The 144,179-nt window shown below is 37.2% G+C and overlaps 6 protein-coding genes across 14 annotated transcripts in view; 2 read left to right on the top strand and 4 right to left on the bottom strand.

The window, feature by feature from the left end:
* Window positions 1–2,457, bottom strand: part of LOC127517650 (protein bicaudal D homolog 2-like) — a 22,230-nt gene extending 19,773 nt beyond the window's left edge. The window contains exons 1-2 of the mRNA XM_051903601.1: window positions 2,302–2,457; window positions 1–103 (exon numbers count right to left, since the gene is read on the bottom strand). The exon at window positions 1–103 is cut by the window's left edge and continues 180 nt beyond it. Coding sequence (XP_051759561.1) covers window positions 1–45 — 45 coding nt within the window. The 5' untranslated portion in view covers window positions 46–103; window positions 2,302–2,457. The remainder of the gene's footprint in view (window positions 104–2,301) is intronic.
* A 2,869-nt stretch (window positions 2,458–5,326) lies between these two features.
* On the top strand, window positions 5,327–17,010 carry ren (renin). 2 transcript variants are annotated; one of them, XM_051903246.1, is made up of 9 exons: window positions 5,327–5,508; window positions 9,273–9,423; window positions 9,514–9,637; window positions 9,776–9,894; window positions 10,081–10,277; window positions 12,159–12,281; window positions 12,933–13,077; window positions 13,937–14,035; window positions 16,443–17,010. In XM_051903246.1, the coding sequence occupies exons 1-9, from the start codon at window positions 5,441–5,443 to the stop codon at window positions 16,599–16,601; spliced, it is 1,185 nt and encodes a 394-aa protein (XP_051759206.1). In that variant the 5' UTR covers window positions 5,327–5,440; the 3' UTR covers window positions 16,602–17,010. The 2 variants fall into 2 exon arrangements, with proteins under 2 accessions (XP_051759206.1, XP_051759205.1); XM_051903245.1 differs by having other exon boundaries at window positions 16,440–17,010.
* Window positions 17,011–26,077: 9,067 nt separating this feature from the next.
* On the top strand, window positions 26,078–43,402 carry csf1b (colony stimulating factor 1b (macrophage)). 2 transcript variants are annotated; one of them, XM_051904409.1, is made up of 9 exons: window positions 26,078–26,341; window positions 27,488–27,601; window positions 27,711–27,773; window positions 29,532–29,702; window positions 35,313–35,499; window positions 35,650–35,786; window positions 40,231–40,277; window positions 40,434–40,474; window positions 42,941–43,402. In XM_051904409.1, the coding sequence occupies exons 2-9, from the start codon at window positions 27,509–27,511 to the stop codon at window positions 42,994–42,996; spliced, it is 795 nt and encodes a 264-aa protein (XP_051760369.1). In that variant the 5' UTR covers window positions 26,078–26,341; window positions 27,488–27,508; the 3' UTR covers window positions 42,997–43,402. The 2 variants fall into 2 exon arrangements, with proteins under 2 accessions (XP_051760369.1, XP_051760367.1); XM_051904407.1 differs by having other exon boundaries at window positions 26,079–26,389.
* A 9,109-nt stretch (window positions 43,403–52,511) lies between these two features.
* Window positions 52,512–66,375, bottom strand: rbm39b (RNA binding motif protein 39b). 2 transcript variants are annotated; one of them, XM_051902754.1, is made up of 16 exons: window positions 66,189–66,375; window positions 65,830–65,889; window positions 60,669–60,721; window positions 60,390–60,581; window positions 58,397–58,462; window positions 58,229–58,282; window positions 56,998–57,115; window positions 56,735–56,887; window positions 56,509–56,646; window positions 56,352–56,417; window positions 55,438–55,642; window positions 55,223–55,303; window positions 54,148–54,262; window positions 53,937–54,042; window positions 53,374–53,452; window positions 52,512–53,269 (listed from the first exon to the last, which is right to left on the bottom strand). In XM_051902754.1, the coding sequence occupies exons 2-16, from the start codon at window positions 65,878–65,880 to the stop codon at window positions 53,169–53,171; spliced, it is 1,578 nt and encodes a 525-aa protein (XP_051758714.1). In that variant the 5' UTR covers window positions 65,881–65,889; window positions 66,189–66,375; the 3' UTR covers window positions 52,512–53,168. The 2 variants fall into 2 exon arrangements, with proteins under 2 accessions (XP_051758714.1, XP_051758715.1); XM_051902755.1 differs by lacking the exon at window positions 58,397–58,462.
* rh50 (Rh50-like protein) lies at window positions 60,529–73,494 on the bottom strand. 5 transcript variants are annotated; one of them, XM_051902759.1, is made up of 7 exons: window positions 72,828–73,494; window positions 66,189–70,322; window positions 65,830–65,889; window positions 64,342–64,403; window positions 63,434–63,504; window positions 60,669–60,721; window positions 60,529–60,581 (listed from the first exon to the last, which is right to left on the bottom strand). In XM_051902759.1, the coding sequence occupies exons 1-2, from the start codon at window positions 73,272–73,274 to the stop codon at window positions 69,327–69,329; spliced, it is 1,443 nt and encodes a 480-aa protein (XP_051758719.1). In that variant the 5' UTR covers window positions 73,275–73,494; the 3' UTR covers window positions 60,529–60,581; window positions 60,669–60,721; window positions 63,434–63,504; window positions 64,342–64,403; window positions 65,830–65,889; window positions 66,189–69,326. The 5 variants fall into 5 exon arrangements, with proteins under 5 accessions (XP_051758719.1, XP_051758717.1, XP_051758720.1 ...); XM_051902757.1 differs by lacking the exon at window positions 64,342–64,403 and adding an exon at window positions 61,020–61,169; XM_051902760.1 differs by lacking the exon at window positions 63,434–63,504.
* Window positions 73,495–75,995: 2,501 nt separating this feature from the next.
* slc12a5b (solute carrier family 12 member 5b) lies at window positions 75,996–141,053 on the bottom strand. 2 transcript variants are annotated; one of them, XM_051902752.1, is made up of 26 exons: window positions 140,777–141,053; window positions 104,518–104,618; window positions 104,297–104,428; window positions 103,018–103,164; window positions 98,964–99,018; window positions 98,509–98,639; window positions 97,625–97,872; window positions 97,321–97,532; window positions 96,040–96,207; window positions 95,600–95,698; window positions 95,342–95,399; window positions 94,530–94,704; window positions 94,325–94,443; window positions 90,345–90,443; window positions 89,932–90,051; window positions 88,541–88,645; window positions 88,218–88,386; window positions 87,925–88,120; window positions 86,408–86,577; window positions 85,789–85,920; window positions 85,600–85,707; window positions 83,543–83,668; window positions 82,959–83,146; window positions 82,668–82,682; window positions 82,337–82,470; window positions 75,996–82,198 (listed from the first exon to the last, which is right to left on the bottom strand). In XM_051902752.1, exons 1-26 carry the CDS (start codon window positions 140,829–140,831, stop codon window positions 82,107–82,109), a joined length of 3,354 nt encoding a protein of 1,117 aa, XP_051758712.1. In that variant the 5' UTR covers window positions 140,832–141,053; the 3' UTR covers window positions 75,996–82,106. The 2 variants fall into 2 exon arrangements, with proteins under 2 accessions (XP_051758712.1, XP_051758713.1); XM_051902753.1 differs by lacking the exon at window positions 140,777–141,053 and adding an exon at window positions 131,234–131,349.
* Window positions 141,054–144,179: the final 3,126 nt, after the last annotated feature.

Genomic DNA, 144,179 nt, shown 5'->3' with positions numbered 1-144,179 from the left:
TCCTCCTCCGATCCCCTCCACCTCTCCATCACTCTCCTCCAGCATCCTCTGCCCAACCTCACGCTCCGGCCGAGAACAGATATGTCACTCCTGTCTCGTCATCCTTGAAGTGAGCAAGAAGACATATGGACTGTAGTTAAGGCCAGTTCACACCTAGAATGATACTTGTAACTAATGATAAATATATTAGCATCCACACCAATGGACTTATAAGCAAGCTCTGCAGTTATGTTGTCTGCCGTTTCAAACGTGTGAGCTCTTTAAACTCGAGTGGATTCTGTTTGGCTGTTAATGTTTTTATTCATCAGCTGGAAAAAAAAATTCTGAAATTGACTCTATTGATATTATTACTCTGTGTCGTTGTTGTATTTCCTATTCTCATAAAATTAGAATGACTTAAAACTTTGTAATAATTAGGTTTGTTTTTGAAAGAAGTCTCTTATGGTCAATAAAACTGCATTTATTTTATCAAAAATACAGTAAAAAATAAATAAATAAATAAATAAAAATAATACTGCAAAATATTATTACAAAAAGTTTGGCGTCAGTAAGAATTGTATGTTTAAAAAAAAAAAAAAAAAAAAAAAAAAAAGTCTCACAAAGGTGATACCCCAAACTTGGTAGTAGTGTAAGAAAATTTCATTAATACTTTTATTCAGCAATGATGCATTAAATTGATCAAAAGTGACAGTAAGGACATTTATAATATTACAAAAAAAAAATACATTTAAAAAAAAAAAAAAAATGCTGTTCGATGAATGTTCTATTCATCAAAGAATCCTGAAAAAAATAAGCAGTAAAAACTGTTTTCAACATTTATAAGAAACATTATTAATAATTTAGCACCATATCAGCATATTAGAATCATTTCTGAAGGATCATGTGACACTAAAGACTGGAGTAATGATGCTGAAAATTCAGCTTTGCCATCACAGAAATAAATCATATTAGAAACAGTTATTTTAAATTAATTACTGTAAATGTTTTTACTCTATTTTGATCAAATAAATGTAGCCTTGGTGACCATAAGAGACTTTAAATTGAATTAAAAGTCTCTTTAAATTGTAATTATTCAGAACTTTTGATCTGTAGCATATTATATATATTAGTATATTACTACCGAGTGGTGATCCACTGCTATTCTTGGTCCCCATCCACTTTTATTGCATTGAAAAAAAGCAGCTTTGACATTCTGCTAAACATCTCCTTTTGTGTGCCACAGAAGAAAGAAAGTAGTGTTGATTTGGAACAACAGCTAAATCATTTTTGGGTGAGCTATCACTATCACATTTACGATTTCGAATGTGTATTACTATCAGTCCTAACGTAATGAACCAATAAGCTTCTTCAAAACCAACTGCACAGCTCAAAGACTTCAGATTTAACATTGTTATGAGATTATCAGAGCTGTTAATCTGACATTAAATGAGACGGTTTGCCATCAGACCAGCAGGACACAACCGAATGAGATTTGCTCTAGCAGCTTAAAAGACTTTTACACTTTCACTCAGCTATGTGTCTAATGACATGATGGGTTTACATGGATTATTGAACGGACAGCTCACCCAAAACAGAGCATACGTCATCGTTTACTAAACATCATGTTCTTTCAAACCTGCATGACTTTCTTTCTACTGTGGAAAACACAATGACAATGATAGTCCGAGTCATCATCCACCATTGGTGGCGGAATTGTCATTTTTGGGTGAACTGTCCCTTTAACACCATCCAATATGTCTGTGTAAACGGAGTGCTTCAAAACAAACACTGACAGTTCCTCCTTCCTCACATATTAACACAAACAGTGCCGATTTTTGGATTTAGGCTCAGGTTTTGTCAAAAAGCGCTATATTTGGTGGCTTACAGACATTTTTAGTTCAGGAAGTATTTTTAATGCATTTTATTATACTTCATTGCAATAGACGAATTGGGTTGGTCAGGGTACGAAAGCTCATTGTTAGTAATAATAGGTTGTTTTCTAAACCTTTAGGTTTTTTTACAAGGTGACTTTGAAATTATCAAAACATTAGCTAGTTTGTCAATAGTTTGTGGTAGCCACGGTGCTAACATATAAAAATATTACGGTTTTCTTGGATTTAGCTAAAGGTTACAAAACATTTTTTCCTGTCATTATAAAAGTAGCAAATGTTGCCTAAAAACGACCAACCGTCCATTTATTGAAGTATCTGTATGAGCTCAATACATCCGCCTTATGTCTTCATTTGCTACAAGGTTAGCTGAGGAGAAATTGTCAGCTGGCGCTGGCTAAAGATAAGAATGTCGCTTTTAATCGTCTCTTACCTTTAGATTTGGTTGACAGAATCATGCAGTAAACGGATGAAACATGAATTTGAGCTCGAAGGAGATCTGCCCTTTTCTTGCGCGCGCTCCAGAAGTCAGCCGTTTGAATGAATGCACGAGCACAACTCTGAAGAGCAGCTCAACAGCCAATGACGCGCGTCCACTTCCGCCTGTCTTAAAGCGCACGCTCGCGCAGCTTCAGTGAACATGTTACAGCGGATGTGGTTCTGCCGCTGAATAGAAATAAGATTAAGTTGTCACGTAGGATACAATCGTGAAAGCTTTAAACGAATATTTGTTTTTCTCAGTTTTCCTTATTGGGTGTCTTAAATTAAGTAACAACCAACAAAGTAAATCTAGGCCTCCCTACCACTGGCACTGATGAGCTGCACTGGCAAAGAAGGCCACAAAAATGTCTACTTTTTGTCATCATTTCTCAAATAACTGTCTAAAAATGAGATGTTATTTATACATTGTTCATGCGACCAAAATAGTCAACATTTATCTTGTCACCATGAAATCAAAATTGAAAATTCTTTTTGTTTTTGTTTTTTATGGAATATTGCAGTAGTCTATTTATTATAAATTATTTTCTGTGCATATCATTATTATTTTTTAATGCAACCTTGTAAACTTTAATAAAAAAATAAAAACTTTCCCTCTCTCTTGCAGTGACACCTTTTGACTAAAAAGAATTGATAATATCAGTGATGCCCTCTGTGTGTCTATTTTCCACTTTCCAGTACACTAAAACGACATCTGGTGGTTGAGGATGGTAAGTGCAAACAGATATTCACTACATAGCCTCCAAATGTGGGTATATCAGTAGGTTGGAGGAGTAATGAGCGTGACGAAAGTTCTTACATGAGCAGCTGTTCAGCTGAATAGCGACAGCAAGTGTCAAGTACCAATTGGGATGGCTTCATCATATTAGCTAAGAAGTGCATATCAGAGTGGCATCCAACAGCATTAAGTTCACTCAATTTTTTTTATATATATAAATATAGATGTAATTTCAGTAGTGTCAATTGCTATATGGCAGCTGCTATGCAAGTTTTAGCTCCAACTCTGAGGCCAAATATGTGGGTATCTAACATTGTGTTTTATGTCTAACTTATGTTTTAGCCACTTTGGGCAGCTCCACAGGCATCTGTTGGGCAGCTGCTAGCCTAAATAAGATGCCAGTTTTCATGGTTGGTGCTCCTCCCCAACTATACTGAATGTCATAATACTGCAAAGTATTATTGTGCAGGTTAGCTTATCGTCTTTAGTGAGGACTAAACGTGCTAGTCCTTCAAAAATGACTAACCAACAACTATACTATCTTACAAACTGCTCCACATTCACTGAAACACCTTAAAATATTGAGCCCAAAGAAGATAAACAGCAAAATAGAGGAAGATGTAAAAGATGACGTCTATGTGTGGAGCTTCCCATGAGGGAATTTCAGGGAAAGAAACTGGGCATTGCCCATTACTGTGGGAAACCAAGTTTTAGGCTTCCACACTGCCCCTAAGTTTAAAGGTCAAGGGTCATCAAGTAGCTGCCCTTACAAACAAACCAAGAACGTCAGTATCATTCATGGCAGAGATGTTGTTATTAATGTAAATGTAAGACCACACATATAAAATAAAAATAAAATAATACTTTTTTTGACATTTATAATATTACAAAATATTTCTATTTCAAATAAATCCTATTCTTTTGAACTTTCTATTCATCAGAGAATCTTGAAAAAAAAAATCCCCAAACATTTTAAGCAGCACAACTGTTTAAAAAAAATTGTTACTTGAGCAGCAAATCATCATAATGATTTCTGAAGATCATGTGACACTGAAGACTAGAGTAATGATGCTGAGAATTCAGCCTTTACATCGCATGAAAAAAATTAAATATTAAATATAATAAATTTTAAATAATAGTATTTCACAGTATTACTGTTTTACTGTATTGTTGATCAAATAAATGCAACCTTGGTGAGTAGCTATAAGAGACTTAACATTAAAAAAAAAATCTTACCAACCCCAAACATTTGAATGGTAGTGTGTATGTATAATGAGATATTACATTAATCAGTGATTATTTAATTATTACATTTATAAAACGGTTACCACACAATACAAATATTAAAGCCAAAAATATGTATCAATGCAACTTTCATGAAGTAAACTTTCACTAAAGCCTTCCTTCCGCTGGAAAAAATAGTCCCTGACCGTGAACAGCAACAGAAGTTACATTATTACGCCATTAGATGGCGGCAAAGACGGTCCTTATGAGTGTGTCAGTCAGTAGCGAAGACTTTTATACTGAAAAGACTGAATTGTTGTGAACACGGAACAAGACGCAACTGACAAATGCTTTCACTAGCCCTGTCAGTCACGGGAAAACCCCTTAACTGTTAAAAGGACAGGATAATACATCGGACTTTTAAACAGATTTTTTATTATGAACATAGGACTGACCTGAAGGAAAATGCTAAATCTGAATTCAGGTAATAAACTCGCTCACTCAATCTCTTTCTCACAATACTCCTCTACATAATACAGTAAGCTTCAATGAACAATATCAATGAGAACATACAGTTTACGTTGCTAAGAGTGGTTGCTAAAAGTGTTGTGTAGTGGGTGAAGTGGTCATAGCCGTGTTTTATCGTGAATAAAACACAGCTATTGACCAATCAGAATCAAGGACAGGAACTAACTGTTTTATATATATAAATATGTTAATTTATAATGATCTTATTTAATAATTAAAGTGCCATATTCTTTAAAGATATACACAGTTCACAGTTTGTGGTCAACATTTTTATCCATACATCCACAACCTTCAGGCCCACACAAAGATGATTTTATTAATTGAAGTGGTCTTAAATCACTGTGTGTGATGTGTTCCCCTGGACCGAGAGGTCACTCTGCTCAGGGACCATTTATCAGAAGGGGGGGGGGTGAGAGGAGAGAGGAAGCTAGAGGTTTGTGTCAAGGTCAGTACAGAGCATTGGAGAAAAAGTATAAAAACACTGGAAAGAGGAAAGTCTCTCAAATAAAGCACAGCAATAGCAGAGAAGTTTGTGGAGTCGGGGCATTGGACGTGTGGCACATAGTTACACCGGTTATTAAAGTGATTCGATCCATCTGTAAGAATGAACGTGCACTGCTTGACTCTTTTAGTTCTGTCACTCTCAGCAACCAGCGCACAGGCCTTATGGAGGTAAGTGAATACACTCAGTGGAGAGGGACTTCCTTCTTGACAATATTTGCAGTTCCTTTTCTGTATCGTACAAGCTTCTGTAAACCAAAATGTCTACTTTATCATGTTTTACTAAAATAATGCAGAAGAAAGAAGTTATAAAGCACACTATTACAAAAAAAGTGGGCCGTAAGAGCCCAGCTAACAAAAATATGTTATAAAAACGTTTTGCTAGCGTTATCATTAATTAATGAAAACATTATTTCTGAATGTTCTTTAAACTTTCAAAATGTCCAGTTTTTTAAATGTTTAAAAAAAATTCTTGGTTATAAGAACATTAAGGGAACATTCCATGTTATCATTTTGCAAACATTATGGCAATGTTAATTTGAATGTTCTCTCAACGTTCTGAAACAAGTAGTAACATTAAAAAAAAAAAAAAAAGTTAGATGAACAACCAAATAAAACATTTCAGAAAAAAAAAAATGTTCCATGAATGATGTATAATGTTTTTGTGCTAACATTCTGAGAACATTAGCTATTAAAGACCAGATAACATTAAACGAACATTCTATTAATGTTACTGGAATAATGTTTGGTAATAACCTTGCCAGAGCATTAGCCAAAGATCTGAATATTCCCTGTTTTCTGGGAAGCTGCTAGGGGATCTGTGGAAAATTTGTGGGGGAAAAAAAAACTCTGTCAACTTAATTCAAAGTAATTTTTCCCCAGGTAATATTTAAACAATTTGCTTTGACTTTAATACAACAACAACATAAAAGCCAATTATTTAATTTGAGAATCAATATGTTGTCTTTAATATCATAAAATGTCATACATCAATGGGTCTTTGTACATGAAAATATATAGCTATATATAGCTGCCTTTATATTTTAGGAAAGAAGTCCTTTGAAAAGGAATCATCATATTTGGGGGCCTTTGGCATAAAAAATACATTAAAACCCCCAAAATAATCAGGTATTACAAATTTATTTTATCTCAAATGTTTAAATCAATATAAAATATATGCTAAATATCTGTTGTAAATGGCGTGGCTAAAGAAAATATATTTTTGATATATATTCGACAATATCTAAATAATATAAATATACAGTGGGTACGGAAAGTATTCAGACCCCCTTAAATTTTTCACTCTTTGTTATATTGCAGCCATTTGCTAAAATCATTTAAGTTCATTTTTTTCCTCATTAATGTACACACAGCACCCCATATTGACAGAAAAACACAGAATTGTTGACATTTTTGCAGATTTATTAAAAAAGAAAAACTGAAATATCACATGGTCCTAAGTATTCAGACCCTTTGCTCAGTATTTAGTAGAAGCACTCTTTTGATCTAATACAGCCATGAGTCTTTTTGGGAAAGATGCAACAAGTTTTTCACACCTGGATTTGGGGATCCTCTGCCATTCCTCCTTGCAGATCCTCTCCAGTTCTGTCAGGTTGGATGGTAAACATTGGTGGACAGCCATTTCTAGGTCTCTCCAGAGATGCTCAATTGGGTTTAAGTCAGGGCTCTGGCTGGGCCATTCAAGAACAGTCACGGAGTTGTTGTGAAGCCACTTCTTCGTTATTTTAGCTGTGTGCTTAGGGTCATTGTCTTGTTGGAAGGTAAACCTTCGGCCCAGTCTGAGGTCCTGAGCACTCTGGAGAAGGTTTTCATGTGTCTAATACTGAGGAGAGGCTTCCGTCGGGCCACTCTGCCATAAAGCCCCGACTGGTGGAGGGCTGCAGTGATGGTTGACTTTCTACAACTTTCTCCCATCTCCCGACTGCATCTCTGGAGCTCAGCCACAGTGATCTTTGGGTTCTTCTTTACCTCTCTCACCAAGGCTCTTCTCCCCTGATAGCTCAATTTGGCCGGACGGCCAACTCTAGGAAGGGTTCTGGTCATCCCAAACGTCTTCCATTTAAGGATTATGGAGGCCACTGTGCTCTTAGGAACCTTAAGTGCAGCAGAAATTTTTTTGTAACCTTGGCCAGATCTGTGCCTTGCCACAATTCTGTCTCTGAGCTCTTCAGGCAGTTCCTTTGACCTCATGATTCTCATTTGCTCTGACATGCACTGTGAGCTGTAAGGTCTTATATAGACAGGTGTGTGGCTTTCCTAATCAAGTCCACTCAGTATAATCAAACACAGCTGGACTCAAATGAAGGTGTAGAACCATCTCAAGGATGATCAGAAGAAATGGACAGCACCTGAGTTAAATATATGAGTGTCACAGCAAAGGGTCTGAATACTTAGGACCATGTGATATTTCAGTTTTTCTTTTTTAATAAATCTGCAAAAATGTCAACAATTATGTGTTTTTCTGTCAATATGGGGTGCTGTGTGTACATTAATGAGGAAAAAAATGAACTTAAATGATTTTAGCAAATGGCTGCAATATAACAAAGAGTGAAAAATTTAAGGGGGTCTGAATACTTTCCGTACCCACTGTATTTAGATATAAATACACTCATCGGTCACTTTATTAGGTGCACCTTGCTAGTACCGTGTTGGACCTTCAGAACTGCCTTAATTCTTCATCGCATTGATTCAACGAGGTGCTGGAAACATTCCTCAGAGATTTCGGTCTATATTGACTTGATAGCATCATGTACTTGCTGCAGATTTGTCGGCTGCACACCCATGATGCGAATCTTCCATTCCACCACATCCCAAATGTGCTTGAGATCTGGTGACTGTGGAGGCCACTAAGTAGGGTGAATTCAGATTGAATGGGACACTTTTTCCCAGGCATCTCAATGGCAAAATGTGTCCCAATCAACCTGAATTCACCCCTACATGAGTTCACTGCAGTGAACTCATTGTCATGTACAGGAAACCAGTTTGAGATGATTTGAGCTTTGTGACAAGGAGCATTATTATCCTGCTGGAATTAGCCATCAGAAAATGGATACACAGTCAGCAACAATACTCAGGCAGGCTGTGGCGTTTAAGCGATGCTTAGTTGGTACTAAGAGGCCCAAAGTGTGCCAAGAAAATATCCTCCACACCATTACACCACTACCAGTCTGAACCGTTTTACAAGGCAGAATGGATTCATGCTTTCATGTTGTTTACGCCAAATTCTGATCCTGCCATCTGAATGTTGTTTTTCTATCAGCTTGAAGCAGTCTGGCCATTCTCCTCTGACATCTGGCATCAACAAGGCATTTTCACCCACAGAACTGCTGCTCACAGGATATTTTCTCTTTTTTCAGACCTCTGTAAACCCTAAAGATGGTTGTGCGTGAAAATCCCAGTAGATCAGCAGTTTCTGAATTACTCAAACCAACATCCATGCCCTATTCAAAGTCACTTAAATCGTCTTTCTTCCCCATTCCGATGCTCAGTTTGATTCAACAGATAGTCTTGATCATGTCTACAGACCTAAATGCACTGAGTTGCTGCCATGTGATTGGCTGATTAGATATTTGCATTAACGAGCAGTTGAGCAGGTGTACCATATAAAGTGGCCAGTGAGCGTATATACAAATAGGCAAAATATATGAGGAAAACTATAAAATGTATTGAAAATAGGCTATATTTATGTAAAATATATTTTAAATCTGTATTAATTTTGAAATGTTACAAAACATATACAAAAATATCTGTCTTTGCCATATAGGGAGTATCTTTTTAAAATTATTTAAAAGCTTATTTCATCTTAAAATCAGGTAAAATGATAAAATGCACTACTCTGTATCATGTAATTGCTGTTTTATCAGTTGTAAAAAATGACAAATGTAACACGAGACACTTCTCTCTTCACTTCTCAGGGTAAAACTGAAGAAAATGCCATCCATACGAGAAACCCTCAAGGAGATGGATGTCACACCAGCTCAAGTGTTTTCTGAGATTATGCCAAAATATGATGAACCATCACCCACTAACGGCACAGCTCCAACACCTCTGATCAACTACTTAGATGTAAATCAGAGTTAAAAATGGAAAATATCCTCAATTTTGAGCATGTTTTATAACTGTAATTCTACTGTCTATGTCTCTCTTGTTTTTCAGACTCAATACTTTGGTGAGATTAGTATTGGTTCACCAGCTCAGATGTTCAATGTTGTGTTTGACACGGGTTCTGCCAACCTCTGGGTTCCCTCACATAGCTGTTCTCCTTTATACACAGCCTGCTGTGAGTGATTTGTTTAAAGCATACAAATCTAAAATCTTAAAAAGTCATTGTATTATCTACCTGTACTTTTTACAATGAAAAACAAAACCTGCATTTTTGTCCAACAGCTCAGTCTTCCTTTCTCCATATGTCTCTCAGTCACACACAACAGGTACGACGCTTCCAAATCCCACACGCATATTTACAACGGCACAGGATTCTCCATCCAGTATGCTTCTGGAAACGTCCGGGGATTTCTGAGTGAGGACGTGGTTATAGTGAGTAACAAAAAAAGAAATGAGTTTAAAGGGAATACCTTGATGAAAATAGCTAAGGTTCGTGAGATATATATAGATGAAATATATAATTGACCGTAGTATTATAATACAATTGGAAAACCAAAACCGTAATTTGCACACAGTACTTGACTGAGTTGTTTGACCCTTGACCTCTAACATCTTTAGGTCGGTGGTATCCCGGTGGTGCAGGTTTTTGCAGAGGCCACAGCTCTTCCTGCGATCCCGTTCATCTTTGCCAAGTTTGACGGAGTGTTGGGGATGGGCTATCCAGATGCAGCCATTGATGGAATTACACCAGTGTTTGATCGCATCATGTCTCAACATGTTCTAAAAGAGAACGTTTTCTCTGTGTACTACAGCAGGTGAGCATCAGCATTTCTTAGGGTGAGCAAAAGGGGGACAAATAAATGTCATGATTGAATACCTTGTCATTTTTATTGCCACAAGAGCTGTGCACGGCTGTTATTCGGCCGTAGGTAATCACAGCGTGTTGATATACAGCCATATCGTACAGCTACAAGTGTGATATTGCATTTGACGGCACGAGTGTGTAAATAAATAAGAAACAATAACGGATTGTCTTGTTCTTTTTTGTGAGGAACTACTTCCTTCCGCCACGGATTCAAATCTCAAGTTTACAGTTTAACAGTTGAGCCCCAGCCTCCGTTACTAATTCTAAACGTTAGTCTAGAACTAGTAACGAAGGATCGTTGAGTCGCTTCATAAAACTCACTGTAATATGTAGAGTATTATGAGAGAGAGATCAACTAAGCGAGTGCATTACCTGCATCTAGCTGATATTCTTCAGGTCAATCATAATCACAAAATCAGTTTGAATGTCCGCTGAGGAAAGCGATATCTTTGTCCTTTTAACATTTAAGAGGATTTCTCATGACAGCACTAGTCAATGCATTTGTCAGTTGTCTCGTAAGATGGTGTTTAAAGTAAAAACAATGCCTTTGTTTCAGTCCATTTCAATATAAAAATCTTTGCAACTGACGGACTCATTCATAAAGACAGTCTTTACTGCCATCTTATGGTGTATTAATGTAACTTTCACTGAAGTCAAAATCAATAACAGACTCTCCCAATACCAAAAAAATATGGCATGTTAGTTATATAAAATATTATTCATTGAACAATAATATTTAAATTAACAACAATAACCATTATAACAGTATAAGAAGTAAAATAGGAAATAAACACAAGCAAACAGTTCAGTCAAATGTACAAAAGCAGCGCTCTTGTTAGTGCAGGATTTAATTTCAATTTAAATAAAGTTATAAAACTTAATATAGCCCATAAGCCAAATCTATTAGCTCTGGAACAAGTAATAGATTAATAAGACCAAAGATTGCCTGTTTGATATACGCAAAACAAATTATACCTCATGTTTAAACACTATCTACATAAGAGCCAGCAGCAAATTCCTGAAGGACTGGCCGAGATGAATCTGTTCTCTGCGGCTATATGAGCGCTGAACGGTCGCTGACAGCCTGGAGCTCACATCTCTGAAAGCACCTAAACAAATTTTCAAATAGGCGCTATGTTTACATATAAATCGCATATCTGAGGTCTAAACAACTACATTCTCGCCTAAAAAAACTCTTAAAACTATACATTCCGTTACAAAATAACAGTAGTATCAATAAAAATATGGCAGGTATGGTCATCCACCATAACACTCGCTGTGAGAATGCTGACAGAGGAGTGATTCAAATGGTGAAACGGTTCCCGTGGCGATGCTGGTAGAATATTGCCATGGCTGGAAAGACCTCTCAGCCAATCAGAAGCTGCATCTGAATTGGCATTTAGATATATTTACAGACCGTTTGTTGCAGCTCAGAGGTGGCATGAATGCATTTACACTGCAATTACAATTGCATTAATAATGCCATGAGATTAGTGGGCTTTAAATGGGTATTAAAGTGATAGTTCACTCATAAATGAAAATTCTGTCATCATTTACTCTCCCTCATGTGGTTTCAATCTTGTATGTCTTCCTTTCTTCTGTGTAACATTAAAGGTGATAATTTGAGAAATATCTCAGTATTTTTTTTTTTTCATACAATGGGAAGGCAATGGTAACCAAAACAGTTTGGTTACCAACATTCTTCAGAATATCTTATTATGCTGTCACTGTACATTGTAACACACTGTACACAGTCATTTTGTATCTAAATAATACAGTTGCAAGCCTGTCTGTTATAGTGCATATCTTTGTATGTATATGTATCTATAAGGGACCCAACACACATCCCTGGTGGAGAGCTGGTGCTGGGGGGCACAGACCCGAATTACTACACTGGATCTTTCCACTATATGAATACCAAAGAGGAAGGCAAGTGGGAGGTCATCATGAAGGGGTAAGGATATTATCATCATCAATTTTAAAGAACAATAATGATTTCTTGCTATTTAGCTTTTTCTGCCGTTCTACATCTGCTTTACATCACAGTTTTCACAAATACTCCTGGTTGTAATAGATATCCTATATCAGTTTATACAAGTTTTCCGGTAGCCATCCGTTTTTAATTTTGAACAGAACCTCAAACCATTTCCAGAGAGGTAATCAATCCTTGCCCTGTGTCCTTTAAAAGGAATAGCCGACCCAAAATTCAATCATACGCCCATCCTTATGTCGTACCAAATCCATATGACTTTTCTTTTTCATCCTTGGAACACAAGAGGCGAATTTTTGAAGATGACAGTGCTGGTTGCTCTTTTCCATGCTATTGTGATAATGGAGCTTTAAAGCTTAAAAAAGACACAAAAGCACAATAAAAGTATCACAGAAGTATCTGTATAACTTGTGCATTATATTTCAAGCCAATAATAACACATAATAATAGATTTAAGCCTCCCCAAAAGTGGGTAAACTACCCAATTACACAGGTATCTTTGAGGTTAAAGTGATTTTTTTTTTTTTTTTTTTGGCAAATAATGCATTGCAGTCTCTTTTTTTTTTTTTTTTTTTTTTTTTTTAATTACCACAGTAATACTTTGTTCCTCTGCAGGGTGTCTGTGGGGGCAGATATGCTGTTTTGCATGGACGGCTGTTCTGCTGTAATTGATACAGGCTCCTCCTACATCACAGGCCCCGCCTCCTCCATTTCCATTCTGATGAAAACAATCGGGGCCATTGAACTGGCAGAAGGAGGGGTACGTTCAGTTTAGCTAACCTTATGGAAATTCCTTAAAAATCTGGCCTTATTTAAAAAAGGCATACATATAATCTGTTAATAATAAGAAAATGGGTTTGAGAGATTAAACTATTGAAAGAGGGAATTATTTTTTTCCGAACCAAAAATATGAATCCATTGCTTAGCAATAGAAACTACGGAAACTGAAGAAGCCAAAATTGAAGCTTTGAAAACAATATTATGAAAACTCTAAATCTCAGCAGTAGTGGCAAACATTCAAACTTCTCTACAGCTATAAAATAAACAATGTGTTCCAGTTGTATACAAACAGAGAGCGCATTATGCATGATGGACCTCAGCAGTGGCAATTGATTATAAGTTAGTAGAGAAATGATGATAAAACTCAACACTTTCACACTGCAAACCAATTTAGGATGATTGATCATGCGCCGATGTATGAAACATAGCATCCCGTATACATCTCATATACAAAAGCTATTGTGAAACTACTTCTATAGCCAATGCAAGATGAGTTGAGCATTAAAACCTGTTTCTTATTGTTCTGTTTCCTTTTCCTGTTGCACAACTCCATGGGAACAGCTGCTTTGGTCTATCATTTTGGCTGTGCCTCATAAATAATGTCTGAAGAGCAAATGGAATGATTGAAAGCTGTTTTTTTTTTTTTTTTTTTTTTTTTTTTTTCTTCATCGCTGATGTGGTTAATAATATTTAATGTGTAAAATGTGTGTGTTTCTTTCCTTTCAAGTGTGAAGTTTTGTGTCATTTCAGTTTTGCAAAATGATGCAAGATTGCTGTCTTTGTGTGGTTTTAAAGCCATCATTCTCTCTCTCTCTCTCTCTCTCTTGCTCTGTTGACAGTATACTGTAAGCTGTAATCTGGTCAAGTTGTTGCCCACTGTGGTTTTTCATCTTGGTGGTCAGGAATATTCTCTCACAGATGAGGACTATATTCTCTGGGTGAGGACTTTATATGTATTTATTTTAAATAAAGGGTTGCATATTAACTAACATTTCACATTTGTTGGTGCTAAGTGATCAAAAGCTTTAATTTTCTCCTCATGTACACTGACTTGAGATGCAGACAGTTATATCAGTAGCCTGATAAAGCTTATTTATTTATGAAGAGGATCACCTCATGACCAGATGTTACTTTTTTTCTCAGTAACCTCATGCCATTCATTTTGCTTGTGGAATAAATTTATCATGGTTGACTTTCATGCCTTTTGTGGGAAGCCTAAAGCCGGGTTCGCACTGTACAATTTTGGGCACAATTTGGTCGTCTGAGACACATGTTGAGAATCCTAAAAGATTCCTCTGATCTTAGGCCAAAATCTGAAGTCTTTGATCGCTAGTTTGACATGTTCACTGACAGCCAATTAATGACTGTTGCAATCAAATTTTACCTCCAATGAAATTGAATGAATGACAACTGAGGTCCCACAGTGTGACATATGGCTTATAGCGAGGATCAATACAGTCTGACAATCAACTGTTGTAAAGGACTATTATAAATTGTACAGTGTGCACCCGGCTTTATCCACACCACTTGGTGTTAGTAGAAGCAAAATCCCTTTAAGGCAAGTAATTTCACTTGGTGGCCATCTTTGAAATGCCTTTCTGGCAGCTATTTCAGTTATGCAAATTTATCAAACATCAAATTCTCCAAAGCTGTTCACCAAGCTTACAATTACATTGATTACATTTTGAAATTACAAATGAAATCTGACAACAACTGTCTCATAAATGTTGTTTTTTAAATGTTTAAATTATGACAAAAATCTGCATTTTTCAGACTGGACCAGTCAATGCACATGTGCGGTCATAAGCGCGAGTCTACACTGATGGTTTTTATGGAGTGTGTTAGTGTCCGCCCCTTTTACCAACATACCATTGATTAAAGGGCTAGTTCACCCAAAAAATGAAAATTCTGTCATTAATTATTCACCCTCTTTTCGTTCCACACCCGTAAGACCTTCATTCATCTTTGGAACACAAATTAAGATATTTTTGATGAAATCCGAGAGGTATCTGACTCGTCCATAGACAGCAATATAATCAACACTTTCAAGGTCCAGAAAGGTAGTAAAGACATCGTTAAAATAGTCTATGTGACTGCAGTGGTTCAACCTTAATTTTATGAAGTGACGTTCTGTGTCATTCTCCTACGCTGTTTACGTTCAGTGCTTCCAGTTTGTACGTCAGAACTCCGGCTCAGTATTGTGACTAGGGCATTCTATATTCTTGTGATGCTGACACAGGAGCCAGCCAATAATGAGTCAGTGTTCTGACGTAGAACCTGGAAACGCTGCACTGTGTCTAACAGTGTAGGAGTGTAGGAGGTCTTACGGGTTTGGAACGACATGTTGCCGGAAAAAATGGTCCTTGACCGTCAACAGCAACAGAAGTTACATTATTACACCATTAGACGGCGGCAAAGACTGTTTTATGAGTGTGTCAGTCAGTAGCGAAGACTTTTATTACATTGAAAAGACTGAATTGTTATGAACACGGAACAAGACGCAAACGCTTTGACTAGCGCTGTCAGTCACGGGAAAACCCCTTAACTGTTAAAAGGACAAGATAATACATCAGACTTTTAATCAGATTTTTTATTATGAACATACAGTAGGACTGACCTGAAGGAAAATGCTAAATCTGAATGCAGGTAATAAACTCACTCGATCTCTTTCTCATAATACTCTTCTAGTTCTACATAATACAGTAAGCTTCAATGAACAATATCAATGAGAACAAACATATGTTTACATCGCTAAGAGTGGTTGCTAAGGGTGTTGTGTAGTGATACACAGAACCGTTGGGTGAAGCGGTCATAGCTGTGTTTTTATCGTGAATATTGACCAATCAGAATCAAGGACAGGAACTAATTGTTTTACAAGTTTTATTTCTTTGCAGCATTACTGTGTAAATGTGATATTGACCTGGTGCCATGAAAATTTTAAAAACTCCCTTGCCTCACATGATTGTGACCCAGGTAGAGGCCAAGCTGATGTTGTGGTATCTTCACAATTACTCTCAGATGATGTTTTACTGGGGCACAGCAGAAAAAGAGTCTAGAGGTGCCCTAAATTCACTTAAGCTTTGACTGAAGTGTTGTTTTCATTATTGCTGACTCTGTACTACACTGTCAATCTGGCATTTCATTTAGCATTAAAGTCTGGGATTGATTTCACTAAGTGGAATGACTTTTTTCATTAAATTCAAAATGCCTCATGTTGTATTTGCATGTGGTTTTCCAGATGGCTTCTAAAGTGCAGCATCTGTTTCGAGATTCATCAGTCTATGTTACAGCTATATGGACTTGCATTAGCTTTTCTAATGTCTCTCTTTCTTCTCCTTACAGCAGTCAGAGTTCGGGGAGGACATCTGCACTGTCACGTTCAAAGCGTTGGATGTGCCGCCCCCTACTGGTCCCATCTGGATACTGGGTGCAAACTTCATAGCTCGATACTATACAGAGTTTGATCGGGGAAACAATCGCATTGGCTTTGCTCGAGCAATCTGACAAACCTGGGTTTTCTATTATCCTAAAATCTTATTGCTATCACACATACACTACAACATATTGGCTACATGATCTGTCACATTAATAGCAGGTAACCTAAGTTACAGATTCTCTTGTGAAAAAGTAGTAGACTTTAGCATACTTTTAAAAAGAGAACTTGTTATGGAATAATATAATTTAAAAGAATATCCTTAAATACAAACTGAATGTAATGTTTTCGGACTCACACTTGCATGTATTTACAATTCAATTAAAATGTATTATAGTTTAAATTGATAGTAAATGCAATTAGTTGAATTTAAGAGCATTTTGTTGACGCACAAGTATAGGACTTAAAGGGAAAGTTCACCCAAAAATGAAAATTATCCCATGATTTACTCACCCTCAAGCCATATGAATATTTTCTTTAGGACGAACACAATCAGAGATATATTTAAAAATATCCTGGCTCTACCAAGCTTTAAAATGGTAGTGAATGGGGGGCCTGTTTTGAAGCCCAAAAAAATGCATCCATCCATCATAAATATAATCCATACAGCTCCAGGTGGTTAATAAAGACCTTCTGAAGCGTTTTTTTTTTTTTTTTTTGTAATAAAAATATCCATATTTAAAACTGAAGTATAATAACTAGCTTCTGTCAGACAGCCGTACACATCGATTTGCAGTGGAAGAGTAACCCCTGACCCGACGCATGACGCAATGACGAAAATGGAAGCGCAGAGGATAGAGCGAAACAAAACACCGATCATGAATTAAAGTCTAAAGCGAGAAATTTTAAAGAGAACTGTCGGAGGATTTTGATGTATGAGCTTCAATTTGTTGCCCAGTCCTATTTGTTTAAACCGCAAAAGGTGTCTGAGCTTACGCTACTCCTACATCCTGCATCATACATCGCTTCAGGGGTTACTCATTTGGTGCTTAAAGTCGACTTGTGCAGTATTGCTACCGTTGTCTGCTGGAAGCTAGTTATTTCAATTTATAAAGTTTTAAATATGGATATTTTCCTAACAAAAACCCATTGTTTCAGTTCAGAAGGCCTTTTTTAACCCTCTGGAGCCGTATGGATTATATTTATGATGGATGAATTAATTTTTTGGGGGGGGGGGCTTCAAAACAGGCCCCCCCTTTTACTACTGTTATAAAGCTTGGTAGAGCGAGGAGTTTTTAAATATATCTCCGATTGTGTTCTTTTGAAAGAAGATAGTCATATACACCCTAAGATGGTTTGAGGGTGAGTAAATCATGGGATAATTTTTATTTTTGGGTGAACTATCCCTTTAAGTACATATTTATATGTAATTTCATAATTGTCTTTGAAATATGGTTAAAGTTACTGCTGAATGTACTGACAAGCATTTATGGAAAACTAAAATATACTATAATGTCATTTCTATTGAAATTTGTGTCATGTATTATATTATTACACTTTTGTTATGATGAAGTTGCAATTTAGTATATTTAAACTATATTAACTTTAAATGTAGTCACACTATACACTATATATCAAAATTACTTTACATGTGCTTTAGTATGTTAGTCAACAAATCTTACTGAATTACTGATTAATAAAAAAAATAAAACTTGACATTATAAAGTGCACTTTTTAAAAGTGTATTTAAAGTGTTTTAAGAAGCATGGTCATGATAGTGTACTGTAAGTACACTTAAGTGGTCTTTAATTTCATTAATATTATATTATTATATTATTATAATATAATATTATATTAAATACACTTTTAAGATTTGAAATACTCTACAAGTGCACATTCAATACAATCAAGCACACTTCTTGTGCCATAAGGTCAGAGGCCAGGGCTGATATTGAACTCATTCTGAAGTCTGACTTCAGTAGGAATTTATTTGCACATTTATTTTCCCACGATCCGTAAGTGAATTAAGATAGGAGGCTGTTCTTCGATCAGCAAATGTATTGTCTTCTGTCAGTAGTGTTTTGCAACACCAGAACAAATGGGTTTATAATGTCTTTTACAAACTAGCTCAGACAGAGAAAAAAATAGACAATGCAGCATTCCCTTGAGCAACACATTGTGGGTTTTATTGACCATGACATTTGGTTTTAGTTTTAGCTGAATGTGTATTAATAGCTTTGAAAAGAGGAGTAATTCAAAAAGACACACCCTTTGGACTTCTGCACCAAAAAAGTTATAAAACCTTATAGTTATAAAATATATTTATATAAAAAAGTTATATAAAATATATTTATAGTTACATAAAACAATTAATCTGTGTAATGTGTAAACAAAAACCATATATCCAAGAAATCCATTTAGATTTTCCATTACTATAATCACCATGTATAAGACATTAGATATTGTTGTTGCTATAATCTTCAAAAGATGCATTATGAACTGGTTTCACATGTTATTATTAGTGTCCTACAATGTGTGAATAATGTGAACACCCAATAAACCAAAAACAACTGGAGTGTTTTTAGTTGGCAACACTTCTTTCACCTCTCAGAACATCAGAATCCAAACACACATATGAGACGCATATGAGGCAAACCAAAGGTCAGGATGGATGGGATAAATGTGTAATATCTCTTAAAATGTTTGCCCCTTTTGGCCATCCTCATTTTTTGTCCCGTTATGTACCCGTTATGGAAGCTGTTACAAAACCCCAGGACTGATGAACAGCCGTGGAACATCTTCATTACTATGGCGCATTCATCCAAATAAACATTGACTGAAGACGTTCCCTGGTTCTTATTTTTGATGTTTTTGTCTCTATGTCCCAGTCTGTGCATGTTTAGAAACTTGCTTGTCTTGCAGCGTTTCTATTGAGAAAGGTTGTGAAATGGAATGCGAGATGTGATCTCCTGCTGTTACAGTCACGCTGAAGACGCCTTCCTCAGCAGGAGCTACAGATTTTATCACTATCTTTCTCTCTTTTTCTCTTTCTCTCTCCCTCCATTCCTGCCACACATTCTTCAGTTGGTTTGAAGAGTTTATCATCACTGCTGTCAGTTTTGAAAGAGGTTATATCAGCTATAACAGATGTTCACATCATACAGTGTATTTTATTGGATAAAATATTAAATTAAAAATTTGGTTTCAAAATGTTCTAGGGAATATTGTTTTAATTGGTTATCAATTTCACTTTTCTCCTCAATGTCACTTTTCCTCCTGTTAGTCTTTTATAGTATGACTTTACCTAACAAAAAACATGACATTATCCTCCAGGAAGTAACATCATTTCTGATGGGAAAACAACAGCACAGTTTAATAAATTCTGGGATGTTTTGTGGTATTAGATTAGATTTTTACTTTAAATAGTATGATGAAATAACTTTCTCTTTCATTGAGCTATATTACAGTTTAAAAGTTAGGGGTAAAAAATAATGTTTTTTTTTAAAGAAATTAAAATTTTTAATCAGTGAAGATGCATTAAATTGATCTAAATTGACAGTAAAGACATTTATAATGTTATAAAAAGGTTTCTGTTTAAAATAAATACTTTTAAACTTTCTATTCATCAAAGAATCCTAAAAAAATGTATTGTGGTTTCCAAAAAAATATGTTTTCAACATTGATATTAATTAGAAATGTTTCTTGAGCACCAAATGAACATATTAGAATGATTTCTGAAGGATCATGTGACACTGAAGACTGGAGTAATGATGCTGAAAATCCAGCTTTGCCATCACAGGAATAAATTACATTTTAAAAGTAAGATAGAAAACAGCTTTTTAAAATTGTTAATAAAATTTCACAATATTACTGTTTTACTGTATTTGGTCAAATAAATGCAGCCTTGCATAACATTAAAAATGAGCTTTGACTCAAACAGTATGTTCTTTTACAGGTTGAACAAATCAACTTATTTTCTCAGGTCAAAAGTGGCTTGTATCATTTCCACCAGTGAGTAAGAGTGAAACTTAATTAGATGAAAACCTTGCTGTGTGGTGAAATACAGGACAAAACCAAAGCATAAATGATTTGCTTTGACAAGCATTTTTCAAGAAACACAAAAGCAGACACTAAAGGACAATAAAGATAAGAGTCATCTGAAGACAAATGTGATGGTATTTGCCCTAATGTCACCAAACAGGCAGACACTGAGCATTCATCCACAACATCCTTCCATTGTTCCTGTATTTGTCCTTCCAAAAAAACATAACTAAAGGTCTCATCTGAGCTATCATAACCCGCATTTATTGACTACACAGCTAAATTTAAAAGAAGCTCACTGATATCTTCCAAATTAGATGATAGATATGCTGTTTAGTCCATGCATGTGACATTCCCAAAGGCATATTCCATTTTCAAAGGCACATTCCGGGAAAATATCAAGCATAGGTTTATCCAAATCATATTGAAATGTAATAATACATAACATTTACATTCCCTTCCCCTTAAGGCAACTCCATTCATGAAAGGGTTAGATAGTAGATCTAACCTCACAGTCAGCCTTTACTGGCTTTTGTTCAAGGTCAGATATCTCATCATCAGTTTATTGTTTGATCATATCCTCAATCCAAGTATTTTTGAATAAAGACAGTAATTCTTCATTAGTTGTGGTAAAGAAGTAAGCCGTACACACCCCCTGTTATATACGTACATGTGCATTTCTTTATTTAAAAAGTTCTTGATAATGTAAAAATTTATACTTCCTCCAGGAATGTTGGGTTGTTCAGTCAAAATAGAGAACCAAATGCGCCTTTTGTTTGCAAACTGATAACTTCAGTGCCCTAGATCAGTTTGTCCTTAGATCAAGCACACATGCAAGACATATGATCTGCTCATCTCATGCTCAGAAGTGCTTAACACAGCATTCTGTGTCCTTCTCATTTGCAAAACTGGAATAAATAATATGAATGTTTAAAGTATTATATTATATTACATTACATGATGTCTGGTACAGTTTATCAGACATTTTTCAGTTTACCAGATTACAGTTGTCTGGTATTGTCTGTGCTATGCACACTTTCGGTGTGGTCTGGACGAAGATCTCCACTTTATCATGCCCCACGGTGATCCCTGCTGGACACTGGAGCCTTACATCAACTTTGCACTGTGGCTTAATGATCCGCATTCACATTGGGCGAAGCAGAGGATGACAGCAGCCTTGTCCAGCCACACCTCACAGACATCGCACAACCAGACCCAGAGCTCAGCCCACCATCACCCCTCACCACGGCGACAACTATGCCAGAGGCCCCCGCAGGTGGAGAGCTTCCGCCTACCGTGGATACAGAGCCTGTGATGACAGCGCAAACATACGCCCCAGAACTAAAGCCCCATTGTGAGTCTGACCGGGGTGTAAGCTGGCAACCGCTGTCCCAGAGGGATTATTGCTGCACCTCGGCCCGTCGACCTGTCGGCTTCGCCTTGGCTCCTTCCACCCTCAGCTCCACCAGAGATCCTCGGCCTTACGGCTCCACTGGGTTCCCTTGTCCCTCCGGCTCCACCTTGATCAGTTGTCATCCTACCCGTGCCACGGACTTGCGCCTTCTGTTGCGCTACATCTCTTCACCCCTAGAGCTTCAGCAAGTTCCTCGGTCACACTGGCTCCGCCTCAGTCCTCAGGCACTCAGGTTCCACCTTGGACGCTCACCATCATGGCTTCTCTCTCCGTCGACTCTGCCATGGGCTGTTGTCCTACGTCTTCTACATCCACCATCGGCTCCTCCCTGGTTTCTGCTTCCTGCTCTCACCATCCCTTCACCTGCTCCTTTTACCAGCCCTTCACCATCTCCTCATCCTCCTCCAAAGCCCCCACCTTCCTCCCTCACCTCTGTTTTTTTTTTTTTTTTTTTTTTTATTATGGCGCAAGGTCGCCCCTTCTGCGAGGGGCATTATGTCACAGACATTCAGTTATTTTTGTATTAGATTTATTTTCATTGACTTTTAGTTTGTTTTCATTAGTTTCCTGATTTCCTTTGTCTAGCTTTTCCACCACTTATCAGTTGTCATGGTGATTCATTTGATCTGCACAGGTGTTTGTCATTTTACTCTCATTTACCATGTGTTTAGTTGCAGTCTTTTCAGTTCTCAGTTGTCTGGTATATGTTGGCATTTTATTCTGAGTTATTTATTAAACTTTGTGTTATTTTTATAATCATCATCTTCATTTGCTATAACATGACAAATATACTTTACAGAGAACATGTTATGTTTGTGTTCCCCTTGCTAGTTTGTTTCTATGGTTACTTATTGATTATTTGATTATGTTCACCTGTTCCTCATCTAGTTTCCTTTGTTTGTGTCAGGTATATACACTCAGTTTCACTTAGTCTTTATCACCTCTCGTTTGCATTGTGTGTGGTTTGCGTTGGTCTTATTGTTCTTCCTGAGTGTGTAGTTTTATTTAATAAAGACTTTATTGTGAAAAGCAAGGCGAGGCAGAGAGCCATGGGAGCGGAGCGAGGCTGGTGGAGCAATTGTTGCAAGCGACACCTGTGAGTCACACTGGTCTCGAGTCCCATGGTGGAGCTCCGGAAGGATAAAAGGAGGAATGATGACAGCAAAGGATAAGAGAGGACCAGGCCTGGGACTTTATGTTGTTGTTTTGTTTTCATTTATGTGGCAGACATCCGTAAGGGGCTGCCGCTTACTTTTAATTTATTATTTGTTTGTTTGCCTCCTCCTCCTCACTCTACATGACCTTACCATTGAGGACATTCCTGGACCTAGCCTACCAAGCATATGTAACAAATGTCCACTGCAGGCAAGTAATTTTTAACCCATGTGCAGCTTTATTTCCCAAACATAATCAAACATAAAACAAAGACTTGGCTTTGCATGACTTTGCTAACATGGACTTACCAAACAATGGGTTAAACGAACAAAGCTAGACAAGAGAACAAAGAAACATGAGGGCTATTTATACAAAGAAACTAATGACAAACAAGGAACAATCAAGACAATGACCCAATCAGAAAACAAAACAAGGAAACCCAATGACTAAAACAACCAATGACAACTTGACATTCACAAGGGGGCACAAGGTAAGATCACATGAGGAGCAAGGGAATCACATGACATGGGAGCGCATGGCAAACATAACAAACATGGCAATGAAACATGAAGCATAAACATCAAAATAAAATATGAAACATGAACATGAAACTTAACACCAAAACAAGACATTACAGAATCCCCCCCTCTAAGGGTGACTCTCGACAGCCAACATAAACCATAACAAGACATATTCCTGGAGGGTGGTGGAGCGGAGGCGGTCTTGGGGGAGGGATGGAGGGCCAGGCCCATGCAGGGGGACAGGACCTGGACCACGGCATGGCAATGGTGGGCCTGGGTCATGGAGCAGATACGGACCAGGACCATGGAGCATGGGTGGACCTGGGTCGTGGAGCATGGGCGGACCTGGGCCATGGAGCATGGAGGGGGCTCTGGTGAGATGACCATGATAGCTGGAGACTCTGTCATGGCAGGCATAATGTAAGGAGGCTCTGGCGGGGCGACAATGATCGCTGGAGGCTCAGGCATGGCGCCAATGACGTGGAGAGGCTCAGGCGTGGCACCATTGACGTGGAGAGGCTCTGGCGTGGTGGCCATGACGTGGAGAGGCTGTGGCGTGGCGGCCATCTTGGCTGAGGGCTCAGGCGTGGTGGCCATCATGTGAAGAGACTCAGGTGTGGCAGGCATGAAGTGAACAGGCTCAGACTTGGCAGGCATGACGTGAACAGTCTCTGGCTGGGCAGGCATGACGTGAACAGTCTCTGGCTGGGCAGGCATGAGGTGAACAGTCTCTGGCCTGGCAGGCATGATGTGAAGAAACTCTGGCTTGGCATCCATCTTGGCTGAAGACTCTGTTATGGCGGCCATCTTGTCAGAAGACACAGGCTTTGCGGCCATCTTGTCAGTTGCTCCTCTTCCACCGTGGGTGAGATCTGGCAAGAGCTGGCACCAACGTACATCCCTGTGGGAGTGTTAATGGGCATCAATGGCATTGAGTGGAGCCTTGCCCACAACTGAGAAAGGGTTTCTGGATCTGGTCCCTATGGGAATATATGATGACATTGAATATGTCAGTTCTCAATGCCTCCAGTCTCCGCTGGTCCCGTCCAGCTCTCTTTCTCTTTTGTTGCTGCTGGTCCCATCCAGCCACCTGTGTCCTTTGACGCCACTGGTTCTGCCCAGTCTCCGGTATCCTTTGTCTCTGCTGGTCCCATCCAGGTCCCAAGCTTCCTTGTTGAGCTTCCCAGCCTCCCACTCCCTCTTCCTCTGTAGATTCCATAATGTTCCTCAGTCCTGCCTTCACTTGCTCCCTTCAGCTCCTTGGCTCCTCCTTTGATTGCTCTGCCCAGCTACTCAGATCCACCTTGGGTCTGTCTCAAACTTCGCCTTGGTGTGAGGATTCCCTTGCTCCACCCCAGGGCTTTGAGCCCTAGACTCCACCTCGGCCTGTTAATCAATCGTCTCCTCCTTAGCACCACACTTTCTTGGCTCTACCATGGTTCATCATCCCTTCGGCTACACCTTGGTTAGTCATCACCCTGGTTGTGCTGTGGACTTCTGCACCTGCAGCTATGACTCATCCCTTCACCCCTTCAGCTCCATCGGGCTCCTCCTTCCCTCTGGCTCCACCGTTGTCCTCGCTTCCATCAGCTCAATCTGCCAAGCCCCAGATCCATGTTGCTAGTTTGTTTCTATGGTTACTTATTGATTATTTGATTATGTTCACCTGTTCCTCATCTAGTTTCCTCTGTTTGAATCAGGTATATATACTCCCCGTGTTTCAGTTTCTCTTTGTTGGTTCTCATTTGCATTATGTGTGGTTTGTGTTGCTCTTATTGTTCTCCAAGCGATCTCCTGAATGTTTTGTTTTGTTTAATAAAGAATTTATATTTTGGAAAACTCCTTTCGTCTTCATCGTGTGTGTTGGCAACGACAGCATGACAGAACATAAATTCTTAAATCATACTTGCAGTCAACATTAAATATTACCAAGCCATCAGAAAACAGTTGTTCTTTCATGTTTCATGGAGCCCTGGAAATACCAGAGTTTATGATTGACACCTTGTTCTTTAATCTCGACCAAGCCTGTGGTGAACACAGTCTTTTCCCCTCTCTTGAGAGCAATGACTTTTGCTCTGACAGTTCATATGTTAAGATGTCTCTCAGCATGCTTCAGAAGGTACAAATCTATCACAGGAACATGGAGAACATCTAAGCATCAGCATGTCAAAAAAAGAAAAGAAAAAAATGGTGTGAGAACAGACCGGTAGATAGGTAGATAGATTTATAGTTGAGTAAGTCTAGGGACACTAGAGTCATAGGGGGTTTGTGTGAGGGATAGAGAAATATCCTGAGGCTGAAATCAAATAATTGCTTTTGTCATGTTTAATGCATAGGCATGCCATGTATTTAAATTTAAAAAGACATATAAGCAGGAAACCTTGCTTTCATAAAGCCATTATGAAACATGAGAACGTAAGAAATAGAGAGGATGAGAGAGGTGTGGGCATGAAAAGGCGGAGAAGAAGTTAATGAAAAAGACAAGGAGGGGGTGAAGGGAAGGGAAAGAGAGAGTTCCTGTGAGAAAATTCACTAGACACTAGTTGTTTGACCATTGTTCCATGCTTGACAAGAATGTGCATTAAAGTCAATGTCTGGGTCAGCGTGCTTTAATTTAGATGGTGGATGGATTCTGTTACGAGCTTTTGTGTCATTCTGCTTCAAGTCTTCACAGCAAAACATCACCTGGATCTGCTCAAATGCATCTAATTGAGGATTGTAATCTTCTCCTGCTGGATCGGTGAGCCAGATGAACAACCCTACACCCTTTCACTTCTACAAAACCAAGGTAGGCTTGAAGGTCTTCATATGGTCCTTCTAAAAGCTGGAAACACCTCTCTTATTGATTTAATTCTGAATATACAAAAGACATGTTATCGTTTTCTGGAGTACAATTTTTTTTTACTTTGTTAAGACGGTATTCAGGGGAGATGAAGTGGTGGTATTTATGCATTTCTTTGCTCCAGGATTCCTCGCATTTTATCAAAGATGCTTTTTTTTAGAGAAATTTTCACATTCATGGTGACGTCAACACATCCACTGATATGATACATCTGCTTGTGCTACATTGTCAATAGAGATTTAGTTTACCTTTCTGCACAGCTAAAACATCTTAAAATGACAAAACATATATCAAAAATTAAAAAAAAAAATTCTTTTTGTCATTTGCATTGTGAGTGCATTTTTGTGTGCACATTTTTACTAATAGCTTAAGATAAGTTTCTTTTTTATATTAATTGGCAGAAACGTGACTGGACTGTGGTTAAATAAATCTCTGCAGATGAATCTTGATCAGGATTGAACAAAAGTTATTGTTTAGTGTATGCTGGCTGTTAAAGTTATGACATTCCTTGCCTCAAATAAAAAAAAAAAAATATCAAAAGAAATTTCAAAAAGATGGAGCAGATGTAGAAATGTCAAAAGCAGCAGGATCCAGTGCTGATAGAGAGAAGGAAAGGAAGATAAAAAAAGAAAGAGAAAAGATATATTGGTAGTAAGGGAAGACAGCTGCCAGTGACATACCTGGCAAAAAAAGAGTATTTTTTCCAACAATGAGCTCAACTTGCAAGAAAAAGCTTTCATGACAGTAGTTGGAAGATAACAGTGAAAGGTTCTCACCTTTTATATTCATGTATTGATTATTTCATATATAATTTATTTTTATTTCATTTATATTTTATAAAATATATTAATTCAATATTTATATTTATCAGACAGTCCCCATAAGAAAGAAAATGCTTATTAAAATATTTTCAAAATAAATCAAAATCTAAGCATGCAAAATGGTTTTTGTGAGGGGTAAAAAGAAAAGTCCCATGATGATAGAAAAACAAACCTGTGTGTGTGTGTGTGTGTGTGTGTGTGTTTTCTTTGCTTGTCACTATAGGGGAAGAATGTGTGTGTTCTCATGCTGCTGTGTGTTCCCCTTTCCATGATGGACATCCCTGGTCCTTGCAAACATGCCATAACCATGGACCACCTGCTTCAACTAAAACAACTGGTGAAGAATCACATCTCAATAAAGCTTCAAGGGAGCTTTGATTTCAAATGTAGCACCTCAAATGTAGCATTTCTCCTAACTTTTCGGCTCATGTCTTTTTACTCTTCAGATTAGTAACCAGTTGCGGACTGGCTGTTCAATCACATATACATTCATTGAGAGAAAACACCTGGTAAGAGTGTCTTTAAACATTGTCTTGCTCTGCTTTTAAATTAATGTTTGAAAACAGGATTGTGTTTTTTCCACAATACAAGATTCTATTCCAAGGTCTTCTGTTTTGAATCTGCCCTTGGAAATGCATCAACGTTGGAGGTGTGTTTTAGATTAGACGGTCACTCCAAAGTGTCATCACTAATAGATGAGATTTCCGTTGTGGCATCCATGACATGGTTGAATTCAGTATGCATTTTGATATAGATCTTTGATGTCTCTGTTGGCCCCATTTAGTATGTAACAGTCTTTTTATTCTGTAGACAGTCCGAAGTTCTGAACTTTGATTTAGGTTCTTAAATCTGAAGCATTTAGTCAATAGTAACATATTACGGTAAGCAGTGTTGGGGGTAACGCGTTACAAGTAATGCGAGTTACGTAATCAGATTACTATTTTCAAGTAACCAGTAAAGTAACACATTACTTTTAAATTTACAACAAAATATCTGAGTTACTTTTTCAAATAAGTAACACAAGTTACTTTGTTTTCCCATTTATTGACTGAAAGCTCTCCTGTCCTGTGTTGAGAGAAATCAGGAGTAAGTGCAGAGTTGTTGTGTGAGGTGTGTGCTGTGTAAACATGATGGCTAGTTCTAGACTAAATGTCAGCATTTACTCATTTCACTTGCACAACAGATCCAGTATTCCTCAAAATAAATAAAAACTGTAAAATGCAAACTCAGAATATTACACAAACCTGCAATACTTACATATGTTAAATAACACAAATATACTTTATGTATTTAATCTCACTTTATTAACCAACGTCTTTGCTGACCTTTGACGATCCAATTGAACCATACTAATAAGTAAAGTGTTTAACTTTCTTCTTCTGCATCCTATTCTTCTGCAATCCAGAATAACAGCATAGCTGAAAGGTTTGTTTGAGATGCGCCCTCTACTGTACAGGTGTGAATAAACATTTTCTTTAGCCTGAGGCTTATTCATTTCACTTGTGAATGGGACTTTACATTTGCCAAAAAAAGCCCCGCCCAGCCTGGGTGGGAAAAAGTAATACAAAATTAACGTAAAGCAGTACTTTTCATAAAAAGTAACACAATTAGTTACTTTTTAGGGAGTAATGCAATATTGTAATACATTACCTAAAACGTTTCCCAACACTGATGGTAACACTTTACAATAAGGTCCCATTAGTTCACGTTAATGGTAACACTTAATTTTAGGCTTTTTTAACTAGTCGCTTATTAGCATGCATATTATTAGAATATTGGCTGTTTATTAGTAATTAATAAGCACATTAATGCCTTATTCTGCCTGACCTTATTCTACATTCTTAATCCTACCCAATACCTAAACTTAACAACTACCTTACCAACTATTAATAAGCAGTAAATTAGGAGTTTATTGAGGGAAAAGTCATAGTTAATAGTGAATACATGTTCCCTATACTAAAGTGTTACCACATTAACAAACAATAAGCAATACATTTGCTTTTTTTTTTTTAAAAATAAAAAATAAAATAACATTAGTTAGTTAATGTTAGCACAGATCCATTAAATAATATTAACAGGTACATTTTAATAATATTACTAGTAAATGTTGAGGACCTACTTTATATTAAGTGTCTATAACTACTATGTAATAACATTTAAATTAATCATTTGATAAAATGCCTTCATTGTGTTTATACTTGTGTCAGATTTTGTTCTCCAATTTTCTCTAAACCTTTTCTTATCCATTCATCTTTTTTGTCTTTTAGAGCATGGTGTGTTATGTGAAGGCTACTCTGCCAAGGGTGCTTGAACTGTTTAACGTCCACTTCAAATACATGCGGGGCTCAGGAAGTGCTCAAGCAGTGGTCTCCATACAGAACCTCATTCTCAACATCTACTCCCAACACTGCATACCTTCACTGAATGAGGAACTGGAGGTGTGTGCACTCACACTCACATATCTTGATCTTAGGTACAAAACATCTTAACAAATTTCTCTAGGCTACCTTAGAATTAGTTTTAGAATTGTCATTAAACAACAACAACAACTATTATTTGTTAACACTTTACAATAAGGTTCAATTTCACTCTTAAAAATAAAGGTTCTTAATTGGCATTGATGGTTCCAAGAAGAAACTTTAACATCCATGGAATCCTTCCACTGCACAAAAGGATTATTAAAGTGGTAAAATATTCTTAGGTTTATTAAAATGTTCTTTACAGTACATAAAGTTCATCATTAAGTAAGCAATAAGGTACGAGAGGCTGTGCTGTATCGTGAGTAAGTCATGGCTGAAGTGCGTTGTTAGGCATTGTTTTATAAAACGGTTCCCACACAATACAAATATTAAAGCCAAAAATATGTATCAATGCAACTTTCATGAAGTAAACTTTCACTAAAGCCTTCCTTTCGCCAGAAAAAAATGGTCCCTGACTGTGAACAGCAACAGAACTTTCATTATTACACCATTAGATGGTGGCAAAGACTGTCTTTATGAGTGTGTTAGTCAGTAGCGAAGACTTTTACATTGAAAAGACTGAATTGTTGTGAACACGGAACAAGACGCAACTGACAAATGCTTTGACTAGCGCTGTCAGTCACGGGAAAACTGTTAAAAGGACAGGATAATACATCGGACATTTAAAGAGATTTCTTATTATGAACATAGGACTGACCTGAAGGAAAATGCTAAATCTGAATGCAGGTAATAAACTCGCTCACTCGGTCTTTTTCTCACAATACTCCTCTACATAATACAGTAAGCATCAATGAACAATTTCAATTGAGAACATACAGTTTGCGTTGCTAAGAGTGGTTACTAAGGGTGTTGTGTAGTGATACACAGAACCGTTGGGTCAAGCGGTCATAGCCGTGTTTTATCGTGAATAAAACACAGTTACTGACCAATCAGAATCAAGGACAGGAACTAACCGTTTTATAACATAAATTATTACACAGCTCTCTGGAATACTCTATACTGATTGGTCAATGGTTGCAAATTTGATATTAAATAGTTATTGAACTGTTGCCTAAAAATCAAAAAGTAACCTACAATTTAGGCATAACTTTTAAATGAAAATAGTTTCAAGCAAAGCCACATTGTTTTTTGAAGGAATCAGATGAGTAAATGATTCAATGACCCATTTGTTCCTAAATGAATCAACCGTTTTGAATGAATCGGTTGAATGATTGATTCAACGACTCTCTTATTGAGATCTTTATAAGACACTTTATAAGTATCATTTAATATTTCTATATTAAAAATGGTGTATTTCAAAACAATCCCATGATATTATTTATGCAATTGTAATTGCAGATACATTCATGCCACCTCTGAGTTAATCACTGTGTATTTTCATTTGCTTAATAAGTGCTGTAAAAGAAGGCTATTGTTCACCGCAATAACTATTGTTACCGTATAAAATTTTTATGTAAGGTGTTATCCACTTTAATAGCATTTTAAAAGTATAGTTACTGAGCAACGTTTTAACACATGGAACTTTTAACATTGAAAATCTATTGGTAGGCTGTAGAAATGAACATTTACCAACCAAGATTAATTAATGGTGAAAAAGTATTGTTCACTGGTGGTTCATATTGGAAATAAATGTTGTGATGTTATTTCCTTCAAGAGGTGCATCAATTTTTGGTCAAGATCTTGTATTGACAATGCAAGAGGTGAGCACTCTGTAAAGTCTCCTCCAGCACATCCCAAAGACTTTCAATGAAATTAAGGTCTGGACTCAGAGGTGCCAATTCATGTGTAAAAATTATTCTTCATGCTCTCTGAACCATTCTTTCACAATTTTAACCCTGGTGAATCTTGACATTGTCATCCTGGAATATGGCCATGATGTGTCTTTCTACATGGTTGTTTAAGAAATGAAAAGCTACACTCCATCTTTAAGGGTTAAAAGAACCATTGCCAAACATATAACATGCTAGAAACATACTAATCACTGTAATAATTATCCATTCATAGATTCTTGAGTATTTGCCTATTAAAATCCAAACAGTGACTTTTTTTTTTTTTTTTTTTTTGTCCGGGCAGTGTATTTGACCACCTTATTGTAAAGTGTTACCTTTAAAGGATTAGGTTGCTAGACAGAGAATCTTGATGGCCTACATTTCATCTACATTTTCAGTCTGATATGGCAGGTCTGCTTTATTTAATCTGCACAACTGGTACTGCATAAATCACAGAGGCACTTCAAGAGTGTTTGTATATGTGAGTTTAGTCTTTTGTGAAACCACAAACAGATTTTAAATGCTCAGGGGTCACATTTCAGAAGTAGTTCTGTCAGGACCACTATCGTCAAAGATGATTGATAGTTAGCATACAGTTTGGATTGGCGGTATGGTTCTGTTTTGGGCAAGAACTCCCTGTGCATACATGCAGCCTAGCATGGATAAGAGGAGGGAGGGCAGTGATAACCCCCCTTAGGGTGAAAAGAACAGAACTAACATAAAGGTATGCAGATATCATTAATGTTCTTAATGACAATAATTTAATTTAACAACATGATTCAAGAAATTAGTCTGATTCGAAGAGGTATATAAGAGGCCAAGTCGAGAGGAGGAGCTGGGGATGGAGGAGGGTAATTAGCTCCTGAGCAACACGATAAAGCTGCTGATAATACTGCACCTATATGCTGAGATAGGCGTCGTATTCCTATAGGTAGACGTCGATCAGCTGAGAGTCAGCTGATACGAGCTTGACTAACGTGACCTTCCAGAACTAACGCTACGCTTTATCAGTCTGGAGTTGGTTGTGTTTTCTATATAATATTGCTATAATATAAAATGAAAGGCTAAAACTGATCCACTCTTTGATGAAATATTCAGAAACATCACTCAAGCACATTTTGGTCCATATCTTTGATCAAATCTGCACTCCTCATACATTCTTGTCGTGAGAGCAACAGATCTCCAGTAAAACCCTTAGAAGTCCTATAAGTAAAGCTAGATGTCTGAGGATATATTAGTTTCTCCTTAAGCTTATAAAGATAGTTAAGCATTGTTGATTGGTTTACTTACAACCCTGTCAAATTTGTAGACATTTCCATTTATTTAAAAAAATATTTCTTCAAATTCAGCTTGAGAATTTTTCCATCTGGCAGCTGGTGTCGTATATCATGTGCGTGAGAAATGTGGTTCAAGTATAAGAAATACAAAGAAGTCATGCTGTTACTTTGTCATACTTCTAATGTGAAAAGGGCATTATTATAGCCTCTGTACCTATGTTCAGCATGCTGTATTTTCTTTTATTCCCAGTAAGGAGCTTTTAGTGATTTATTGACAACGCCATTACTGAAACTACATAGTGTGGCATGAGGCAAAAACTCTTTTTCAGCACCCTCTTCATCAAAATATAATCTCTCATGGCATGAAGCAAAGCATGTGGATTATGGGATCCTCTCAAACTACACTTAAGGAAACATTTATCTCTAGCTTTGCTGAAGATAATACTGAAAAGACAATTTGTCTTTATGACTTAACTTACGTAAGCTTCTGAGATGCATTTCCAACATTAAATCATAGGGATTCCCCCTTTAGATCAAAGGAGGAAGCATACTGAGGCCAATCTATAAACCTAGTATATGTACTTGACAATTTGAACTTCAAAAGTTTTCATTTTTCATGTATAAATTCAACTTTGGTGATCATAAGAGACTTCAAAAATATATTAAAAAAAAAATCTCATCAACAACCAACTTTTGAATGGTAGTGTATAATGCACACTATGATAATGTTACATATATTTTTTAAATAATTTAAAATATTTATTAAACAAATTATTTTATATTTTTTAAATTATTTTTTGCTGGTTTATCTTAAACATTTAATTGCTATCAATTTGACTTTTTTTCTTTTGTGGAAGACAATGCAAGGTCTTTTCCATGCAAGTACAACATTCATGCTTTAAAAAGAACACACAATCACTATAAACGGGTCATTAAAGTAATCCAAAAGAATCCAAAAGAATCCAATATCTATAGCTTTAAGAAACAAACCAAAAGCAATTCATTAATCTTCCCCTCCACTGGTTGACGGGATCATTGAGTCATTTGAATGTGAGGAAACGCATAATTTTTGGACAAATCATTCAGACAGGTTTTGTGAACTGTACTAACTGATTCATTAAATGGATCTGAATCAAAAGAATAATTAATTCTCCAAACTTACACCACTACTTCCCCAAGACTCAATCACAGATTTAGAGCGGATGTCAAGATATTTAGTGAAAGATGACTTTTAATTTAATTTCTGCTCCTCAAACGAGTCATATCTCTTGTGAAAAGGAAGTACACTTTAGCATAAAAAGAGTACTTATTAGGGATATATTTTAAAAGAATTTACTTATTTATTTTAAACTGAAATATGCTTTGATGTAATTTCTTTTGAAACTTGTATGTCAAGTATTTCAATATTTGTAATTGCACATTTGTTAAGATACTGTTTATTTAAATATTAACTTTACATGTAATTTGAAATAACACACTATGTTTAAAATTATAATCAAGTAGGCTACTTTACATGTGTTCAAGTAGGTATTCAACACATCAAAATAAATGCACTTTAAAGCAGGACAAAAAATATTTAAACATAATGGTTAAAAATGTACTTATGGGGCCAGATTACTTACAGCTTGCGGCAGCGCAAACCCTCTTATTTGGCGTTAAAAAAACTACTGTCGGGATTTACTAAAGACACGCAGTGCAAAATTAGTGCTGAAAAGGCGTGGACTGAGTTGTTTTTGCGGCTGACCATATGCATTTGTAGGAGTTTCCACGCAAAATTTATGGGAGGAGAGTATTTAAATGTATCACGCAACGCGATTTACTGAGATGTTTGCGCTAGTCATTTTACTGGTATTTGCGCCATTATTTAACATCCAAAAAAAGCATGTCTTAACCCATTTTGCAACATGCTGCAATTGTTGCTTGCGTTGGTCATTATGTAAATGATTTGACTGCGTCTGTGTTCTTTATTTTGCGCGTCAGCAGTAGATCACGCGCAAAACTTCACACTCCCATCGGCACATTTGTGGAATTGTGCTCTCAAGCTAATTTGCCCCGTTTAGTAAATCTGGCCCTAAAACTTTTATTTTGACATTAAGTGTACTTAAGTGTGTTAACAAACAGTCATGCAAGTGTATACTCTAAGTATACTTAAAGAGTGTACTTAAAGAGTGGCCTTTCTTCATTAATATTATATTATCTTCAAGTATAGTTTTTTTTAAGTATATATTAAATTTGAAGTACACTACAAGTGCACATTCAATACAAGTAAACACACTTCTTTTTCACAAAGGATGGAACTCATTTATGATACTTTGATGGTACTTTTGTTTTCTTTTTGAAGCTTGAGAGCTTTGTGTCCCGCTGAAAAAAAGAGAAAGTCATGGTTTTCGAACAACATGAGGTTGAGTAGATGATGACAGAATTGACATTTTTATGTGAACTATCCCTTTAAGATCCACAATGTTAAACTACATCTCTCAGTATTTATTTTTGGTGTTCGCTTTCACTCTGACTCTCTGCAGGAAGACCCCGTAGCATTCGAGAGGCAGTACAATGAGACTCCTGTCCAAGCACTTCAAAGAGTCGAAGAGGTTCTGTCCCTCTACTTGCACCTCATCACATCCACTAACACTTCTGTTAACTGGACCTGCGAACAAGAGTATAGCAGCAATGTATCCCCTACTGTGACACCGCTTACCACTAGCACAGGTGAATGCACACACACATTCATTCGGCCACATAAAAAAGAAACAGGTACACTAGTAAACTGTAGGCAAGACTGAGATGATTCAAACACACACACACACACATATACATCCCTCCAGCAATGATTAACGCCACATGTTTGTCCTTTGAAAGAGACTGCGGTGGGATTATTCGGGCAAGATCCTCAGGGGTCCTCCAGCGATAATTTCTACAGGCTGGGCTTCATTGTGGTCTCCATCTGTGGAGGATTTCTTTTCCTACTCACTGCCTACTGCCTCCTAGAGAGAAAGGTATGCCATTCCTCCATAAATGTAGACATAAATGCCATATGGGCATTTTTATTTGAGTCCAAATCTTTTTATGTACACAGTATGTTATAATGTGATAGGTTTCCATTAGGTCAGACAGGCAATGTCCTTCATGCTCTTACATGCATTTGACCACTTGTCAGCAACATTTTATATGTATAAAGTTACCTGTTCTAGTGCTTTTGTTGACATATGACAGGTAGTGACAAACATTTTTGAGTTATTTTAAAGGCTTGGCAAGATTCTGATCATGATCAGAAAGACCACCAGCCAGCACAATGTGCTTCACCTCAATCTGGTATTGATTTGTGATGGTGTGTGTGTCTAATGCTATTTACGCTATCTAAAACTATTTACAGCACCCTTAATTTTGAAATGAAATAACACAGACTTACGTGATGACAAAAACATTAGATTAGACTCAGGGGCTGTGTCAGAAATCGCATACTCTCTTGAGTAGGCACTTATTTTGAAAAAGTACTTAGCAAGTTCTAAAAAAGTGAATGTGTGTAGTATGAATGTAATCTAGGCGTACTACTTTTGCCATGTTGCCATTTTTATGTGTTGGGTGTAACGCATTACTAAGTAATTAATTACTCTAATTACTTTTCCCTTGAAAAAGTAAGGTAAATTTGGGAGCAGTCATGACCTAATGGTTAGAGAGTCGGACTTGTAACCCGAAGGTCAATCTCATTACCCACAACTGAGGTGCCCTTGAGCAAGGCACTTAAAGGGTTAGTTCACCCAAAAATGAAAATTCTATCATTTATTACTCACCCTCATGCCGTTCCACACCCGTAAGACCTTCGTTCATCTTCGGAGCGCAAATCAAGATATTTTTGTTTAAATCCGATGGCTCCGTGAGGCCTACATAAGGAACAATGACATTTCCTCTCTCAAGATCCATAAAGGTACTAAAAACATATTTAAATCAGTTCATGTGAGTACAGTGGTTCAATATTAATATTATAAAGCGACGAGAATATTTTTGGTGCGGCAAAAAAAAACAAAATAATGAATTATTTAGTGATGGCCGATTTCAAAACACTGCTTCAGGAAGCTTCGGAGCATAATGAATTAGCGTGTCGAATCCGCAGTTCGGAGCGCCAAAGTCACGTGATTTCAGCAATTTGGCGGTTTGACACGCGGTCCGAATCATGATTCGACACGCTGATTCATTATGCTCCGAATCTTCCTGAAGCAGTGTTTTGAAATCGGCCATCACTAAATAAGTCGTTATTTTGTTTTTTTTGGCGCACCAAAAATATTCTCCTCGCTTTATAATATTAATATTGAACCACTCACATGAACTGATTTAAATATGTTTTTAGTACCTTTATGGATCTTGAGAGAGGAAATGTCATTGCTCCCTATGTAGGCCTCACGGAGCCATCGGATTTAAACAAAAATATCTTAATTTGTGTTCCAAAGATCAACGAAGGTCTTACAGGTGTAAAACGGCACGAGGGTGAGTAATAAATGACAGAATTTTCATTTTTGGGTGAACTAACCCTTTAACCCCCAATTGCTCCCCAGGTGCCTCAGCAAAAAAAATGGCTGCCCACATCTTGGTGTGTGTGTGTACAATACTCACTGCTGTGTGTGTGCACTTGGATAGGTGAAAAGCAGAGCACAAATTCCAAGTATGGGACACCATACTTGGCTACATGTCACATCACTTTCACTTTCATTTTTTGTTCACTAAAGTATTTATTAATTACTCTTAATTTTTCAGTAATTTAATTACAGTTACTTCCTAATACTGTATGGACTACAGAAAAATTCTATGTAAAACAACAGTGGATTTAACATAAAAGTTTAACGACTAATGTTAAAATGGTTTTATTGTAACTTTCTCCCTTTAAAATCTTTGGTCAGTTCAAGAATAATTTATGCAATTTTATATTATTTATTTGAAAGAATTATAAGAGCAGATTCATGCCTATCCTTGTATTGTTCAACTGGTTGAGGTTGATATGGGATTAAGAAAATAATTATGAATGCCATACTTTTTTAGAGAGAGTACACTTACAATTACACTGTTGTAATTAGTAATTAATTGCTTTTTTACAGTAACTAACCCAACACTGCCAGCATCAGTTGTGTCACTTCACTGCCATTTACAAATCCTCTCCTGTGGCCTCATAAAGTGTCCATCGTATGCACACTTCAGAATCTCGCCAGAAGTAGAAGGTCATCTGGGTACATTTTGCGTACTCTTTTATGAGTACTGTGAATTCAGACACACTTCTTTGATCACACACTGTTTTTCGCCTACTATATAGTAGAGAAGTATGCCATTTCAGACACAGCCATAGGTCAGTTATTTAGCATACTAAAACGTACTCTTGCAGTATATGCTAGTACCCGCTGATGAAAAGCAGCACCACAGCATGATGCTATTATCACCTTACTGAAGTTCACTGTAGATGAGTTATAGAGGTGTTGCGCCACAGTGTGACTGTGAATTTTGGCTTAAAATTTATTATTATTTTTTTTATCTTAATCTAATCAAATAATCTTTTCCCACTTCAGTGTAGGATCTCTTGTGAAAAAGAAATGCACTTAATTCTATTAAATGTGCACTTGTACTTCAAATCTTAAAAGTATAGGCCTATATATTTTTAAAATCCATACTATATAGATAGTGTAATGTCAATGAAATAAAAGGCCACATAGAAAGTACATGACTATGTCTCTTAACACACTTAAGTACACATTGTAATGTCAAATTAAAAGTTTTACTTTTAAGTACATTTTAAATCATTATGTTTAAATAATCTTTTGTCATGTTTTAAGAAGTACACTTATTTTGATGTGTTCACTAACATACTAAGGCACAAGTAAAGTTCTTGATTATAAATTTGTATAAATTTGAAATTAATATATTTTTACAACATAATTACAAATGTGTAATTACAAATATTTAAATACACGACATACAAGTTTCAACAGAAATGCATTAAAGTATATTTTAATTGATCATAAATTCTTGCCAGCACTTTCAATGGAAGTAATTATGAAAATACATATAAGGTGTTTATTAAGATGTATTTACTCACCCTCATGTCGTTCCACACCCATAAGACCTTCGTTCATCTTCGGAACACAAATTAATATATTTTTGATAAAATCCGATGGCTCAGTGTGGCCTGCATTGCCAGCAAGATAATTTACACATTCAAACGCCCATAAAGCTACTAAAGACATATTTAAAACAGTTCATGTGACTACAGGGGTTCAACCTTAATGTTATGAAGTGACGAGAATACTTTTTGTGCGCCATGAAGCTTCGAAGCTTTATGAATCTTTTGTATCGAATCAGTGGTTCGAAGCGTGTATCAAACTGCCAAAGTCACATGAACCACTGAAATTTTGAAACACTTATGACGTAACGAAGCCTCGTTTACTGAAAACACGTGACTTTGGCACTCCGAACCACAGATTCGAAAAAAAGGATTCGTAAAGCTTCGAAGCTTCATGAAGAGGTATTTTGGAATCGGCCATCAAGTTGGCGCACAAAAAGTATTCTCGTTGCTTCATAACATTAAGGTTGAACCCCTGTAGTCACATGAACTGTTTTAAATATTTTTTTAGTAGCTTTCTGGGCGTTTGAAAGTGTAAATTATCTTGCTGGCAATGCAGGCCACACTGAGCCATCGGATTTTATCAAAAATATATTAATTTGTGTTCCGAAGATGAACGAAGGTCTTATGGGTGTGGAACGACATGAGGGTGAGTACTTAATGACAGAATTTCATTTCATTTTTGGGTGAACTAACCCTTTAAGAAATGTAAATGTAAATGTAAATGTGACAAGCGTAGTGTAAGTACTTCTAATATGCATCCATTAGCATTGCCATTGATTTCACTGTCAGTTGCTTGGCTGGCGCATGCAGTTTTTTGAGCCGGTCATAACTAATCACAAGTTTGGATCTACAGGAAAAGATTAGCTAATACATACCAAAACTGCACACACGTGCCCATTTAGCATGGTCCCATCATCCCCAGTGGGTAGATATTTTAACTACACCATCTGGCAGTAAAATAATTCTTCTCCATAGACAGCCATTGAAATAGCAATGTTTTGCCAGTGGCCAATTTTTGTAGGCCTGTAATAGCGTGAAATGGATTTGAAATGGATATTTATCCCTGTCTGCTGTCTTGTTGAAAATTAACACTGGAGCCAGAAATAGCTTGAGCCAGAAACAAACAGACTTTGAAAGATTTTTCTCATATCTTACATTCATCATTAGGTCAGCTATAGTAGTTTACATACTGTAGTACATTGAACCTCACACTTAATCAGCAACTGGTTTTAAAGAGAGTAACGAAAAGCTAGAAGTAAAAAATGAAAAGAGTATTTGTTGAATATGTAACATCACTCATGCATGTAATTTCATCTGTAATTCTGTTTCCACAACAGAAGCTGCAACGCCAGCTTCACAGAACAAGAATGTCATCAGACTGGGGGTAACTTTGTGTTTTATTTATTTATTTATTTATTTATTTTTTGCTGTACAATGTTTTAATGTTATCATACATATATATTTGAATGCTTGTATGATCTATGACCTATATGTCAAAACTATGCATATAGCAAAGAAATATCAAAATTTCTGATTACAGATTACAAGTTGTCGAAAATTTTGAAATCCAAGAGGAAGTATGTAAGTATTTGATTATTAAATCCTTGCTTGATTTTGCATCAATGTCAAAATTGACAATAAAAATAAATTAATACCTCTATACATCCCCTAGTACTTAGAAATTGTGAGATATATACTCACAATTAAGAGTTATGTTAAGTAATACATAATGTAATACATGGTTTGGTGCCCTAAATTTAGGTAGGGCAGATTCTGGGTCTTAGTTTAACCATTTTGTAAGCTTTATATTCTAATCACTGAACACATCAGACACACTTTTGGCAGACTTCTAATGTCCTTGCAAAATGGCGCTCTAATGATGATTGACAGACTTTAATACACACGACAAATGCATAGAATGCCATCTTAGGGGCCGTTCACGTCGCATCTAAAAATGCGCGGAAAGCGCGGCTGCGCTGCTTTCGAATTAGTATTTATTGCTTCCAGTTGTTGTTTTGGAATATTTCAAGTTGTGTAGGAATTTTGTGAGGAAAACAAAGTCTTGTCTATTCTCAGAAAAAACATAAAACAAACACAATAGAACTATACTGTATACAAAAGCTATTCACATGAGCATGTTTAAATTCAAGGGTTTATACTCTCAATAATTTGCTACGCGGTAACACTTTATTTTAGGGTCTTTTAACTAGTTGCTTATTAGCATGCATATTACTAGAATATTGGCTATTTATTAGTACTTATTAAGCACATATTAATGCCTTATTCTGAATGACCTTATTCTACATTCTTAATCCTACCCAATACCTAAACTTAACAACTAACTCACTAACTATTAATAAGCAGTAAATTAGGAGTTTATTGAGGGAAAAGTCATAGTTAATAGTTTATATGTGTTCCCTATACTAAAGTGTTACCTGATACGCTACTCCACATAGGAAGAACAGGGGAAAGTTACTCTTAAAAGTAATGCATTACAATATTGCGTTACTCCCTAAAAAAGTACAACCCGAATTCTGGAAATATTGGGATGTTTTTTAAACATTTGTTACGTTTTCTATGTTCTATTGTGAAGAAAATATTGGCTCATGTGATTTGAAAGTCTTTTAGTTTTCATTTTATTCAAATATAAAAAACGTCCCAACATTTCCAGAATTCGGGTTATAACTAATTGCGTTACTTTGTTACTTTTTTATGAAAAGTAATGAGTTACATTACTTTTGCATTACTTTTTCTCACCTGGGCTGGGCTTGCTTGTTTGCTTTTTAATACCCATACAGACGAGCCGTGGCTGGTTTGGTATTTGACAAAATGGACTTTGGGTAATGTTAATGTACATTAGTTCAAATATTATCTTCAGCACATGATCATTTGAGATCAGTAGAGGTCAGATGGCCTTGGAAGGACATAAAACATGTTGAATATTGTAAGCAAGTGATAAAAAACAAAGACCAAAAAAAAAAATCTTAGTTGAACATTTGGACATAAACTAAAGAACTGCAAGGAGGTTCATGAGTGAAGGTTCTTGATGAAAAGCTAATAATTAAATTAAAAAGTTTAAGTAAAAATAAATAAAATTCTTTTTAAAATAATAACAATCAAAATAAATCACTAAAATGAAGTGTAATTGTTGAAGGTTGTGCTTGAAATAAATAGGTTGAATGGGCTTGGCTGACAATATATACACCGATGAGCCATTACATTATGACTACCTATCTAATAACCTGTAGGACCTCCTTTAGCCTGCAAAACAGCAGGGGTATCTGGTACCATAATGTCAACAGCATGTCCTCCAGTTCCCGTACATTGTGGGGTGGTGGTGATGTAGCGCAAAAACCCTCTTTTCCAAGTTGAACCACAAATGTTCGACTGGGCTCATGTCAGGCCAAGGCATTAACAGAAATTCACTATCATGTTCATCGAACCACTCCTTGACGATTCTGGCAGTGTGGCATGGCATATTATCCTGTTGGTAATGGCCACCGCCAGCCGGGAACACGGTTGCCATGAATGGGTACACTTGGTCTGCATCAATGTTCAGATACCTGACAACTATTGGAATAATGTGGCCTAAAGTGTCCGAAAACCGCTGCCGGCCTGTGTCCGCCCAACAGCGCATCCAGGTGTCATAACCTCTGTTGGTAATCGGCGTATCCACGCTTGGCCTTCGACATAATGCACCAGGAATCTTGATTCGTTAGACCAAGCCACTTTCTTCCAAACATCTACAGTCCAATCTCTGATCTTGGGCCCATTCATGTATTGTTGGCGATGGCGTGCGGTTAGCACGGGGACCCGGCTAGGTCATCGGCTACGCAGGCCCATACACAGAATGCTGCAATGAACTGTCTGCACTAATGTAGCTGCTGGTGATTTGTAATGTAATGGCTCATCAGTGTTTATATATATATGTTTACTTTTTTACTTTTTTTTATCTGTTAGCATTCAGATTGTTAACATTCTGAACAATAACTATAGCGCATACAGTATGTGCTCATAAACTTAATTCTCCTTTCTCATCTTTCATAGACCAGATGACTGACCGACGGAAAGCTTTTGGCTCACACCTCTCCACTGCCTTCTAACTGATTTGAGCTTCCTGGATGCTCACAAGAGATCACAACCAGTGACACAGACTGCCTTACAGACCACAACCGTAACAACACCTGACAGTGTTTCCAACATCAGAGGAAACAGACTTAAGATATACTTCTGATTTGTTAACATAACCCTGGACCTTGTACATATGTAAATATGCATATTATTACAAACATTTATTTCTGGACTACTGGAAAAGTCAAAGTATTGCATGCTAAGTAATGCTACAGTTACATCAATTCACAACGCACCTACTGTAACAACTAGAAAAAGAAAATCAGTCAATCATAGTTTGTTTCATAGTTGTTTTCTGCTGTCAGTCTGCTATAATGCTGTTATTGTTCATATGTGGGCAGTATGTTACAGTAAAGGCTTCATTTGTTAATACAGAAATTTCTTTCAATTTCCATATATATTTTACATTTTAAAGAGGTTAAGTGTTGAGCTAAAATTGTCAGAAAACTATTATTAGGCAAAATACTCCAGATAACACTGTCTCGCATATCTGGCATATTTTCCAAAAAGAGGTCAAAAGGTTATCTTCCTTTTTTCCCCCAGTGACATGCTGATATGAAAATGCTGTTTGAGCTGACAAAAGCATATTTTACAAAACAGATTTATTTTAAGAAAGCAGTTTTGCTTGCTTATATTTAGATTAAGTTTCGTACACTCTTAAAAATAAAGGTTCTTTATTGGCATCAATGGTTCCATGAAAGACCTTTAACATCAATGGAACCTTTCCGATTCACAAAAGATTATTTATAGTTTAAAAAGGTTCTTTAGATTATTAACCGAAAGATTTTTTGGTGAACCAAAAAGGGTTCTTCTATGACATTGCTGCAAAAACTTGCTTTTGGAACCTTTATTTATAGAGTATATAAGTGAATAGTGTATGGGAACTTTAATGTGGTTTAGGACAAAGCCACTCAAAACCAAAAATCCATGCAGGATGGCATAATATCTACTATAAAGGAACAGAAGAAAACAATTCCAGACATGAATGTTTCCGGGCGACCCACTTGAGCGTTTTGATTTGCATTTTGTTTCTGTCTGGAGTGTGTGTCACCATTTGGCTTAGCTTTAAACACTCAAAGGCTTCTCTCAAAATCAAAAACAAGGAAATGTGGTGGAGATTTTTCGGACGTCTGCTAATGATTAGAAGCCAGTCATCCAAGCGAAAAGGAAGAGCTTATGTTTAGCAGAAAAACAGGACGTAGCTTCTTGTGAATGAGATTTGAAGGCCTGCTCTAAAGATGCTGAGTGGGCATATTCACAGTGTAATGCGGTAGTCCAACACACTTTACACAGAAAGATCCAAATAAACAGTCTTTAATAAATCCAGGAACATTTAGGAGCAAGAGTAAAGTTAACGTGCACTACGCTAAACTAAAGATGACACTAAACAATGAACAGAAAGAACTGAGGGCTTAAATACACACACTAATGATTAACTGAACAAGAAACAGGAGCGCAACTCAATCGGTAACCATGACAACTAATGCTGTGTCCCAATGCTTATATGTCCTAAAAGTATATACTTTTGAGTGTGTAGCAGAATATCAGGCAAGCTTTGGAATATACTACTTTATCATAATTGCATCTTGTCACAGTTCAAATCCTCCACATTAAATTTAATTTAATGGTGCGTTCACACCAAGTCATAATTACCATAATTACGAGATTTCAACTTGTAAAAAGCATTCACATCCTTGTAGAGCTCGTAATTGTAAGCTATAGGAAGTTTCTGAGAGCTCCTCCTTGTTTTATGGCAAGGTGGTAACCTTGCCATAAAACAGCTCAGAGTAGAACTTTTTGTTGTCATCTCGAAATTGCAGTAATTACGACATGGCGTGAACGCAGCATAATTTCCTACCATATCAGAGAAAAATGTAGTTGCACGCAGTGGCGCCTGCAGCTGTACGGCTGTACGCACTGTGCGTACCATGAGAGGGCGCTATTAATGCCGTTTTTATTTTTTACATAATTTTTAAATTGATTATTAAAATCTTTCTGTGTACACACATGACATATTAAGAAAGCAACAGAGAATGAGAATAAATAAAGGTGTGCGTTTGTGTGCTGTAAAGTCAAATGTGTTTATGTGCGTGCATGGGTGGGCGTGGGGGGGTATGGGTGAAAAGAAATCTGATTGGATAGTTTAGTTTCGTCACTTTTTCTACACATAAAAAATATTTCTACAGATTTAACAAAACGAGCTCAATATGTTTAAACGCTCTCTAAAACAGCTAAACTTGACTGAAACATTTGCAAAAGGCCTAAAACTATTGTGTAGGGATGGAGAAATTAAACCTCTTAAATATTTGAAGCTTTTCTCTGAATGTTTAGGGAAAAGTTTCAGAGCATTAAGAGTGTCGAAAACAGTGCCATCTTGTGACGGGTAAAATGTACAGCAGCCATAAACCCGAGCGCGCAGCTCCGTTGTTTTATCCATTAAGCACAAACCAAAGCCTGGCGACGCTAAATGAGTTCAGTTTTCTGATAATATAATTCACAATAATTATAATAATATTACCTTCTGATTTAAGGCAAGTAAATTGTGCTGTTATTGTTTTACCGGTTATAGGACAGAACATATGACAATGTAATATATATTTTTTGTTATATAGGCTATTTAAAATGTTAGTAAATGGATTTGAACTTCGTAGTGGTCTGGGTTCAAACATTCCGACACGCAAAGTGAAGCTTTCACGTGAATGGAAAGAAAGTGAGGCTTTGTTGTTCGTTAATCACATGTTTCTCTGAAAACAATACGCACATTTCGGGACAAAGCCGCTCAGAGATAACGTTAAAAAATGTGAATCAGTCTCCTAGTTGCACGTTCATGTGTTTCTTTACAAAATGTTAACGTTATATAAATATAAATGAACATTAGCTGAGCACCAAATCAGCATATTAATGTTTTCTAAAGCATCACGTGACACTGAAGACTAATGATGCAGCTTTTCCATCACAGGAAAAAAAATAAATTAAAAATGTAATAATATTTCAAAATATTAATGTTTTACTTATTTTTGATCAAATAAATGCAGCCTTGTTGAGCATAAAAGACTTCTTTTAAAAACATTAAACAATACCAACCCCAAAATTTTGAATGGTAATTTAAATTTAATGAATTTTGTATAATTTAGTTATTGTTTAGTCAATAGTGATGAAAACCATTTATATTTTGAAAATATAATATATAAATATTTCAAAGTAAGTGTAAGTGGCATTTGTTTACATCTGGAGAATAAAATAAAAATCATTAATTCTTATCTCCACATGAGGTTAAAGGGTCAGTTCACCCAAAAAAATGAATTCTGTCATTAATTACTCACCCTCATGTCGTTCATTCATCTTTGGAACACAAATTAAGATATTTTTGATAAAATCTGATAAAATCTCAGGCCTGCATTGACAGCAAGTTAATTTCCTTTTCTAATGCCCAGAAAGCTATAAAGACGTATTTAAAACAGTTCATGTGACTACAGTGGTTCAACCTTAATGTTATGAAGTGACAAGAATACTTTTTGTGGGCCAAAAAAGACAAATAACGACTTTATTCAACAATATCTAGTGATAGACGATTTCAAAGCACTGCTTCATGAAGCTTTGAAGCTTTATGAATCTTTTGTTTCGAATCAGTGGTTCGGAGCGTGTATCAAACTGCCAAAGTCAGGTAAACTATTGAAATTTCGAAACACTTATAACGTAACAAAGCTTAGTTTACTGAAATCACGTGACTTTGGCAGTTTGATTCATGCTCCGAACCACTGATTTGAAACAAAAGATTCGTAAAGCTTCAAAGCTTCATGAAGCAGTGTTGTTAAATCGGCCATCACTAGATATTGTTGAATAAAGTCGTTATTTTGGGGGTGGGGGTTTGGCGCAAAAAAAGTATTCTCGTCACTTCATAACATTAAGGTTGAACTGCTGTAGTTTTAAAGCTTTCTGGGCATTTGAAAGTGTAAATTAATTTGCTGTCAATGCAGGCCTCACTGAGCCATCGGATTTTATCAAAAATATCTTAATTTGTGTTCCAAAGATGAACGAAGGTCTTACAGGTGTGGAACGACATGAGGGTGAGTAATTAATGACAGAATTTCATTTTTGGGTTAACTAACCCTTTAATTGGCATTAATGCCACAAACAAATTAACAAATGAATGTTGAATGTTTGCATTTGCACATTGCTTTATATAGCAGGGGTGGGGAATGTTGATCCTGGAGGGCCATTGTCCTGCAGAGTTTAGCTCCAACCCTGGAAAAAACACTCACCTGCCTGTAACTTTAGTAATCCTGAAGACCTTGATTAGCTTCAGGTGTGTTTAATTAGGGTTGGACCTCTGCAGGACAATGACCCTCCAGGATCAACGTTCCCCACCCCCCTGCTTTATAGCCTAGTCTGTTTCTTGCACCAAAGACGAAGAATGAAAAAAATGAAAATTGTGCCAACCAACCCCAGTTCTGCAATGAATTCTCTTTCTTTCCCACACTTTTCTTTTTGCCACTCTTGCCAATGTCAGCCTTCATCACAGATGTCTGTGAACATCAAAGTCCTGTTTTTGATAACCGCTTGTGTTTTCCACATTGATTTTTCCTGGAGAGCATTCACTGTTCTGCTAGTCAGTTGCCTTTTCACAAGGGAAAACCATGTTTGGCTCTCCATTCATTGCTCTCCATTAGGAGACTCCGTTGTTGACCACGTCCTAAGCTCCTAGTTTCAAACAGACTTCTGGTAGGCTTATGCCTAAAAGACTATTTTGGATTGACACGGCTTTGTTTTTCAAGCTGCCCAGAAATAAGAACAAGCACAGAATGAATGACAAACAGCCAAAATATTCCATATGCATGCACTTATGCAAATCAGCACAAATGACTAAAGAAACTTAAGATGAGTGTCTTAAATGTTGTTTCAAAACATTTTCACCAGTCAAATGTGGTTTTGAAGTTTTTCAAGCCCTTACCACGCACTTGACCAGCCTATATCATATCAGCTCCCTCTAGAGGTCTTAAAGACGTCAACTCTAACTTTATTAAACACAAAGCTTTTTTACACAGCGGTTAGTTAATTAGTTTTTATAAAAAGGAAGTGGCCTCTCACCGACGGATTTTTTTTTTTTTTTTTGGGATATCCACATTATTTTTAACGTAAGAGCGACCTTTTTTACGTTAAATGTGCAAGGCTTCAGGTGTCAGCCACTTCCAATTTAGCTGTACAAAAACAGTGCGCTGTTTGATTTTGCAAACTGGTGTTTGTTATTATATTATTTTAATTCATTATCGTAATCATAAACACACTGGCCTGTAGAGCAAACTTTTGTTATTCTTCTAGTTATTTAACTAATGTGGCTAATCTGAAGTATTTAGTGGCTACTGATACCCTTGTGAAAAAAAGTATATATTTTAAAAACCTGTGCTTGCTGGTAATATAGGGTACACCTTAAGAAAAATTTTGCTTTTCATTAGCTCCGATAGTGTATGAAGAAAATATATGTTTTTATTGAACATTGATGGAGCAACATATTTTGTGTGAAAATAAATCATAAAAGTGGTTTGTTTGTTTGTTTGTTTGTTTGTTTAAAAATCTTATAAATGTACAAGGTGGCAAGGTGGGCATTTTACCCCACACATGGGGCAAAAGGCATAAAGGAGACTATTGATACAAATAATTTAGCTAAAATAATGTATTTAATAATGTCTACAAAATTATTTAAAAAAGTAAGGATTCTGAAAGCATTGAATGATATCCTATAATAATTTAATTTACAGTAGGCCTAGTAACAAATAAATATATCTTATCATATGATATGATTAATATATTTTTAAACATCATGGTTTCATTATAAATAGTAGACACCCAACTTGATGTATGATATTTACCATCTGAATCTAACCATATCATGTTCAAAAAAAAAAGCTTGGTTAAAGTTTTGGGCCCCAGTTAGATTGTCTATTATTGTTTATAGGGCCCCATAAGGGTGTAACGTGGCTGTTTTAGAAAATAGCATGTTGGATCCAGATGGAGTTTAAGAGTTTATTTAAACAAAACAACAGATGTAAATCCAGGCAGAAAACACAAGAGTCCAGGCAATGTAAAAGATAATCCATACACGGAACGACAGGAACCAAAACCAAGTGCACAAAATACATCTAAGTAGGATAACACCAGGCAAAGAACATCAGAAACACTGGGGTTTAAATACACAGGTTAACAAGGGGACAGGGACAGGTGTAGATGATTAGTTACTATGGTGACAAACAAGGGTAACTATGGAAACAAATAAGGAAGACAATGCATAAAGGGAAACAGGAACTAAACACATGAATGAACACAATCTGAACAGAAAAACACTTAAACTACAAAGTGCTTAAACACAAGACAGGGGAATACAGACTGGAATCATGACTGAACCCCTTAAGGAGCGGATTCCAGACGCTTCTCAAGCAAAGGGAGGTGGAGTGAGGTGGATCAGGGGGAGGGATGGAGGGAGGAACTGGAACAGAGAGGTTACAAATGGCCTATATGGCCATCACAGAGGGTTTAGAGAAGGCCTCCTTGGCCAATACAGGACAGACAGAGTTCATAGACAGCCTCCGTGGTCATATCAGGGCAGACAGGAAGTTCATGGACGACCTCTGTGGTCGTGTCAGAGCAGAAAGAGAGTTCAGGAGCGATCGCCACCACCTTGGGAGGAGCTGAAGAAGTGTGTGTGGCCAAATACACAAGATGGCAGCTGCCAGATGGAAGCTCAGCTGATGGTGGTAGGATCTCCCCGGGACCACCAGAACTGGGACCACCGGACTCAAATGCGCTGAGACCACTGGACTTGGGAACACTGGACTCAGATACACTGAGCCCCTCAGACTTGGGACCACCGGACTTGGGAGTGCTGGAATCTGTGGTGGGCCAAGCTCTGCGGCCACTGGAGTTTGAGGCACATAGTCCCCCACCTCCCCCACAGTTAAGGAGGAACCACTCAACTGGAGGGCGTAGTCCAGAAACCTGACTAAAGCGTCATGTAAAATACTTGATTATAATTTTTAACAGTATTTGATATTGCATTTAAAGTTAATACATTTCAACTTAATTAATGTAACATTTAGATAAAAACTATTCAAGTGAGGTTAACAATTAGCCTACAACAAAAATAAAAATGTCCATCTAGATTGTAAAACAACTTTGAATATAACTTAATAATAGTAATCATAAAACAATTAATAAATGTAATTAGCAATAGTAGTAGTAGTAATAGTAATATAATAAAAATAGTAAAATAATCATTATATGGATGGAAACAATTGAAGCCTCCTCTACTCTCAACAGTTTCTCAGACTCACTGAGATGACTCAGATTGACTGGCAGACCATACGGTCTGTCTGAGGTCTGGCCGATTTAATTTCACATTTGATTTACTATCACAGATGAGAGCAGGATTCCTCAAAGGCAGTAGCAGAGACACTGTGCCAAAAAACGTCTTGGCTGCTAACGTTATGTCATGGTCTGTGGGGTTCTGGACACTTTACAGAAGTCTCACAGAACTCCAGTCTGCTGGTCCACTGAGGGCTGACGTAAAAGCTGAACGTTTTGGAGAACATTGTGTCCTCTTTCACTGGATGTTCTATAATCTGCATTCAACCCACACTGAGGTTTTTCTCTTTTTTTGACACCTGAACCTTTTCCTTTGTTGTTTTAGATACTCGCATGACGTTTCTGCAGCCACTAGATCAGTGTTTCTCAACGTTTCTGGTCCTGGAGGTCCAAAAAGAACATATTTTGAGATATATCTGATTGTTTTTTCAGTGTAACCAAAACTGTTTGGTTACCAACGTTTTTCGAAATATCTTTTTTTGTGTTCCACAGAAGAAACACAGTCGTACATGTTTGGAATGACATGATGGTGAGTAAATTATGACAGTTTTCTTTTTTGGTTAACTATCCCTTTAAGTTTATAAGAATTATATACCATTATGCTATGGTCTGTCTGAATACTTGATTCTGATTGGCTGAAAGGTTTATTGCATAGGCATTGCAGCACATATACAATATCTGGCTCACACAGAAAAAAAATCGTCGCTACTTTCATTTAGTTGGGACACATCCCATTTGATATTTTGTTGTCTGGGAAAGTTTTGAAAGCTGGTTTATCCTGTGATTGGGCAGAAGAGTAGGTTTAGCTTTAGCAGCTCAGATTTGAGCTACCACCTGAGGCAAATTCCCAAGGTTTCAGTGCGCCTCAAATAAATCAAATTAACCAGCTACAAGATATGCAATATTTCATAAAGCCCCAAAGCTCCATTATGGGATTCTGGAATTTATTGACTTTTGAGTTGTAATTACAGTGAAGTTGATAGAGGGCTACATTTCTCCAATGTTTGTATCTTTTGAGATTATCATCTAGCAGAGTTTTATATTAAACTGTTGTTTCTGATTAAGGTTAATATTAAAGTTCAAGATGCAATATAATAACTCACTGCACCTTTGAAATGCAAGTTCATTCAAGAGTGTGCAGAGCTGTCATCGAGATTCTAGTTAAAGCGTGGCTACTTTAGATAAAAGATTGTTTTGATTTTATATTGTAGAAACACAATTTTCATTTATTTACTCGTAAACATGTTTATGTTAATTTTGGATAGTAGTTTTTAATATTAATGTTTAGAAAAACTATCAAGGTTTGATCTTAATATTTTAAAACAGAAAATACTAATTAAAAAAAATGGTCATGTCATATTATAATTTTCCACCATACTCATCCAGACAATAGTGCTTTAAAGTCGGCACGAAACAGATATGGCATGTGATATACAAATGAAACGGCTTCTCGAACAAGAAAAAAAATGTAGGGTGGGACTTGATTTTATCCATCGGGAATTAATTGGATCGTTGGATCATTGTGGTTTGCTATTGCTGTGATCAGAGAAGAGATGTCACTGGAAGAGGGAGGGGAAGTTATTTTGATTAAAGATTATGAGGGAACATGAACTAAAATATATTTTAAGATGTGCACGGATAAATTGTTTATAATAAATACTGCAATATTCCATAAAACAAAAAACAACAACAAAAAACAAAACAAAAACAAGAATTGTCCATTTTGATTTCATGGTGACTTTAAAAGGATAGTTCACCAAAAAATGAAAATGCTGTCATATATTCACCCTCATGTGATTCCAAACCCATATGACTTACTTTCTTTCATTTTTCTGCAGAAGATATTTTTTGATATTATGCTGGTAACCAAAGAGCTTTGTTGACCACTGATTTCCATTTTATGGATTTAAAAAAAAAAAAAAAAAAAAAAATATTCCACAGAAGAAAGTCAGTTATATGGGTTTGGAACAACATGGGGGTCATTAAACGACAGAATTTCCATTTTTGGGTGAACTATCCTTTAATACTTACAAAAACATCCTTATTCAATGAACACAAACTACCAGCACCCTCTAGAGGTGTTCAGGATATCTACCAACACATCATATCATGAATACAAAGACAAAACTCATTTTTACACAGTGTTGTGAAAGTCTTTTAATCGTAGAAGATTTTAGAAAAATCAATTCTTGATTATGAAAAGTTATAAATTCAATGTTGTTTTAGAAAGCTAAACAGCTTGAGTAGACTCTCCAGAAGAAAACAAAAAAACAAAAACTTTTTTTGGTTGTCTTTTGTTGCTTAAAAGTGAAGAACCAGAATGAAAAATGAACCAATAGCTCACAACACAATGTCTGTCTTGAAAAGATGAAGATCAGTGAAAATTTTCCTTGACTTGACGACCAAACAGCTGAAGAAACCTTCCTTCTATCCTTACAAAAACAAACAGAAAGACGGTCAAATACCTTTTAAAAAAACCCAGAATCTTCGAAACTGGTTTTCAAGAGTCAAGAACTCATCTAGAGAGGGTGACAATGTTACAGGTTTTCACTTATCAATATACCACTGTACATAAAGCTGAGAGCTGGTCTGAAGTTTGCTTTTGCCATTACGAGACTGAAAATGCTGTCCAACTGTGAAATCTAACTTCATACATTAAGTGTCCCTCAGTGACAGGACCGTCTCAGGCCCACAGCAGTTCATTTGGGAAGGAGTACAGATGCATTGGGGTTCCAGATGAAGCAGGGTCAGTGGGTGGCAGGGGTCCGAGCCAAAGCGATGGGCTGGATCACCGGTGCATGGGCCTCAGGAGCTCCGTGGCTGTGGCAGCGTCTGGAAACAGGTTATGGTATGTAGGGAGGGGCACGTAGGCAGCTGTGATCATTTTACCTGTAAAAAGGAAAGAGATTGCGATTAATGTCACGCACAGCCCATGCAAGGCAGTCTATTAAAAAGAAAAACTTGGTAGATGGGAGAAAATGGGACAGGTTTACCTGCAAACCACCGCCCGTGCAGAGCGCTGACAACAGCCATTGCTACTGGGATGGTTGGACATTTTACATAAACATTTCCCTGACAAACAAGAGCAAGAGTGAGGATTTGTCATATTGGGGAAAACGAGAAAGGCTTTGATGATCTTAAGCCCTACAACATCAATATTACTGAATTATTGAAACTACTGAATTATTGACACTGAATTATTAAAAAGTTTTCAAAGAAAATATATTCATTTTACTTGCATAAACTTTTACTAAACAGTCAATCTCATTTTTAAATTTTTTGAATCTCATTTTAAAGCCATAGTTCACTTTCCAGTCAAAACAGATCCAAACGCAAAAGGTGTAGCAATTTAGTTTAAATCGTCATATCTCTTACTTATTAAAAATTTTTATGTACCTCTTCTGGGTCAAAATGGACCCAAATGCATTAGGAGGGTTAAAGTTGGAAATAGATTTGACATGATTTTACTTTGATTCAGTTTTTATATTTTAAAAAGCTGCAATTTTGACAGGGGTGTGTAGGCTTTTATAGCCACCGTATAAAGGCGATCACTTACTTGAGCAGAGTTTTTGTCGACGTATATGTGAACCACTCCTCCGTGTTTTTTGCACTCTTCGATGACATCATCTCGTATCTCCATGTCCCAGCCAGGTTCGTTTTCCCTACAAAGCAATGCATCAAGAAGTTTCTTTTACAAAAGATACATCTCATTTGACATCACATACACCTTATTATCAAAAAAAGTTTTAATAATTAGTGCAACTCACGTCTGTGGACTGAACATGTTGGAGAGCTGTAAACAGTGTGTGGCCAGAGGCTGGGTTGGAAGGTTCATAGCTTGGTTCATCCCAGGATTGGGAATAAGAGGAGGTGCGGCTGAGGCTGTAAGCGGCACAAACACACAAAAGACTGTCACTACCACAGGTAAGCAAAGCATCATATGCTCTTGAGAATGACTGTCACTAGTCACAAAATTTTGCTGTAAGCCTTCTGAATAACAAATAAATGGTGGGAACAGGACAGCAGGTCAACAAGCTCTGTTTGGATTTGTCGAGTCTCCTCTGGAGGCAAATTGTCAAGACCTTGATGTACTTCAAATTAATCATATCAGCCACATAAGCTACGTTCAGACTGCAGGCAAAAGTGGCCCAAATCAGATTTTTTTTGCTTACATGCGACTCAGATCTGATTTTTTTCTGAAGTGTGAACAGGATCTTTTTGATTCTGATTTGGGCCACTTTAATATGTGGTCCTTAATCAGATACAGGTCTGATATTTTGCAATGCGATTTCAGTCTTAACAGTCATATCGGAGTTCATGCGACTTTTCATGTTCATGTTTATTTGCATACATACGACAGTGTGCTGAATGCCGGCTTTGTGTTTGTTACTTCAAGTTGCGCATGTGAGTCAGTTCAGGATCGTGACCTGATCACACTCAAAACTGTTTTACTGTATTTGAAAAAAATGTGAACAGTCAAACAAAAAAAATAAAAATAAAAAAATCAGATCTTAGCAATAAATCAGAATTGAGCACTATGCCTTCCAGTGTAAACGTATCCATATGCAAGATTTTAAGTCGCAAAGCCTCATTATGGGATTCTGGAATTGATCATGTCTTAGGTGAATGAAATATAAGTACAATGAGGCTGATGAAGATATGTTTATCTGTTTTCTTAGATGAAGGTTTATATTAGATGCAATATGACATGGTTACTCTCTGTATCTGCCATATAGACCAGATTTTGCTTTCGTTTAGATCAAGGCATTTAGATGAAGATACACAGCCCATTCAACTCAATGGATTCTAAGATAGGAATATGAAAATGACTCAAAGACACACCATTTGCCAGATTTCCAAACGCCACAGAACCACTCATCTGTAAGGCCTGCTTGGCAGCAGCAGGAATCTGCAGTCCTGTGCCTAAAAACATCCCAGAGACACATTTCAATGAGTACAAAACAATGCAATATCATTTGGAATAAGCAATACACAAGTAGTTTGAATCAGTCATTGGCACATCTGAGAGACAGTAACATGCAGGGTTCAATCTGTACCTTCTGCGAGTCTTGCCATCAGCTGAAGGCGACCCGTCGTGCCCAAGTCAATGCCAGTTCTCTCCAGCTCATCATTGTCCAAGAAGGAGCTGGCCGATGAGGCATCCGAACGCTCGGTAACATGACCCACCTTCATTGGCCGCCCCGCAAGCTCAAAACCATTTAGCTGCTCCAGGGCTTTTTTAGCACATTCTGCATCTGCAAACTGCACAAACAGATATCCAATCAGCATTGGAATGGTGTAATAGAACTGCCCTTGTCTTTTCGAAATGAAAGTCAGAACATTTATATATATATATAAAAAAGCTGGAATAATCACAAAGATTACTATGATTATGGTAACACTTTACAATAAGGTTCATTAGTTAACATTAGTTAACTACATTAGTTAACATGAACTAATGATGAACTGCACTTCTACAGCATTTATTAATCTTTGTTAATGTTAATTTCAACATTTACTAATACGTTATTAAAATCAAATATTGTATTTAACATTAGTTAATGCACTGCGAACTAATGTGAAGAAACCATGAACAACTGTATTTTATTAACTAACTTTAACAAAGATTATCAAATACAGTAACAAATGTATTGCTCATTGTTAGTTGTTAGTTAATACATTAACTAATGTTAACAAATTAACCTTATTGTAAAGTGTTACCATTATGTAGTCATATAAATATATAAACAGACATTTTTGGCCAAACTGTGCAGCTCAGAAACAAGCACAACAAACCTGGAGATTAAAAAAAAATATATTGCTTTTTACACTGCAATCACATTTTTTATTAGAAAAACTGCAATTATATTCTTTCCCCAAATCGTACAGACCTACTCACAAACACAAAGGACCAGAATTTGACTAGTCATCCACTGTCATATATATATATATATACAGTATATGAACTCACTGATATGAAGCCGTATCCTTTCGACCTGCCCGTCTCACTGTCCATCATTAGCTGGATGCCCTCAATCTGAAATGACAAAAATAACATTCAGTCCATGTTAGTTTTATCCTGGTTTAACTGCTTATACATGCAAAACCAATTCAAATGCCAAACACACCTTTCCAAACGGCTCAAAAATGCCCCTGAGCATGTCCTCAGTTATATTGAAGTGCAGGGAGCCAACATACAGCCGCATGGGCCCTGCACCACCTCTCTGGAGCATGCTAGCCATGGCTGCGGCCCTGTTCTTCTCAGCCTGAAATATGCAAACAATTCAACAAAATTATTCATAATCATTGTAATAGTAAACAGGCAGTGGATTTTCATTGTGTTGATGCTCTGACCTGCGAGGCCTGGACTATGATAGGCACTCCCAGAACTCTCTGCCCCGTCAGGCCGATTGCCAGTGGTACTGATGTGGCCTCCACAAACTCAATGTAGGCAATGCCCTTTGACCTCCGAGAGTTTCTATCTGAGATCATCCTCACGTCACGGACCTTAAAAGATGGATATAAAAGCTCTCATGTGTTGTATCTGTCATTTAATATCAGTAAATGGGGAGAAAAAGGGATCACAACCAAGTGTGCTTTAATCTGGGGCATCATACTTTTCCCACTGCAGAGAAGAATTCTTCCAGATCTCTGGGTCTAATTCTGGCAGCGAGCTGCATGCAGAACACTGTGCGGGCGTCTCTCTCTTCTGGGCTTAGATTATCTATCGGTTGCCTGTTTGAAGAAACACACAGGTCATCAACCACTGAAACACAAGTCATTCCCTCTGGAAATAAAGGCAAATTAATCTCTGATAGACATTTCCACAACATAAGCCATTCTGTGATCATAAATAAAGATCATAGCCATTTGATAAAGCTTTTCATGTACAATATAAACTACTAGGTTTGAATTCATATCTCTTCGCCAAAATATATTGCAATGACAATAAAAATCATGTTCTGAGTTCTGTATAATCCAATACACAGTTAATCTTAATCTTATTTTTGTAATGTCTCTCAGCCATCTCCCTTTCTACAGTCTCTTCATATCGCCCTCTTTCTTACTCTCTCTCCTCCCCCATTATGAATGGACACGCCCCCTACTGCTGATTGGCTACATGTTGTGGTGCTCGGTCTGATCCACTTTTAACAGCGTCTCTCAGAAATCGCTAACAATAATAAATATTATATTATACTTTTTTCATGTCAGGCCAAATGGACCTTAACATTCTCTATTAAAATAATACATTGCGTATTTTTGTACTTTTTGACTATTGTGAACAACATTAATAATTTTATCAATGATTTCTGTAGATCTAGATAGCCCTTAATTTTGATATCAAAACAGATTTTGTAGTACATCTGATACTAAATTGAGATCAACTGTTTGGGAGTGAATCAAGTTAATAAATTGAACACATACTATAACAATTTAATTTTTTTCTGTCTATGATTTTGAATAGGGCAAAAAACTTTTTAATGTCAGGCTAAATGGACTGTAAAATACTCTATTAAAATGACATGTATGCGTTCTTTTTATTGATTATTTTGAACAACAATTAATTTAATCAATAACACATTAATGTAGTTTATATCAAGTTTACCAAGAGCTGTAGACTTGATGTACAGTATTACTGTGAGACAGAAGGTGAACAGTTAACCTCTAACACCTTTTAAAAATAACTCCATCCACCACTTTCAGTTCCTATTCTTATTTTAAGTGCACCATAGTGGCAGATTTCGCTCTGCCTTATCTAGTGTCATTTAAAATAAAATGGCTTATGGAATAACTTGTGGAAATACTTCAATACTTCAGTACTACAGCAGAGTGTGATGAGTGTCTCACCTGACGGGGCTTTTGTCCTTCTTAAACGGGCTTTTGCTCCGAGAGCGCCTGCGACTAGAATCAGAATACATCATCAGTCTGTGTTTATTACCCATCCGTGTATGATTACTCAAGACAAACACACACATTCAGCTCACAACAGGCAGCAAGAGTCACAGATGAGATCACCTGTGTTTGGTGAAATGTTGTGGGCCGGTCTTCCCTCCGGGACCACCATTTAATTTCGGCCCCATACTATGACATAAAACAAGGGTTTGTCTCAGTGTTAAACCAGTCAACTTTCAGCCACTGTGGCCATGCGAGGGCTACTACATACTGGTGCAAGGGGGCAAGTATCCAGTGAAAACCAAATGTAGTTTTAGTCAAGAAAAAAAAAAGTTATAAAGGTAAAAATTCATTTGACAGAAAAATTGATTTATAATAATGATAACCCAAATCAGACCTAACATATGACTATATTGGCTTTGGTAGAAGACAAGTGTGATTTTAGATTCTTTAGAAATCATAATAAATAGCCGAATTCAGGTGGAGAACCATAATCCTGAATGAAGATCCTCCTTAAATCCACCATCAGAGATGACATTGCTGTTACCATGAAAACAAGAACCATGGTATAAGAGCTGAGCAATAAATTCTATTTGAATCATTATTTGAATCATTCTATTAATCAATATTTTATTATATATATATATATATATATATATATATATATATATATATATATATATATATATATATATATATATATATATATATATATATATATATATATGTTATCCCCATATATTTTAGAAAATATAACCAGAACCAGAGCTCGATTGCTCCCCTGCCCCCATCCCCCTCTGTTCTCTGTTCACATTATTTTATTTGGGTCCCAACCATGGTACGCTTGCGTCATCAAGCTGCAGCCGCGTACCCATGTTACTAAGTAACGGCTATGAAGGAGAAAGTGCCAAAATGGATAGAGTTGCTTGTATCACTTTTGTTGTTCATTTTTAACCTTTGGTTCTACCTGCATGAATCTATCTGCATGAACGTACTGCAAATGTTCTAAAGAACGCGGGAGACCATTTTTGCTGAAGGGGGGCAGAAATTAGATATACATTCTCTCTGCCTGGAGTGCGTCAGTGAGGACACACACAAACACAGTTTTATCGTTCAGCATTCACATCCTCCAAACGAACCGAATTCTGAAGTGCTAGTGTGAAAGCACCCTGAAAAAGCTCTATAAAGGCATGCTAAGTCATGTGACTCCAATTGGACAATGAACTTGTGGTTAAGGTGGCCCCCATGAACCAGAACACAGTAGGCCTGGATAGACGTTGCCTCCCGGTTTTCTATTTTCAGAATTCCTCAAAATAAAAAAATGCAACTCCAAAAATACAGCAAAATTCTCACTTCAGCAATGTGCCATAAAGCAATGCAAGATTAAAGTACTTCTGCATTCTTAGCAAAGCAGATGCACATTAAGCAAGACACTGGCCACATTTTAGTTACAACAAACTATGATGTGCTTTCCAAATACACAACATGTAACAATAAATTCAAATTGGCCCATGGTCTGTCTTAGGGGATAGTTCACCCACAAATTAAAATTCTGTTATCATTTACTCACCCTCATGTGGTTCCATACCTGTATGACTTCTAATCATCTTCTAAACATATTGAGCTCATCAAATACGGTAAACGAAATCTCAACCATGCTTGCTTGACACATGAGAACCAGTGAGATTTCTGCAATTAAGCTTCCGTTTACCATATTTTATGAGCTTATGTGTATGTGTTTATATTTGAGTAAAAACCCAAATAAAATCTGTTAGTCATGTAAAGCCATTGTGTCTGTTCAGAAGACATGGTTTAAACCGCTCGATTCATATGGATTACTTTTATGATGTCTTTATGTCTTTGCTGAAAGTCTTATGGGTTCGGAGCAATGTGAGGGTGAGTAAATGATGACAGAATTTTCATTTTTGGGTTTTTACAACCCTGAATTCAGCAACAGTCGGACACTTGACATTTGCTGTCGAACAGGACATTTGCTTTGTCCTGTTCTTACGGTCATCCATTTTAAACCCACCAATCTTGAACACTACAAAGACATAGCCGCACTTAGAAAAATAAAATATAGCCTCTTAATTGAATGATCAGGGGTTAAACTCACAAGGGGCTTTTGCGTCCACGATAACGTCCACCACGATCCTTGCTGCGGGATCGTGAACGTTTGCGCTCTTTGCTTCGTGAACGTCTTCGCTCACGGCTGCGGCTCCTGCGTCGTTCTCGGCTCTTCTTGCGCCCCCCGCTTCTACTCCTCCGGCGGCCTGGACTCGGACTACGACTGTTGCTGCGTCTTTTCCTACCGGGGAAAAGACCCACAATTTCATTTACACAAAAAAACTTAAAATTAAGATGAATGAACAGAATACAGAGAGTTTTTGCTTACTTTTTGCTGCGTTCCTCATTATGACCATTGGCGCTAGAAGACTTGCTTTCACCCTGAACAGGATTGACAAAAGAACAACATGAGGATGGAGAGGAAACACTGGAAGTGGAGAGGGGAGGGGGATAAGAGAGAAGACAGAAATGCTACTATTGTTGGCTCCTTCATGATAAATTGCTTGGTTTTCCTCATTTTATCACTTTGGAGAAAAGCGTGTGCAAATTGAATATAACCAAATGGTCTGTTCTTCATAAGATGTTGACTGGGACAGTCTTCAACTTTTGAAAACTATCAGTAAGTTCAAGGTCTTGACATGTTTTTTTTAGGGGACCCTCAGGGTCGTAGTATAGGTACCCTGCTATTTTAAGCCTAAGTCTTGCTGTTGTCATGCTATAGAGATGCTAAAGGGCATTCCAGAGTCGAGGCTGTCAGTCCATGTGATCTTCTCCAGTTAGCGCTGTTGGACTGTGAGAGCTCGATGCCATCTCTGTCTCACAGCTTGTCCTGAAGCAGACAGGGATTTACACGGCTTAGTCATATCGCCTCCCAAAAGACACCGCATCAAAGTCAGCCAAAAAAGATACAACTTAAAACCTCATCAAAAGATTTTCAGGGTTTTTTTCCTGCATTTGCCTCATTTTCACAACTATGAGTGGCACTTATTTGTTGTTAATTAGAAAAGCATAAAAATTCTATTTATATTTAATGATAGAAATGATTATTGGGTAATTCAGTTTTAAAGGGGTCATGAATTGAGAAATCAAATTTCCCTTGATCTTTTAACATGCAAGAGGTCATTTCAGAAGTTTCAGAACTCAAAACTTCTTTGTTAGTCTAAAAACAGCTTTAATTGAAACCAAGCTCTGAAAACAAGTCATTTCGGATTTTGTCACATCAACGAAAAGACCGCCTCTGTAGAATCAGATCAACACCTACATCTACATCATCACATCTTTGTCCCTGCCCACTGGCGTGTTAGTGAGATGAGAACGAGAGAAGATACAGGATCACTGGACTAAAAATAGCATTACTATCCAAAGGATACTAATGCTAGGAAAGTGCTTATTTATTTTCAACAATGTAAATGTCTTAATAGAACATTGTTTGTTTGGTACATTTTGGATTCTTAGGTAAATTAGTCACAATTTCGGCTTTGCAAACAATATGCAAGTAACCGTGTTAATTCTAATGCCTAATCTGTGATCACTGATCAGTGATTTCTGATATGCAATGATTCATGTACAGTCACAACGTTCTTTGTCTCAAAACTGTTTATTTCTGTTTATGCATCAGGAAATCAAGCCAGTGACTAAACAGTCAGTTAATTTGTGATTAAATTATATACAGAAAGCGATCAAAGAACGCTGCCTTTATAATCGCTGGAGCTGTCAATCACACAGTGCGAGTTTATCAGTGACTGAGTTCTGGACTCTCGCCAAAACTCCCACTATGATCAATGACGCTGTCTACATTGCACAATGAATCTCTTTTTTACATAATATTTGCACTGTTAGTCATAATAAAAGCATTTGTGAGAGTGCAGAAATCGAGTTGCAATGACGAGATCACTGCATTAATGCGCTCAACAGACATGTCTGTCATATGCTACAATGCTCATCGCTGCAACCTTTCATGCCACGGCAGTACATCCAAATATAATGCTTTAATCAACACTTTTCACAATTACTTAATCTCGACAACTGTAATAGTAAAAACGTGTTAAAGGTTTTCGAGAGAGTGCCACATGTAATACTTGTTTCATATGCAACAATGTTGGCTAATCATAGCAGTCTCACAGCAGACATGCCCCTTCCAAAAGAGCGTCCAAATCTAGAGTAGAAAATGGCCTTTTATTTCTAAATTATGACCATTTTTGATGTAAAAATCATATTAACATTATAAGTGCACCTCAGGAAACATAAAAAAATGCAGTTCATGACCCCTTTAAGATAAAGAGATATTACTAAAAAGGGCATGCACAAACCAACGATTTTAGAGACCATCACAAGACTGGGTAGAGAGACAGTATTCATATTTATAAACTTAAAATTCATTTAAAAAAGAATTGGGGTCAGTAAGTTTTTTTTTTTTTTTTTAAAGAAATTAGTTCTTTTATTCTGCAAGGATCTATTAAAATGTTCAAAAATGACAGTAAAGATATTTATGTTACAAAACATTTCTATTTTAAAAAAAATATATTAAAGCATTACAGCTTCCTCAAAAATTTTAAGCAGCACAACTGTTTTTAACATTGATAACAAAATTTGTATATTTCAATGATTTCTTAAGGATCATGTGACACTGAAGACTGGAGTAACAGGTGCTGTTAGCTTTCAGCTTTGCCATCACAGGAATAACTTACACTTTAAAATATATTAAAATATCAAACAGTTATTTTGAATTGTAATAATGTTTCACAATATTACTGTTTTTACCGTATTTTTTAATCTAATAAATGCAGCCTTAGTGAATATAAGACACTTCTTTCAAAAATATTTAAAAAAAAATTAGCGACCCCAAACTTTTGAAAGGTAGTGTACATATTTATGCCACTCCATTAGTTTCACCTTCAACAGATTTTCACTCATGGTGACATTAGTGAAAGGTGAATACTGTCTCTGCTCCATGTCACATTATGTTTCATCTATTGTCATTCATTCGCCGTTCTGAAACCGAATAGATTTGATGGTGTAAGGTGGCGGTCTATTTGTTTTTTTTTTACCTAAGGGATCAAAGTACATTAATACATTGCGCAATTACTACCTTACTTTTTTTCACAGTTCACACTGGAATCAAAGATGTATTCAGGGGAGTAGAGGTGAGATATCATTAGGCAAGTCTATAAAGAGAGATAGACGGGCATTTATTTGTAATTCAAGATATGACACTACACAACATAACTCTTTCTCATACACATTTCTCATTCAGTCAGGCACAGACAACAAATGCAGGGTTTCTAAGTAGCCATATGACAACACAAGGAGTTCAGTTTCACACATTTCACATAAAAATTTAAATTCCGTCATCCACCCATGTTGTTCCAAACCTGAATTACTTTCTTTCTTCTGAGAAACATAAAAGAAGAAACTCTGAACTTCTGCATTTAAAATGAATTGAGCACTGGTACTTATGAGCTAAAAAAAAAATAATAATAATAATGCAAAATCAACATAAAAGTAATATAAGTAGCTAATAAAACTATCAAAGGCTGAATCATAACATTACAAACTTTGTAAAGAAAAAAAAAAAAAGTATTTCAAAATCAGAGAAAAAAAATAAGGTACTTAACTGCTTTAATGAGGGAAAGAACTACAATCCCATGAAGCATTTGTGATGGAGCTATATATAAAACTGATGTTGACTAATATATATATAGAAACAATATATTTTAAGTTTATTGCAAAATATGAATATATAGACAACTATTTAAGTAGTTACAGGCAGTGCTTCATGCTACAGAGCTCTTTTTGGCGTGATTCTATGATTGGAGGAGATTTTTTGCAGAATCATGGGTAATGTAGTTTTCACCAAGAATTCCACTTTTCATGATTACTTAAAAAATAATGCAGGCTGATGGCTTTAACAAAAGCATATACCACCGAATGACAAGCTCATAGCAGGTCTGTTTTTAAAAATCAATTTCCCTGTGGAAAAAATAAGTGGGAATTTTACTTACGGAACCCGAATGTTGGGCCTGTTTACACCTGGTCACTTCATGCGTTTTCTCTGGTCGGATAGCTATCAGATTGTGAAAAGACCAGGTATAAATTAGTGATTGACTGATATTGATTTTTTAGAACCGATACCGATCATTTTTGTTTTTATGTGCCCGATAACCGATATGCAGAACCGATATTTATTTACTGTTATACTTCTGTTTTTGACACGAATACAACACCACTGAACTGAACAAACCATTTTATTTTTAACAATCACTCCCCCCTTACATAGAAAACAAAACAAATCGCCGTTGTCTCGTCTTCCCTCATGCGCTGTAATGGCGATCCTGCGCGCAATTCTCAAAACACCCACAAGATGGCTGCGTTTATCGGTAAATCCGATATCTAATTATGGTAAAATGCTTAAATATCGGGGAAATATCGGTAAATCGATATATTGGTCGATCTCTAGTATAAATGCAGAACAACCCGAAACACTTTCTAAACAGATTTAAATACAATCACTCAAACCACTTCAGGAGGTGGTTTGAGACGCATTCCAAACTGGACAAGTGTAAATGCATTTGGTTGTTGGAGCCACATGTGTAAATTTTACTCCTCCCAAAATGTTAAAAAAATAAACGTGTGACAGCATGTTATGGCCACATATGACAGCGCTACTGCAAAACAGATGAGTAGCCGAGTATCTCTTCAGCAAGCTGACGTGCAAACTGCCGCAAATGAAACTGAAAGTAAGTCGCAGACGCGTAAAACACAATCATCTTCATTAAAAGTAGTGAGACTAAATTATCTTACCAGTGCTGATGCCGCTCTCTCTCTCCTATTGCAGTCTTTGATCTTGAAATTAGCAGATGATAAATGAAATGCAGCTCATATCTGTTGCTTTCGTTGACTTGAACTTGTTAAATTTGCATATAGCGTGGGAATTGAAGATGGGATATATATCCGTTTTGCGGAGACACATATGTGGTCAAGTGTAATGGAACCGTTTTAACAGATCAGATAGCCATCCGATCAGTAAAAACACATGAAGTGACCAGGTGTAAACAGGCCCTTTATGTATACTTATTTATATGGTGCTTTTCACCCTTCAAACCTATATAAATTACTTTCTTCTGCTGAACACAAAATAGGTTATTTTTTGGGGAAAAAATACTATGGTAGTCAATGGGGCCCTGAGCCTTTTTGGTTATCCATATCCATCTTCAAAATATCTTCTTTTGTGTTCAGCAGAAAAAAGAAATTCATACAGGTTTGGAACAACTTGAGGGTGAGTAAATTGTGACATTTTTGGGTGAACTAGCCCTTTAAGAGTGAGCAGAGTAATCTTCAGAATTTGTCATTTTGTGTTCCTCATACGAATGAAATTCATATGGATTGGAACAGCGTGAGGGTGAGTAAACAGTTTTTCATTTTGAGTAAATTAATTATTTAAAGCCTACAAAAATTGAGATCCGGCAACTTCCGGTTGTCCACCAACCCACCTTCTTATAAGGAGCTTCCAGCATGGCCTCAACATCGAAGTCATCCGCCATTCTGACCTGCTGTAAATGGAAAAAAAAAAAAGCAACAAGCGGTTTACAAACATATCCAACCTTATGAAACATATAGTTCACGTTTCTATTTTAGTACTTCCTACATCGATGAAGCAAACAGAAAGATAACAATCTTACAGTCGAGCTACGGTACTGCTGTTCTTTAAATAACACACTCGATTCTGCAGCAAACGCTCTCGATGCACAACAACAGCATTACATAAGCAGCTAATTTATACGCCACACTCATATCCTGACTGACAGCATACTGTAAATTATGTAATATTTACATTTAAATCTGAACCAACCTCGTAATTAGACCAAGAACTGCTTTTGGCAAATACTGCCTGGTTTTATTTAGGACTCCGGTTGTCGTCGCGACCTCTGCTACGCGCGTGTGAAGTTTGACACTCAACACAACTGCAAAACAAACGGTCAGATCCGCCTATAGACGAGCAACAAATACACCGAACAATCATTCAAACAAAAAGAAATAACGATGTATATATCAGTGGATATTTAAGAAGCTCAGTTATGTTTGTCATGAGGTTTCCCCCAACAAGACAACTTCCTGCTTTCCCCAAAATGGACGCTGATAGGGGGCAGGGTTTCCTATCGTTTCGTGATGTAGATAAAAGTCAAGGAGCATTTTGAGTTTCTTTTTTCGAGTGTAGTTATACTTGCAGAATTTGCAGTGCTTTTGTTTCTATGAATACCTCCTCGTTGATAAACCTGCTCTGTTATTGCATAATTCCCACATAAATTACAGAAACTAGCGTTTTGTAAACACGGGTGGAGTCATTTCACAGCATGTAAATATGAAATATAATATATAAATTAATGTCATATATCATGTGTAATATATACCTTAACATTAATGTTAAATTAATGTAATATATTATATAAAATTAATGTAATATTAATCTAATATTATATAAATGTAATATATAGGCTATAGTTTTCTTATGTTTCTTCCTTATTATTTCTGTTTTTTCTAAAGCAAAATTAAACGATATCTACATAATAAATATTTTAAATTAGTAAAATTCTTATTACTAAAATATACTGAATTCAAGATCAAATAGATAATCTAATGTACCTGTTTTTGTTGTTGTTGTTGTTGTTTTAAACGCTGCTTTTGTGTTTCAGATTCTATTGGACGAACAGCCTGTCACTCTTCAATATGAAAGATGACGTCACGGTTCACGCTGCCAATCACCTTGCACCTTGCAACGTTCCGGTATAAATGCCCGTAATTTACAACCCTGTCGACAGACAGCTTTTTTTGCTTGTATCGTTGATGGTTTGCCCGTACACACCCCCTTGTTTGCTTGAGCTTGTGTTCTTGTTTATTGCAGTTGCTGGAGTTATTGTATATGTGTGTACTAGACCGAAATGTGTTAATATTGTGGACGTACAGTTTTGACACAGCTGCGTTTGTTCTGTCTCTCCTCTCAAGTCTGGCTGGGAAGGAGGCAGCGGGTAAGTAAGTCGAGCAACATACACTGATTGCACCAGATGGGAACGTCCAACTAGACACACTAGGTTTAGGAGAGGGTGACATCCCCTCTGTTTTGTTTATTTGGATAGAGTAGTTTAGTTAGGGTGTTTTTATGCTGAAGACTTTTCTACATTTTCGTTTGATAGTTTTGTTTGTTTGTTTTGCAACTGTAGGCTCGCTCCCACCTTTGTTGTTGTATTGTTCTTATTCGTCTCTTGTAAATATTTTAAATATTTTTTCACCTTTTCACTTTGTACTTGGAAAAATAAATCTTTTCAAATTGAATCATCTATATTGTCTACCCTTTTCTTTTACAGACATACCTCCACCACTGTTGTATTTAATATTAAGCTATATCCCCATTTACCCCTAAGTAATATTTCCCAACATCTTCGGCATGTAACCGTTTTAAAGATTAAAAAGTCATATTCAATTTTTATTTCATAATTAGCCCTAATTGTTACCCAGACAGCCACAATAAGGTCTTGTGCATTAAGCTACTAGTTAAAGTGTTAACGTCTCTCATTCACATTCAGTGTAGACCATCAACACATATATGAAATTGATATAGTTAAAATAAATTCAATTCAATGGCAGATATCCAAAACAACCGAAAAAAAAAAAAATCACTTTCACAACTCCTCTCCATTTTTAATGAGGTTATAATCCATGTATAACTGACATATTTTGAGAAAGTGTCATCAATCAGCATCTAAATTCTGATTTTCCATATCACATGATTTTGTTTTAACTGCATGCATTTATATCCTATCTTAATATATGTGTATGTGTGTGTATCTGTCTAAACAAATGGATAGAAGAGATAGTGCATGAGAAATATAATCAACCTGTTAATAACTTTTCATCAAGATAACATTATCACTTGTAAATGTAATGTACTTCATATTTCAGATTTTAAACTGTTAACTGTTTAACTTTAGTACTGCTTTATCTTTTGTTCAATGAGGGAAGTGTTGCTGCCGTTACTCAACGAGAAATACAGATTCCTAAGGCTGCGCACAAAATACAAAAAAATTGTTTGCAGATAGTATAATATTAATTAAATAAAAGGCCATTTTAATGAACTTAGAGTATACTTTCGTGACAAGACATGTAAGTACAAAACTTGTAATAAAAATGTCAAATGTTTTACATTAAAATACATTTTAAATCATTGTTTTAATGTTTTGTCATGCTTTAAAGTACACTTATTTTAATGTGTTGACTAACATACAAAAGCACGTAAAGGTAATATCTTTGCAATTTTGCAAATTACAAATGTCTAAATACATGACATACAATTTTCAATAGAAATTACATTAAAGTATATTTTAGTTTACCGCTTATATATGTCAGTGCATTCAGCAATAAACTTAAACCATATTTATTAATAGAAGTAATTATGAAATTACACAAAGATGTGGGTCAAAAAGCACTCTAAAGTTCAGCTAACTGCATTTAATATTTAGACTATAATACATTTTTCATTTAATTGCATATAACATGCAATTAATTTTCCAAAAACATTACATTTAGTTTGCAGTATTTTCTTTTAAAGTATATTATTTCCATAATCAGTACTCTTTTAAAAAGTATTCCAAAGTGTACCTCTTTTTCATAAGGGTAATCTAAAATTTATAAATGGAAAATTAATTGGTATATAGAAATATTTGATTCATAAAAAAATGAATATCTTACAAAGACATAATTTTATCAAAATCAAGCATACACTTTATATATTTCAGTAAAAAATGCAGTATATGAACCTTATCCCATCAAATATTAAAATAAACCACTTTTTGGGTAAATAAAATCACCATTTAGCAAGTTACACAGTACTCAGTTCTAAAGTCCATAATATTTTATGGTCTAGTCCAACATTGAGATTTATTCCTTCTATTTAATGCTCTTGTCAAACATCAGTCTTTTTCAAGTGCAGCTTTTTTCAGTCAGCATCAGTTTTGCTTGTGTCTCTGAGAACGTAAGACCACACATCCTGTGGCCCGTTTACGCAGTTGTAATCTGGAGGAACCTCAAAGAAGAGCTCATCATCAAAGCATTTCTCATCACTGGGGGAAGCCAGATACGGTAGCTTGAGAACTACTCCAGTCAGCAAACCGCCCACTGCCGCCGCAGCAATGGTCCCGAACACGGCTGCCACCTGAAAGAGCGCCTGTTCCTGTGCGCTCCGACCCAAGCCCGCTTCCAGGTCCGGGATTAATACCTGCAACTTCGCTAGCAGAGGGTCTCCTTCTGGAGGTGCCCGATGAGAGAAGGTCTGGTAGAGACTGGGGCCGTACGTTTCCTCAGTCGCCACCAGGATTGCGCAGATTCCTGCTAGGCTGGAAATGAGTCCCGTTAGGCCGTGCAGGTTGTGTATGCCACACTGATCCTGCAATCGCAGCCGACGCGCCAGGAACGGGCTTAGGTATTTGTACCCCAGCATGCACGCAATGCATCCCAGGATCCCCAGTACAAAAGCAGCGGCTGGTGAAATCATCATGTCCACTGAGGCTCCAACAGTTACACCACCAGCCAATGTTACGTTCTGCACGTCGGCCATGCTGATTTTGCCATTCTTGCTGAGCATGCTGGACAGGGCAAACGCAGTGATTGTGGAAGCACTGAGACCTATGAACGTGTGAAGGACGGCTCGGTGTTGGTCGTCACCCTTGAAGGTCAGCGCTGAGTTGAAAGATGGCCAAAACACCCAGAGGAACAGGGTTCCCATCACAGATAGCAGATCCGACTGGTAACTTGTCGTTTCTTTTGGGTGTCCCTCGTTTAGGCTGGGTCTGTAGAGGACAAAGGTGACACCCAGTCCAAAGTAGCAGGCAAAAATGTGGACGAGGATCGAGCCACCAGCATCGTTGATCTTCAGGTATTTCAGGACGGCCCATTCTGTGACACCAAACACAGGAATCTCAAGCAAGGCCATCACCTATAAACAATACACAAATGTAGTATGAGGATGTGTAATTTACATTTCATTCATTTAGCAGATGCTTATATCCAAAGCGACTTACAAATGGGGAATACAAGTGATTCATTTTGTTGACATAAATGTACTAACAAAAGTGTGACACAATTGAGCCATCCCAAAACCTAGTGTGCTGCCTACATAGGTGGCATTTTAAGGCTTCATAGGTTCAATCCAAAAAGTTATTTATTTATTGCATCTTAGGATGCTTCATTTAACTAAATTCTAAGGCAGCATCACATGTATCTATGCGAAGAACGCAATCCCAGAATGCATTTAACCAAACCAAGTGAAAAAAAATATGCACTTAAAGGGTTAGTTCACCCAAAAATGACATTTCTGTTATTAAGTACTCACCCTCATGTCATTACAGTCCCGCAAAACCTTCGTTCATCTTCTGAACGCAAATTAAGATTTAGAAAGCAACATAATTACCATCATTCAAGGTCCAGAAAAGTAGTAAAGACATTGTTAAAATAGTCAGCGTTACTACAGTGGTTCAACCTTAATGTTATGAAGCGACGAGAATACTTTTGGTCACGTGCGCACCACATGCATGCATCGTGGTGCTCACGTAAACAGCGTCGGCCAATGCTGAGCCGGCATTCGGACGTAAACACGGAAGCGCTGAACTGCATTAATTGCGTCAACTGCGTATGAGACTGACAGGGTAGAGAAGAAATTTTGTTTTTGCACACAAAGTATTCTCGTCACTTCATAACATTAAGGTTGAACCACTGATGTCACATGGGCTATTTTAACTTCCATTTTAATGTCTTTAATACCTTTCTGGACCTTGAATGAGGCTAACTGCATTGCTTTCTATGGGGGATAGGAAAAAAAACCTCTCAACACAAAATATCTTAATTTGTGTTCCAAAGATGAAAAAAGGTCTTACAGGTTTGGAACGACATGAGAGTGGGACAGAAATTTCATTTTTGTGTGAACTAAACTGTTAAAAGTATATTTAAAAAAACAACAACTGTAATAAAAGGCCACTTAAGTGTATATAAAGAGTACACTTTCATAACTGTTTCTTAACACACTTAAGCACACAATTTAAAAAGTGCAGTTTATAAAAATGTCAAATTAAATGTTTTTAAAGTGCATCATTAAGTTTTTAAATCTTTTGTTGTGCTTTAAAGAAGTACACTTACTTTGATGTGTTGACTAACATTGAAAAAGATGTAAAGTATGTGATTATAATTTAAACTAGTGTGTTATTTGATATTACATTTACAGTTAATACTGTATTTGAAATATACTAAATTGCAACTTCATCATTAAATACATACACAACATAACATACAAGTTTCAGTAGTATATTTTAGTTTACAATGAATTTTCAGAAATACACTTTAACAATATTTCAAAGACAGTAGAAGTAAATATAAAATCACATTTGTCCCTGGTTTCACAGACAAGGCTTAAGCCTAGTCCCAGACTGAAGTGCTTAATGTTTGTGCTGTTTTAACTGAAAGCAGCTTGCACTGACATATCTTAATATCACTGCCATGGTTTTGTCTCAAAATAGTTGTTCTTTTCTAAGGCACATTTATAAAAGCTATTTAAATGTCCTAATTGAACTAAGGTCTAATCCTGGCTTAATCTAAGCCCTGTTTGTGAAACCAGGCCAGATGTACTTAAAGGGATAGTTCACCCAAAAATGAAAATTCTGTCATCATTTCCTCCCCTTCAAGTTGTTCCAAACCTGTATGAATTTCTTTGTTCTGCTGTACACAAAGGAAGATATTTGGAAGAATGTTTGTAACCAAGCAGATCTCGCCCCCATTGACTACCATAGTAGGGAAAAAAAAATACTATGGCGAGATCTGCTTGGTTACAAACATTCTTCCAAATATCTTCCTTTGTGTTCAGCAGAACAAAGAAATTTATACAGGTTTGGAACTACTTGAAGGGGAGTAAATGATGACAGAATTTTCATTTTTGGGTGAACAATCCCTAAGTGGGTCAAAAACACTCTAAAGTTTAGCTAATTGCATTAAATATGAATTTAAACTATAATACACCTATATTTAATTGCAATTAACATTCAATCAAGTATATGAATACAATACATTCAGTTTATATATCTTTTAAAGTATATTGTTTAAGTACTTTTTAATAAAGTATTCTAGTGTACTTCTTTTTTGCAAGTTTAGCAACATATTAACAGTTTATCTCACACAGAGTTGCTTCCGTAGGGAACTCCCAACGATGGCTGGGATGCTGCTTTAGAACGAAGATGATTTTGGCAGTAAGCAGTGAACTCTGAATTTGAGTTTTTAATGCATGGCAGATCTTTATCACATACATAAAACAGGTGAATATCTACTTTTTGTATATATAATATAATGAATGTGAATGTTCACCACATCTTTCCACTGTATCCTTTTAGTAAAACAGTGATAATGGAAAATGTTTCACTATCTAATATCAAACCTGCTGCAAAAATGATAAACTTACCAGGAGTTGCACAGGGCTCGTCTTTCCCAGCACTGCTCCAAAAGAGATCAGCACAACGGCACAGGCAAACTCTGCATTGATCAGATTTAGCACACCAAGATGAATCTTTCCATCATAGTAAAATTGAAAGAAGCCCTGGACCAGAATGGCCCACTGAATGGTAAATGTGGCAATTAGGAAGTTAAACACCATTCCACCGAAACCATAGCGGCGGAAAAAGGCCAGAAGGCAGCCGAATCCAAGAAATATCATCACCTGGATGTCAGCAAAAAATGGATAGTTTTGATACAATGAATTCTCCATGGGCCGTGTCTGGTTGTTCTGTAGAAGTGCATTAGCATGATCATCGTACGTCACAAAGACAACATAAAGGACCACAATCATGACCTCCAATGCAAAAATTAGTGTAGGGAGCCGGACACGCAAATTTGTAGAATTGTTCTTCATTTTGACTGTAACTGAGCACAGAGCCAGCACTCCTGCCTCCTTTCTCTTCCAGTGACACTTATTTATTTTATCTACTGTAACTTGATAAGCAGAAAGCCGTCCATTGGCTTAAACATGAAGTTACATCATCCACATGCTGCTTAAGCAAAGGGGAAGCCAGCTGCACTTTGCCCTTAGTTATAACCATTCCCAGGATTTAATTACTCAGCAGTTTTTTAAACTTCAACAAAGGCATAGACCCAGTTTAAATAATCATATCACAAAAGAGATAGGTAGGGTGAGGAAGACATAAGGAAACTCATTAACCTGTTTATTGCAAAGATCAATGGCACAATCAGTGACCATCATGATAGAAGCTCACTGCTGAGTTCAGACTCAGAGCAATGTACTTTCAACAGGGTTTCACGTTATTGTTTCCTAATAGTGCTGATAACAGAACAAAATGATCTGCTCATATGCATTTAAATATGCAAACGCTTCTAATTTGGAAAGCCAGTGAGGTTTCAATTGAAAGTTGTTAATGATGATGAAGTCCTGAGAGTAAATGGAAAATGTAATCAGTGTTTATTTTTAAATCTTGTTGAGCTTCAAGGAACGTATTGTGGAAGCTTTCAACTGTATGATTGTGTATATGTTAAATGGAGGGCAAGTTCATCAATGCATAAGAATACTTTTGCTCTTTAGATATAGAATTGTTTGCTGTTGCTCACTGACATTTTCTTCTGCTGTTATTTTATGCGCAGAATATGAAGTGTTCATGCTGACCTCTATTAGAACAAATATCACCTCTATGTCTGTATTATTCAGATTATATTCTGTGTACGTAAGATGCAAGAAGTCCTTGAGACTATTTATGGGACATCTTGATCCACGATGGGCCCTTTTCAGACTGTGATGACGTGTTTCCATAGTTATTAACATCATGAATATAGCAAAGATATATTTTCTTATTTTTCAAATAATGTACATTCATAACGCTGTACTTTGTTTTCTTACCTTGGCATTAGATTACAGAAAACTGGTTAAAGCTGCTCCAAGGGTGTTTCTAATATAACGGCTAAAGGAAGTGATGGAAAATTGAAAGATTTTCTCTCATCTGACCATAGAAATCATTCTGTCTATATTTTTTTTCCTTTTTTGGAAAGTCATAGAAACACCATTGTGAGTTCTTTCTTTTGCTATCGAGGCAAATGGGAACACAAACATTATATTTGTTGTAGTGTCCATTCACCACTATAAAAGTTTACCCTATAATGACTTCTTCTGAAACCCATAATTGTAAAAACAGTCCATTTTTGGCAGATCCCTTTTTCAAAAACAACTTAGATTGCATTCAAGGTATATTTCTTTCTTTCCTAGAAATTAGTTCATCCATTCCCTGGGAATCGAACCCATGATCTTTGCTAATGCCATGCTCCAATGTTTGCGCTACAGGAAAACGCTGAAATTTAAATGAAAGAAGTAAAGGATTGCAAACAACACAACTGATAAATCTGAATACAGGATTTAGAAAAGTGTTTTTATTATAGCCGTGCTGACATGTTTAAGGTGAAATATGTGTGAAACTGCGCATACCTGCCTTTGTTAACAGTTTCAGGCAAACATATTAAATATTTTTTATCTTGACTTTTGTTTTTTTCTCAACAACATTGTAAAATGTCAACTGAACAAGCACATTACAGGTACATTTGTTTAAACATATTAACACTTTGCATTCAGGTAGTATCTGTTTACACTGAGTTCAAATAGCCAACCCTGTTGGCAAAGGCTAGTTTCACTATCTTCGCCCACCATTGATCAGATATTTTTAACTTTAACACAAACAGTATAGTACTTGTATTTACATTTTGTGCGAGTAACACCAATCACTATTACAGTAGATAGCGCCTACAGGCCAGTCATTTTACCCTCATATGGAATTAATTTTATTTGAGCAGGTCTTAAAAAAAGTTCATAAGTTTTAAAGGGTTAGTTTACCCAAAAATGAAAATTCTCATTAATTACTCACCTTCGTGTCGTTCCAAACCCGTAAGACTTTCGTTCATCTTCGGAACACAAAAGAAGTTATTTTTAATGAAATCTGCAAGCTTTCTGTCCTTCTATTGACAGCTACTCAACTACCACTTTGACGCTTCAAAAAGTTCATAAAGAGATTGTAAAAATAATCCATATGAATTGAGCGGTTTAGTCCAAATTTTCTGAAGAGACATGACTGCTTTATATGGTGAACAGATTGAATTTAGGCTTTTATTCACATATAAAGATAAAAGAGACTTTTAATTCAAAAACATGGAGCTCTTCAGATAGTAAAATTTCTCTTTAAATGCCATGACAATGTGGATATTTGGAGTTGAATTGAACTTCTTTATGCTGCAGTATCATTTATTATTCCACAAAATGCAACAGCATCACACACTACTGAAATTAGATGATAGGAAAAGGGGCCAGTTATTTATATCAGTTCAGTGTGCCATCCTCATGTTCTTTTATTCGACTAAGAAACAGAATAAAGCAAATACTAAAAAATGGGTCTGAGGAACATACATCAAGTGAAATTTGATTATTTATTTAGTTTAAGTTGAGGACAGTCCCTCCGTTATCCTGAATTAAATATGTTTTAATAAAAATTACATTTCTGAGAAGAAAACTCACTCAAGACTCCACATCATAGAATAAACAACAAATGATTTCTTTCGCTTACAAATGAAAACACAAAAATAGTTGTAATAAATGACTTGAACTTTATTGCATTTTGTGCAGACAAGTCTATAAAATGGTCCAGAGAAACCATTATTCATAGAACATAGAAGCTTTTGACAAGATAAAACAATAATTTAAGATATCTAGTTTAAATATATTTTCATATAACACAATTGAGACACAATGTTCTATTTATTTTTAAAATATTAAACTTGCATGGACACACAAATTAAACAGCTAGGCTAAGATAACTATAATGTGTCATATATTTACAAAAGCAACTGCCACGGTTTAACCTCTCTTTTTCCAATAAAGTGATATGTCACAGAGTCATATACGTAAAGAAACAGAAACACTCCACCTTTTTCCCCGTTACAGTCACGCTCACAAACACGCGCCACTTTGACTCCTTGTGAGAACCGAAGCAGAAAACATAAAGCACATCACTAATCAAGATCACTGTCTTTGGATCTACACTGACTACCATACAAAAAAGTGTCAAACTGCCCTCCTATGTAGAAATGTCAGCTGTGTAGAAACGCTCTTGCACACACTGTTGGGAAAGTTTCAGAAGCATCAGAAGATGTACGCTGCCATTAGAAAGTCAGAATCAGTGCTTAAAAATTGAAGGTGAGGGCTGGAGATTTTCGGTTAAAACACCAACATGCTGAAACGGGAATCAGGAGCACTGAATGAAAGATGAACAACTTCTGCCGATCTAAAGTAACTGCAAAGCCCCTTCTGTATGGTATATCCCAAATACACAGGATAAATCAACTGTGGCAACTTCTCTTCCCATTGATTAACTTCATCAAGTCTGGCTAAACAGCCCATTCTATATGAGTCAGCATTCTCAATATTGCATTTGAACACATTTTCACACACGCCGCTTCAGCAATCACTCTGAAATAATCATTAGCACATTCTGAAACACCTGCAATTTCAAATTCAATTCGCTGGTTATTTTATAAGCCCTGTTAGTCGACTAGTAAACTGCGTTATACCAGTACAGAGCGCAACAGTGCCCGCCCACTTTTTCAGCAGCGTTGGTTCCTGAAGTATTTTTTCCATTCATTTCTCCCATAAGGATTTCAAAAAAGTCTTCGTTAAACCATTATGAGCCATGAACCAAGCCAACCAACTACGAGGTGAATCATAACACAAAGTATTTAAAAATCGGACAAAAATACAAAAGGTACAAGACTGTGTACTTAACGGTTTTAGTGAGGAAAAGAACTACAATCCCATGAAGCATTGCGAACAGCATAATCAAGTTAAAAACAATGGAGAAATATTTAAATCTATAATATATATTGAAATATTTGAATATTTTGAGAGTGTAGGGAGACTTCATGCGCAGTGGGAGTACGTGGGGTTGTTTCGACTCTGACTGGAATTTTCTTTACAGCATCATGGGTAATGTAGTTTTTCACCACGAATTCCACTGTTAAACATGATTATTTTAATACTAAGTTGAAATAATGTGGGCTGACGGCTTCAATTAACCTCATAGATCACAGTAAGATATCTTTAAAGGTTTACAAAAAATTTACAAAAGGTCGTTGAAAATCAATTTCCCTATGGAGAAAATGAAGGGAGTTTTTACTTCTGGAACTAGACTGTTGCAGTCTATACCATTGTTGCAGGATAGTTACATGTCAACGTTGCATAAAAAACATTATGATTCATCTATATGCATTCTAACGCTGCATTCACTCGGGGCGTCGGCGTCAACGCTTCTCATTTACTTAATTACTGAATTGTGGGTTCCGTCACGTCGAGGCAGAAGTTGAAAATTTCACAACTTTTCAAGCGCCAACGCAGGCGTCAGCCAATTAGATCGCCATATGCAAATAGCCTTAGAGCAGTCGCTAGCCAATTGCGTTCATGCAACACCGGAAATAATGTGATTGGCTGTTGTCACTATGACGGTCACGTCAGCACCAAGCTTCAGACACGCCCTCCGTCAAGCGTTGATGCCGACTCCCCATGTGAATACAGCATAAGGGCACATTCACACAGAACACGTTTTTTCCATTCCACTGCTCTACTTTTCCATTATTTTTCAATGTAAACACGTACTAGACGAACGTCTTTAACCTTTGTGCTCGTGTCTCGCATCTTTTGCAACGTCTTGCGCATGACGCTGCATTCTAAATACGCGGCGCTCAAATTAAAATTAGTTAAAACGCGTCTCTAGACTTTACGCTTTTTTTAGTTCTACTGACCTGCGTCTTGTGTTTTTAACAGCAAAAGCATGTTCTGTGTAAACCGACCCTAAGGGGCCATTCACACAGAACGCGTTTTTCCATATTACCGCGCTACTTTTCCATTGTTTTTATATGTAAACATGCGCTAGATGGATGTGTTTGACAGTTTCGCTTGTGTCTTTTGCAGAATCTCATGCATGTCGCAGCGTTCTAAAAAAGTTAAAATAAGTTATTCTCACTAGACCTTTTTCTGCTCCACTGACCTGTTCTTCTTAAAAGCAAATGCGCGTTCTGTGTGAACCGGCCCTAAAGGTGTTTACTTCAGGTTCCCTACAACAGTGCTCCACAGCGAGGACGTGAAATAAGAATAAAAATACCAACAAATGTGATTGAATGTAAATATGTGAGAAAGAAACTTTGAATTTTCACAGTGCTTATTTCTAGTTATGCTTTGGCCAATTTGGGGTGACTTTGAGTTTACCGCCCCTTTCAAGGGAAGATAAGGAACGACATGCTATACAACACAAGGTTTATGACACTTCTTTATGTCTTCAGCCTTGGGGAAGGATAAGACGAATCTGATAAAATGATATCGAAAAGCCCTTTGCATCAATGTGAATTCAATTCAGATATTCTATACTTCATGATGAACGGGACTTCAGACATCATTGTCATCCGCAGAGTGAAACCTCTGTTATCCAACAGCCAATATGGCTTAATCGCGACATTGTCCCAGCATGTTTTTCTTTGCATGATTTTAAATAATGTGGAAAGTTCTCATAAAACTGCAAGTCACCCTGGCAGATACGGAAGCTCTGATTTCAATACCTATACCACTATAAACAATTCAGTAGAAAGTAATTTTAGATCCTCAAAGAACTTACTAAACTGTAATTGCATAGGACTCCAAAGAAGCCAAACTCGTCTTTTGTGTTGTAAATTCTAACATATACGGTACAGCAATGCAAAAGTTCCTTCAGATAAGATTACCATTTTAGTACATAAGCAATAAACTTGGAAGAATTATGATAGGTAGCACTTATTACATACTTTGCAATTTCTGTTTTGGATAAAAAAGATCAGTTGAGCATAACTAGAATACTGATAGATCACTTCTATGAACTTATAGACCACAACCTTTACACACTACCTTTCTACTACAAGTGTGAACTTTGACATGACCACAAATGAGGAAAGATGAGGTATGCTTGAATAGTATAAGGACAGACTGGCGGTCTGAGTCGTTTTGCCTGTCTTTGAGTTGTAGTACTCAAAACCCTGTAAAACATTTGTGAAAATTATTCACAACTCATTTGGGCGTCTGAATGTAAATACACTTTCGATTTAAATGCAAAAAACATCTATAAATATTGTTTTTTTTTTTCTTTCGTTTTTTAAGTCATGTTTTGGGGGAGTGCAATATATATTTACATTTTTATGAAGGTAGCAGCAACCTCAGCACAATTTAATTTTAAAGTTTAAAACATACATTTAGTTATTTTCATTTTAAGTCTCACAGTTACACAAGACGATATTTTACTAGTCTATTTAGTAATCTAATATATTCCTTTTTTTCATCGTTGCAATTTTACAAAAAAATAAAATAGTTCTTTAGATAAATGTTTTTAATATCTTCTATTTCTACCACACATGAACTAAATAATATGCTCGTGCTCGTGAATTGAACAGTCCGCATCAGTCGCTCACAGATGCTGCTTAAATGTAGCAAATTAGTGTCGTCTTTACAAATGTAAAAATAAACGAAGATGTCAGACATTCATGACAAACATTAGACATGATTTTAAAATGCTATGCAGTTAAAATATGCTTTTGTTCACACATTTGATTAGGTGAAAAAGGATGATTTCATTAGAATAAAACTGCATCTGCAACTGGTAATATCAGACACATGATATGTTTTGATGCCGTGACCCAGCACTGTCCTTTTCTATATGAAAATGCAAAGATTGGTTCGGTTTTTTTTAAAAATGTTTTTCCTCTCATATGGCACGATTTATATTTTGTGATTTGGCAAGAGATGTACTTGAATACCATGTTTTTCCATGATTACAATCAATCGAAAATTGCTGAATGAATAAATAATCTTCTTTGTAAATAAATATTTGAAATATAAATACTAATTCTTTTCTATTTACATTCCCTTAAGATATATATGTAATTCTACTATTAAATGAGATTATTCGGGATTATATCTTTATGGAATATTTGAACTGTATATGGGTTTTCAATTATACAGCAGTTCTGTTTAGACTCTCCACAGTATGTACACGTGTGTGACTGAGCAATATAATTCATGTTTGCTGATGATATTTTTCCATTTCATGGATCAAGTGAACATATTTGTGAAATAAACATATCCATCAACCCTCCAATATTATAAAACCCCTTTAAATCTACTCCAGTACAAACACACACACACGCACGCACGCACACAAGCGGTCCAGCCCTCTCAAATCGTACAGTATATGACTCTTAAAAGGCTGATGTATTCAGAGGACATGCAGATGGTCAAGGGCAAAGCTGATAGTCATTGATCCAGCAGTGCTTACATTAAACACTGGCTCACATTAAACCCTGGTCAATTCTGTCCTTGGTGTAAAAACACACCTCAGACAATTACGTGGTACACTGGAAGACTTGTTTTCAACAAAGAAAGTTTCCGCTCTATTTACCCTATGATGAACAGTAAAACAATGGAGTGACAGTATAGGAACAAAATATAAAGCCTAAAGGGGCAGTCACACTAGATTTTGAGTTTCATTCACTTACTGTACATTCATATGTAAACGAACATGGAAGAACGCAGACTTGTGTATAAACTTCTTTCGACGAATTCTAATAGTTTGAGCTGCCTGTTCAAAAGTAGCAATAAAATAATTTGATTTAAATGTCATATTTATATTAAAACGTGGAGGAAACTTTTAGTTTGGGAATTTTTCATCATCCGTATACAGTACCATTCAAAAGTTTGGGGTTGGTAAGGTTTTTTTAAAAAGAAATTAATACTTTTATTTAGGAAGGACACATTAAATTAAACAAAAGTGACTTTTATATGCATTACATGCATTTTTAATGTTTTCCACAAATACTGTTTTCAATATTGATGATAAGCATTTTAAAATGATTTCTGAAGGATCATGTGACACTGAAGACTGGAGTAATGGCTTCTGAAAATTCAGCTTTGCCATCACAGGAATAAATTACAATTTAAAATATATTCAAATAGAAAGTGTAATAATATTTCAATGTTTTTATTGTACTATGCAGCCTTAGTGAGCGCAAGAGACTTCTTTCAAAAACCTTATCGACCCCAAACTTCTGAAGTTTACATACAAATTTAAAAGAAGCTGGATGGTTTGTAATGCTTACTGAAAACCTTTCAACATTTAAAATTGACTGTTTTTGAGGTTCACACAAAATAAATAAATAAATAAATATAAAACTGTTGTTTCGCATGCTTAAAATCTAGTGTGACTGCCCCTTAAAAGTATTTTGTTAAGATATATATAATATTAGATAAAGTTTAGATGGATCAGAGTATTTGGTCAGGTGTCACTGGAGAACATGTGGTTTTGGAAATTAGTCAGAATGTCGTAATAAAAACCAACTCGATCATTTACTGATCTATGTGTAATGTAAGCTGTTGAGTTTTTGAGGTGAGAATGAGGCCAATAAGAGGAATATAGATTGAATGATTGAAGGATTAAACTTAATAATAATAATAATAATGTGGAAGAAGTGACATCTACTAAGCTGGTGTCTTTTTAGACTATGTAGTGCAAAGTCATCTGATATGTGCTGGGGCGTTATTGCTCATGGTGTAGGTAGGGGTTACTGGGACGTTCCGTTTATGCAGTGAGGGACAAGAGGTGAGGAATATTTGGTGGTTGAGCTGAGCCCCTCAAGAGTAGATGGTAATGACCTCACGTCCACCTCCACGCACGAGCAGGACCCTGTTGAGACCTTCAGTCAGGACCTCGAGGAACTCCATGTCTGTGTGTCAGAAGTTAAGAGGCTAACTTTGACATTTACATGAAAGCAGCACTGTCATACACAAGCAGGAAGTAACTTCACTGTAAAAAGTTTTAAGTCAGATAGACAGATGATTTTATTTTAGAAGAAAAAGGATACAGTTCTCTTCTCCAGTGCGGTTCCTAGGAGGTCCAGGCATGTTTAGCAGGACTAGTTTCGCTTCTTGTGACTTCTTCACGATGACCTCGTTGAGCTTCTGCGCGTGGTGCATGCGCCTGACATTCGACTGATTCCTGTATAAAACATCATACGCAGAGCACTGCAAAGACTTTTTGTGAATGTGAAGTTTCTTGATATGACTACATTTTTAGCATGTTTCTGCTTATCAGAGAGATATGAAGCATACATTCATATGTGATAATTAATTGTGCCATGTTTTTAAAATAATCTGAAGGACGTAGCATTAGTGTTATCTTGAAAGAGTACTCACAGGTTCTCCCATTCCCTGAGGCATGAGCAAAGGAAAATAATGGTGAACAACCCAGTGAACAGAGAAATACAGGAACAGCACAAATTCAACCACATTTTAAAATGAACGTAATTAAAAAACAACCTCAATTACTTTTTTTTAGCCATAACTACAAAGGTAAGGATGTGCCATTTCATTTATCGGGCAATTATTGATCAAAAACCATATGTATTTTTAATTTACATTTTTTTATTGATTTATTATAGCTGACACAATATATACTTAGTAGAGACTGTCATTATCTTGACTCACGGTTTCATGTTGAACATATCCTTTATGTTTTCAGGGTTGGCCACAGCTGGGTTATTGGTCTTCTCCGTTTCGTCCGTCCAGGTCATCTGAATCTCCTCTCCGGGGCTCATGGCCACTGGTGTGGGAGCAGTAGGGGAGGTGGGGCTAGTGGGGGTGGGGGTGGCATTTTTTCCCTGAATGAGTTGAACCTGTCGAGGACGGGAGAGACGGACAGACTAAGAGAAAGGTAAAAAGAGTGAGAGGGTAGAGAGGGATACAAAAAAAATTAAGAAGTGAGAATTGTCGCATTTCTGGTAACCTTGTTTTCAGAAGGATAAAGAAAAAGATAGGAAGAGAGGGAGAGAGAAACACTGCCAGGGTGTTAACAGAAGAGAACGATTTTCTAGTAGATAATGACTGAGAGAAGAGAGAGAATTGCAAAAATAGAAAGTGATAAAGAGATGCTATCTTCATGGCTGATAGGTCCGTGTTATCATCTAATCGGCCAGAAGGAAGGGCGTGATTAGCTCAAATGGAAAACACACACAAAGTCACATGCTTGATGGATAAATGCATAGAGAAAAAAACTGCAAGACAGCAGCTACCTCCTCCTCTGGTTTCTCTTCGCCACTTCCTGTCACGGACTCCTCAGCGATACTCCTCTGGGGGTGCAGGTTTGAAGGGTTCTTTCGCCGAATAGAGCCACGGGACACATCTGTGATGCTCTGAATCTGAAGAGACAACATCAGAGCTGTTAGACTGATTCAAACGGCTAGATTTATAATATTTACCTATTATGTATCTAATTAAATATTGATGTCTGTTAGAATAAACCTTGTGAAAATGAAGTGTGCTTAAAGAGTTAGTTCACACAAAAATGAAAATTCTGTCATTACTTACTCACCCACATGTAGTTCCAAACCCGAAAGACTTTTGTTCATCTTCAGAACACAAATGAAGATCTTTTTGATGAAATCTGAGCTTTCGGTCCCTCCATGGGCAGCTACGCGACTGACACTTTGATGCTTCAAAAAGTTTGTAAAGAGATCGTAAAACTAATCCATATGAATTGAGCGGTTTAGTCCAAATTTTCTGAAGAGACTTTATATTTTCTGAATCACTTTATATGATGAACAGATTCTTTTAGAATTTAAAATTTAGGCATTGATCAGCGAACATAAACTGAAGCTTAATCAAAACTGCGTAACACATGAGAATGAACCTCATTGGTTCTCACATGTCAAGCAAACATGCTTGAGCTTCTGTTTACCACAACTGATGTGTGTGTTGATGAATGTTTATATGTGAATAAAAGCCTAAATTCAATCTGTTCATCATATAAAGTTATCGTGTCTCTTCAGAAAATTTGGACTAAACCACTCAATTCAAATGGATTAGTTTTACGATGTATTTATGAACTTTTTGAAGTGGTCTGAAAGTGGTTGTCACGTAGCTGTCTATGGAGGGACAGAAAACTCTTGTTTTCCGAAGATGAATGAAAGTCTTACGGGTTTGGAACGACATGAAGGTGAGTAATTAATGAAGAATTTTCATTTTAGGGTGAACTAGCCCTTTAACTGTATTGAATGTGCACTTGTAGTTCAAAGTTCAAAGTATATTTGAATTTGCAGATAATAATGAAATAAAGGTAACTTAAGTGCACTTAAAAAGAGTACACTTTTAGGACTGTTTTAACACAGTTAAGTACACTTTTAAAAAGTGCAATGCAATAATGTAATTACATTTCAAATGTAATTATATCAAATTAAAAGTTTTACTTTAAAGTACATTTTAAATCATTATGTTTTAATAATCTTTTGTCATGCTTTAAAGTACACTTATTTTGATCTGTTGACTAAAAAACTAAAGCACATGTAAAGTCGTAAAAAAATGTAACCGTAGTCACTTGTAAAAAAGAAGAGTGCCCTAACTATATTGAATGTGCACTTCAAATCTTAAAAGTATATACGATGAAATAAAAGGCCATTTAAGTGTACTTAAAGAGAGTACCCTTTAAAGACTGTTTATTTACACACTTAACTATACTTTTACTTGAAATTTAAATCATTATGTTTTAATAATATTTTGTCATGCTTTAAAGAAGTACACTTATTTTTATGTGCTGATTGACACGCTAAAGCACATGTAATGTACATGATTATAATTTGAACTGTAGTGTTTTTTGATATTACATCAATAAATTTTAAATGTACTAAATTGCAACTTCATCATTACAAATATGAAATTACAAATCTACTTAAATACATTAAATTACATTTAAGTTTCAATAGAAATTACATTAAATAGTTTTTACCACAAATGCTTGCCAGTACATTCGGCAATACACTTTAACCATATTTCAAAGACAATAGAATTGTGAAATTAAAAATAAATATATACTTAAGCGGATCAAAAAGCACTCTGAAGTTCAGCTAATTGCACTTAATATCAGTTTAAACTATAACAAATTTTCATTTAATCGCATAACATGCAATTAAGTGTCAAAAAACATATAGTTTATAGTATATAACACATAGTATATTCTCTTAAAATATATTATTTTCATAATAAGCACTCTTTTAAAAAAAATGCTAAAATGGACTTCTTTTTCACAAGGGAAGACTATTCTGTGATTTGTGTGGATCTGTGGGAGCATCAATACCTCTCTCTCACGCTCGTTCTTGGTAAGGTGCATCTCCTTGAGGATTTTTGATCGCTGCTCCATCACCAGGGTCTTTTCGTAAGTGTAGGCCGAGATGTCGCTGTCATGCTTGAATTAAATAAACAAACAAGTTAGAACGTTGGTCGCCAGTATCAACTTGTGTGTGAAGGAAGTGTGTTTGTTCCTCACCATTTCAACCACCTCAACCTCAGCATCGAAGCGCAGGTGATAGAGGAACGTCATCAGGTCTTTCTTCATCTGAATACTGTTGTCGTCCATCTGAGCCACAGTGAAGATACGCATCTTGCACTTCCTCCACACCTACAGTTGAAGCACAGTTATTGATTGCCCAGTATATTAATGAAGTTAGTATATCATTCAAAGACATGAAATGAATGCGGTCTCTGTTTCGATCCCTAGTGTGTGGCCTTACTAGGCAGCAACTGATTTAAGGCACTGAAATGAAACCTTAATTGCAACACTTTACATAATGAATTCCTATAGTGTTTGACGTTAACATGTTGCTATGCTAACAGAAACTCACAGATAACAGATAAGCACAACAACAACTACATAGCACACACAAATATTGGGTGAAATAGAGTTATGTCTAATTACTATTTTTAACATTTTTTTTAGTATTAAATTAAATATATAGTATAACATACTTAAATATTTTAAATTGAAATGCTCCTCAATGGCCATCTCTGAACAAGAAATGAATGGTCCTTTTGGCTAACTTCAATAACTCTGCCCACCATTGCTCAGACTGTAATTGCTGTAATTGTGTGTGTGTGTGTGTGTGTACCTTGTGCTGGCGCAGAAGAAAGGGAAGGAGCATGAGCATGCCTCCGTCATGGACAATCCACCACACGTCAATGTAGCCCTCAGTGAAACGCTCTCCATTTGACGGATATGCAGAGATGTTCTTCGGAACCATCAAAGCCAACTGAGCTGCGGTGGTCTCCCTAACAATCTCTGTGGGGGGAAAAAACATAACAATATTGTTATGACCCTGAGTGTTCTCCTTACCTGTTGGTGGCAGATTGTGGTCACTCCCCATGTTTACTGATAACTAGAGGAGTAGAATATATAAGGGCTCTGGGTTTTCATTTGGGTTAGCACTCTCTGTGGGATAGTTCTCTCAGGAGCGGCTCTTGACCAGAATGTAACATCTCATTGATTTTTTTTTTTTTTTATACATTTCTTATATCATGTAGCTTTTTTGTTTTTCCTTTGTTTCTTTGTTTTCCCTAGACTTAAGTTTATTATTTGTGGTTATGGTTATATTTGTGACAGAGAATAAAACAATTTGTATTCATTAAACACTGGTGTGTGATCCCTTTATGTTGGGGGTTGAAACAAATCTTTTGTTTCGAATCAGTGTTTCGGAGCGTGTATCAAACTGCCAAAGTCACGTGATTTCAGTAAACGAGGCTTCGTTATGTCATAAGTATTTCGAAATTTCAATGGTTCACCACTGGGGGGCGTGACTTTGGCAGTTTGATAAACGCTCGGAACCACTCATTCGAAACAAAAGATTTGTAAAGCTTCGAAGCTTCATGAAGCAGTGTTTTGAAATCGCCCATCACTAGATATAAGTCGTTATTTTGGGGGTTTTTTGGCACACAAAAAGTATTCTTGTCACTTCATAACATTAACTTTGAACCACTGTAGTCATATGAACTATTTTAAATATGCCTTTAGTAGCTTTCTGGGCTTTGAAAGTGTTAATTATCTTGCGGTCAATGGAGGCCTCACTGAGCCATCGGATTTTATCAAAAATATCTTAATTTGTGTTCCGAAGATGAACGAAGGTCTTACGGGTTTGGAACGACATGAGGGCAAGTAATTAATGACAGAATTTTCATTTTTGGGTGAATTAACCCTTTAACAGGCTATGGTAACAACTGCAGGTAACCACATTTTACACTGTAACAAGCTTCACCCTGAAACACTCAGCACATATTGAAATAAATGACAGGCTTTGTGATTTGATAAATCACACAAAGCCATATTGCAAATTAAATTTTATTTAAATTTTTATGACTAGGGCTGCATGATTTTAAGCAATCATGCAGCCCTAGTCATTCACATGCATGCAGTTAATATTCATCTATGAAGATATCTATGTACTGTATCCTTTATCATTGTTTATCATTGCTCATAACAGAACCTGTGTTATCATAAGCAGTAAATCTACATTGACACAAAAGTCATGAAAACACAGGTAAAAAGGTCATCAACCAGATATGAGAGATCTTTGCCTCACTGTCTAAACTAACCCACCACATATGAAAATCCATGTCTAGTCTTTGGTCTTACCAATAAAGTTTCTGCAACGGTGGTGCTCCTCAGCTTGTTTCCAGTTCTTGGGGAAGCTGACCAGAACCGCATTGTGGCGGAGGCCACCTAAACCTCCAGCTTGGATCAGATGTGAGGTGGCGTCCCGCAGGTTAGAGGAGATCACTACCTGACTGAATCCCTTCACCTTCTCAATCTCCATCAGCTTTCTTAGGGACTGAGAGAGATGGAGGTTATTAGTGTCTCATTTCATGTAAGAATGTATCATTGCCTCTTGTGTTTGGCTTGAGTTGTGTGTGTGTGTGTATGCATACTTGGTCTGCTTTCTGTGCCTGTGGTTGGTTGTTTAAGTAGGTGCCCTCCACACACGCTCCCACGATGGTCAGGCCTTTGCCTGCTTTCAACTGATTGGTCAGCGACAGCAGTCGAGGTTGCTCTACATTCTGCTCTCCATCCAAACCCATAAGAACCAGAATCTGGGGCCTGGAATATTGATAACATTTCGAATTATGATGAACATTTTAATTAATTCTCAATATTTTGGAAGAATGTAGTTTGACGTGTGACAACTATAAACTTGTTCACAGGAAAAACTTGTTTGTTGTGTTCACAGGCATATTATTGATCCATCACTAACCTCCAGTTTTTAGTGTGAGGAGGACCTTCCTCCAGCCTCATCAGAGCATAGCGGGCGGCACTCAGAGAGATGCCACGTATCCCATCGCCCCACTCTTTCTCTGCCCTAAAGAGACAGAACACACAGCCATTTTGGATTTTGTGATGGGGCTTAGATATTTTATTGATCAATTCCAAATTTTTAGCTTAGTTTGTGTGGATCAGGGGGTTTCAAACTAGTGTCTTAAATTATAACTTTACAAGATTATATATTATATATTTAACATGATAATTTGGTGATATTACTGTTTTATTTAGTGTTTTAAAGACACAAAAGGTCAGAAATGATGAGATTACAATTTTTTATTCTTTTGACATCACTAGTTTCTAAAAAAAATAAAAAAATAAAAAAATAAAGGTGTATACATTTAATATTATTAATAGATATTGCTGTCAACCTAATCAAATTATAGTACTGTTCAAAAGTTTGGGTCAATACATATATATATTTTTTTAAAGAAATCAATACTTTTATTCAGCAAGGACATTCAATTTATCAAAAGTGACTGTAAAGACACGTTATAAATTTCTGTTACAAAAAATGCTGTTTTTTTAGACTTTCTATTCATCAACTGATCCTAAAATAAATATTTTCACAAAGATATTAAGCTGATATCAACATTGATAGTAATTAGAAAGTTTCTTGAGCAGCAAATCAGCTATTAGAATGGTTTCTGAAGGATCATGTGACACTGAAGACTGGAGCAATGATGCAGAAAAAATTATATTTTAAAATATATTAAAATAGAAAACATTAATCATTGTAATAATATTTCAAAATATTACTGTTTTTACTGTTAAAAAAAAAAAGCTTTGGTGAGCATTAAAAAAAATCTTATCAACCCCAAACATTATTGTAAATACTCTGCAGATAATATTTTAATCATTTACTTTAGCTTTATTACATCATAACAGAGAATATAAAATCAAATATTTGAACTCTGGAAACATGCTATCTTTATAATAGTTAATATTTATCTAAAACTGTACAAAAGGGTCTTTATACAGCATCAACATAAAATTCTATCATTATATTCTAGGAAGAGGGTCTTTTGTAAGGGGATCATCTTATTTGGGAGGCCAAGGGTTAAAAACCTCTGGATTAGGTAAGAATCATTAATCCGTGTCTTCCACTAATAGTCATCTAAAACTATATACGTTTACTGTGAATAATTACTTGGCTGCATTCGTCAAGCCTTTAAATAAATCCTCTAGCAAAAAAGCTAAAAACTGTACAGACAACAATGCCTTTTCTGCCAAGAGTGAGATTGATCTAGGTTGTGTGAAAATCATTAGGTTTTTTCCTTTTTTTGTCGAGTCGCTTCCCCCTGAGGCTCATTTAGGTTCGCTTACCCGCAGAATTCGATGTACTTGTAGATGCAGCCGGCGATCCCCATGGCAACAATGGCGTAGTACCAGGAGCACAGGAACATCAGGGTGAGACACAAGCTCATGCCCAAGAGTGACAAAGCCCTGGAGAAAGATCATAGACGGTCTCATGCTCATTTGTCCAGTTAGCAATTGCTCACAGTTATATAATTTTGGTGTCAGGCAGCTGTGTTTATACTAATTATGATAACCGCCACAGGTGAGTGTATTCTTAGTGGAAGAAGGACTTAATTATGTGGTGTGATGTCTGTAGCCTTCGCTTTAACATTAAAGGTTACAAAAGACTAGACTTTTAACTTTCATCAACTCAAACCAAAGATACTTTCCGTCACTGACTCAAACCTAAGTGAGCAGGAGTATGTGTGTAATTAATATACCAGTGGTAGAACTTAAAGCGTGGCCTCCAGTTCGGGGTCCTGAGGAGAGTCTGCAGCGCACAGGCCAGGTTTACAAACATGTAGCACATGAGAAAGAACCTGTGGGGGGAAACAGAGCCAAACTTCATCAGTATATGTAATATTGAGGAAATACTTCCCCTTGGAAGTTTTTATGCTTTGTTTTGCAGCAATGAACCACTATTTATTTGAAAACAATTTATTTGAACCACTAATTTGAAAACAAATTGGCTTTTATTAGAGTTACTGAACACAAATTAATAATTTGCATAAGTATTAAGTATTTAGTCAGCATTAGATTTTTTTTTTTTTTCAATTTTAAACAATATTTATATTATTATTTTAAAATAATAATATAATTAAAGAAAATATTATTATTATAAATAATATTTTTTTTACCATATTTTATTGATATTCAGAAGAGGGAAAAAAAAGAAAAAGAAAAAGGAACAAGAACAGAAGAGAAGAAAAAAAAATGAAAGCACAAACAGGGTAAAATATAGTATACACTGTACAGGAACCACACTAGTAACACACAAAAGCCATAAAAAAATGTTACAATGTTACAATGCATATGCACTGACATTAATTGACAATCACTAATTAGCCCATTTTTAACTAACATAAATAAGTATAACCAAGCTGGAGGCCACCCAAGGGAATACAAGAGAATGTAGAAAAACCTTGTCATAAAGGTGCAGTAAGTGATTTCTGAGAAACGCTGTGGAAATGGATTGGTCTATAGCCCGGAACACACCAAGCCGATGGCCGACTAAGTTTTCTCATTGTGTTCCGCACCGTCGACTGAAGTTGGTCCTCGTCGGCTTTTTTTGGCCGATTCTACATCGGCATCGGAGCTTGTCGGTCAGTCGGCCCATCTGATCATTCTGATTGGCTGTTCAGCTACTGCCACCTGCTGGTACGGAAAGGCATTACTTCTTATGCAGGCGCAGAGTGTTGGTTTGGTGTGTCAGGACAACTTTGGACCCAGACGCTGCCGACGTGAGCCAACTCCGCAGTCTGCTTTTGTCGCCACTAGTTCGTCGGCGTTGGCTTGGTGTGTTCCGGGCTTAAGCAACACAACACGCTTGTAGCCAATCAGCAGTAGGGGGCGTGTCCACTAATGATGGGGGAGGAGAGAGAGTGAGCAAGAGGGAAATTTAAAGAAAGACTATAGAAAGAGAGATGGCTGAGAGACATTACAAAAGAGAAAAGGTCAGAGGAATATCACTGAAAAAAGAAGGGTTATGATCAGGCAAGAGCTTTTGGACCCGCGTTAAAGGGATAGTTCACCCAAAAATGAATTTTTTTTTCATTTACTCACCCTCAAGTTGTTCCAAACCTGTATGAATTTCTTTGTTCTGATGAACACAAAAGAAGATATTTGGAAGAATGTTTGTAATCAAGTAAATTGATATAGTATTTTTTCCTACTATGGTAGGCAATGGGGGCGAGATCTGCTTGGTTATAAACATTCTTCCAAATATCTTCCTTTGTGTTCAGCAGAACAAATAAATTTATACAGGTTTGGAACTACTTGAGGGTGAGTAAATGATGACAAAATTTTTGGGTGAACTATCCCTTTAACATTAGAAAAACTTTCCAGCACTGGAGAGAACTGAAAATGGGAAGGCCTGAAAATGGATGTCGAGGTTGGGTTGTTTCTGTTCCATATGTGAGTAACATTGGTTTTGCTGTTTCACAGAACCAAGATATGCTGTTGTTGTAATGTTAGTTATAGTAACAGGACAGTTTTAACTGTCATTGTTTGTCTGGAGTTGGTGTGCTGCTGGTGACTAACAACAAATTCTTTATTGTATATACTCTTGCGTACTGTATTTTCACTTTATGTTATTCCTTTTCGTTCGTTCTTCATCTTCGCTTTATTTTTCGCAAAACATTATTTTGCTTTGCTTCAGCTATGATCAGGTGCGGATTAATGCACAAGCTTGCCTAGGCTGCAGCCACATGTGCAGGGGCCCTGGATTGGCCAGACTATTCTTTTTATTATTTTAAATTTACTTAAGCGCGAACAAAAAAGACCCTCATTGGCTCATAAGAAACATTAAAAAATAATAATAAGCAGGTGATTGGATAGATGTGACATTTTGGGTCACATCTGTCCAATCAGCTGCTGGTCAAATCATGTCAATCATTTTCATTTAAGTCACTGCTATTGCTAGACGGCATAGCGGCAAAATGTCCGAAAGAAAGTACGATAGTGGAGCACAAAAACCTAAAATACAAAGGTTACAAGAACAACGTGACCAAGATCTCTAAATTGACAGGATACATCAAGACAGGAAGTGGTGAAGTCACGCAGTCTGTGAGGGAGAGATCGTTAACGACAGGAAATCCAAACATTTGCCTATCATTCATCGACCTCAAATACGGCTTATCACTTAAAACATGTAAGTAGCAACTTTAAAAGTCCGCTCACTTTAATGTTAGCCTAGTCCTAGATAAATGTGCGCTATTATTTGCCACATATCCAAGTGTTTGCATGGAGAGCGCGATTACATGACATGGAGGCGCCGGTGCGATCACTTGCACTTAACTTAAAATACTCCGTCATTTTAGTCATACAGATAAGAGTAATCCAAACTGTAAAGGGTCCACTTTTATTTCTGTAAACTCACAATAACAGCAAAACGTTTTGCTTTTGTAAAATAATGAAAACAATCAGGAGGGGTGTGTTTGTTTGGGTTGATTTAAAATATCAACAGTCCTTCTCAGAAATCACATACTGCACCTTTAAGGAAACTGTTAGCTGGGACTGCTAGTGAGATCTCTCATTACTCATAATGAGAGAGCTCAGTCGTTCCATGGATATAATTTTAACATTTTCCCTGTGCAACTGACTCACAGTAGGAGGCTTGGTCTAGATCCACTCGAGTAAAACACATCTTCTTGCAACTAAAAGAAGCTTATGTAATAGTTTTTGGCATGTATTTGTTAGTGGAGTTCCTTCTGAGATATTCAATAAAACAGACCCAGCACCATTTTTATCTCCCTATTAAAAATCTTACATAATTCTTTTGTTATTTACTGCCACACACAATGATAGTAAGATTCTACCTTTTTACATTTGACACATTGAGGAGACATTGTATTGGTTATATTATTTAGAAACTGAGGTGTACACTGAAGCCTGTGAAGAATCCTGTATTGAAGTTTTCTGAGTCTTTTTTACCCCAGCGACTCAATTTTCCAATTTAAAAATAATATTTTAAAAAATATTATTATTATTATTATATAAAATATTTATTTATTTAAATTAAAATATATAAACATTTATTTATATAAAATAATATAATTACAGAAAATTATATTTTTAAATAACATATAATAAAACAAGTAAAATAAAGTTTGTGGTAAACCAACGCTATCTCACGAGGTCTACATATTTTACAAGGTGGCTAATTCGTACGAATTCGTACAATTTGTCTAAACCCCAGTGACAGGTAGGTTTAGGGGCAGGGTTAAAGGTAGGTAATTCGTACGAATTCATGCGAATTTGACAACTTATAAAATATGTACGATTTAGCAAAAAACGTATGAATTCGTAAGAGCGAGGTCGTACGAATTTATACGAATTAGCCACCTTGTAAAATACATACGAATTGCTGTGAGATCGGGTTGGTTAAACATAGATTAATGATACTTGAACGTTTTGCTCTACAACATAAACTGCACACAACATCAAGTTATGTTTACCACATAAAACCCCATTATAAAAACCCATAAGAAAATCTCGAGGGAACCACTGGAGAATTATTCTTCTGGGTTTTGGTGACTTCCCTGTAGCACTCTATTGAAGACCAAGCTTTTGGAAAATAGGCTATTCAGCATAGTGAAGAAGTTTTATTACAGCAATAGTGAGTGGAAACTGTTTATTGCTGTTCTTTCTCTGGGAATCATAAAGAATAAGGTGCGCTGTGTGCATTTGGGTAGTTGCTTACATAGACAGAATGGGTGCGACTGAATCCAGGGAGGCAATGAGGATGCCAATCTCACAGATGCAGGCCGTCAGGAGGAGAGCCCATGTAGGTTCACCGTTAGCTTTGCCATGACCAAACACCTGTAAAATGAAGAAATACCACTTAGTATGATCAAGTATCGAAGCATCAACAGAGAGATAATCAGAGGGCAAACATATACATGTACCCTGAGGAAAGGAATGATGCCATCACGGGAGATAGCTTGAAGGAGGCGGGGCGCTCCTGTCAAACTCTGAAGCCCCGCCCCACAGGTGGAGAAGAAGGAGCCAAACACAATGACCCAGGGCGAGGGCCATGCCAGAGTGCCAATAACCAAGTTACCGTTGACGCCTTCCCCAAATCTGTGTTTTGAACAGTGTTGATATTGTTTACTAATAGTGTTAAAAATAATTTTCGGTAACTGAAATAAGGCTGAAATAAAATATAAAAATTTGATATAATATTTATAAATATAAATTTAGAAAAGTTAATCTTAAAAAACTTAAAAGAAAATTAGAAATTAACAGAAATAAAATTAAGTTTAAGTTGAAATACTAAAACTTAAAAAACACATTACAGCTAAACAGAAATATTTTAAGACTAATAAACATGACAAAAGTACATAAAAAATTACTAAAACTTCAACTAAAATTAAATTTAAAATATTTTACTTTAAAAAAAAAGTTTTTATGTGGAAATTATTTTAATTAATTAAAATAAAAGCTTATTTAAAATATTAATAAATACTATAGCAGTATATAATTAATACTAAACACTGGTTTAAAATAATTAAAAAAAAAAATAATGTGGAAATTATTTTAATTAATTAAATTGAGCTGAATTGTAATGATTGTAGTTGAATTTTGAAATTGGAGGCTATACTGAATCCAAAGTAAATCAAAAGCAGAACTAGTATTATTATGGTTAAAAAATATTAACAAAAACTATAATACTATATCAGTGATGCTAAAATAACCCTGAGTAGAACAACAGACTCACTTGTCCCTCAAAACGACTCCATCCACACAGGCTCCGAACAGAATCACACTAGACATGTCTGCGAGAGCAAAAATTTAGGAGGACGACACACAGCTCCTATTTCAGCTATTTTACCACAGATGAAAAACATCAAGTCTTATCATTTTATTATTGTTGTTGGATATCCAATTACACTGTATCTTGTATATTTCAAGATGTGCAGTTCTGCACTGTGTGAAAGTCATGGGTCATTTATTTAAGCAAAGCCGTAAAGGATACAGATAAAGGAGGTGGTTGTGATGGCCAGGATGGTACCAATAGGGATGGACTTCTGAGCATCCTGCAGGTCACCAGAACGGTTGGAACCAGCCATGATACCTGTGACACACACACACACATTATATCTGGAAGCTCTGGTCAGTTATTGCTTAGATTGAAGGTAACAAATGTCATAAGAACAAAAAACATCAAACTTTCAAGAAAATAGAAAATAAAAATAAAAATCATTTGGATTAGATTATATAACAATCTTGTTTTTAACTGTTAGTCATTTAATTTTAATTCATTTTATTTTATTTTTTCTTTATCCAATGAAAACTGATTTTAAGTAATAATTAAAAACAAAAATATAGATTCATAAGTCTGATTCAAATTAATGTGACTATACATGTAAAATATGGCAATAATAAAGTATACACACAGACAACTGTTGTACTGACCTGTGACAGAAGGGAAGTAGATCCCAACCAGCAGGGTGAAGAAGCTGGTAATGTCAGCCAGGACATATCGGTTAGTGTTGGTTAGTGGGGCCTCAGGGTCGAGTACTGCCGATATACCTCGTTTCTCTATGAATGAATTTTTCTCCGCAAACATGCTGAAAAGGTTTTCTGTGAAGAAGAAAAAAGATTCACAATTCTCCATGTATTTTCAAAACAAAATTACATCAAATACAGAATCAGTACATTTTTTGAACATCAAAGCTAAACAATAACAATACTGGTTTACTCAAGGATTTCAAATATTGCAATGAGGTTCGAAATTTGTAAAATAGTACAGACATTTTTTCAACATCAATCATATAACATTTCAAATAATTTGAATCTGTGTTGAAACAAGTTTGATTAAACCATCAAAATATGAGAAAAAATATTTTAAATATCAGGGAAGAACAAAACACTAGACATAGTTAAGGTATTTATATGACAAAAAAAAAGGCAAAAAAGGTACTATCCAAAAATACTATACAAAAATACACTATTGTTCAAAAGTTTGGAGTCATTACGATTTTTTTTTTTTTGTGTGTGTTTTTGAAAAAAAATTCTTATGCTAACCAAGGCTGCAATTATTTGATCAAAAATACTGTCAATAGAGTACAGCAAATGCAACTGACACTTTGATGCTTCAAAAAGTTCATAAAAAGATCGTAAAACTAATCCATATGAATTGAGTGGTTTAGTCCAAATTTTCTGAAGAGACTCGATCACCTTATATGATGAACAGATTGAATTTAGGCTTTTATTCACATATAAACATTCATCAACTCACACATCAGTTGTAGTAAACAGGAAGCTCAAGCATGTTTACTTGTTGCCTCAAGCAGGTTCGGTTGAGCTTCTGTTTATGTTCACGGATGAATGTTTATATGTGAATAAAAGCCTAAATTTAATCTGTTCATCATATAAAGCGAACAAGTCTCTTCAGAAAATTTGGACTAAACCGCTTAATTCGAATGGATTAATTTTATGATCTCTTTATGAACTTTTTGAAGCGTCAAAGTGTCAGCTGTGTAGCTTACTATGAAGGCAAAGAAAGCTCTCAGATTTCATCAAAAATATCTTCAATTGTGTTCCAAAGATTAACAGTCTTACAGGTTTGGAACGGCATGAGGGTGAGTAATTAATGACAGAATTTTTATTTTTGGGTGAACTAACCCTTTAAAGTATTATTAATTTGAAATAGTATTAAAGTATCAATGTCTGTAAGTCTTGAGGGTTTCTAACCTGCCAGGATGCCACTGGTGACTCCAGGGATTCCCTGGATCTGACTAACATTGTTGTTGGTGAAGTAATCATCGCAGGTGGCGTTCAGGAACTCAGAGTCACAGAAGGATCTCCAAAGCCTGGTGGTGACCGTGACATTTCCCTGCTCTATGGTCTTGGCACAAATGTCAAACCCCTTTGACAGAAGAGTTCGGTTCCCGAGCACACACACCCTAAACAGGATAAAGTCTGTATAAATATGGACGCTCCTGAAATGTATTCTGTATCCTACAGGAACATTCTGAATGCAAAAGCTTCTACTTACGGAAATTCAGGTGGATCAAAAGATGTCTTGATGACCCCAGCGTAGACGGCGAGAATGGAGAGGATGACGCAGGCGAGGAACACAAGGGCCAACTTATTGACGTACTTCACACCGACAAAGACAACTAAAGACATCAAGGAGAGCACGATGGTACCGTACACACGCATGTTATTCAACAACGCTGCCTCGGCCTCTGATCCCTCCAGACCCTCCATCTTAAATATGGCAGCTGGTGGAACAATGTAGATCTACAAAGAAATCAAGAGAAAGAAAGAAAAAAAAATAGTAAAGAAAGATTCCACTGGTTTATATTGTGTAAAAATATATGAGTACTGAATTAATCATATTCATATTTAAAACTAAATCAAAACCTACAGTTCTGTTCATAAGTTTACATACCCCTTTCAGAATATGCAATATTAATTTTAACAAAATTAGAGGGATCACAAAAATTGGATGTTCATTTTTTTAATACTGTCCTGGATAAGCAGTTTCACGGCGGTTGTAAACTTTTGAACAGGATGATAATACGCAAATTTTTCTTATTTTGTTTAAAGATTTTTTTTTCATTTAGCACTGCCCTTCAGAAACTAAATGTGATATTTACATGTTTCACAGATGACAAAATAAGTACAATTCACTCCGATCATCCAGTTTCCAAAAGTTTACACCCCCGGCCGTATTAATAAATGTGACTTGACTTGATGTATGAGCAAAACTGTATTCAGAGTATAAATTAAAATAAAAATTGTACATTCAAAATCAAAAATCTAAGAAAAGAGATGTTAAATAATGTAATTTACAGTTTGTACCATTGTCTGTTGAAATTTGGATTTAATTGGTTAAATTAATGTCAGATTAAGCAAAAACCAATGAAAATGTACCAGCAGGATTTCGATGCAGCCCAGGATGTACATGGCCCCGGCGAAAGTGGTGCCTAGGTAGAAACATATACCAACGGCCCCGCCAAATTCCGGCCCCAGTGAACGAGAAATCATGTAGTATGAACCTCCAGCTATAAGTACACAAACAAATGTGTCATTAATCATGTACATCTAAAGACCTAAATAGAAAAGCATTTTACACCGTCATCATACTTTTCTCTTGTTGAAATGTCAATTCGACACAAGTGACACATCTACAGGCTATTGGTATTTTAAATAAACACAGAGACAGACATGCATCCACATAAGGGAAACACACAGTTATGAGTCCGGAGCTGATCTCAGCACAGTTGGGAGCTGTACTGCGCACTGCAGCTAACTGCCCATGAAGAACAACAGGACAGCCGTCCTCTGGGCATCTGCACACATACACAAACACCGGGAATTCAGCTCACCTGGCACAACTCCATTGGTGGCAATAGCGCTCATTGAGATGGCAGTCAGCATAGTCTGTAAATAGAGTAAATAAAGATCAATACAGAGGGGACAGTGAGCGACAAAGACAAGAGGCCTCCAGTGAGTCGTGAAAGAAAAATGTATTTATTAGAAAATAAACATTGAGCACATTAAGAAGCTATGCAGTTGAGGGGGATTTTTGACTGGTTTAGCCGATTCATCGGTTGTAGGGGGAAAAGGGGGGAAATAATTTTGTCCCTTGCCCCATGAATTGAAGTGACGGCCCTGCATAAAGAATTACAGAACTGCATTCTGTAATTATGTTGCACCATTAACGGTGATGTGTCATTTTTTGGATGCTAATTAAAAGCTTTACAATGAGGTTTCATTTGTTAACATTAGTTAACTACATTATTTAACATGAACTAACAATGAACAATTCTTGTACAGCATTTAATAACCTTTGTTCTAGAGTGGTGCCGGGATGATGTCAAAATTCAGGAGACTATTTCGCCAGTGTGTAGCAAATTAGCTCAAAAGGTAAATATGAATAATTAATCATAACTTGTTATAATTAATTATAAATATTTGAATCAGTTAATCGAATTAACTTGATGTAGCTGAATTAATATTACATTCAATTAATCTGTTCGGCCAGTGAACACTTAGTATTGATCGTCTATCAACTCTCCAGAAAAGATATTTTCCATGGCCACAGAAAAATAACGCTTTCTTAGCATGTAGCTGTGATCGTAATCGCTATCACTGACATTGGTTTATAAGCAGATCAGAATCAACTCGCAAGAATATGCACAAAGTTTTATTTAACTAAAATCACGAACACATACCTAGACTAAACACACACAGGCATACAAATCACGCATACATAGGAAATGAGAGAGTGGAAATTAAATTAAACCGTAGCATAACAGTGGAATGAAGCTATGAAAAGAGTAGTTTAACGAGCTGGAAGAACCACAAATTTCTCAATATAAAGCACCTTTGTTAAAGGTGCAATATATAAAAATTTTGTCCGCTAAAGAGGTCGCTAGAGGCCTATTTAAAACAAAGGCGTAGCTTGATGACGCCAAGTATGAGCGCATAATCTTGGGACATGTGGTCTCTACCTCAATGGCCGGTGGAAACAATCGGGATAGGACTCAGAAAGAAGTCATGTTCATGGGTGCGATTATTAACGTTACTGTAGTATGAAGCAGAGCAGGACCGAGTGTTGTGGGAGCTGAACGAGGGCGCTGGAGCAATTGCGCAACGACCGCCTCACGAGCAGCGGAACTTTTATTATGCCACAGTCGCCGGCGCTGCTTCCGCTTTTCCGGTCATGAGTATGAGGTAACGCAGCTCTGTTTATCATGTTAGATACATTTGAGTGTGTTGAAAATGTTACTTTGTGCATTCACTCGGTGGCTGCTGTGAGACACTTGTTTGAGACACACTGCAGTAAGGTAGATCGATTTTAGAATATCATATTAAATGCTGGATGGCTTGTATTGATAAATGGCATGCAATTAATTTTAAAACGTACTGTATGATGGAGAAAATACTGTATTACTGTTACTAAAAATAAAGCTGCATCTGATTATGCTATGTTAGCCACTTGACAAAATAGTGTTTTTCTCTGAGGCATGGTAAAGCATGGTACTTGCAAAAAATCAAGAAACATAGATTTAAACAATAAGACTAAACGTGTTGAGCTATATAACAACAATTAGTTTTCTGTCTATAAACATAACCAAACAGTTGTTCCCTTACCTATTAAAACATGTAATATATTAAAGCGTCTTTGGTGTTTCCATGGTTTCTACAAAATAAAACCGGAAACCGAGGGTAACGCGGGGATGACGCCATTGACAGGCGACTCCTCACACGTCCCCGGAGCCTTGGTTAAAATTGCAATTTTCTCACGATTTACAAATAGTTGGAAACATTTGGGATATTGTAAGTACTCAAGTGAACAAAATATATAACCCTGCCTAGTGTTTTTTGGATACTTTACTGCAAAAATTTTACATATTGCACCTTTAACAAAGGGGTTAACAACTTAATACTAAATCGCCGTTTAGTGTTCAAATGTATGATACTTGTTGAGGAGCATCCGGATATGGAGTCTCGGGAGAAATTCTTGATGGTTTGGTCCGATGGTGTTGAAGTTGCAATCAATATATTCTGCATTGAATTAAGAAATGATGATGAACTTGTGTTGCTAATTTGACCCTGTTGTCAAAGAAGTTGCGTATGGCCTGAAGGTGAGTTGACCAGCAATCAGTAGAATCAGCAAGAATAATGAATTAGTGGCCAGGTTTTCTATTTCTATGGACCGAATGTATGATTCATGTGGCCTGTACATTTCTGATCAGGAACTATCTCCAAAGTGTCTTTGAAATGTATGTGGGCAACAAATGGTGGAAGTTCTCAGTGGGGGGGCCAGACATTATGGTGTCTGCATGTTGACTTTTACAATTGTCTATTACACACAAAACGTAAGTATCGTCAACTTAAGTTTACCACAGACTTATTTCACTCAGAAATTGTCAATTATAAAAACCCATAGGAAAATCTCGGGGGAACCACTGGTGAATTAGTCTTCCAGGTTTTGACATCATCCCTGTTGCACTCTATTACATGGCTCTCTGAAATGCTTGATTCTGATTGGTCAACTGCAACATTCCAAGGTCAGTTATTTCCCAATAATGACCATTGTCAATAGCAATGCTATATAATGACCGCTTATCCGGTTATTTTAGGTCGGCACTTCTTTCATGTCTCTTGTTTCACACCGCAGACGCGCTCTGTCTCGTTTCATTCAGACATTCAATAAAAACAGAAGACTTCAGTTATTAATAGTAGGCCTATGATAATGTTGGCAAAGTGTTTGTCTTGCTGCTAGAACAATATGTACACTTTAATAGATTATAAGATAAACAGGTAAGATTTTAAAATGGCCAATTCTCAAATCAATATTTAATGCCCTCGTCATTATTTATGGGGTGGAAAGCTGTGTAATAAGTAATATGACTGTACATTATCCCTTTAAATGCCATCTTGTTTAAACTTGTTCGTTCGTTGAAATAGAAAACTTTTGTAACAATGTAAATATCGTTACTGTTACTTTTGATCAATTTAATGCATCCTTGCTGAATAAAAGCATTAATTTCTTTCAATCTTTTAAATGGAAGTGTACTTGAGCACATTTTACACTCATGTAACTTGTATGATATTCAATGTACTCAAATTCTAAAATAGGAAGCTAGAAAATGATTAATTTGAAAACACTAAGTATTTAGCCAAGATTCAAACAAACCTTGTGAATATTACTAGTGAGTGTGGGTTGACAGAATTATTCTGCGAGTGTGAGTGTATCTGCTGGGGTTTGGCAGGGTCAAAAGGGCATGATAGGGGATTTATGGTTGTAGAATCCAAAGGGACAGCTTTCAGCTTTTTTATATCAAACAATATTAAAACAGATATGACAGGAGGGGAAAGAGCTCAGAGAGGGACAGCACTGCACATTCACTTACATAATACTGCTCAAACTCACTCTGAAACAGAATAGCGCAGCAAATATTCACTAATATGTGACTCGATCACGCACAAAATGCATGCAAACACGCAAGCCACCAGAATCACCAGCAGCAGAGCGGCTTGTGCTTAACTGGCAGCTCTGAAATCAAATACCTCATGTAAGCATTTACATTTACATTCTTGGCAGAAATTCTGTCTGGCATGCTCACATACCGACTTACCAAAGTGACTTACAACAAAGCGATTGTATAACTGTAAGCAATCTTCAGTTAAAGGTTCAGAGGGGTAAAAGGAAACCTTAAGCTCTCGAGAGGGAGTCTCTGGGGGTCTTGCAGCATAACGGTAATAATAAATTCTTCTTTCGAGGTCTGAAGAGATTTTTCTGTTGGTGTAGATGCTATTAAATGCATTCAGATATGAAGGATAGAGAGGCTATTTGTGGAGTATTAATGTTTGAGCTTGGCGTAACTGGTGTAACGGAGTCTTGCAGTGTCTGTGCATGTGAAGACTGACCGTGGAGCAACACATGAAGACGATGGCGAAGGTTCCCAGGACGCCTCCAACGCCCACCAGCCAGGTCATCCTGAGGAAAAGGATCACCCCCAGGATGTTCTGCATACATGGCAGGTACACGCCCATTATCGTGCCCATACGTGGAGCCTGTCAATTAAACAATCAACCAATCAATAATCAGGACACCATGTAAATCTATTAACTGGTACATGCTGCTCAATATAATTCACAGACGGCATAATTAAAAGGCCATTTTTTGTGCTTGTCAATCAACATCCACCCAATCAATAATTAGGTACATCCATTAACGTACACATGACTGAGGTTCATGAAATTTTTATACCATGATTATTTGCCAGCACTGACTAGTTAAAGCTGTAATTGATGTTTGCAGTGCAATATTTGACCTGAAGGGTAAAAATTATGGATATTTTCGTCAGTTACAGCTTATTAAATCTAGCATTCTGCCCGCTTTAAATCAGACGCAGAGATAAAGTGTGGTAAGATTACATTTGCATGAATGAATAATAGCACTTATAATTAATAATGATAATTATTGAGAGAGTAAGAGAGGAGTGCGTGTGTGGGTGTGAATTACCTGCTTCTGTTCAGCAACTTTCTACTAATAGTGAAGCTGTGAGTTTCAAAAACTTCAAAAACAGCTATATTACCCACTCGTTGCTGAGAAATATAAAGTAGAGATTCAGTAGCGAAGCTATATTATTATTTAAAGACGCAGGGCAGCATTGATAAGTTTCTGTGCTCATGAATGTTTCTGTGTGTGCAAGTGTGTGTGTGTGTGTGTGTGTGTGTTTCAACGAAAGCAGCGCATTAACATAGAACATTGATTAAACTTGCTGGAACTATCTGTGCATTAAACAGCTTTAATGCACACCTTCTAGCCAATCAGAATATTCAGGAAGACTATGGTATAAAGCACAATACAGATTGTTTCAAAGCATTAAACAGGAAAATAATAGAATCATTGATGCAACTTTCATCAAATATTCACAAATTCTGCCGTAAAGCAGCTCTAAAAAGATAATAGTGTCATTATTCAGCTCAAGTCTGTTTAGTGTTGATTCAATTTAGTTTAACAACAATGTTAATGTTGCAAAATTCATCAATTACGAAACAAATTTGATTCTGCTATAAAGCAGCTCTACAGAAGACAGAAATGTCATCATCCAGCTCAATTCAATTTAGGATTGTACTCATCCAAAATAAGGTTCAGTAGTGATTTGGCAGTCTGTAGATGTACTGGAAGGCTTTTTATGACCTGCACAGTTTTCTTGCGCGCCTCCTCGTTGTTTTCTGCCTCCTCATGCTCTTTACTGCCTTGCGTCAGGTTGGAGTAGTTGGCGAGGCTGCTCAGCAGAGAAGATACCATAGGACTAGTGTCCATCTCCTCCTACAAAACACACACATACAAACAAAGGTGAACCTACATTCATACTGTATTGCAACCCTTTGAAACACTCATTAACAAAGCTGCACTACCTCAAACAGAGCCATGTTTTTCCCATCATACTGCTGGCTTTTCTCTACGTCACTGGTGCTGCTGTTAATAAAGGGGCTGCTCTCCTTGGATGTTGCATCTCCTGTGAACATACATGAATTAAACATTGGTGTTTATTATCATCTACAATAGAGTACATTGACAGTGGTCCCAAAAAGTATTCGGACACTTAAAAATATTAGGTTGTTGAACACAACCATTCAAAAGTTTTAAAAGAAATGAATACTTTTACTCAGCAAGGATGCATAAATTGTTACAAAAGATTTCTTTCCTATAAATGTGGTTCTTTTGAACTTTCTATTCTTCAAAGATTCCTGGAAAAAAAATGATCATGGTTTCCACAAAAATATTAAGCAGCATAACTGTTTTCAACATGGATAATAATAAGAAATTATTGTGTTTCATCAAAATCAACATCAAGTAAAAACAACCATCCATTTGCAATTTGTCAGACATTGCTCCCACTGAATCTGCTTACATATAAGATCAATGTCATCGCATTTGCATATAATACTAAAGAACAATGTAGTAGTGGTATCATCAGATTTAGGCCATAAGCATATTTGGTTTAAAATGTTCTGTCCTCTGTAAGAGTGCTTTGCCTCACAGTATTTTGCAGAATGCCTTTTCACATCTCACATAAACTAAGTGCTGTGTACAGTAGGGTAACATGGGGGTTAGATGTTCTTTTCTTTCAGATGGACAAGAAGTTGTAACGACAACTATAATTTTATAGTAAATTGCATAGTATTTTGAAGCAAAAAGATAAAATTAGACCCTTGGGGTAAGAAGACCTATGACCAACCAAGGGTTTAATTTAATCTTTTTTTACTTCAAAATAAAAACTATAACCTTTACTCCACAAATCTAAAAACAGTGATGTGTCCACAGATCCCTCATTAACAAATAGACACACAAAAACTTTGATATTCAACATAATACAGTATCATAGATCACTATTTTCCAGAGACACAAAATTAGATCAATCACCCTCAAAACTAGTGATTAAATCCCACATATGTTGATAATCAGATGAATTGACAACATTAAAAATAGTGTAGCTATTCATCAAAAGTGCTGAGATGCAATTTTGTGCTAACTATGGTCAGGAGAAAAAATGAAGGTGGTGGTGGGGGTCGATCTTGCCCCAGGGGGCATCTTACCCCATGTTACTATACAATTATTCCAAGTAGTTACAACTTCTTGTCCATCTGAAAGAAAAGAACAGGGGTGGATAAATGCAACTGTAAAGAAAAACAGCAGTGCATCAGCATGGAGCACTCCTTGAGTATCTGTGTGTGTGTGGGTGAGGAATTCCAGGATTTCTACATACTCTTCCATAGCAACAACCCGGTTCTGAGCCTATTTTTACACTACCGCTTTCAGCTGCACATCCTTTATCACAGGAACCTTTGATCGGTTAAATCTGAAGTAGCGCAACATACACCCTCACAGGTTCAGAATGCTGTTGTGTCCTATAAATACGTCATGGTTCATTAATTGTGTGTATTTCTAAATTGTAGTGCGTATTGTAATTTCTTTAGTATGCTGTCACCTTCCCTGCCTTCTCTAACATAATTATATGTGGGAGAATGCTCATTAAATGGCCAAGGGAATCCTGCCTCTTAGCTTGCCCAGTTTAATCTGATGTATTAGTTTAATTAATCAAGCTTCCTGCTTCGTACATTTTAATTTTCACAGCATTTGCCTGCTTATTGACCTGCGACCCTATGACCTTTAAACACACAATTCATCACCTTGTAATTTCATCTGTCACCACTAAATCAATACACCACCAAAATACAAGGACATACATACACACACACGTACACACACACACGTACACACACACACAAACCAATTATGCAACACATTGATAGACTTGCATTTTTTAAGCTTTTAACAGTTTTCAAACAGTTTTATACCAAGCAGAATTATCGCTTGGTTCCTACATGTAATCATATGAAACTGTAGTGTGTTTTCTCTCTAATCTTGGCTAAAACTCCTACTTCTGGCTCTCTTGACACACACCATCCCACAACCCCAGCAGACTCAAACTGTAATAAGCAATAATGAGAAAAAGATTGGGTTTACAGATTGAGATGGATGCTAATCTTTGACATCTTGTGTGATGTGTGGTAAAATTTATAACAGAAGCATTTGGTTCATTATTACAGTCCCCAGAAGAGACCCTGAACATCGCTATGCCTATTACAAGGTATCATACAGATATCAAAGAGGGGATTCTACCCTGCTGTCCATTTGAATGTCTCTGGTTTTGCAATGTTGCAGAGGCAAGAGCAGGACAAAAGACAGTAGCTGATGATTGTACTCCACTGCTTTTTTATACACTTCTTTATTCTTGGGCTCAGTCCGTATAAATAACACCAGCTCTCTTTTCTGAGACATGGGCTATTATTCTAAAGCAACACAATTTATTACTTATATACTAATATCATATAAAATCAAATTACATAACACACTATATGTCTACAGCCGAATCACAGCCTCAGTGATGGAACCGCAACAGTATTGTTGCTGAATGAATCAGTGTTTTGAACAAAAAGATTGAGTGAATGATTCAATGACTCCCTCATAAATTATACGAAATGCTTGAGTGAATTATTCAAACGACTTACCCATAAAGATCGTCATTTGTCATCACCTATTGGCGTAACTTGCAAAGTCACTGAAAAATCCCCTTCACTACAGAAAGTCTGTTTGGAACGTGTTTAAAGATCAGGGTGTGCGATATGTATCGTCTACTATATTATCATAATTATAGTTTTAACTGCTTTGACGTCACTACCGGGAACTTATTTATTAATAAAGTCTTGTAAATGCAGTTTATTTGCATTACCGGGTTATTGTTTCGCACGTAAACCGGGACAACATGTAATTTCAATAAGCTGATTTTTGGGAGTTATCAGCATATTGGTGTGCATGTAAATGTGATCAGTCATACTGATTTTACAAAACAGTTTTTACAATAAACAATAAGTTAACACTTTGTCACATTTTAGACAATATTCTTTTTGCTTTATTTTGTCAACAAAAATTTCCAAATAGAACCACAGCAGAACTGTTTTTCAGAACCGTGTTTTGAACGAATGTTTAATTAATGATTCAATGTCTGAATAAATCAGCAGTTTAACTGAATCATTTGAATTAATGAATCAAATGACTAAACTCATTATTTACTTATTTTTTTTACCTTACATACCTATACATTTTAGTTACATATTTAAAGTATGATTTAGTTTTTTATCATTTCATAATTAAATATTCAAAAGAAAAAAATCTCATAGCATTATTTATGCAGTGCAAATACATGCAGGACACCTTTGAGTGTGTCATCAATATTGTGCCCTTGAACAAGTCCCTTAATGCCATGTTGCTCCAGGCAATCTGTTCCTAGGTGTACTATAAGTTAACTTTTTTGGAAAAGAGCATCAATAAAATGATAAATTACTAGTGTCAGTGATATTGCTAATAACAAATCTAGGTTAAATTATTAGTGCCTCAAGTCCATACTTGTAGCACTTCAAACCAAACAGTCCCACTTGCATATCAGCATGGGTGATTAGCATGATGAGTCAGTAAAAGCATAAAGCAGATCAAGGAACGAAATGCATGTTAACTTTATGCATATTATATATAGAGAGCCCATCAAAGACTAAATATGGCAAAATGTGTAGGCTGAGTAAAGCTTTACTGAATGCAACATGAGGCTGATGTTCTTATCTTATGCAGTTTAGCTTGGCATCCCTTGTGAGTACTTAATATACTTATAAAATATTTTAACAAAGTACACTTAAGTGGCCTTTTATTTCATTAATATTAAGTTTTTTAAAAATATACTTTGAAGAACTGAAGTACACTACAACTGCATTCAATACTTCTTTTTTCACAAGGGACTAGTTACTGACTAGATGTTTGCTGCCTTTTACAATGCTAGCAGTTAAACCTTTTTACAATTTTAGCAAAATACACTATTTTCAAAGTCATAATCATAATGTCTGACTTCCATAGTTTGGCTCTTTGTTAAATGTGCTTTTGCACTATAGCTCAGAAATATTTTAAAATGAATTCTGGACTAATGGTCTGTGTTAAATGAAAATTGTAATAGTAAAAGTTCATAGCTTTACATCAGCACATAATTTATTTTAAAAGCATATAAAACGAATATATAAAACAATATTAAAACCAAGCAATAAAAAGTTAAAGCCCCAGTGTACCATGAAAAAGGAAAAATACAAAAACTACAAATAAACAACCATTTTGCTCAGATACAGCTGTTGATATGGGAATGTTCGGTGAAATTAAAACAGCACTGCACTCATTCCCTCTAAGCACCTTTGCCTTTCTATAATCCACAGTTTTAAAATCTGCTTTTTAAAGCCCATTTTAGCCCATGACATCAAAATAATCTGCTTTTTAATTTTTAATGTTTTGCCTGCCCTTTTCTCTTTTCATTTTTATTTGTGTGGTCAGGTTGCGTCACGTTTAGTATTTTCCATATCAGAACCACACTTACATTAACACACTACATAACATTTATAGTGTGTACAGAATCCATGTGCTGACCCTTGTGACAAAAAGTAGTACACTTTAGCATACTTTTTTAAAGTACTTATTACGGATATAATTCAATATACTTCAAAAGAATATACTTGAAGTGTGTACTTCTAAATGTACTGTAAAGCACTTTCTACACTACAGATGGTCTTTTATTTAAGTAATATTACATTATCTGCAAGTACAGATTTAAAATAAATAAATAAATATATATATACACACTTCTAAGATTTGATGTAAACTACAAGTGCACAATCAATACAATTAAGCATACTTCTTTTTCACAAGGGAGTATTAGCCCAATTGTGGAGAACATGAAGAATTCCAGAAATTCTGATAAACCCAAAGTCCAGAAGTGGGCAAAACGTGGATTTATGTGGAGCATAAAGATCAGACCATCACGCTGCAAAGAGTCTAGTTTAGTTGATCACCAGGAACCCGAGCCATTTCAGGTCCAGCCCCTTAAAGGTCTTCAAGATCTGAGAGTCTATATTCCCTAAGGGTCCTGGTGCATGTCATCTTTGTCAGTTCCTGAATTGAAGCACCTTTATCTAACTGAAGGAGAGAGAGCAGGTGTTTGAGAACCCACAGAATTGGTTAGCTCGTGTCCTGTGATCCCTGAGGCTGATTATATCAGACTCAGCCGCTGTGTGGAGCTTCCTCTATTCCCTTCACAACTGATCAGCAGAGATAGCCAGCCTGAAACAGAGGGAGTGGGATGGAGGTTTCAGTGTCCTAAATGCATGGAAGGTTTGTAGTGGGCTGAGTAAGGGGCAACCAAGAAGCAAATTTGATGAAAAGCAATCTTTCCTTTAATACTGTACATTGCTGCTGGCCAGTGGGCAGTCGGTCATGTTTTTCATCCCACTCCACACCTCCTTCATTTTGTTTTAAGTTTGCAATCACACTTGTGCTGTTATCATTTCTTCCCTTGCTTAAGTACCATTTTCATGCCTTCCTGCATCCTCTTTGCTCTCCTTTTGTCTTCAGACATTCTTTTTGCTCACCAGGTCCTTCAGATCTTAAGTGATTCATGTTTTGTTGTTAGGGAAACAGCACTATCCACACTAAAGTACCTCAGTGTCACTGTATGACTCACAGAACATGTCTTATTCGGTTTACTTCAAGTACTCCTATAAAGCCTCCACTACTTCTGCTCTGGCCTGGTGGTAAAAAGCACCTGTTATATGGTCAGTTTGCATGATGCTCCACCCAGAGGTCCTATAGAATTGTTTATCACATATACAGTGCAATCCCAAAACAGTGTTATTAACATTAACAACAACTCAAATGAAGTAAATGAAAACATTTTTTGATATGTGGACTATTATAAAACTTTTGAAAACTTGCCTACAAGAGAAATATTATTTTATGGTACATTTTTAAATAAAAATTAAACTGAAATTAGAGCTCTCTGAAAAAAAAACAAAAAACTAAATTTAAACTACTATAGTTGCTGTCCCATATCAAATAGTAGCCCTTGGTTTCTTCTGTTGGGTGTCAAGTGTTATCTTTGTGTTACAGAGCTTCTCTGTGTTTCTCTTTGTATTTTGTTCTCGAATGGTCTTTTTCTTGGTTATTTAAATAAAAATGCTGCAGACTATATGTACGCTTCAATTCTTCCTTGACTGAAACGTTACAGAACAGCCGCAGTACAGCTCGTCCTCCTCACCCACGATGAGCGCTCCCTCGAGGACTGCATCAGTGTGTTCATCAGCCTAACAAATCAGGTACATTTTATGGATGATTCCCTAATCGCTTTCTTTGTCGCTGGACTTAATGAACCACTGAAGTCTCTCCTATCTCCACCTCCACTGCCAGTCCTGTACGGTTCACTTCCGTTGCTTCTTTCCAGCCTTGGCCCCACCTCAGTTGATTCCTCCTCTGCTGGTCCAGTCTGTTTTCCTGGCTCCACCTCTTCCATTGATTAGGACCAGTTCCCTGGCTCTGTCTCCTCCGGTGGTCCCGTCTGGGTCCCAGGCTCTGCCTCCTTCACTGGTTCTGCCTTGTCGCCCTGGCTCTGCCCCCTTGCTGGTTCTACACTGTTTCCTTCTGCTCTGCCAGCTTTTCTTGGCTTTCTGGCTCCAGTGGCACAACCACAGTCTCCTTGCCAGTCAGTTCAGCCGCAGTCATCTGAAGGGAAACTTTGAAGGGAAAAAAAAGTCCTGACCCTCTGGCTCCACGTCAGCTCTCTGAGCCCATGACTTTTCCTCATCTCTTCGACCCATTAGCTCCCCTGTGGCTTGTCATTCCTCTGGGGTCCCTCATCCTTCCGACTTCGCCTTGAACTGTCGTCACTCTGGCTACACCATGGACTTTCAGGTGTACGGCTGTGCCTGGACCCTCTAATCCTTCGGCTCCACTGGCATTCTCCATCCATCCATCTCTGCCATCTTCCTTCACCCCTCCGGCTTAGCCTTGGTCTTATGAGCTCCTAGCGCCACATCGGTCCTCAGTTCCTCTGGTTCATTGTGACTCTCCTGGCCAGTCAGTTCAGCCGCAGTCACCTGAATGGAAACTTTAAAGTCCTGACCCTCTGGCTCCACGTCAGACCTCTGAGCACGTGACTCTGCCTTGTCCCTTCAACCCATTAGCTCCACTGTGGCTTCTTGCTCCCTCAGCTCCACCATGGCTTGTCATTCTCCATTCCTCCATCTCTGCCATCGTCCTTCATCCCTCCGGCTCAGCCTCAGTCTTATGAGCTCCCAGCTGCACATTGGTCCTCCGGTTCATTATGACCCTCCAGTCCAGAGGCGTCAACCTGGTTCTCCAGCCCTTCAGCTCCAACTTGGTCTCCTAAGGCTCCACCATGGCTCTCCATCTCTCTGGCTCAGTCAGTGCTTTCCACCCCACCAGTTCTGCCGCGGACTGTGAACTGGGTGTTCCTCCTCTTGGGGATTCTAATCCTCCTTCCCACCCCCTGATATCCATCACAACCTCCTCCCTCCACTTTGGTGTTGTTTTTGTTTACGCTGTGTCTTGTTTAGTTTACTTAATTTACTTTTGTATTTATAGCCCTTGGTTTCCTCTGTTGGGTGTCCAGTGTTGTATCCTTCTGTTTCTCCTTGTTGGATTGATATTTTGTTCTTGGATTATCTTCTTCTTGGTTATTTAAAATAGCTGCGGGTTCGATCCACTTTTCAACTTTTCCTTCGCTGCAACATTACAAATGGAGCTATTGAACAAAGAAATTGATATAGGAAACATTAAAATATGATCCAGAATCACTAGATAAATCTTACTAGCTGAGCATTTAAAAAAGTCAGCTCCTCAGAGGTCCTTTTCATTACTACCTTTCTTATACATTCTCTATTTTGCATAATGACAACCATATCCAGTCTCTTGAGAAGAAATCAATTACATTGCATCACTTTTGGGTTATGGCCAAAGAACTGATCTTTGTTTACTGAAAGAGGGATTGTATTTCAGAAACCTATTTATTTTGTTTTATAAACAGCACTGTACTCTACTCTTTCTGTATTTTACACCAGCGGCGTTAAATGATATCCCTTTTTAATCATGATGGCACTGAGTGCAAAACAGCTTTCCCTCAGGACAAAGGCTTTTGTCTAGTACATGCAGAGAGTGAAACAGCAAGTACTCCTTGCCCTGATAACCCAGAATTTGCTGCTTTGCTCAAATTATCCTCCACTTTCAATCCAAAGAGCCAATCATCACATCAGTGATCATACCGGCTGGCTGAGTGTCAGATGTATTAGAATCAAGATTTCTTTAAACCCCTGACAAGCATTTTCTATTATGATCGATCATCATATTGTATGATTTGTATTCTCAAAGCAAAAAAAAAAAAACTATCAAACCCTTGATACAACTTATATCAAGGGTTTGATCTTTGTTTTTAATTTGAGAAGTCTCTTTATAGAAGCTATTTATCTTATTTGAGATTTTTCTAAGAACTCTCCAAAGCTGGAAGACACTTTTATCCATTGCAGCCAACAATACATTAAAGACACACATTTCATTAGCCAATGCATTCCCTTTGAATTGAAATCATGTCCTTTTCATTATCAATATTGCACTCTACTAGTTGTGCTACAATAACAAGCTATTTGGCCTGAGTTTGATCAGATCTAGACAAAAAGTGGGGGCAGAACATAGGGACAGCATCAGGGTCAATCCTGGAACAAGCAGAGTCAAAGAGAATAACCCAAAAAGGATTAAGGTCCAGATTTCCTGTTTGTTATGCGAATGGCCTTTTCACTACAATATTAGGTCACATCCACTGAGTCTTGCATAAAGACAGAACAAAGAGAAAAGGATAAGGAGAAAAGAAACCAACGACTGGTACAAAAGATATTGCTGTTAATTAAATACCTGCTGATCCTCAGATTCAGAAGTTCTGATGATAAAAGACAGTTAAAGACCTGAAATATTAAAAGTGAAGTCACATGATGTCTGCTCATAAGCTGCAATAAGTCCTGAAAACTTGGCTTCATTTTAGAGAAAACTGACAAGAAAAGGAATAAAGGAAGACAGAGAAATAGAGACATTATGAGAGAAAAGCTTAAGACATGTCAACTCTCCTTCACAGTTCTCAAGTGTATTTAATGCATCAGAAATTTGCCTAGATTTGAAAAAGTGACATTTCTGTTTTGGTGTGCACCTTATATATGCTTTTTCTCTCAGTAGTTGGACTGAAGCATTTATCCTCAAGCCAAAAGTGCTGATTCACTAAGCTGGCATTGGTGACAAAGAAAGTAACACTATGCCAACTGGCTTAATCTAAACAAACTTAATGGCAGAAGGCTTTCGTGTAGGCAAAACATAACAGTATGAATTCACAACCACAGAATTTGACATATGGTGGAAATTTGATTGAGAAGCCCTCCTGAGTGAGTAGACCAGCAGCCATTTTTCTAATGTTATAAGATCTTCTGTGAATGTCTTGAGGTGGCTCTACATTAGTGGTTTAGAGCCAAGTGCTGACTAGTCTCACATAGCCAGACATTTGACTAGTGTGATGGTTTTCAATAAGAAATTCTGGGGGAATCTGGGGCAATAATTTGCCAGACTAATTTGCCAAATATATTAAGGTTGCATAATTGGCAAAAAAAAAAAAAAAAATTCATACTGCATTTATTTTGGCAAATGTAACCTTGAGCACCAAACCAGCATGTAGAGTGGTGCAGGGATAACAGATTTGTGTAGGCCAAAACCCGGAAACTAGTTAGCATTTTAGCACTTCCGGTTCCATCGTCCTGAAGTCTATGGGCACTATTTTAACGATCTAAGTGCATGGTCTGAAGCACATGCTGCAGGTGCACTTAGGGCGTGTCCGAATCCACTTTTGCAAGTTTAACAATGGAAAAAATGGTCAACACGCCAGTCCCATGGTCCGAAAGCTTTGTCCCTATTCTCTTAATGAGTCATGGGTGCGTTTTGGGCGTAACATGCAATAAACCAATCAAAGTGTCATCTCCCATTCCCTTTAAAAGACAGGTGCGTTTGCACCATGGCGGATTGCTTTTTACATGGCTGAATATAGGCACTCTCAACCTGACTAGTCAGTTTAAATACATGTGTGTATTGCCAAGATTGTTCAAATAATTAGCCAGTTTCATTCATCATTACTGCAAATAGATAATTCTAATACATGCAATGACTATCCATTATGACATGTAGGCATCTTTATCTTTATGTACACAATAATAATCTTTTACATTGTAATCCTTTTATTTTTAATATTTTAATGTTTGTGCGCTGCTGCGCATCCCTGTGTGTGTAACAAGCAGAGTGTACACGCGTTGTGCACCCGCCTATAGGCACATATTACTAACGCGCCCTTGAAATAACAACAACAACAAAAAAAAAATACTGCGCCATTGACTTTAGATCAGGTTTTTGTTGGTCAATGGTGCAGTCGTTTTCAGTTGCCTCAAAATAGCAACACGCCAACAATGTGCCTGAACACACCTCGTTTTCAGACCTGCACGCCCATGGCCGAACAGATGGGCGCGAGTACATTTGCTATTTAAACAATGTGGCGCTGGACGTGAAAATGATAACTGCGTCGGGCTAAAACTAGCAAAAAACACTTGCATCGCGTCTGGCATCGCATTGCGCCAGGTGTATGACAGGGCCCTATGTCTTCACTGTCACTTTTCATAAATTTAATGCATTTCCAAACTTTGTCTTATGTGCTCTGATCTTCATCTACATCACAATTATAGACAAACACAATCTGACTACACAAACAGTTGTACTTTTCACAATTTATTGAAGACAATGGGTGATCATTGGCAGGGCAGGCTGGAAAAACGTTATCCTGAGTTCTGCTATTAAGCTAATTCAGATGCTGTGGCGTAACCTAAAGAGAGCTGTGTTATCACAAAAATATAACCCAAAAATACTGATAAACTAAAACAGGTTTGTGTGGAGGGATATCCATATTTGCAAGTCTTATAAGCAGCTACAGGAAAAATTTGGTGGAAATATTCTTGCTAAAGGAGGATCTGCAATTTAAGGTTTCACTTCCTTTCTTCACCTTACACTGTAAACGATTACTCAAATGTGAAAAGTTCGATTATTTGTGTGTTAGTTTAGTCAGATTGCGCTTGTCTATAATTGTGAGTTAAGTTTAGTAAAGTTTTATGAGCAAACAATGCAGAAATAAAAATATTTCACATACAAAAAAATATATATATGTCCTTTTATAATACTTGTCTGTTCACAGTGTGCTATTAAACTCAGGGTCAAAGGGTTCTGTGCAACAAAGGCAAGCATTGTTCTATGTCAAAATCTCTAGTCATTCACAATCTTTGACCTCAAATCCTTTGTGTGGTGAGTGTGAACATTATTGACATAAACCTTCATGTTCCCAGGAGAGCACACCACCAATTCAGTGACTCAAGGCTTACATAATGACTGTCCAGACCACAAGTCAGAAGCGCAGAGAGGACCACAGCTGTGTGTCCGCAGACCATAGCCAAAGGCAGTGCTGCAGCTGCGGCGCGTGTGACGTTCTGCAGAGATCCTTCAGCAGTGCCATCACAATGAATGTGATTGTGGATCAGTTTTTGTATTTTGTGTGTTCACATAGCGAAACAGACAATATAGAATATGCATATGTGTGTATATTTATTTGTATATTCAGCGACTACTGTTAGAGCATGGAAATAGTAATTTGACTGATGGGGAAAAATGTGTATCTTTAAAGCATTATAAGTTGTTGTGGTGGGTAAAAGTGAGTGCTAAATGTAATATGTACATATATACACTATATGGCAGAAAATATTTTGCAATTTTTAAAGCATTAAATTATGATGCTTAAATAGTGCAGTATAGTTCAAAGACTGTATTTAAGTTGGGAACATGCTTACTATGCCTAAAAATGCTATTATGCAGTTCAGAAAGACTGAAACAATTATTTTGGAGTTCATTGGGGGACATGGTTAATATTGCTTACTCAACTACTACAGACCTACAGAATCACTACAGGTCTATAATGCTCAATACAGATCTATAAAGTTGTCTACTTACCTGAGTGACTTATTAGAGGTCTATAAGTCTCACTAAAAATCTATATGGTTCACTACAGGTATATAAGGTTCTCTACTGAATTGTACACTTGTGAAAAAAAAGTACACTTTAGCATACTTTAAAAAAAAAAAAAAAAAAAAAAAGAGAGTACTTATGGAAATAGTGTTTAAAATAAAAGAATAAACTTAAGTGCGGAATGAATTTAATATTTTTGGACAATTGCATGTTAATTGCAAATAAATGAAAATGCATTATAGTTTAAATTAATATGAACTGCAATTAGCTGAATTTTAGATTGCTTTTTTGACCCACTTGACCCAAGTAGGATGTAAGTACATTTTTAAATGTAATTTCATAATTACTTCTATTGCATTTAAAATATGGTTAAAAGGTACAGCAGAATGTACTGAGAAGCATTTATGGTAACTAAAACAAATTCTATTGAAACTTTAATGTCATGTATTTAAATAAATTTGTAATTACACATTTATAATGATGAAGTTGCAATTTAGTACTTTTTAAATATATTTACTTTGAAAAGTAAATATACTTTGGGTGTGTTATTTGATAGAAGTCTTTCATTTGAAAGCCACATTTCTAGCATTTGTAAAATCACATTTTACCATCTTATTATATCTAATATATTATACATATGCTCTCAATGGCAATTGCAGAAAAGTTGCATTCATGCATCCATGACCTCAAGGCTAAATTATTGTAATGCTCCACTGGGTAGTTGCCCTGTACGCTTAATAAACAAACTCCAGCTGGTCCAAATTGCAGCAGCTAGAGTTATGACCATATTAGCTCAGTTCTGCCAACACTGCATTGCCTCCCTATTAAACACTGCATACATTTTAAAATCTTGCTGATAACTACTAAAGACCTGAATGGTTTAGCTCATCAGTACTTGAGCAAGCTCTTTTCCTTTTCCTATTTAGCACCCAAAATCCGAAACAGTCTTCCTTGCATTGTTCAGGAGGCAGACACACTCTGTCAGTTTAAATCTAGACTAAAAACATCTTTAACCTAGCACACACATAACACACTATCACATTTCTTTAAATTCAAATCCGTTAAAGGATTGTTAGGCTGCATAAAGTAGGTCAACCAGAACTGAGAACACTTCCCACAACATCTGATGTACTTGTTACATCGTAAGAATGGAATCTACACTAATATTAGTCTGTCTGTCTCATCCTTATTCCGAGGTTACCGTAGTCAGCCGGATCTGGGCCGTATCCAGATCAGATGGTGTACCTGCACCTAGACATGACCACAACACAGCCCTGAATGTCAGCAGAGACCATGTCAACTAGACAATCCCCTGTGAAGACCTCGTCGACACAACAGAGATCCTCAGCAAAGACCACAAGAACCAGACAAGTCCTCTGCACAGACCCTGATGGCCAGTTTTGTCTCCAGACAGGTGTGATGAATTCGATTTTCAAGCAAAAGGAACTGATTGAGTCGGCACCGATAGCCTCGAGGGCAGCGCACCGACATATAGCGCCATTGTGCTTTGGGTGAATGAAATATTTGGAATGATACAAATCCACAAACTTGTGATGCAGCCTTTAATTACACCATATTTGTTTCATTGGCCAAAGGAGAATGAGTCTGGTTTCTTCAAAGGTTTTTTTTTCTTTCTCTATTTTGTCACCTGATGGAGTTTGGTTCCTTGCCACTGTCGTCTCTGGCTTGCTTAGTTGGGGAAACTTAATATTTAATAATATTATTGATCTGACTGGACTTACACTATAGGATAAAAACTGAACTGAGCTGGACGATGAAATCACTATTTTTTGCAGAGTTGCTTTATAGCTGAATTGGACTAATTTAATAATTGATGATCTTTTAACAGAACTGAATCAACACTGAACTGACTTCTGCTGAACTGATTTTTTTTCTTTTTAAAGCTGCTTTACAGTCAAATTGAACTCTGTTTGCATCATTGAATCATTTTCCTGTTGATCACTGTTAAGCTGCTTTGAAACAATCTGTATTGTATAAAGCGCTATAAAAAATAAAGGCGAAAAAGTGCACTTCTTTTTCACAAGGGTATGGCTTACTGCAAATCTACAGTATAATATTTAGCAAAGACCCATATGACTACAGTTCTATAAGGATCACTACAAATCAAATGGAGCTTCGGATAGGGTACAGTAATAGCACAATTCAGTGTTATAATTAAATGACACTAAATAAGTAGCAGATTGTTTAAAACACCAGGGATAGATAAGCACAGGTTGTGTCTCTCACGTGGTAGATTTATCACAAAATGGACAGTTTACACTAGCTTTCAAAGGCTTTACAAGAAGTGTGGCTCACTAGGATTATCCCACATGCAGCCACATACAGAGTGGGTGACCGTGGCATGCCAGATATTGCATTAATTTCAGGAAATAGGCCACCTGAACGTAAGCACACATGCACATAGGCACGCTCAGACACAGCCACAGCTGTCAGATTAATTTCTGCAGATATTTTCCACCCAGGATACTGACACATGAAGTGGCGCATAGCTGCAAAGGTGCTGCTGTTGGCCTGAGCAACATCTCCCTCCCTCCTTTTCTCTGTCTTCATCTTCCTCCCACTCTTGCTCCCTGTCGCATGCTCTTTGATGAAATCCCCCAGCTGTCTCACTCTCCTCACACTGCAGTCTGCCAGCCACGTATCCTCTTCAACAGTTGAAACGCACCTTTCATAGTCACTCCTTATCTGAACAGATTCATGGCCATATAAAAAGTCCCTGCTGTCCTGAAGTGATGTGAATACTGTAAGACATTAGTGCTCTGACGCAGCAATTTTTTAACACTTACAGCAGAGAACGGTTCAGTGTCAAATCTGGATGCTGAACATTCTTTAATGTCTAGGTTCATCGGTCCCAAGACTTGCATGGACTTAGAGATGACACAGCATGGGAGTAAAGAGGGAACAGTCATTCTGAATTAAATCAATGGTTGCCAAAGGACAAGTAAAGCGTTGCCAGGGAACAGGTTGCTTAGTAACAACAAAGAGTTGACTGGTATTCAACGGCTTAATCACAACATACCTTCACTATGTCAAACCGCGTCCTTCACAGGAAGGTTAAACATTCACCCTGATAACATTTGTTTGCAATAAATTACAGCTTAAAGGGGCCATATTGTACACTTTTTCTCATTTGATTTTGTACAGCATTTTATTAGCATGGCTGAAGAAAGTAGAAAGAGAGCCTACACGCTACACTAAAAAATGCTGGGTTAAAAACAACGCAAGTTGGGTTGTAAATGGACAAACTCAGCGGTTGGGTTAAATAAATCTGCCCAGCATGTTGGGCAAACATTTAACCCAACCGCTGGGTTTGTCCATTTACAACCCAACTTGGGTTTTTTTTAAACCCAGCATTTTTTAGTGTAGCGTGTAGGCTCTCTTTCTACTTTCTTCAACCTCCACTATATAGCTGGGTTAAAATTAACTCAAAATACAGTATCTCACAGATGTGAGTATGCCCCTGACATTTTTGTAAAAAATTTATTATATCTTTTCATGTGACAACACTGAAGAAATGACACTTTGCTACAATGTAAAGTAGTGAGTGTACAGCTTGTATAACAGTGTAAATTTGCTGTCCCCTCAAAATAACTCAACACACAGCCATTAATGTCTAAACCACTGGCCACAAAAGTGAGTACACCCCTAAGTGAAAATGTTCAAATTGGGCCCAAAGTGTCAATATTTTGTGTGGCCACCATTATTTTTCAGCACTGCCTTAACCGTCTTGGGCATGGAGTTCACCAGAGCTTCACAGGTTGCCACTGGAGTCCTCTTCCACTCCTCCATGATGACATCACGGAGCTGGTGGATGTTAGAAACCTTGCGCTCCTCCACCTTCTGTTTGAGGATGCCCACAGATGCTCAATAGGGTTTAGGTTCTTCACCTTTACCCTCAGCTTCTTTAGCAAGGCAGTGGTCATCTTGGAGGTGTGTTTGGGGTCGTTATCATGTTGGAATGCTGCCCTGTGGCCCAGTCTCCAAAGGGAGGAGATCATGCTCTGCTTCAGTATGTCACAGTACATGTTGGCATTCATGGTTCCCTCAATGAACTGTAGCTCCCCAGTGCCGGCAACACTCATGCAGCCCCAGACCATGACACTCCCACCACCATGCTTGACTGTAGGCAAGACACACTTATCTTTGTACTCCTCACCTGGTTGCCGCCGCCACACACGCTTGACACCATCTGAACCAAATAAGTTTACTGGAACAGGAAATTCCAGTAATCCATGTCCTTAGTCTGCTTGTCTTCAGCAAACTGTTTGCAGGCTTTCTTGTGCATCATCTTTAGAAGAGGCTTCCTTCTGGGACGACAGCCATGCAGACCAATTTGATGCAGTGTGTGGCGTATGGTCTGAGCACTGACAGGCTGACCCCCCCACCCTTTTAACCTCTGCAGCAATGCTGGCAGCACTCATACGTCTATTTCCCAAACACAACCTCTGGATATGACGCTGAGCACGTGCACTAAACTTCTTTGGTCGACCATGGCGAGGCCTGTTCTGAGTGGAACCTGTCCTGTTAAACCGCTGTATGGTCTTGGCCACCGTGCTGCAGCTCAGTTTCAGGGTCTTGGCAATCTTCTTATAGCCTACGCCATCTTTATGTAGAGCAAAAATTCTTTTTATCAGATCCTCAGAGAGTTCTTTGCCATGAGGTGCCATGTTGAACTTCTAGTGACCAGTATGAGAGAGTGAGAGTGATAACACCAAATTTAACACACCTGCTCCCCATTCACACCTGAGTCCTTGTAACACTAACGAGTTACATGACACCGGGGAGAGAAAATGGCTAATTGGGCCCAATTTGGACATTTTCACTTAGGGGTGTACTCAATTTTGAGGGGACAGCAAATTTACACTGTTATACAAGCTGTACACTCACTACTTGTAGCAAAGTGTAATTTCTTCAGTGTTGTCACATGAAAAGATATAATAAAATATTTACAAAAATGCGAGGGGTGTACTCACTTCTGTGAGATACTGAAGTTTGGAAATTAAAAATCAAACACATAATTACTAGAGGCAACAATAATAATCAAAAGGTGAACATTTTTTTAATAAGCAATTTAATAAATGTTTATTTTTTTAATTATTATTCATTAAACTTATGAATAAATGTTCATTTATTAAACATATTAATAAATGTTAATTTAAACAGTAATTTTTAAACAATGCTTGGGTTAAATAAAACTACTAAGCAAGTTTGGCAAACATTTAACCCAGCGGGGGTTACAACAACCCAATTGCTGAGTTAAAACAGCCCAATTGCTGGGATTGTCCATTTTCAACCCAACTTGGGTTGTTTTTAACCCAGCATTTTTCAGAGTGTAAAGATAAAATACATAATATTATCACTTTTATCAGTATTTTGCGTTGAAGACTTCTTGCGTTACACCACTGTTCAAAAGTTTCTGGAAAATACGATTTTTAAATTTTATTGAGTCTCTTGAAGGCTGCATTTATTTGATCTAAAATACAGTAAAAACAGTATTATTGTGAAATATTAAATTAATTTAAAATAACAGTTTCCTATTTTAATATATTTTAAAATGTATTTTATTTCTGTCATGGAAAAGCTGATTTTTCAGCAGACTTTCCTCCAGTCTTCAGTGACAAATGATCCTTCAGAAATCATTATAATACGCTGATTTGCTGCTCAAGAAACATTTCTTATTATTGTTAATGTTGAAAACAGTTGTGCGGCTTAACTTTTTTTTTTTGGAAACCGTGATACATTTCTTCAGGATAAATCTCTTTGATTGATCCTCCCCCACTGCGATGGCCGAACCTCCCATATATATCTAGAAATTAACTGGTAGTTTATTCTTCTGGTGTCTCTGAATAATCTATCCTACATCTTATTACTTCATTGTGACTGGATGGGCCAAGTAGCTGAATACTGAATGGAATTGATATGCAGATGTGGGCAGTCAAATGTTAAAGAAAAACCCTGTGCTCCACAGCTCTATTTAAACAATATTTAAAATGCTATATGATTGTGCATTTGGATATACTTAAAAAAAGCCGTCCTAGTGCTGTAACTCAAGGGCAGGGACTGATACTGTACAGGCAAACTTTAAATCAAATCAAAGTCTCTCCAGATCTGATATACAGCTATTGACACCCACGGACAGCTATTAATACAATAAGCCAGGCTGAGAGTCTCTCTCTCCCTCTCTCTCCCACAGGGTCACTCTTAGTGTGGATCAGATTTAATCTTCCATAATGGCTCGTCTGGCACTGACTTCTCATTCTCTTGCAGTCCATTCCACCACCTCTCATCTCCTATACACTGTACATTCTATTCTATTCTATTCTATTCTAAGCTCCAAATGACAAATAACACCACAGAAATAGCATAAAAGGTAGTTCATACAACATAAAAGCTATAAATTGTCATCATTTACTCAATAGCTTTATGTGATGAACAGACTGAAATTCAAGTTTTAAGATCTATAGTTCATGAGGTAGCAAAAGATCTATGGATCATTGAAGCAGCAATGTCCAATTTGTGAACAAAAAAATCTTTTGAGTCAGATCTTTTCAATTAATCATTTGATCCAGTTTATAAAACCAAGCTGAATGATTCATTGATGAATCAAATTGATTCTGAGTTGGTTTCAGCTCATTGACTCAACGGTTTGACTGAAAACGTTCTTTTGAGTAATATCTTCAATTAATCATTTGATCCAGTTCATAAAACCGAGCTGGGGTGCATTTCCCGTACAATGATGTACCTCGCTGCTTCACTACCATAGTACGAAGCATGATCAAACAAATCAACTAGTCACGACTGTTGCCCGAAACCATATTGTCGCAAACCTGTCGTTCAGCCACATTGGTGAGTGATGTCACGCAGGTGGTGGAGTAATAACTTCTTTAAATGAATCCGTTTGAGATTGAATTAATGCTAGATTTTACGGACATGACATCTGAGGACTAATTCTAATTTTTCTCAGTTATTTTGCTTTATTTCCAGATTCAATCATAGGCTCATTCTTATGTACTAGAGCACGTACGCACATGCACACTCTTCAAAAACGGTGCTTAAAATCTCTTGACAAACTAAAATATGAAAATGACATGAATATATTCTAAATAAAAGATATACATTGTACTTAATGTCAGCTTGCTTATCTTGCTCAAGATAACAATTCAACATGTCATAAAAACAAGAAGCTATGCTTCTTACCACTGCTTTAGAGCTGTCGTTCCAACCACACAAGTTTGCAATGCATTTTGCGAATGTTCTTTGAACTATGGTTTCAGGAAACACCAAAATCGTTGAACTATGTTAGTAACGACGGAACTTGCAATGTTAGTTGGTTAACGATGCTTTTAGGAAACGCACCCCTGAATGATTCATTGATGAATCAAATTGATTCTGAGTTGGTTTCAGCTAAATGACTCAATGGACTGACTCAAAACATTTTGAGTCATATCTTTTCAATTAATCATTTGATCCAGTTCATAAAACCAAGCTGAATGATTCATTTAAGAATTTAATTGATTCTGAGTTAGGTTCAGCTCATGGTCTCAATGATCTGACTGAAAACATTCTTTTGGATCAGATCTTTTCGATTAACCATTTGATCTGATTCATAAAACCGATCTGATTTGATCTGATTCATAAGCTGAATGATTTATTGATTCTGAGTTAGGTTCAGCTCATTGACTCAATGATCCAGTCACAATGGTTAGCAGCCCAGCAGAGGAGAACATTAGCAGTGACTTAACATCAAAAAGAAATTCATTTGTTGTAAATTTTTTTAAATGTCTGTGTTTGGGCCTTTGCACATACTCGCTCCCATATTTTCTTATCTATCTCCAATCCCAGGTTTTGTTTCCACCTGGATAATCTGGATGTAGAGGACTCCCGAGAACCTTATAATAGCACGAATGTAGATACATGTATGTAGGTAAGATATGTGACCTTCTCCTTGACTTTGATTTAGACATTTCTCCAGATTAGTTGGTTCTGGGTCTGTAAGTCCTTGTCCCCAGGCAGTACGTATAAAACTCAAAATTTGCAAGCATTTTTTTTTTTTTTAATTTAGCATCTAACAGCATCTTTAGCATCTTCTCTCTAGTGATGCATGCCGGAATTCTCCAATTATTTTGATTGCATAAACCCTATCCCATTCTTATAATCGACAAGCTTGCATTCAAATCTGCCTCCATCCAGTCAACAACCGTTAAAATGAACCAAGTCCCCATCCTTCTTTTCGCTAATCCGCTAATCTCTTGGATGTATGTCAAAATATAAAAAAGGATCTGACGCTACTTCCATTATATCGCAAATTAAAATATAACCTATACATTTAAATTTGCAATGCAAGTGTGCAAAATTCATATGCACAACTTATGAAATGCTGTTTTAGTGTTCATGTTGAACTATCCCTTTATACAAGCTTACATTAAAAATCAAACATAGACAAGTTCCTCTTTTATTAAAATTGCAGATTTATTCTGCATTATGTTAAAATCCAAGTACAAAATGCATCTGCAATCTCATGCCTTAGGTAAAACTGTGACATTTTTGATGATTAACTGATATGCAGCAAGTCCAACAGAGAGATAGAGTACCTATCTCTATAGGCCTATTGTTGAGGGGTTCTTTCAGGAAGGCATCGCTGACCCACACAATCCATACACCAGCACACACACACACAAACACACACCTATCTCTCTAGAGAGTTCCCTAAAGTTTAAGCTCCCTGTATAAACCCCCATGAAAGTCGCTCTTACTGTAGGACAGTTTTTATGACAAGATCCTTAATTGCGCATACCAGCACACAAGCAAACTACGTACACATATGTACACACTCAAAACTTAGCTTTTTGTTGTTGTTGTTGTTATTGTTAAATTGGACACATGAATGTATGAAAATGTTGGAAAGAAATTAACTCTTGGTTCCAATTCAATAAATAAGCAAACAGTCAGTGTTGATGCCATTCAGCTCTGCAAACACAGATCTCTATCTTTCTCTCTACATGCAGTCTGACCTACATAGTGGAGAACTACTGCCTGATGGTGCATGCAGCTGCCACAAGAATCCACACACACACACACACACACACACACACACACAATCAGATACGCATGCAATGCACCAGACGTGTATTCATGCTTAAAATCCACATGATTCATTCAGCTTTTTCATCACTGCCATGATTCCTGCAAACATAAAACATCCTGCATGAAGTCACCTATATATGTATATATATATATATACACACACACACACACACATACGTATATTATATATATATATATATATATATATTAGATCAGGTGACTAGAATATTGTGAAAAGGTTCAATATTGAAGACACCTGGTGCCACACTCTAATCAGCTAATTAACTCAAAACACCTGCAAAGGCCTTTAAATGGTCTCTCAGTCTAGTTCTGTAGGCTACACAATCATGGGGAAGACTGCTGACTTGACAGTTGTCCAAAAGACGACCATTGACACCTTGCACAAGGAGGGCAAGACACAAAAGGTCATTGCAAAAGAGGCTGGCTGTTCACAGAGCTCTGTGTCCAAGCACATTAATAGAGAGGCGAAGGGAAGGAAAAGATGTGGTAGAAAAAAGTGTACAAGCAATAGGGATAACCGCACCCTGGAGAGGATTGTGAAACAAAACCCATTCAAAAATGTGAGGGAGATTCACAAAGAGTGGACTGCAGCTGGAGTCAGTGCTTCAAGAACCACTACGCACAGAGGTATGCAAGACATGGGTTTCATTCCTTGTGTCAAGCCACTCTTGAACAACAGACAGCGTCAGAAGCGTCTCGCCTGGGCTAAAGACAAAAAGGACTGGACTGCTGCTGAGTGGTCCAAAGTTATGTTCTCTGATGAAAGTAAATTTTGCATTTCCTTTGGAAATCAGGGTCCCAGAGTCTAAAGGAAGAGAGGAGATGCACACGATCCACGTTGCTTGAGGTCCAGTGTAAAGTTTCCACAGTCAGTGATGGTTTGGGGTGCCATGTCATCTGCTGGTGTTGGTCCACTGTGTTTTCTGAGGTCCAAGGTCAACGCAGCTGTATACCAGGAAGTTTTAGAGCACTTCATGCTTCCTGCTGCTGACCAACTTTATGGAGATGCAGATTTCATTTTCCAACAGGACTTGGCACCTGCACACAGTGCCAAACCTACCAGTACCTGGTTTAAAGACCATGGTATCCCTGTTCTTAATTGGCCAGCAAACTCGCCTGACCTGAACCCCATAGAAAATCTATGTGGTATTGTGAAGAGGAAGATGCGATATGCCAGACCCAACAATGCAGAAGAGCTGATATATACATATATATATATATATATATATATTAGATCATTACATTGATCAAAAATGACAGTAAATACATTTATAATGTTACAAAAGATTTATATTTTAAACAAATACTGTTCTTTTGAACTTTCTATCCATCAAAGAAATAATGCATCACATTTTCACACTAAAAAATTAAGCAGCACAAATGTTTTCAACTTTGATAATAATAAATGTTTTCTTAAGGATCATGTGACACTGAAGCCTGGAGTAATTGCTGCTGAATATTCAGTGAATATTTAGAATATTTAGTGAATATTCAGATTTGCCACCACAGGAATAAATTGCATTTTAAAATATATTACAACAGGAAACAGTAATTTTAATTAGTAATAATATTTCAGAATATTACAGTTTTTACTGTATTTTTTTACCAAATAAATGCAGCCTTGGTAAGCATAAAAGACTTAAGATCTTACCGACCACAAACAGGCCTATAAATGGGCCTGCCTAAGGATCTCTGGACCTTTTTCCCTTTAAATCTTTGTATAATTGTTGTATTTAAATATGACTTCAACAGGAGGCCCAATAAGAAAAGTCCTCTGTTCCCTATGGCCAGTTCATCCCTGAATACTACACAAATGACCTTTTTTAGAGCAGCAGGTTATACTGACATTAAAGGGTTCTTAGGTCAGACTGGTCTAAGATAGACCCGCATACTGCTACTTAAAAGGCCAGCTTACAGAGATCAGCGCCCGTACACGGAATTCCAGCCAGCAGAGCGGCTATTAAAAGTTCGTCCCACAGAGTGGGAGAGTAGGACAAAGTGTTAAGAGCCAATACTGGCAGACTTCACCAGACTTCAAAGGCACATGGTGTGAAGACAGTCCTGTAGAAAGAGGACATGTTTTGGGACAAAACACACACAGCTTCTTTTCGCACATGGGATGGGACATCATATGTCACTGTCGTGCGGATGAACATGTCAACTGCCTTGAAACCTCAGGCAAAGCTCCGCTTAGAAATCTGTTGTGTCTGTGAACACGTGCCATGTCATAAATCATCTTGTCCTTGGAGATCATGTTGTCTTTATCAATACAGTCATTTGCATGCCACACACAAAGCTGTGGAAAAGGTCAATTAAGATGACTGAAGATCAAACTTTCATACAATGTTAATGCTGACTGCAAAAAGTAATTACTAATTACATTATTATTGTGTGAAATCTAGCTTGATTTATGCTGATTAGAGCAATATGAATGTCAAGGTCAAAAAAATGCAAAGACAGTACAATGATTTAATGGGGGGATGGGGGGGGGGGGGGGGGGGGGGGATGAATGTTTAATAAAAATCATTCCCTAAACATGCCCATATACAAACACCCATATGAGACAATATTGAGAAATAATTGGCGAACATGTGGAATACTGCTGTTGCTTTGCATTGCATGGATAAGCCAAGAGCAAAAAAATGACTGACCTGTGTAAGTTGACAGACCATCATTTTCTCATAAATAAAATATAGAATTCATGGCATTGTTTGACAGAGGAATGAAACGTGGAAATCCATCAATTCTACAGCAACAGGAGACCTGCTCAGCTATATTTAAAGAGGATAAGAGAGTACAGGGGACTGTGGACCAATGCAAATGGAGAACAGAACTGAGAGAGACATGCATGAAAACCGGATGAGGGATTTAGTACAGTTCCAGATGAGAAACGGGGAACCTCACCCTACTCAGAAAGGAGAGAGAGAGGGAGGAAAAGAATAGGCGATTAAGAGAGAGAAATGGAGAAAGCACACAGTGCGCTCGGGGTGAAACTGACTCATCCAGCACTCACAGGGACAGCATGTACCATTTCTTAACTTCCATGTCTACTCTGAAGGTGATCTCTTGTTCTCACCAGCGCATGGACAAATGTGTTGCTTCCATTGCTATATAGTCCTGACTTAAGGTGCAGTCACAATAGTGTAGTGATTTATGAAACACTGCACACAGAAATCACTTCCAAACCAAGCAGCTTTCTGTTGGTCAGTGCAGCCAATTCATCTGACCAACTTGAACCTGATGCGAAATCTGCATTGGGAAATCATTCACACTTACACGTCATTCCCATTCACAAGGATTCCTGTTAAAAAGTCTGGATATTGCCTGCAACAATTCACTGAACAACGGTAAATGTGACCACACCTTTAGCCAACTAGGGATGCTCCAATTGATAATCATATTCTATGACTTGATCGGTAGTCACTAAATTTGGCCGTTCTCACAAACCAATCGCAATTTGATGACGTAAAACCGTAACAAATTGCTGCCGACATGCATGTAAACAGTAGACAGATGAGGCTTTTGCAACACATTCTGCTTTGTAACTTCCTGAAGCATTAGTAAACCAAATCGCACATCTTTGTTTAGAGTAGATTGTGTCGATTCAAACAAGCCCACACACAACATAACATGATGAGTAAATTGAGAAATGAGAAAATCTCACGGAGTGACATAACATGCTGCTTGGCTATAGGACTTATGGAATTTGATCGCGTCATGATCATGACGCAGTGATTTTCAACATCTTTTGAAAGTTCAACCAATGGAAACTGGGGCTGTGCCCCGAAATTGCCCCCTATAGGGGACAGCCATTTCTAGTGGTATTCACTGGAAACTATAGTGAACCTTATCGAGTGTACTCACCCAATCCCATAATGCACTGCAATAACGAGTGTACAACTGATGTACCTTCAACACCTAGAGAATACCCATAAATGCACTGTGATGGTTGTGGCGAATGAATTTCTGCGTCTCACCAGAAGATAGCGCCGGCGGCCATTCCGGTGTCTGAATTTGCTCACTTGTTTTCATTCACTCCAAGTGGACTATATTAGTGGAGTAATGTAGGGAATGCAGAATGAAGGCATAAGGGACACAGCTTGGATCTCGGGTATGGTGGGTAGGAACTTTGTGTAGAGAACAATCAGACACTGCTTTACAGCTGGAGCGTGCTTGGATTGGATCGATCACTTAGATTGACAGGTCTTGATTTATCCTGCGCCAATAGGAGCGCACAGCTGAAACATTGCTGGAAGATCATCACTCATCAACCAGGATCTTATAACCAGGGCCATTGCTAGCAGGGCGAAAGTTGTTGACAGTTCTATGATTCTAGGGGCCCCCAGTCATAGGATGACAAGAAATCGGCAGTCAGCTGCAAAAATCTTGATTGGAGCACCCCTAAACAAAGGCTAAGCATTCCTGTAGTCCAAACAGTTGGGTATGGCTTATGATTCCCAGGGAATGCATGATAAAATGTAGACCTTAAATGCAATATTAAGTCATTTTGGATAACAGTATTTGCAAAATGCATGAACGTACACTAAAGGTTTGAGTGGCAGTCGATTGTTAAATATGTAAAATATATGTAAAAACAGTTTACAATTTATACAAAAGTTCAATATACAAGAAGTTAATATTGAGTGACGTACATTTTAGACACAATATTGCTAGTTACTTTGTGCTGATGCTCCGCCAACCTAAATAGCTCTAAACAAAGCCAATGCTGAACCTTCAGTTTTATTAATGATTCAATGACTCAGTCATTAAGACTTGTTTATTTCCTGAATGAACCAGCATTTTTAAAGAATCACTTTAAACAAAGATTCATTGATTCACTCATTTCATTCATGAACGTGTAAGCGTTTTTGAACAAATCAGTTGAGTGAATCAGCTGAAATAATGACTCACTTATAAAGGCAATCACTTGTCGCCACCTACTGGTGTAACAATGTAACCTGCAGAAAGTGTCACTGAAATATCTATCCATGCATTTTCCCACTATCCCAGTGTCTCGGGCAGGGAAACACAATGGATGGATGGCCAGTCCATCACAGGGTTCACAGAAAAATCTGCATCACTAATGCACAAACTGAAAGTCTGTCTGTAATGAGCAAAAACAGACAAACAGATGATACAAACAGAGAAAGTCCCAGTGCTATTGGGCTGTTACATCAGCACTCTTGGAACATCAGATTCAAGGACCAGAACTGCAGACCTATCTATCTAACCAGAAAACAGAAAAGATGGGGGAACAGAACTAAGAATTTGAACTGGCATCATCTGCTTGAGCAAGACAATGTGTACCACAATGTTGTACACCTCTCTCTCTCTTTAATATTCATTGCGGTTATGCAAGACTAATTTCATTATTTTTTCAATGCCACTGCGTTCTCTGATTTGGCACTTCAGACTGAAACTTAATCAATTCTTAACTCTCAGCAGGAAGGTGACAATAAACAGAGCAAACACACATACCTCACTGGAGCCAAGACATTTCCTCCAACCATCAGAATTCCCAGACAGACTTCATTCTTCTCAATTCAGTGGACACAAATAAAGAGACACTGAGGGTATATTTGTGTACGTTGCTTGTTCAAAATGGTGCAGATTAGCAGCACTACATTCCGTAATCTGCAGTCACACAAGGAAGAGATGTGCATGTAAGTATCACACTCACTCTTCTGTGGACATCACTGTGAGTGTTCATGCATAACCAGCAAGTCAAATACAGAGAGTATGTGCTGCCAACTCTCTATGCTATGTTCACAACTTCACACAGTCAGTGTTTGGGAATGACAAACATATTTAGAAATAGGTGTGACTCTTCAGTATGCAAAGTATGCTGCTGCTGCATGAATTGGCATACAAAAATCCCGCAGCAGATCTAGAAGGGTGGAGCTGGTGGAGGTGGAGGGTTTCTGAAGAACTACAGAAGCAGCTTACAGCAAACACTGAACCTAGCGGTGAGCAATGTGACCAAAATCTTATATCACTATATGAGTAAATATATTTCACGATAATGATATATATCACAATATAGTTATTTTTGCTTCAAATAAGGTTTTTATGAAATCAGAATTGTTAATACCAATTTCAATATCACAAAAAAATAATAATAGCTTAACTAACATAAGTTAAACTAACAAACAAAAAAAAATCTCTGAAGACTGAAGACAAGTAAACAGTCAGTGATAAAATATTTATAAGCAATTGGACAAAAAACTACAATAGAACAATGACAAATTAAATTGACCTACCTGTAAAAATTCAAGCACTGCAAATAAGAAATACTACATAAATTGTATCAAATAACGTACCAAAAACAATGCATTAACTTCACTGTGTAAATTAAATATACATTCTTGCCGGAATTCTCTTCTTACTAAAGTTACAAAAGTGATTCAGTCAAGAGCAGTGAGAGATTTTCTCTCTTTCATTGTTTGATTAACATTAACGGCACAGACTGCAGCAGGTATATTAGGCTGCTGTCACTTTTAAGACCGAATGCACGGATCCATTACACTGATACATGTTCATTTTCTTTCTTAACTATTTCCGCTCCCTTAAGACATAACGACTGTGTTTAAGAGGATACTTGCAAAGATGGGCATTTTGAAACATAAGTGTGCATATTTGACTGTTCAAACACAATAAGGTGCCAAAAAGAACTCAGTTCAGTACCCAAGCGCTGTATGAGCAGCGGGTTTATGTGAGTGCACTAAGAAATAGTCTGTCAGACAGAGTACATATACTAAAATGAGTTCTCTTTAACAGTTCTCTGTTAAACAACAACAATAAGCTGCTATAAAAGACAGTAGTCACTATAAATACAACTGAAATTTTCAAATGACATATACAACCTAATGTTCTTAAAAGATAAACTGCAACCAATTATCACAACAGTCTACTTGTCGATGAGCGCAATAGCTCAGAGCTAAGCCAGATATTTTTGTTAATAAACATCCGACACAGTCTCTGCATGGATCCTGACTAAACAATGAGCTGACAAGAAATACATTTTTGTTGATTGTCTTTTTGTTGCTTGTCATGATTGTGGCAGCTTGTGAATCAGGCACACTCACACTACAAGCTTTAGATGCTGTGATTTGATTGGCTGAGAGGTACATATACTAAAATGAGTTCTCTTTAACAGTTTAAAATCACTTGTTTTAAACCGCAAGGCTTAAAAACGCCTTCAAATGATAAGCTTTTGTGACAGCACAGCATGGCAATGTCACATGACCGTAACCATGATAGAGTCAATAATCCTAAATCTACTCGTTGACAAATTTCTACTGGTTTCCAGTATATTGCCCACCCCTAACTGTACCAGACTATTTAAATGTTGAGCAAGCAATCTCATTGGCTGCACAATCAGCAGAGACCAATCAATGCATGTCATGTAGGAAATTATGTGACTTTTGTATATAGTATATTAAAAATCATAATTTAAGCCTAGGTCCCTTTGCATACTAAACGAAAGTTACACCACTGAACTATAATTTCTTGCAGTCATTGGAAGAAGACCCAGGACTATCACTAGTGCCCCTCTTTATAACCAAACTGTGTGAACACTGTTTAACCAACATGTGATTAACCTTCTGACAACTTGTATATTGCATGAAGTCTCACTGGTCTCTCATCCCCTTTTTTCTCTTCAGACTGTTGTTCCTGTTCTTTTCTTATGTCTCACCTAACACTAACAGCCTCTGCCCTCCCCTCTGTTCTCACCCTAAAATGGCTTCCCAGGCACCTGCCAGAGACAGCTGGCCACGACAACTTAACAAAACCATCCATCAAGGGCAAATACATCAGCAGGATTACAGGAGGGCATATAAAAATCCTTTATGTGGCATTAGGGAAATATTCTTATATAATGCATGGTCTTTTGCAGTGACATAATACTCACTACACTGCCACAATTACATAAGAACTACATCCCCCTGACCCTAAAACACATGAAACACACACCTACCCCAGGAATTATGTTTGAAACAGAATACTAGCTGACTACCCACGCTGCCTACTATTTAAAAATGAAATGTGAAGTTTATTCTACAAATTATATATGAACTCATTACATCACATGTGAATGGTGTCATCTTATGAAAGAGTTATGTTGCATTTAATTTTATGTAATAATGTGTCTCAACCTTTGACAGTCCAATCAATACTTAGCCAAGTTAGGAATTTTAAATGGAATGACAGGAAAAGGAAATTACTCACACAACATTAATTCTCACACATTTCTGAATGGTGCATAAGCCTAAAACATACAAAACACAAATGCATTACAATAAGCTGCTATAAAAGACAGTAGTCACTATAAATACAACTGAAATTTTGAAATGACATACACAACCTAATGTTCTTAAAAGATAAACTGCAACCAATTATCACAACAGTCTACTTGTCGATGAGCGCAGTAGCTCAGAGCTAAGCCAGATATTTTTGTTAATAAACATCCGACACAGTCTCTGCATGGATCTTGTCTAAACAATGAGCTGACAAGAAATATATTTTTTTTGATTGTCTTTTTGTTGCTTGTCATGATTGTGGCAGCTTGTGAATCAGGCACACTCACACTACAAGCTTTAGATGCTGTGATTTGATTGGCTGAGAGGTGTAGCTGTTGGTGACACATGACATGTTGTTTAAAACAATACATCAAGCTGATCCACTAACCGTACTGTATCTTTATCCAGGCAATGCTGCAGTTATAATTAACCAGCAATAAAGTGTAATAGTATTTATTAGCCTCTGTGTCTTATGAAGGAGTGTTATATCTGAGATTTTACATGCCTGTTGACAATCCTGAATATACATTGTATGGTGCCCTTAAACAGCAGAATGTATGACTAAATTTATAGTCATGGTTTATTTAAAAGTGGAGTATTACGACTTTATGAATACTCTATGTTTTGACATAACTTACAGCTTCTGGCAGCTCCTTTTTTTCAAAGAGTGAGTGTGTCATGGTATTATGTTGATGGCTCTGTCTGCCTGCATAGAAATGTTTTGTAAGGTAACCTAAAAAGACAAAATATTTTCTACTTGACTGAATTAACTTGAATGCCTTACTGTAGGTTACACCAAAGAACATCATTTTTAAGGGTCATATCAGCTAAAAAATAGTTGGTTCGTGACATAAATATGAACACATGACAGAACAATGCTTATAGCAAAGCCTGAGCAATTAAGCTTGCTTAAAGAGGCCATTTTATGCCTTACAAAGTCTTGATATTGTTTTTGGGGGTATACTAGAATAGGTTTTCATGATTGAATATTCCAAAAACATTATTTTACATTGTTGCATCTCTCTTCCCAGTCTGTCAGTAATGCTGTGTTTAGTTCGTGTCTCTATGAAGCCCCTGCTTCTGAAAAACAACAACGTGCTCTGATTGGTCAGCTGGACTAATGTATCGTGATTGGTAAACCATTTTGAGATTGTTTCAGAAATGTCACGCCTCTTACCATAAATGTGAGCAACGCACTACTAAAGCAACTCAACCAAGTCTTAGCCCCTTTTTCACGTATGCCTTGGGTTGAAATTATTTAAGTGGGGGATTTTGTGACGTGTACATTCCCAGAAAAAACCTCGAGACTACAATCGATGCATTTTAGGGAGTTCAGAAACAGTGCTTACTGATATAATGAATAACTCCCTTTTTTCATGCTCAAAAAGCAACATTACACACTAAAGAAAGTTGAAAATGAAGAAAACATAATAGGCTCTCTTTAAGAACAAACAGTTCTCTCTTGTTCTGTTAGTGTGTGATTGGTCTTTGAGGACAGCTAGTGCTCTAGATGTTACTAATTTAGGGTGGTCCTGTTATGTTTTAATGTCTTCATGTGTCTGCGGCTGTTAAAACAGGTCTATGCCATCTGGCCTGATGTTCATTTGACCTGAGACTTCACCACAAGGACAAACAGCCATCACTGTATGCTCTCTCATCTTTTCTGCATATTCAGAGGATACAGTATCTCACAGAAGTGAGTACACCCCTCACATTTTTGTAAATATTTTATTATATCTTTTCATGTGACAACACTGAAGAAATGACACTTTGCTACAATGTAAAGTAGTGAGTGTACAGCTTGTATAACAGTGCAAATTCGCTGTCCCCTCAAAATAACTCAACACACAGCCATTAATGTCTAAACTGCTGGCAACAAAAGTGAGTACACCCCTAAGTGAAAATGTCCAAATTGGGCCCAATTAGCCATTTTCTCTATTTCTTCCCTCATGTGACTCATTAGTGTTACAAGGTCTCAGGTGTGAATGGGGAGCAGGTGTGTTAAATTTGGTGTTATCGCTCTCACTCTCTCATACTGGTCACTGGAAGTTCAACATGGCACCTCATGGCAAAGAACTCTCTGAGGATCTGAAAATAAGAATTGTTGCTCTACATAAAGATGGCGTAGACTATAAGAAGATTGCCAAGACCCTGAAACTGAGCTGCAGCACGGTGGCCAAAACCATACAGCGGTTTAACAGGACAGGTTCCACTCAGAACAGGCCTCTCCATGGTCGACCAAAGAAGTTTAGTGCACGTGCTCAGTGTCATATCCAGAGGTTGTGTTTGGGAAATAGATGTATGAGTGCTGCCAGCATTGCTGCAGAGGTTGAAGGGGTGGGGGGTCAGCCTGTCAGTGCTCAGACATACACCGCACACTGCATCAAATTGGTCTGCATGGCTGTCGTCCCAGAAGGAAGCCTCTTCTAAAGATGATGCACAAGAAAGCCCGCAAACAGTTTGCTGAAGACAAGCAGACTAAGGACATGGATTACTGGAACCATGTCCTGTGGTCTGATGAGACCAAGATAAACTTATTTGGTTCAGATGGTGTCAAGCGTGTGTGGCGGCAACCAGGTGAGGAATACAAAGACAAGTGTGTCTTACCTACAGTCAAGCATGGTGGTGGGAGTGTCATGGTCTGGGGCTGCATGAGTGCTGCCGGCACTGGGGAGCTACAGTTCATTGAGGGAACCATGAATGGCAACATGTACTGTGACATACTGAAGCAGAGCATGATCCCCTCCCTTCAGAGACTGGGCCACAGGGCAGCATTCCAACATAATAACGACCCCAAACACACCTCCAAGATGACCACTGCCTTGCTAAAGAAGCTGAGGGTACCTAAACCCTATTGAGCATCTGTGGGGCATCCTCAAACGGAAGGTGGAGGAGCGCAAGGTCTCTAACATCCACCAGCTCCGTGATGTCGTCATGGAGGAGTGGAAGAGGACTCCAGTGGCAACCTGTGAAGCTCTGGTGAACTCCATGCCCAAGAGGGTTAAGGCAGTGATGGAAAATAATGGTGGCCACACAAAATATTGACACTTTGGGCCCAATTTAGACATTTTCACTTAGGGGTGTACTCACTTTTGTGGACAGCGGTTTAGACATTAATGGCTGTGTGTTGAGTTATTTTGAGGGGACAGCAAATTTACACTGTTATACAAGCTGTACACTTACTACTTTACATTGTAGCAAAGTGTCATTTCTTCAGTGTTGTCACATGAAAAGATATAATAAAATATTTACAAAAATGTGAGGGGTGTACTCACTTCTGTGAGATACTGTATATTTTTACTGTATATATCTTTCTGTGCTCCTCTTTTTACATTGCTCATGGTAATCAAAACGCAGTATATGAAATGAATCCACCCATCTCTAATTAACAACAGTAATATTTTTTGTATAATAAAACCTCTTAGACCAATGATATCTTTGACACATTTCATAATTGTGTATAGTTTGGAGCTGTGATGTGATAGGCTCTTTATGTAGTGCCTCAAAAGTCAATCAACAATCAATTTCCTTCTGCCTTGAATCCAATTTCTCAACTAATCTAGTCCAGCCTTCTTCCTTGCTAACAAATGCCAAAAGATCACCAGTGCCATAATGCAATCAGAAATCCCAAACCTCATTATCCACTGAGAGAAAACACCTAGGGTGTCCGGCTACTTTCTGAGTGATGTAACTGCACTGTCATAGTGACTGTCATTATGTAATGAACATTGTCAGTGAAAATGCTTAAGTTTGATACTGGTAACGACATGATGATAGTATGTTTATCAAACCTAGCTGTCCACAAGAGAATTCAGCATTTCACACAGTGCAGCTTAGGTGTTAACTGACAAATCATTACACAAAAGAATGATATTCTCTCCACTGAAAGTACAGCTGTCAATCTTTGAATTTTAAGATTTGAGATGCTGTCATATAGTGTTGAGAAAATAACATATTAGGGGCTTTCGCACTGAATAGTTATAGGAACTCAGTTATAGGAACTAGCCACTAGGCTAGTTCCCCGAGAACTAATTTCTCCCCCGGGCCATTTTGCTGGTTGCATTCTCACCGGGAATAGGAACTGTGAAGGGGCTGACAGCGGTGCCTTTAAGCGCGGCTTTTACAAACGCTAAAAACCGGTGGATGGAAGACACCGTGATCGGAGCTGAGTTTGCTGTGTGTCGTGGATTTTGTGATAATGGAGATGGAATGTAAACATATAATTTACGCGACTGAAAGAGCAAAAAGTGGGGCTAAGAGACGAAATCTCCTATGACAACTTTCAGTATTACATATCATCGAGGCGGAGAAAAGAACACAACCCTGCAGACAACAGGTAAATGCTGTTATCACAGTTTTCCATGTTTGTGAAGTAAATATGTTCACACGGCTTTTTAAAAATGCCGGGTGCCGGATTTTGACATGCGTTTGACCAATCAACGTACACTCACGTCACTGACACGTCACTCGCAGTGCTGGTTTAGACCCTTCTCTGAAGTAGGAGCTAATTTAGTTCCCTCAAAAGGGGTTCCTAGAATTAAAATCATTCCTAGTTCCTGCGGTGCGAACATGGCAAAATCTGGGTACTTCACCCAATAGTTCTAGGAACTATGAAAAGGTTCCTCCGGTGTGAAAGCCCCTATTTACAACGAACCATGATTTCTATGTCAATTTGATTGCAAGAAAATTATGCTTTTTGATGTATAGCTTTTCTTTCTTTTTTTTTTTTAAAGATTTATTTTTGGCATTTTTGCCTTTATTATGATAGGACAGTGATTAGACAGGAAGCGAAGTGGAAGAGAGAGAGGGGGGCGGGATCGGGAAAGGACCACGAGTCGGGACTCGAACTCGGGTCACCCGAAGCGCATTAGTCAGGTACAAAAAATGTTTTTATTTTAAAGTTTTGTTTAATAAGTAAAAGGTTGAAATAATTGTTCTTTCTTTCTTTCTTACTTACACAAGTTAACATAGTGAGTTCCATTTTAAACAACCAACCACAGTGTCAATGAAGTGGTACTTGGTGTTTATTCTATATAAAGTTATTTAAATGTAACTACTTGAATTTAATTAACAATATTGGATGTATTTGAGTTTAAATTTAAGAGAGAACTGTGTCTGCTTTGTATTCCTCTGAAAATGAGAATGACAGAAAAAGACTGTTTTGGGACAGTTTTATCTGGTGGGCTACCAAGTATGAAATTTTATGACCAAATAGGCATTAGCACCACTGCAGTACTGTCCCTACCCCCTGATGGGAGGAAGAGAGAGAGAAAATTCAGGGCAGCATTGGACTTTGAAGGAAGCGAAGCAGAGAGAGAGAGAGAGAGAGGAAGAGAGAGAGACCCTTTGAAAAGAAGCAAAAGCTATAATGCAGCAGTCTGCAGCCAGCACCACTCATGTCTACACAAAACAGATCAGTCCGTCAGTTACAGAGGGCCCAGAATGGATGTACATTCATAATGCATGCAATCACAGACTGTTTCAGAACCGCGGAGAGCTCCGCTGATACCAGCAGCTCAATCAGCATCAATTTCAGCACCACGGACAGAGTCTCTGCTAGAACCACTGCAATCCGATCATGACACTTGTACTACGGTGCATTTAATAAGGGAGCTGTTCGTTTAATTGCCTCAACAGATGCCATTTGTAACATACGAGTGCATAACACACACGCATGCACAAAACGTTTCGTCACTCATAATGAGTGCAGTTTCTGCTGTACTGCAGGGGGTTGATAAGAATGCATGTGAGAGGAGGTCAGGTACAAGCTAATTTAATTCCTCCTCACAGGCTGCAGCTGTACCTGTAGGCACGAAGCTCTTTTAGAAACTGAGATCTTGCATCTGAGACCCCCTTTCCCTTTTTAAGAGGTTACGACATGAAATGCACCAAAGGTCTGCTTTTGTTAAGACGCTCCAATTATTCCAATTATTCTCGAGGATCTAAGACACAGGGAGCCAAATCCACTGCCTGTGGAAACAAAATAAGATTAAGCAACAAACAGATAGACAGAGAAAGAGCTTGATTGAGGCAGGTTGTGTCGACCGTTACATTGCAAAAAAAAAAAAAGAACTGAGGTAAAAATGGAAGTAAGGTACTGGTAAATTTTTGCCAGGACCATTTGTTAATTTTAACCCTACAACACAACAAAAAGCACTGCAACATTCAAAATAAACACCTGTGAAAAAATTCCTTTATATTAATACTGTACATTAGGCCTTTCTTTACTGACTTTTCTTAGAGTGCAAGGAGGTGACAACACTGGACCATCCACACACACACACTGCTGTCTGTACTTCCTCAGACAGAAACAGAAAGCATTATCATTCTCCTCACAGCAACCTTGCAGCACGAGCCTTTGCCAAAGCTGCATACACACCAACACACACACACTCAAGAATTCCCAATTATATCATTCCTTCAAAGCTTTCCTCTCTTCTTTTTCTTTACACACACACACACACACACACAAACACACACACACACAAGCATCATTGATTATGATAGTACAAGATTATTTGCACTCGTATACTGTCTTGTATCTCCCCCACACACACTCACAAGCAGCTATTAGTCATTGGTGCATGATTGGTCTCTATTACACACACACTACAGCTTGAACTGGTATCATAACCAGTGACCGGTAAAAAGGCACATTTGCTCATCATCTGCGCACACACACACACACACACACTCCCAATTGCAGGATCAGACCACTCACCCTGACTGTTGGGTCCCCCATCTCCCTCTTCGCATTCAGTGAGGTTGTTGAGCATTTTGGAAGATCGAGCACAGATCCCCTGCTAATGCTAACAATGCTGCTGTGTCCACCAGCCTCACGCGAGCACACACACGGATGGAGGAGAAGGCTAGTGGTTCTCTGCCTCTCTCCTCTCAAGAAAGCGAGCAGTGCTGTGCTTCAGCAGACTGGAGTCCTCTCTTGCCGTTTGCTGCCTTGCGTATTGACTCTCTCTCTCTCTAGGAGGAGGGGTTGGGGGGACAGAGAGGCTGCAGGGACGTAAATGATGGAATGCTTAAGAGCACTTTTTTTTTTCTCTCAAACACTCACACTGCATGTCGTCTCTCTGCTTCTCTCTCCACTGTGTATCCACAGGCTGCCTGTGCCTCACCATTATATTCACAATGCAGTGATCAGGATTTGCCTTTGCTTACCTTTACCATGCTTTCTGTTGCATTTTCTATGACATCACCATGTCAAACTGTGTTCATATCAGAAATAAGTGTTAATAAGTGTAATAAGATTTTCATTCTCAGGTGGATGTTTTTCTTGAGAATTCACTACCAAAAAGAGCTGTAATGCGGATTTTTTTTTTTTTTTTAGGAAAATGCGAATAGTGTTTGTGCAAGGGTGTAATGGCTGGTTGCTAGGTCATTGCTAAGGTTGCAGAGTGGTTTTAAAACGTGTTGTTATGTGGTTGCTAGGGTGTTCTGTATGGTTGTAAAGGTGTTGCTATGCTGTTGATAATCTGTTCTGGCTGGTTGCTAATTTGCAAGTCTGAAAACTAGAGATATTCCTATTTTTGCCCTTCAATGCTGAAAAAAAGCAGCACAGCTTGTTGCTAGTATTTGTTTTAGATGGTGATTTAAGCCCTCACTTTGGTTCTTCTCAATGTCCTGTATTGTCTTTACATGTGTGAAGATGTTATGATGATTTTGCCTTCTGGATTGCCTTATTTGACCTTTGTCTTTGAAACTGCTGCAATTTAGATCCTTAGCTCCTCTTCCCTTGCCTGCACCGTGATAAAATACAGGACCACACATGGATCTAGCAGCAGCCTTTATACCCCTTGCCCGAGAATACCAACCATGCCATGCCCGGATAGGACCCAGAGCCACAGCCCGCTGCAGACCCAAAGTCAGCCGAATCTGACCATGCAGGTGTGTGAGCCAGTATCTATGTTCATCCCTGAGGGAGTCCTTGTATAAGTTCCTGAATTCCCTGATTCCCTCCTACTTTGAAGTCCTGTCTCCACTGCTGGAGCTGCCCAAGTCTCCTTTGTTGCTGCTGGTCCTGTCCAGCCCCAAGTCTCAATCATTGCCATTGGTCACACCCAACCTCAAGTTTCCTTCATTGCGTTGGTCCTGCCCAGCCTCCCACTCAATCCTCCTCTGCTGATTCCATACAGTTCCTTGGTACCACCCCTGCTGGCTCCCTTTAGCCACTTGGCTTCTCATTTGGTGGCCCCATCCAACTCGGATCTGCCTTGGGCTTACCAGTATCCAGCTCCACCTTGATGTGAGAATCCCCTAGCTCCACCTCAGGCCTGTCGACCTATTGTCTCCACGCTCCCTCGGCTCCACCATGGTCCGTCATCCCTCAGGCTTCACCGCGATCCTTCGCCCCTCTGGCTATGCCTTGGTCAGTCATCACCCTGGTTGCGCCACAGACTTCTGGCCTCTGGATACATCTCGTCGCTCCACCGGGCTCCTCCTTCCTTCTGGCTCCACCGTTGTCTTCACTCACACCGGCTCCGCCCTGGTTGTCCCGTGAGTGTGCAGTTCCTCCTTGGCCCTACTGTCTATCGGCTTCACCCTGGGTTTTTGTCTCCACCTCCATCCGAAGTCCCCTTGGTTCCAGCAGGACTCACTGCCGAGGCTTCACCCTGGCTCCTTCCTCCATTGGTTCCACCGTGGGCCTTCATTTGAACACTGCCCTGGGTCGCTCACCAGGCTCCTCCATCCATCATCTCCTCCTTGATCTCTCCCTTAACCGGCTCCTCCAGGTCCCTGTCCACCACCAAAACTACATCCCTCCCTTCACTGTTAGACCATCTGTTACAGTGCGAGGATCCTTTTGAGAGGGTGAGTATACTGTAATGTTTAAGTTCTATGTGTAGACTCTTATATTGTTTTTCCTTTGGTTCCCATGTTCCCTTATTGTGTTTAGTTCCTGTTCCCTTTGTTACAGTTTCTAGTTGGTTTCTATAGTTACTCATTGGTTAATTGATTATGTTCACCTGAGTCTTGTTTGGTTCCTCGTTTAGCCATGTATTTAAGCCCATGTATTTAATTTTTTGTTATTCTCTTTGTCCCGTATTGCCTTTACATGTTTGAAGCTGTCACACTGATTTTTGTATTCTGGATGTCCTTCTTTGTCTTTGTAAATAAACTACAACTGCTGCAATTTAGATCCTCTGCTCCACTTCCCTTGCCGACAATGTGACAGCTATGAACAATAGTATATTTTTAAATTATTAACATACATGAATAAATATTGTAAAAAAAAAAAAAAAATGGTTTAGGATTTTATTTTCTGGTAAAACTTTACAAAAATGCCAATAGCTTATATGAAATAATTAAATTATTTTTTTAAATATTTTAAAATGCACTTTAAAAATTATTATAATTATAAACATAATTAAACATAATTATAATTTTATATGATAAAATCACGGTTCGATACGAGTGTGGTACAACAGGAAAAAGCTACAAATCCCCAGTGCTAGGCTATTTTCATTTATTTTGAACAGACAGCAGTGCTAATTAGGTTGTCCCACCTAGTGGCATTTAGTCTCCTCTGAAGTAGTTGGTACAGTACAGCCTCCTTTAGTGTATTAAGCTCTAAGCAGTAAACAGAATGCATTCTTGCATAGGTCATATTTTTTGTAGGGCTGATAAAAAACAAAAGGTATTTGGTCACAATCAGCTACAAAACTGAAAAGCAACTCTTGTGTTACAAAAGTACAAAATAAATAGAATAATGAAAAATAAAACTTGTGCAAAGATTAGTTTTGGCATTTCTGTAGTGTTTTTTTGCCTAGCTCCGGTGATTGGCACATCTGGATGATAGTCATCTGATTTGTGTTAGCATGTTGGTCTGCACAATGCCAAATGATTTTGCCTCATTATAAAACTCAATCATTTATGGTCATACAGATAAGAGTAAGACATCATTTGAAACACTCACAATAAAAACAAAACATGGTGCTTTTGTAAAATAAAGAAAACAAAAACAATGCCACTTTCTACTGTCCCGGTTTCCTTTCCATGAAGTTTGTGGAGCGCCTCACAAAAATTAATCGAAACTCACTGTATAGGCTACTAGCAAGCACTTTAGTCGCCATTCTCATTTTGGGTTGGTGCATAGATCATCTCTTCTTCTT

Source organism: Ctenopharyngodon idella, chromosome 8, assembly GCF_019924925.1.
Source record: "Ctenopharyngodon idella isolate HZGC_01 chromosome 8, HZGC01, whole genome shotgun sequence".
Taxonomy (NCBI): Eukaryota; Metazoa; Chordata; class Actinopteri; order Cypriniformes; family Xenocyprididae; genus Ctenopharyngodon; species Ctenopharyngodon idella.
This window is presented reverse-complemented; position numbering and strand designations above follow the sequence as displayed.

What these genes read in the sequence shown, in the direction of transcription:
- rh50 (XM_051902759.1), bottom strand. Translation starts at nt 73,274, where the DNA reads ATGAAGAACAATTCTACAAATTTGCGTGTCCGGCTCCCTACACTAATT. An exon ending in CGAGCCCTGTGCAACTCCTG is followed by an intron (nt 70,323 to 72,827) that starts GTAAGTTTATCA and finishes TATTGTTTATAG; the next exon opens with GTGATGGCCTTGCTTGAGAT.
- rbm39b (XM_051902754.1), bottom strand. Translation starts at nt 65,880, where the DNA reads ATGGCGGATGACTTCGATGTTGAGGCCATGCTGGAAGCTCCTTATAAG. An exon ending in TGGAAGCTCCTTATAAGAAG is followed by an intron (nt 60,722 to 65,829) that starts GTGGGTTGGTGG and finishes AATCCTGTTCAG; the next exon opens with GGTGAAAGCAAGTCTTCTAG. An exon ending in TCATAGTCCAGGCCTCGCAG is followed by an intron (nt 56,647 to 56,734) that starts GTCAGAGCATCA and finishes TGCATATTTCAG; the next exon opens with GCTGAGAAGAACAGGGCCGC.
- slc12a5b (XM_051902752.1), bottom strand. Translation starts at nt 140,831, where the DNA reads ATGCTCAACAACCTCACTGAATGCGAAGAGGGAGATGGGGGACCCAAC. An exon ending in CACCAATGGAGTTGTGCCAG is followed by an intron (nt 98,640 to 98,963) that starts GTGAGCTGAATT and finishes GTGTACTTATAG; the next exon opens with CTGGAGGTTCATACTACATG. An exon ending in CGCTTTAAGTTCTACCACTG is followed by an intron (nt 90,052 to 90,344) that starts GTATATTAATTA and finishes ATCTTTCTCCAG; the next exon opens with GGCTTTGTCACTCTTGGGCA.
- ren (XM_051903245.1), top strand. Translation starts at nt 5,441, where the DNA reads ATGAACGTGCACTGCTTGACTCTTTTAGTTCTGTCACTCTCAGCAACC. An exon ending in TGAGTGAGGACGTGGTTATA is followed by an intron (nt 9,895 to 10,080) that starts GTGAGTAACAAA and finishes TAACATCTTTAG; the next exon opens with GTCGGTGGTATCCCGGTGGT. An exon ending in ATGAGGACTATATTCTCTGG is followed by an intron (nt 14,036 to 16,439) that starts GTGAGGACTTTA and finishes TTCTCCTTACAG; the next exon opens with CAGTCAGAGTTCGGGGAGGA.
- csf1b (XM_051904407.1), top strand. Translation starts at nt 26,351, where the DNA reads ATGAACAACCCTACACCCTTTCACTTCTACAAAACCAAG. An exon ending in TTCACTTCTACAAAACCAAG is followed by an intron (nt 26,390 to 27,487) that starts GTAGGCTTGAAG and finishes TTGTCACTATAG; the next exon opens with GGGAAGAATGTGTGTGTTCT. An exon ending in TCATTGAGAGAAAACACCTG is followed by an intron (nt 27,774 to 29,531) that starts GTAAGAGTGTCT and finishes TTTGTCTTTTAG; the next exon opens with AGCATGGTGTGTTATGTGAA.